The 120,380-nt window shown below is 40.4% G+C and overlaps 1 protein-coding gene and 1 long non-coding RNA gene across 3 annotated transcripts; one reads left to right on the top strand and one right to left on the bottom strand.

Annotated features, from left to right (window-relative positions):
* Nucleotides 1-2,637: 2,637 nt before the first annotated feature.
* Nucleotides 2,638-7,041, top strand: LOC121882694. The gene is made up of 3 exons (XR_006092151.1): nucleotides 2,638-2,719; nucleotides 6,626-6,863; nucleotides 6,952-7,041. It is a non-coding gene; the product is annotated as an uncharacterized LOC121882694 (long non-coding RNA).
* bach2b (BTB and CNC homology 1, basic leucine zipper transcription factor 2b) lies at nucleotides 2,711-108,412 on the bottom strand. Of its 2 annotated transcripts, none has more exons than XM_042391107.1 (6): nucleotides 107,412-108,412; nucleotides 87,607-87,751; nucleotides 36,492-36,746; nucleotides 15,762-17,267; nucleotides 6,928-7,134; nucleotides 2,711-5,449 (listed from the first exon to the last, which is right to left on the bottom strand). In XM_042391107.1, exons 2-6 carry the CDS (start codon nucleotides 87,643-87,645, stop codon nucleotides 4,925-4,927), a joined length of 2,532 nt encoding a protein of 843 aa, XP_042247041.1. In that variant the 5' UTR covers nucleotides 87,646-87,751; nucleotides 107,412-108,412; the 3' UTR covers nucleotides 2,711-4,924. The 2 variants fall into 2 exon arrangements, with proteins under 2 accessions (XP_042247041.1, XP_042247042.1); XM_042391108.1 differs by lacking the exon at nucleotides 107,412-108,412 and adding an exon at nucleotides 95,300-95,378.
* Nucleotides 108,413-120,380: the final 11,968 nt, after the last annotated feature.

The following is a 120,380-nucleotide window of genomic DNA, read 5'->3' as shown; positions in this document are numbered from 1 at the left end:
GTTGCTCTGTGTCTACTTGATGGATAAATAGGCAACTGTATGCTAAAACGTTGTTACCAACTTCATAGGGTGATAATATGTCAGTGTCTTGTTTACAGCATGTTCTGCTGCCCTCAAGTGGCCAGAAAATGAATTAATGCAGCTTTAAGTGAAAATAACTCATTTTTAAGGGAGTTTTTGTTTTACTCTCAAAAAGAAAAAAAAAAAGTCTGCTTCAGAGTGATATGGAGAGCAGGTTCAAATGGCACCCTGAGACACTAAATGGTCAGTTCATCCAAATTTAAAAAAATAATTTTTCTCACTTACTGGTATCTGGCCATGTGGGTAGTTTTGGTTCTCTTTGCCAAAGTTTTGAGTTATCTGGAGTTATCTTAATGGGGGTGAACTTTTTGAATTGTGTTTTTAAATTTTTTAAATGTAATTTTTCAGTGATGTGAGCACTGGACAAGTAAAACCAACACTATCTGCATGGCGAGATACCACCAGAGGTTTTTTGGTAATTTGAGTGAACTAACCCTTTGAACAACAGTAGAAATTATGTTTTTTTAAAGATGTAATTAGGATGTTGACATTAACTCATCTCACCATTGAAACTGAGTATCCCTGTTGTTGTACTTTTGCCAAACAGCCAGTGTTGGAGCATGCAGCAAGCCAAAGAGTTTATAGGTCTGGACAAAAAGCTTTTCTGACTGGAGAGATCTCTTCATAACTCTATGGGAATCTATGGGTTTAAGCTGAATTAACAACATACAGCAGATGTAATAGAAATTCTGCTATGGAAAAACCAGAAGATAGTGATCATTGTGGGATTATTAGGGTATCTGAGGAGATACCCTGGGGCCTTTGTTACAACAGTTGCTACAATACAAACTTTCTCCAAACAGAAAAACATAAAGCTGAAGAGTCTGTGCTCTGCAATGCAACACTGGGCCTCCTCAATTTAAGGTGAAGCAAATTAAAAAAAAAAGTACATGAACAGAAAATGAGTTGCATAATGTTTGCAGAAAAGAAGCTTCAGTGATGTAGAGGGTTTCACTTGAATTTTCTGGCTTGAACCTGGTAGAACCTCCACATGGGCAAATACTGTTCTGCTTCAGTAAATATGTGTACAAGAATGAAAAGAGCACAAATAGGAAAAAAGGGCTGAACAAACACGAGAAATCACACCAGTCGATGAAGAACCACAACTGCTCCCACCTCAGGCTGTGCCACAATGTATGTACTGTGTGTGTGTTTATTGTATGGATATATACTGTATGTGTGTGGGTGCATGTGTTTGTGCGTGTGTGTCTATGTCATCTACAAAATAGGGACCAGTCTTTTAAAAATGTAAAGACAGGTTTATAAAATACACTTAAGAGTTACTCTGTGGCTGTATAACAGAAACAGTCTCACATGTGAGACCAGATTTTAAACTACATCTAAAATTTACATCAATAAAAGTCGGGGGGAGAACTTCAAATGTTTTTTTTTTTTCAATTTCAACATTTAATCCAAGCCTTAAAGCCCCAATCCAAGATTTTTCTGACCATACAGATTTTTCAGGAATTAAATTTATACCTTAAAAATAATCTTGAAAAGTAATAAAACACTGCCTTTGAGCCTAGACACATTAGAAAAAATGAACCAATGTTTTTTGGGGGATGGGTGGGTGACAGGGGGTGTGGCTCTTTGCTAGGCTAGCTATCCATGATCTACATTACCTACTGTCTATTCTTTATTGATAGCTATTATATTCTAAGATAAATTAGTAAACTACTGCCCTTTCTACTAGAATTTGAACTCTATGTCATTTTAATGACATATTGGTATGTGGAACAAAGTTATGTTGTAAATGGATTTTTAGTAATTTGCATTATTACAAATGTATTATATATTGAAAATGTGATTTTGAATGAGTTTTTCTTACTCTGGAACAGAACCCTGACGTTTTTGGAATTCATGGAATCCAATATATATTAGTGGTGAACATGAATTCAAATAGTTAGGGTTGTAAACTGGCTACTCAGGTGAGACTACCTAGCTTTGATTAAATTCCCAAACCAGAAGAGGTGTCTAACATTAGGGGTATTTATCAGCATTGCTGACAAAATTTGTAGTTTAATGTTACAAATCTGCTTAAGTATCTGCAAATTAAATGTTTCTCTTTTCTGTATCCCAGTTTGTATGAGCAAATGAATCCTATGTGTCTCTTTTAAAATCTTTTTCTTTGCTCAAATGAACATCCAATAAACACACAACTGTGTGACGTGAGGCTGTTACACTTGAGGTCCATGTTACAGAAACTCACAATGAATCAGTTTTCAAAGTGAAACCAGAATTTTCTGGTTGTGGTCCAGAAGAAAGAAAACTTTGTTCAAAATCACACTGACATCTGTAATAAAGTAAAGTGGTAAAAAGCTAGAAATCCCTTCAACATAACCATCGTCCGCGGTATGCCATGTGGTTGACTCCATAATGACAGTAAATTACATAAAATGATGTTAGTTGAAAAAGTATTTCAGTTTTCAGCTGCCTTCAATGAACATTTACCACAAGCGGGTTAAATGTCTCCAGCTTGACAGAGGGCCCTTTGACTGAGCGCAGCTAGTTTGGACATGGTTGTGATAATAGCAGGACAGAGAGGGCTGAACGTCCGCTACATATTAGAAGAGAGCTTTGGTGGATACCATGGATAAACTAACCGCTATGATGACTTATGTTGGGGGCTGCCATGCTGGTAAAACTTCATGAACGCTGTTTTCTGTATGCTAACAAGCCAACTGTTTACTTTGTTAGAATCACGAAGGGATCAAATTCTAATAGCAGGTGTTGTAGTATACGCTGATTTGGATAGTAAACTCCAAGAACACAATTCCTTTTTTTAAATTTGTTTTGAAAAATCAATGAAAGAAATGCTAAAAGAGATTGTGTTGAGTTACAGAAGCTAGTGGAAGAGCAGCTAGCCTGGAGGTAACATCAACATGGGGCACCATTTTGGATTGGGGCTTTAAAGAGCAACGAATAAAGCTTCACATTCTAATTGAATTCAACCGTCGAGATAACTCAGCTTGTTTATACATTAATAATTAATTTAAAAAATATATAATTTTAAAGGCAGACTGCTCCAGAGAGAACTTACGAGGCAAACAGAAGCTAGACAAACTAACTAGGCTTATAGCTATAGGCAGCATGCATGCACATCACCAAATAGGATGTTCAAACAAATGCACAATTAGGGCAAACATGTTACTATTTTATATGATTGTTACTCAATCATTTGGACAACACATACACTGCTTTCACGTCAAATGAATTCTGAATTAGCTTATTCAATTCCTAAAGAAATACAAATATAAGGAGTGAACACTCTGATACTAAAACATTAGCTTTCTTTTGTGTTAAGAGAGGTTTCCGATACGTGTTCTTCATAGAATTTTTTTCTTTACTGTATATTGATATAGTTATATCAGCAAGATGTTTCCTCTTGAAGTGCCAATTTAAGTGCTCCAGGCTCAGAATTTTAAGGGGTCTGAAACAAAGACAAAGACCCTCATAGAAGTGCTAAATGGCTCTGAGCGCCTGGGGCTGGAAACAAAGTGCCTGAACTAAGTCTAATTTTAAAAAATATCTTTAAATACTGATAAGAAATAAGATTTCCTCCAAAAACACAAGGCAGAACGCTTTTTTTTTCACATTTAAAGAGGAGTCAAGGGTGGAGAGGAGCTGGCCTGAGCCGCGCGTTAAAAACACGTCTTGAACGTCTAACTTTTATACATGCATGGGGCTCAAAATCTGACATGTGTGTGTGTTGGCGCATGTGTCTGTATGTACTGTATGTGTGTGTTTAAATGTGTCTTGAGCTGATTTCCTGAGTATAAGAACACCCACCATGATGGGGAATATTCATTAGGCAGGACAGGAAACAGCAAAGCAAAGATTTTCCCTTAGCAAAAAGGTGCTTGATATAACCCCGGTGAAAAGAAACATCTAAGCCTCTACCTGTACAAAATCACTGTTACAGTCATCATGCTCCATACTATATACATTTCTGCCAAACAAGCACTTGAAAGTCACCGTTACAACATCCAAATACAATGGTATTGCTGATGAGTGGGAGAAAAAATAGCCATTTAACTGCCTGCAAAAATCTTTTTTTTCCTTTCAATTCAGTGCTGAGGAAGGCAAAGGAGGAATGTTTTCGGTTTACAGCCTGTACAAAGTTCTCCTGTACAGAAATACAAATGCGAGACGCTTGAAGACATTTTTGCATATGAACATTTTACAGTCTAACTGCATCGCAACTTCCTCACGTACAGAAGCTGTATTCTCATTTTTCATGAATTAGGTTGAACATTCAGAGGATTTTCTTTTTCCTGAGTTTGAATTGCTGTGACGAAAAGGGCCTCTGAGATATAGCGAGAGAATAACCAGAGAGAGACAGAGAGAGAGAGAGACAGAAAGAGGTAGAGAAGATTGACAGAGACAGAGTGGGAAAAAGAGAGAGAAAGGCAAGAACAGAGATACTGTTGGTACACAGAGAGACAAAGAGAGCTGCTGTTTAGGTCCGATGAGGTTCAACTTTGAGTTGTGATGTGTGAGATATGAAGAACAGAGTCTCCACTGTAGAGGTTGCTGCCGGGGCGAGTATAGCACCATTGTAAGGGTTTGGTGAGAAGTTCCCACTCTGTCATGGTAAGAGGAGAATACCTGGAGAACAGTATTGCTGCTGTTAAGACAACTTTAGTGTCAACCGTTCAAAAAAAAAGAAAAAAAAAAGACAAAAAACTGACAGCACAAAAAGACATAAATACAAACAAAGCTTGTTTTTCAGTGAACACTGGCAGAGGCTGACCGTCTCAACAACCCCAAGAGAGGGTTTGTCAGAAGAGTAAAATTAAATAATAAAAAAAAACATCAAAAACAACAACACAGAGAACCACCACTACTTGGTGCAGTCCTTCCTTGGCTGCTCATCAGTTGTACATTTGTCAGTCATTTCCTGGCAGAAATCAACTGTTACCGTCTGGTTGGATTTTTCCACGGACAGCCCTGATTGTGTGTACAAGCTGGCGTCTTGGCCGTCCATATCTCTGTCCGCCCCGTTTCTGACGGCCGAGTCGGGCTCACTCTCCGAAGGGCCTGGCGACCCGTGGAGGCTGGGTTCCGGTGTGGCCGAGCCCGAGTGGGTGGTGAGGTCGATGCTGGTGGTGGTGGTGGTGGTGGTGGTGGTGGTGGGGGCGGGGGCGGGTCTGGGGGCAGGCTTGGGCTCATGGGCAGCGTTGCTGCCGGCAGTGGAGTTGGCGGGCCGCAGCACTGGGCAGTAGTGGTGTAAAGACTGGACCTGCTCTGGGCTCAGCTGGACGTCCCTGCACACCTCCTGCGACAGACAGGAGAAGTTCTCCCACAGCTCACCCATACAAGCCTTCAGCTGGTTCCTCTCTGTCAGCAACTTCTCCTTCTCACACACCTGCACACACACACACACACACATAATATGACTCACTTTAGAGGTTCAGAGAATAAGGCAGACTTTGACTGTAAGCAGTACAAAACGCTCCTACTCACTGTCTACTGAGCTTGTAAGCAGTGACAGGCATTTACTAATAAAACACTCAGTATTTCAACTTCTGTTAGGCTGTGTTTGTCAGTTTGTCACTCACTATTCCATAAACCACTGGTATTTGTCTCTTTATGGAACAATAAATTGAGATTTTGGACACTGATCAGTCATCTGAGTCATCAGATTGTAATGGATTGCACATTGTAATGTATCCCACAATGCACTGTGGTATTTTTTTAGCAACAAGCAGTGTACATACCACAGACCCAACACTCAAATAAAATCAGAGAAAGTAAATACAGTGCACTAGGTATGAGGAAGGGAGTGATTTACATGTGGTGTCCGGGTTAAATCAACACCAGCAAATATGCAAAACACAAACAAAAAAAGAAACGATCTGCAAGACATATGCAGCATTTAGAAAAAAAATCAAACAAATGAATAAACACAAGCACATTGAGAAACACGTTCACCAATCTGATGATGCACATATGGCACTGCAAATACAGAAATGCAACAACACGAGTTTCTGAGGGACACTAAAAACTGACGAATGTGTGTTGTTATATATTTCCTAACACTGATGGTTCTTGAAATTCCATTCACTAGTAACATATGTACCAAATCATTTCTGCTTTAAAGGCTAAAAAGCTTTGTTCTTGGCAAAAAATTACAAACAAAATCAATATTATGATAACAGTGTTTCATATGATGAAATATTACTTTTTTGATTGGATAGTGTTGTGAAAGACTATGAGATAATTTACAGGCTATAAGCATTTGTAGGAGAAAAAAAAAAGTATGATATTGTTGCATTTCCATCATGCTGCCACTAGAGGCCGACAAAGCCCATGTTCTTAGTGTTCCTGTCATATTGTGTAATCTCAAATGCTGCTAAAAACAATATATTTTTTATGAGGTTATCAACTATCAGGTGGGAAATAATTCTTCTCTTACATCATGATATGCTCTTTCTGGCTGCATGCATTTAGAGCAGGCCAGTCTGCGAGACCTTTGAGCTGTATATCATGGATAAAAGGTGCTAAAAGTTTACTATTATTATTGTCATAAAACTTTTAACAGACTGGTGTAATATTTCTGGAGAATGACACAACAAATCAAAGACTTCAAGCATGACAGTAGCCTACAGACTGAACCAGAGCTTCACCAGCCCACACACACTGCTACACCGTCAGCATGGCAACCAGAGGGCACTCCAGTGGTGTGAACGTGCTGACAGGATGGAGCTGCTCTAAACAACACCATCTGAGAGATCATATTTCATTACATCATCATTTCCTTTACTCGGTCCAGGTAGCAGGTGAGATCACTGTTGTGTCTGATGACAGATGGTGACAGTGTGCAGGTGGAAGCGGTCCACTCACCAGTTTTCTGATCTCACACTCCAGGTTCAGGATGCAGTCGAGCTTCCTCTTGCGGCAGCGCTGCGCAGCGATACGGTTCTTACTCCGCCGCCTCATGTCATGGATGAACTCGAGCTGCTCCGAGGTCAGTTTGTGCATTTTCACCAACATTTGGAAGTCGTTCCGTGGAAGATTTGTGATTTGATCTACAGGGAAAGGGAGCTTCACCTGGAAGAGGAAGAAAAACATCAGACAGGTGTCTTTTATGTGAGTATTTATTAAGGTGGATGTCAGTTGTTTATACAGTTAATGTACAAAATTAACTGAAGTGAGCCACTGGAATAATTATAGACTTTTGACAGTGATTAATCCGTTACCAAGTGGATAAATGGAAATGGAAATTGCTAATTTAATGTTTTTTATTGTTTTGTTTTGACTTTACTCACAAACTGCATTCAGGGCTGTCTGGGAAAGTTTCAGGTTTGAACAACCTCATGTATTGTACAAACAGAAATTACATGACGGGTTTTTTTTAAGGGGGATTCGGGTATTTTTTTCATAGTCAAAATGTGTAAATTTGCCAAAAATACATCAGCATTTGGTATTTCCCCAGATTTCTACAATCCTATCTACAGCCCTTAGTTACAGTTGTATTTAATACAATTTAATTTAATTTTGGTGGCAAATTCAGGACTTTGCATTGAAAATTCACATCAACAGCAAAAAAGACATCTCTAACTCGTTAACTAACTGCTTCTCTTTTATACACATTCTCTCTGTGATTAAACAAAGGAGGTCAATGAAGGATTATGGCTTAATTCACCAGGCACTGTAAACAGAGGAGCATTACACGTAGGTGAATCAATGTACCATTGATGCCTATACTGGCATAAGACAGTTACTCCATTTGAGCACAAGATGGCAAAAGAGCACTGCTCCACATGCCACACAGAGCAGCACTTCAGCTCTCTCAGCCTCATATTTAACATGTAGCACAATCTCAGGCAGAGGGGAAAAGGTGATCCAAGAAAAGAGTCCCTCTCCATCTGTCCCTTAGCACCTGGAAAGGTGCCAGCATGACAGATTGAGGGGGGCAGTGACTTGTCAACCTGATCCAAATCAGTGTCAGGTGATTTCTGGGGGCATGAATATCTGCACCGGCAACTAGCAGCCAGTCTTCACGGCTGAAGAACAAAAGAATTAGTGGGATAAATGCAGAAGCAGTGATTTGGCACAGGAACACGAACCAAAATCAGAAGAGCATGTGATATTTCTCCGCTGATATGACAACATATCAAGGTTGCATGTGTTTGGTCTCTTTCTCTCAGTTTGGAGAGCAACAATAAATCATCCTCTCTCCCTCAGGTGATGGCAAACCTTATGATAAGCACATCATAGGCAGATCCACCCCAGCAGTATCTGTGTGCACCAGGGAGCTGTAGCTTTAGGCAGCGAGGGAAGCAGTGGAGGCATAACAAAGAGCCAGAGGAAGACAGCCGGAGAGCTTGGCAGAGATGAGAGGAGCTGCAGCTCTCTCTTTCTCCCCTCTCTTCCCCTTTCCCTCTCTGTGGCTGCCTCTGTGGAGTGCAGGGAGAACAAAGTCAAACAAAGGAGGAAGAGAGGAGAAAGAGGAGCGAGTGATGTGACTCCATACTCTGTACCTGTACCTGGCTGCTCGAGCGGGGCCAGATGCTCCCCGGAGACCCTTACCCCGCTTACTCGTCTGCAGCAGAGGCAGCGCAGCTCCGTTTCTACACCAGACGGTACACAGCAGTGGCTGAGGCGTCACCTGGTGTAAGCGTTGCACTCAGGGGGATAAAGCAAGGTGCCTACTCATGACAGAATCGAAATTACTCCTCACTGAAGAGCAAATCTAGATGTCAATCTATCCCTGAGAGAGAGAGAATGGCTTGAGTTTCCTCATTAGAAGTGCAGCCCTCTGAGCCGCCGGGAGCCCTATTTCTCATCTCAGCTCGACATCTGCATGCAGACACATGAATAAATAATGGCCCGAGCTTTCAAGGCCACACTTGGCTCTCGCTACTTTGCCAGGGCATGACAACTCCAGCCTCAAAGAGAGGCGCGGGGAAAGCTATAAAGCATCACTCTGAGCTGCCAGCTTCATCTAAAGCAGAGCAGAAGATGACTCTGTTTGTGATTAGATACCATAATGCACAGCGCTTTCCAGACACAGAATCTGATGGGATCTTTGGATGAATCAGGCTAGAAAAACAGGGGGAAGGAGACGCTGTGACCTTGCGATGGTTTCTTTCTCCCCCTCATCCACCAGTCGCTCGTTACGCTGGGGACAGCTAAATTTAGCTGCTCCACCACGAGAACCAGTTCAGCAGCAAGGCTGGGATGACAGAGTACGCTTCAACGCTGGTCATAAATTCACACCCAACTGTTCTGGATTTACATTTCTTTCTCTTCGTGTCTCCTCCCCACCTTCACTCACTCTCTTTCTCTGGGTCATTATGCTGCAAATGGGGTACAGAGTGAAAAGTAGGGCTCATCTGTTATCAGGACCAGTACTGTGCTGGGCCTCCGTCCTGGCAGTGTGCACTGGTAAAAAATAATCTATGTTCAAGTCTCAGAATTCTATTTATGTAGGACAAGTGAAAAATTCAGGAGGCGATGATTATTTTCACCTGCTTTTCTTTCAGTACTAGTTCTGGTTTATTTTCATAAACTGGTGATTTGAAAAGTTTTTGTTTCCCAGAGTCACAAGATTGATCATTTTAGACTGGTTTGTTTTGCCAAATGTTGAACTGTTCCTTTAAATAAAATCCTGACAATACTGCCCTACCATTATCCTTAAAGGAATAGTTCCACATTTTGAGAAATACGCAGCTCAATACCAACCTCATGTCTGTGTGTTAAGTACGGAGCTGGAGTCAGTTTGTGGTTAACCTAGCTTAGCATAAAGACTGTAAGCAGGGGAGGATGTCACAAATTCTAAAACACACTTATCAACATCTCCAAAGCTCACTAATTAGCATATCTCATTTGAAATTTAAAATGACAATTTTTATTTTTAGGGGGAGTTACATATTGGTGAACAACAGCCAGGTGCAGCAACGGTGTGCAGCGTCCTGTCACGAGGTTGCCAGGTTTGGTTTTACTCTGCCTGTACAGAGACCAAAACCAAAAACAGTGCACGCTGACCACATCTAGCAACTTGTGCTACAGCTGGAGACTCTGCACAAGTGCTGGAGGGATGGATACACTGTTGTAACTCCCCTAAAACTACAAGTGTTTACATTTCTGTTTGTGTACAGATTAAACTAACTCAGTGAGCTTTAGACGTGTCGGCAGGTGTATTTTTAAACCTTTAATAGAGCCAGGCTAGTTTCCCCCTGCTTCCAGTGTTTATGCTAAACTAGGCTAACCACGTCCTGACTCCAGCTCTGCACTACGATATGAGTATACATATTTCCCAAAATATTCCTTTAATAGTCTTGCTGACTGCAGTAAAACAATCTGATTTCTTTGCTGGTTAAGAAAACAACATCCAGAGATATGAAGACTAGTAGAGCTGGATATTTTTGCAGTGTGTGAGGCTGGACAGCTGGCAGCCTGCAGCTGGAGGAGAGCTGAGGGCAGTTGTAGCAGGGTCTATGGATGACCTATACTGGGTGGGGTCACCGTGCTCTGCGCTCACCTGGAGTCTCTTGACCTGCTCTAAAGACTCAACACTCCCTACACTACAAAAGCACTGTCTCCATTCACAACAAGCCCCGAGGCTTCAGCACACAAATATTTTCTCTGGCAGTTTGCTTTAAAAGCTGAAGCAATTTTCTAAGAGACACCTGCCTGACACCTCTGGTCCAGGTCTGTGTAATACTTGTCCCTTATCGAATCCAAAATAAAATAAGATCTTATCTTGTAAAGTGCCACTTAGAAGAATCCTGCACATCAGTGTTTCATGCTATCTCTTTAATTAACCCCGTTACATCTCACATGCTTGTAAACAGGATTATACAGCAGCAGCACACATGCATGTCCTCAGTCAGATTCTAATGAAGATAATGTTGAGAGGTTCAGTGGTAACTGTTGTGTCCCGGGGGTTAAAGTAATAATCTGCAACATTTTCAGATAATAAACAACTGTTTTACTGCACTTAAGTTCCAAGCGTTCAGGGTCACGTAGATATTTCCAGAGAGAAATCCTCTGATGCTTTTTGCATTACTGGCAGCAAAGTTTGTTTGGAATAATCACAAGAAGAAATGGGTACTTAACTGAGAAAAAAAAGCATCAAATTCAATCAACAGGACAACCGAAAAACACCACCACCAAAAAACAAAAATAAAAACAAAAACAAGAAACTTGCAGTGCTAACTTACTGTTTGTTTGCTAAGTTATTTCTGGGAATGTCAGTGAAAAATAACCCACGGCACCGACCGCCAAGCAGCAACAAACGCCGCCAAAATCAACACAACAAGAATCTCGCAGATTACCACTGTAAGGTAGCTGGATGCTAAATGTCTCAGTGCTTCCAGGACTGCCACAGGATTGAAAGCCCTGAAGAGGAATAGAGTAGTTTCTGTGCCCCAGCTGGCCCCGAGGGCCCACATACTGTACAGTTTGCAGTAACTCAGCTGTAGCAGCATCCTGGGGATCTCTTCTCCAGCCTGATCACACACTCCACACACTACCTCTTTTCCTCTCTGCAGACACGACAAATAAGAGCACAAAAATATCTCCTCTGTTTGGCCTCTATATTTGTCCCGCTCCCGCTCAGCACTCCGAAGCGACGCAGCAGATACTCCAGGGGCGATTTGGGGGGTAATGAAGAGGCACCATATCTCATTACCTTGTTACTACATTTTTTGTACATGCATCAAGCTAGATAAATATAGGTTTCAAAGTAAAATGCCTGGCTAAACAACACTCCTCTCGCTCAATTTGAACAAGTCTCCCTCTGCGTACTCCGGAGGCTACAAAATAAGGCTCCCTGTATTACCATAAGTACATTTTTTATAAGTTAAATATAGATTTAAGCTGTACATGAATGGGAAAACACGCCCCCAAATGTTAAACTTCAATAAGCCTCCTTCCACATATCACACAGTGTGCAAACAAGACTCAAAACACTGTATTTCCAATGCACACTCCTTTTCCAGATGACACTGATGGATGTTTTCATGTTGCTTGCATGCCATAGTGCTCAAGGATGAAAGAGTAACATCACTTCAAAAAGGCACTAGTTACTAGGATTTCATCTGACATCTCATGCATATATTATCACTATCACGTGTGACTAAAATAAGTAAACAGTTCCACAGCTATCAGTATGAATGGCAAATAGGACTCAGACCACAGCCACATCATATCTAGAGTAGAGCAAAGGTTCTCTGGCATTGTGTAAGGGTAGCGGAACTGATATTAAGGTCTGTGTACTTCCTGTCACACGTTCACTCTAGTTCATTTTTTGCCTGATGAAAAAATAAAACAATGTGCTGATGTATCAGGACTACTTCCTCATTCCTCCCACTCGCTCTGAGATCAATATTTGCACCGCTGTGGCCAGACGATACGCTAGAATGAGCTCAACGCCTACACTGCAACCAGGAACTGGAGCTCTGAGAGACACAAAGAGAGAGACAGAGACTGGCTGAGGTACGAATGGTGCTGTGGAGAGATGTGTAATACATCCTCAGCTGAGATTCTGGTGGTTGCAGTGGCAAGGTCAAATCCAAGTGGGATTGTGGCAGCATAGACAACATTGGCTGATTGCATACTCCAGTATTCTCACTGAAATAAGATAGTCACCTGTCATGACATGGTTTTGCTGGGAAGCTGTAAGAGAGCTACAATAAAGGCCATTAAAGTAAGCCTATGTAACTTCGGCTAAAAAATGGCCATTTGGCAATTATGGGACGATGATAAATGCTAAAATTTAGTGCAAGAGTAAAATAAGTGGAGAGGACAATACGTCTCTAAAGTTTATTAGCTCACATTAGACATCAGCATACTGATCACAGAGTGTATTGACTGGGGGAATGTGTTTTGTTGCTATTGGATTCAACTTTTAATTTTGGCATTTATGAGATCATGGTAACTGCTAAAACATGATGCCATTAATTCACAAGCAGAGAAGAGTCATAAAGTGTGTGAACTGACCCAGTAATGTCAGCTACACAATAATATCTATATCCATATGAACTAAAGCCATATTTTTATCTCTTATTTCTAATTTCACCCCTATATCCCCGTCATACTGAGCATGATTTTCTCTGAAGCACAATATAACAATAGTTCATTCCATCATTGCTGTTGTGTAGGAGGTGAGTCCGACTATCACTTGAACAATATACTGCTGTCATAGTAAGTTAGACCAGTTTATAGACAGATCTAAACCGCAGTGGGACAGTACATCAAACTCTCTCTCATTTGTGAGAGAGGAATGTTATTGTTCTTTCAGATGTTACATGGTGTGTCTTTTAGAGTTAGCCTATGATGACTGTTGTGTGAAAGGGATTGCTAGTTTGACATAGATGTGGCTCATATGAACGAAACAGTCCATAACCACAGAGCGGGAGCTGCCCAGAGACCTCAAGTGACACAGGCTACCTTGAATGACTAGGCTTCGGTCAGACTGGCCTACGCTTTAACAACTTCCTTCCTCATCGGGATTCATTGTGTCCAGTCCGCAGTCCTGGGCTGCAGCTATTTTTACCAAAGCTGCTTTCTGCCATTTGCTCTGCAAACACAGTGAGGCCAGCTTTCTCCCTGTGTTTGTTTGTACGGCCGAATTACAGAGATGGGTGGTAGGAAAATGAGTGTCCCAGGAAGCGTGAGGTAGCATTTCTTCACCACATAAAGGCTTAGGAGGAGTAACCTAACACTGAGCTTCATTTTGTAAGTACCTCTCTGTGACCTCCGCTATTAGACTGACTGGTGCAATAAACTGTGGAGCAGGCTGATCTGAGAAACATTCATTGATGAGGAATCTTATCAACAGCCTGTGATAGTGAGTTGGAGCTGGCAGATAACACTGTGTGAGACGACAGGTTTGACAGAGGATATTATGTGGAGTAATTGATCACCTACAATGGCTGACACATACATATATAAACAAAGTCATACCCACACAAAGAAATGACAAAGGCAGCTGAAATGTCTCCTAGTCATTTTTGGGCTGGTTGATAGCTCAGCGCTGTAAATCAATCCCACATCATTTACTGTGGTACATTCAGCAGGCTCTTCAAAGACCCATAAATCTGAGGGTGATGGGTGATGTGTGCCACGGTATGAAGGTAATAATTACACATTACTGCTGAGCCTCTTTATTTCGCAGCCCTGTTTGTGCAGCGGAACTGAATTCTTTCCACGGAAAAGCACAATCCTGTCATGTAGCTCCAACCGTTGCAACACACCGACTTGCTCTGTGAATCTGATTGCCATGGCAACGCACCACTTTCTCTCTCTCTCTCTCTCTCTCTCTCTTTCGGCATCCTCTGTGCACTTAGAGCAGCGCTCTCCACCAAGCTCATCAAATATAATTCTGCCTACACCTCGAGCAAACATCGCTGAATTTAATATCACAAGAATCAAGATGGCCTCCTGGAGCCAAAAGGTCATAAGTTCAAGCTCTGCAGCAGCCAACATATGATGTCACAGTCTAGAGGAAGACATATATGACTAGTGCTAGCGACATTTAAATACCTCATGACTGATTGAGTGTGATGTATAATTTATTGTAAAAGCATTTCAAATCCCAACCTGGGAAACTCAGCTCCTGGCAGCATTTGAGAGATATTTCGGAGATAAAAGGTTTTCACCTGACAGAAACAGCATGTGTCAGCGAAAGGCCTGAGACGCAGGTGGAAATTTTAATCATTAAAGTGGGTAAACAGCAGCGCTACGAGGAAGCAAAGCTGTTCTTTGTGAATTGATTTTACTGTCTTTCACCTTCCCTCAGGTGGGAAAGCTGCTCATTCTGATGTTATTACACCTGCGCTGAGCTCCATCTGCGAATTACAGAGTCCCTCACTGATCTTTACCCGGTAAACAACAACAGTCGTCTAGTCTGCAACTTGGAGGCTGTCTGCCCAGGTGGATTAGGGGAGGATGATTAGAAGATTGGCTATTCATCCTTGTCAGCACTGTTGAGCTGCACTACAGTCCCATCATGAGAGCAAGCTGAACCTCTCGCCCACTCACATTTAACTCACTACAACCGCCGCCCACTAAAACTTTATGGCCATAGCACATTGCTGCTGTAATGTATTGGTTGTAATCCCTTTGCAGCACACCACACACTGCGCCGCAGCTGTGTATCTCAGCTAATTGTCGATAGATCACAAATGTCAGAAGTCGGCAAGTCTACACTGAGCATGTGCATATTTATGGCGCGGGATTATGGTGTTTCAGCTGGGATAAAATGAGCTGGTTAGGCTAGTTGGCATTGGCAGGGAGACAAACAGAGCCAGAGGGAAACACTTCAGAGGGCAGTTCTACCCTGAGAGAATCCTGACACTTCAATTGCTTGCAGTGTTTCTCAGACACATACTACTTCCAGCTGAGATGATCAACCAATCACAGTCTTAAAATCAGTATCACAGCTTCCCGCATTTAGACTGTCCTAGTGCATTTGGACTCACATATTCAGACTCATTACACAGATCTCCAGCAGTGCATAAAGCAGATTAATAATATCAAAGCACATCTGTGCCCTTTGGTGGTGCTGTAAATCTTATACTGAGCACTCCTGCTTCAATTACATGATGATTTAATGACTGCTAATGCAGACCTAGAGAGCAGGCCACTGCGATATAATTAGCCAAGGTGGAATTGAGTGTGATCGTTACATTGTGTGTTACATATGAAAGACAATGTTAAACACTCACCTCTGGCCCTCTCTCCTGTACATGGCAGGACTCGCTGTCTCCCTCTGAGAAGGAGCCCGACTCATCACTGGAGTTGGTGCCGTAGGACTGCTCGCATTTGATCTTGGGCCGCACCTGGTTAAAAAGGGCATCCCCTCCCACACTTTGCTCCTGCTGGTCCACATTGAGGCAGCGTGCCACATTGGAGCATGGCGAGGAGGAGAACTCAAACTGAGGCAGGCTGCAGGGAGAGCCTCCACTGCCGTCCTCCGCATAGGAGTATGAAGAGCAGGAGCTGGAAGTCCTGGTGCGTGTCTCACAAGGTGGCGAGCGTGGGCACACTTTGATTGGCACTGGGCAGCTGGTGTTGGGCCGTGGGTGGCACAGGAGTGGGGGCTCAGTGGAAGTGGTGCTGGGAGAATAGGTCTGGGAGGTGGGGAGGGACTGGCTGGCTCCAGCCCACAGGCCTTTTGGCATGTGCTCAGAGAGCTCCATCTCCAAAGAGTTCCCACCAGGGTAGGAATGCGCTGGGGTTCCCAGACGGTTGCAGGCCCCTGAGGAAAATATGACACTACGGCGGTCTAGCTCAACTTCCTGTTTGCAGACCCCATCGCAGGAGGAGGACTTGAGGGACAACCCTGCAGGGAAACCGTCCACGTCCTTTGGGGATGTAACAGACAGACCCAGCTCCCCAGTGAAAGGCCTGAAGTCTTTTTTATGATCTCCCTGAGAGTTTCCTTTGTCCTGGGGGCAGACAAGTCTGTTGGCGAATAGCTGCTGTGATGTGTTGGGCAGACTGGGGAGGTCCACCCCTTTCTTGAAGAAGGCTCGGAGGCAGGAAGGGGACTTGGTTCTCTTGGTTCTTTCCACAGATATGGGGTTATCCATCTCCATGGCTGTCACACTGTCCTTATCCCTGACATCTTGCTCATCCCCTGACAGGCACAATGAGATGGCCTCTTCCTCTGCCTGTGGTTCAACTTTGATCTGTGCCAAAGGCAGCCTGCCCTGACCCGGCACTGCCCCGCTAACGCCACTCTCCTTTAATGTGCTTGGAAAAACTGAGGTACTGGTGTATGAGGAGGTGTCATTATTGTGCTTGTTACAAGCCCACTGGTATTTCCTGTACTTGGGGCATCGTGGCAGGTCTGACGATCCATGCCGATCAAAGTCCAGCCGGCCATCCGTGAAGTTACTGGGTATAGCCATTGCTAGCCGATCATCGTCAGGAAAGGAGGTGAGGGCGTCAGCACAACGCCGCGCCCTGGGGGAGGTGGGCCTTTCCGCCTCTGACTGCATGGTCTCATCCTCCGAGTTGTTGGCCTCCACCGCCACCTTGTGGCAGAGCAGCAAGCCATCCTCCTCACTGCGCAGCTGAGCTTCCAGGAAGCGAAAGCATGAGTCCTCGAGGTTGTGCATGCGCAGGAATTCGGCACAGCGGATGACCTCCTGGATGTTTTCTCTGCTGAGTAACAGCTTAGCAGTGTAGGCAAACTGCAACAATGGGGCGAATCCCCTGGCAGTGACCTGCAAAAAAACAGGGAAATTGCCAGCATTACCATCAGCACAGCCATTGTTCAGAGCACTTGGAGTGTGGTGAGAAAACCCGACAGCTCCAACAACCATAAACAAACACTGTAAAGTACCGGTTAATCTTTTTATGGGGTCAGCACTGAACATTCTATACAGCAGTAAATAAGAACTGGTGCTCTGGGGCAGTTGGCAAGTGTCTGTGTCCACCTAATATTCGCAAAAAAACAACCTGTGGGACATTCCAGCCCTTCACCACTGTCTGTCTGTGGTCATATCAGTGATTTTGCCTACACCCACTCCTGTCACTGCTTTGCATTTGCAAAACCCTTACTTCTTGATGTAGGATGTCTAAGCACAAATGTTAGTCCCATACATTTACCTGCTTTACATTCACTCTGTTACATGTATTTACTCTTGGCAGCAGGACTCCAAGTAGAAAATGCTGCCTCAAGAATGGTGTTCAATGGTCAAATGATGGTATTTTTTAAGAAAGGATTTGTGGAGATCTTTGTGGTTTGCTCAGTGAATTACACATAAGGTCTGGTTTTTATTTTAGCCTTGGTACTGAGGTTTGGTATTGTTCTGAGAGTTTCGATACAGATAGAAAACTAATACTTTCTGATATCTTATTTGAGAAGCACTTTTTCATTCAACAATGCAAGCCAAGGTTCTCAACAGTTAAATGTTGTTTAAACACAAGCTGCCTAAACTAAATGCTCTAAAATCTGCAAAACTATTTGACTAAGGAATAACTTAAAAGATTAGGAATCTGACCAGGCATTGACAGTAGACTGCTGGTTCTACGAACAAAAGGTTTGATACCTGGATACCTGCTTTGCTTACCCTTTAGAGTTTTGCCCTCACAACACTGACATGAATGTGTCTAGCAGTGCTCTGTACTACAAGTACTCCAATCAGGGCATGGCCCAAAAGCCTCACTTTCTGTGTTAGTGCCCTGCGTCCTCAGGTCAAGTGCCTGTAAAGCCTAATGGTTTGTAAGACTGTGGCTTATCCCTGTTGTGGCCATGTGGCGTGGGATGATAGAGGGAAGCCTTCCATTTGGACTTAATGCCAGATAATTAGGTAAACTCCTGAGCCTGCAGAAGTCCAGGCTGCCCTCTGCTGCTGTTGTCACTGAGCACACAGATGAGAGAAAGGAGCTAGAGGAGCTGGCTTTAATACAATGCTTGTCTGCTGTTTGGAGATCAGCGTGAGGTTCACACTAGGTTGTGTTCATCACTTTACTCAAGCTCTAACACCCAATCCCTGCAGCTTTATCCTGGTTCATTCTCTGGTGACAAACACATTACTGTTAGGCACTCTGGGAATGCGATCAAACCCAACAGAGAAAAGGTGCGCTCATGAACCCAATTACAATGGATTCACTTTGAAACTGGGACGGTATTGTTTGGTCTACAGTACAAAGCACCTTTTCAGGGGCTGAGTAATGTAAAATCTTCCTTACAAGACTTAACAGAGGCTTCCAGATGTAGGGGATGAGCAGCACAATGTGGTTTTAATGAGCCAACTGTTTACTGATTGTTTTGCTGGCTTTGTTGGAAAAACAAGATGAATTACCCTAGGTGGAACGACATACACTGTTGTGAGCACTGCAGCAGCTTCCAGGTCCAGCGGTCTCTGACAGACACCCCACTAGTAAAACAGGATTTTCCCTCCTAAATAATCAAGCTTTTAAAACCACAGAATTTACTCTGTGGATTTTTCCGCCTGGAAAAACGACTATGCAGTATGCATGAGGAAACACAAATATGTCAGTAAAAAATATCTTGAGGTCATCTAAGAATGTATTAAATCATCAGGCTTTATAGATTTTCTGGCAGTTGAATAAATATGTGTGCTAGGTTGCTGCTTTTCATTTTTTAGAGGTTTAAAACTCATAGAGTCAATACTTTGTGGACCTCTTTCTTGTTCATTTTCCAAAAAACTTCTTTGTGAAACTATAGACAATACATGCTAGAGGCTCAAAACTCAACAACACAATGGAGGATGTGTCTGTGCCAATTTGAATGGAACATGACTCCAAAATACAGGGAGGGATTATGTGATTAAAGAACAGATATGTAAATTATAGCTTTAAAATGTGAAGCACCCAACTAGACTTTCAGCTAAACTCAAATGATCTTGTGATTATGTGCCAGAACAACTATACTGAACTGAAACTGGGTTTAAAAGGGTTGTATGATACTATCTACAATTGATGTTCTTACTGCACCTGTTTATGAAAATGAAGATGGTCTTTATTTTTTAAATACTAAAATCTTGAGTACCCTCTTCCCAATATAAACAACAGACAACATGAATAACATTTTGAATGATTTTTCACATTTGACTTACTAAATTAACAGTTCTTTAGTAAGCTCTAAACGCTGTCTTTGAGCATGGAACACATATGTGGGATAAAAAAATAGTCGGCAAAATCCCATGGATTTCTTCACTTTTTGATTTATTTACTGGCCTAAATTTATTTACTGGTTAAATTTAAAATTTAGAAAAAATTGGAATAAGTCCATAAAAAATTCCCAAATTGCTAAAACCTCCAGATTCACAGAAAAAAAATCCAGAGGAAATGACTCCAGTATCTTCAATAGTAGCTACAGACCTGTGTTTGGTGCCACTATAGATCAGTTACAGTTTGCTTTCCATTTTAACCACTACAGCGTAGATACAATATAACACAGTGACAGAAATTTACTTCTGCTTTCCAACCTTTTGTGTATTTTATTATTCATGAGAACCATTTTTATGAACCATTACAGTGAAGATTACCTTTAGAAAACAGCTGAGACTTGTTTCATTACAAATGCATTTTGGGAGTAATTTAAAAGCTGTTAACATAACCATGTGTTAACGTTATTGGTTTTTTTATTGTTTGAAAGTCTCTAGAACTGCACTGGAGGGATAAACAGCATTCTCCCAAAAGATATTCCCTCATTTGGTGTTCAGTTGGGTTGAGATCTGGTGAGGAGGCTAGATCATCTGATTCACATCATACTCGGTGTTCATCATTCATTCAGACCTTTAAACCCTCTATCAAAGTCACTTAGATCTACATGATTCTTATACATGTTACAGAGCATGATGTTAACTGCTTAACTGTATCATGGAGTACATTGTATTTGTATTTATGTATCTCCACTCATTTTTGAACATTTGTTTAATTTGTCATCCCTCTGTACCTGTGTAACCTATCAGTTCCATCATCCATTTATCCTGGTTTCCCTCCATTACACATTGTTTTCTTTCATGATCTACTATCTGCTAGTCACTCTTAAAAAGCTATAAATAAATGTGTTTCTTATTCCATAGTGTAATTCCAGCCCTGTGAAATGAGGCGCTTCTTTTTGGCAGCAACTGCTGTCAAATCTTTCAATATTTCTTTCAGCTGGCCTGTGACAGCTTGAAATATTTCACAGTCTGGTTTAGAAGTCAGATTAAAAGTTACTTACACTGTCAATGCAGCGGTGAACACATTTGATCAATCATGCTGTAAAAAGTTATACTCGTGCGTGTTTCCTGTTGGTGTGTCTCACTTTATGTTTGAATCTTTATTCTCATGCTAATTTTTTCTTTACACATCTGCTGAATTTCTTGCTGCTGTGATGTGTTTACAAACAGTCAAATGTTCGTGATGTAAAACATCATACCAGAACCAATCTGAACATATGCTAAATAAATCTGTTTGCACACACGATAATGTGTGATGGGACTAGTACAGTAAGGTATTTCTGTATTTTCCAGTCTTCAGGATGCACTCCAGCTGGGTCACGTAGTTGGACCTCCACCCGTCTTGTGTTCAGCGATACACCTGCTGAGAAACCAACTCTGTTGGCAGGCCTATCGTATTCCTGGGGCCAGAGCAAGCAACATAGAATACCATTTAAAATTGCTGGCTAAGGATAAGCATAAATATGGTAAAATTATTATTCACATCGGCGGTAACGAATCCCCATTACGCCAGTCAGAGGTCACTAAAATTAATGTTGAGTCGGTGTGTACATATGCAAAGACAATGTTGGACTCCATAGTTTTCTCTGGGCTCCTGCCTAATCTGACCAGTGATGACATGTACAGACCATGTCATCATTCAACAAGCAGCAAACAACGTGGGCTTTATAGATAATTGGCAGACTTCCTGGGAAAGACCTGGTCTGATTAGGAGAGACGGCATACATCCCACTTTAGATGGAGCTGCTCTCATATCTAGAAATATGGCTGAGTTTATTAGTAGACCAAAACCATGACAACCCAGAGTTGAGACCAGGAAGCAGAGCTGCAGTCCTACATGCTTCTCTGCATTTCCTTTAGAGCAGTTACCCACCCAAAACCACATAGAAACTGTTCCTGCCCTCTGACCACTTAAATCAGTTAAATCTAAAGTAAACAGAAGAGTAGTTATACATACCAAATCTGATAAAAATTAAGACCATCACTGCAATAGTACAACAAAATAGGAGAATTAAATGTGGACTCTTAAACATTAGACCTCTGTCATCTAAAGCCATATTAGTAAATGATCTAATCTCAGATCATCATATTGATTTATTTTGTCTTACTGAAACCTGGCTGTCATGAAGAATATGTCAGTCTAAATGAATCCACTCCATCAGTTATATTAATACTCACACTTCTCCAGACACTGGCCAAGGAGGAGGAGTTGCAGCCATTTTCGACTCAAGCCTAATTATCAACCCTAGACCTAAATGTAATTATAACTCATTCCAAAGCCTTGTTCTTAGTTTCTCACACCCAACCTGGAAAACATTACAGCCAGTTCTATTTGTTATAGTGTACCGTCCTCCTGGCTTAAATCCTCCTGTGGAACCATCTTCCAGTTGGGTCTAGGATGCAGACACCCTCTACCTTTAAGAGTAGGCTTAAAACTTTCCTTTTTGATAAAGCTTATAGTTAAAGGCTAGGCTCGCCTTGGACCAACCCCTAGTCATTCTGCAATAGATTTAGACAGCCAGGGGACTTCCCATGATGCACTGAGCTCTCTCCCCCTCCCTCTCTCCATTTGTACGCATTCATGTCCCATTAATGCATATTACTAACTTGGCATCTTCCCCGTAGTTTTGTGCTTTCTCGTCTCAAAGGAGACCTTTGGCTGCAGACCGACTGCTGTCCAGCGTGATGCCCACCGCTGCTGCTATTATTATTAGTCATTTTTGCCCACTGCTACCACTAGTATTATTAGTCATATTTCTATTATTATTATTCTAGTTATTGTTATTACTCTCTTCACTCTCCCCCTCTCTCTTTCTCTCTCAACCCAGTCAGTCAAGGCAGATGGTTGCCCACCTAGAGTCCGGTTCTGCTTGAGATTTCTTCCCATTAAAGGAGAGTTTTTCCTTGTCACTTTCACCAAGTGCTGCTCATGGGGGAATGTTGGGTCTCTGTAAGTTAAAGAGTACCGTCTAGACCTGCTCTATGTGAAAAGTACCCTGAGATAATTTCTGTTGTGATTTGGCGCTATATAAATAAAACTGACTCGATTTGACTCTGGTCTAAAACAACTTGCAGTGAGCTCTGGGTAACATACAGTCCAACAACTGCTGACTCCATATCCATGAGGGGGGATGGGGTATGTGTGTGTGTGTGTGTGTGTGTGTGTGCCTGTGCTAGAGTAAGTGAGTGGGTGGGAGTGTGTGTATCTGAGTATGACGGATTGGGGGGAGGGTAGAGGCTTTGACTGGACTATCTGCTCTACTGATGAGCACAGCACATCCACTACACTACTACTGCAGGACTGCTCAGGAACATGAGCTTACACACTCACACACACACACACACACACACACACACACACACACACACACACACACACACACACACACACACACACACACACACACACACACACACACATTTCTGTACCCTCTGCAATAATGAATCCATTAAATCTGAATCTCCTGATCTTTTTCACTATAAATTGTACGATGGATACAGTGTTTTATCTTTACAATCATATTGCTATATTCTATATTTTTATTTATGCATTAAGGGGGTAGTAGTAGGGGGCAATTTAGTTTTGCAGCAGAGGCTGAGATACTCCCTAGTATGGGCCAAGCCCCAAAAACACTGGATCCTATATTTCCCACAGAGCAACCAACAGCATTTTTGTTAGACCATCTATCTGGTAAAAGCTTGCATCTTTTAGTTTGCAACATAGGATGTCTGCAACAGATTCCAAGCCAAAGCTACAATAACCATAATGACATCACTATGACAACATTAGGGCTTATTTTCTCATTTGACAAAGCTCCTCTAGATCAAAAGAAGACATTATAACCCTGTGCATCAGGGTGAGTAGTGCTGAACATGACTAGTAAACTGATCATGTAAAATCATGTAAAATCAGTGGAGTGCCCCTTTAAAAAGACTCATTTCTGTGACGATGAATAATAATACTTGTAATGTGCTGTACTTTAGCCATTCCTCTTTGAACACCATGAAAAAAGAATAAATTCAAGCTTATACCTGACGTACAGAGATGAGAGGAAAAATGGAAAGTCCACCAGAAATTGGTGAGTTCTGAGATGTCACGTAAACACCGCACAGACACACTCCTCCACACACAAATTGGTACATTGCTACAGTAGCTGGCTACAGATAAAGTCTGTACTGTTGGTGATTTGGCTGTTTGTGGTAAGGCTGCAAAAACAGTCCTGTGGTAAATTTTGTTTTGCCTTCACTTGTCACTTCAAAGGAAAACTGACTGACTCGTGTATTGCTGTTAGAGCCATCCATACAAAAGATAAATCTTTACAATTAATTCATATTTTGTATTATTTAATTTTCTAATGATAACTAGGTCTATATGTCCATTGTAAAATATTTTATATAGTTGAGTAATGAGTGCAAACAGCTCCTACTTCTAATGAGTTTATATTGGTTATATTAATATTAAGTTACATCGTTGTTTGTTTGTTGGTTTAGATGAGACTGTATCATAGCTAACCTGTTACCATGTTTTATTTTGTTTTTGAAGTGTAAAGTTTTTCAGTAAAGGATTAAAATGAAGAAATGTGGAGTTTTGTTTAAGCAGACAACATTCTGCTTGGATTTTATAGCTGAAGTTTTCGAGACAAATACGAAACCACACCAACACTCAGTGGAGTATTCCTCAGCATTCATTGTCTTAATCACTGTGACTTGTATGTTGATGTAATTGCAGTGCACTTGTGCTGTATGATTTGTGTGCTGAGGGGTGACATACAGCATAAATTAAGATATATTCTACTATATTCACACACACAACAAGAACAGAACACAAACTCTCTTGCAACTTGAACAAGTGTACCTTCAGGTAACTGTCACTGGCCTCTCTTCATGCACATGCACACACACACACACACACAGAGTTAGTTTCCGTGGATCGAGCCATGCTGACTGTAATGGTGAGGTAGTCATAGCTTAAATGAGGCTGGGCGTCCAGCCCGCTGCATCCAGGCCTGCTGATAAACAGCAAAGCTGCTGGAGGAAAAGTGCTGAGCGTACCAGGGATCTATTTTCAGCTAGTATCAGCAGCTGCTGCCTGCGGGAGCGCGTCTTTATGTGCCCTGCACCATATGTGATTACTCCACTGTTACAACCAGCACAGCAGCCTAATGAAGGAAAGCGTAAAGGGAGCGACACAGGATGGAGGGAGGGAGGGGGGGGGGGTAAATACTGGGGGAAGATGGACAGAGCACAGAGGAGAATGAGAGAGGAAGGGAGACGGTCACAGTGTAGGAAACTAAATGTTAAAGGAAGAAGAGGAGGACAGGGAGGATACACAGAGTGTTTCCTGGTCATTAGCTGACTGTCATGACGTTTGAAGCATTTCAGCTGTTAGTAGTACTTAGTGTGTGAGTTAAGACAAAGGCACAAATTCATAACCATGACAGATTGGGGCCATTTTAGGCTAACACGGCCCTGCTCTGCGTCTGGAGCGGACAGACGATACCAATACAGGGCAGGAAATTATAGGCAGTGGCCAATCACAGACGTGGATAATTCGCATGACATTTTTAGGAAGCCTGCCAAATATCCTTTCATAAACAGGCTGAGCAATACTACACCACCCTCCCCTCCCTCTTCCCTCACCCAGCACTCCTCTCTTACATTGGCCTTTCACCTCCGTAGAAGAGAGGGCTAATTTATGCAAATGTGCTCCAGTGAATTCCTGCATGTCATGCATGCTAATGAGGACATGGCATGGCATGACAATGTGCTTCCCCGCGCAGAAGAAAACACTCCATCTCCATTGGAGGGAGCAGCCGATGCTTTAACATCAGATTGCTGAGTAACCTGACATGAACCTCTGTGTTTGCAGACAAACATTAAGAAGCCTGAGTCACAGCACTAATGGAAATGAAACAGGCCCTGTACTGTACGCTGTCATGACGCCATTGTGGGTTGAGCTGTTATGCTGGAAGAGATGACAGGAAATGTGCAGGGACAAAGGCCTGCCGCAGAACAGAAAAGCTCTTGGGCCAAAGGAAAGTCTTTTATAAAGACAGCTGGAGCAGACATACAGCAGATTATTAACCCATCTATCTGTTTATATTAGACTTACATAATACTGAGAGAGGGATGAGATAATGGGTCAATCACTTTCTTTTTGCTATAATTTTTTAAAATTTATCATTTTCCAACCTGCAGGCAGCCGTTTTTTGCATTCACCTCTTTCTGGTATGAAAAGTTATAGTATCATTGCACGTTACTGCAGTTGTAAGGGCAGAATGATTTATAAAGTATGCACCGGTTATCACACAACAACAGTAAAATTGATATAATTAACAATAATAATGTATAACATAATAATTATTAGACATGTCATTCATTGTCACATATATAAAAAGTCTCTGTATGTTACAAATGACATCATAATCAATGAATGAAACAAGATAGTGAACAAAATAATAAATAAATAAATAGTAATATAATAAATATAATATAATAAATATTATGCTACAGTGTTCTCTGGAAAATAGTCAGGAATAATGCACACAATACACAATGTTTTAAATGAATTAAATCATAAAAACATTGGTATGGTCCATTAAAATGAACTATTTTACCCACACACATACCTTTATATCTGTAATGGAGAAAACTAATGTATGTGATTTTCAGCCCAACACCAATATCTAACAGTTTCAAATCAATAAATTACTGAAAAGATATCAATCTGATTTTTAATAAAGAGTTAATGTTCATAAACACTGTGCATTTTTGGCAATTACCACAGATTTAGTAATTAAGTTGTGATAAAGATGTGCACTGAATCGGAATATTTTGCTGTTGTATAATCAAATATTACAAAAAGAGTAATTATAAGATGAAAGTAAATTTTTAATTAGTCATGTTTAATCATTCAATATAATAAATAATAATTCATAAAACTATACTAATAACTAATAAAACCTAAATACACATAAAGGGTTTGATGTTCAAAAAACAGTCAATAATACATCAAATACAGCATACGAAATGTTGGTGTTCTGTCGTTTCTATTTGCATGTCTGCCAACATACAAACTAATAAAGATATAGCAGTGATAAGCCAACTGTGGCTCATAATATCAGCCTGCCACTTTCAGCTGAGCTCATGTGTTTAATAGTTCAGTAAGGGTAATGATTTTGTACTCAAGGGGAGTCTGGCTTCATGCATATTAGAATCAGTGTTCGCAGTGAAAAGTAGTACTGAGCACAGTAGATACATAGCTTCACAGTGATGTTGAGACAATTGTAATGTAAGGAAAGTGTCTTTCTCGGTGACAGCAGAAGCTCAGACATTCCTGGTGCTGAGCTGTGGGTAAGTAAACCTCCCCCTGACAGTGGATTAAATCAGATAGTGTACATCCTAATCCTCTCGCAGTGCAGCTTACAGTACAGGCCAGACACTGAAGAGGACATGACCCCACCTCTACAATGTTTAAGACACTATGAGATTGTGTTTGGGCTGGACCAAACGAACATCAAATCGTGGAAATTGTATAAAAGTATATTATATGTGTCTGGACTAAAAAAAGTGTTACCCTCAGCTTTGTGCTAAGAATTTCTTTCCTTTCATTAAGGAGGATGTTCGCTTCTTAACTGTGCCGGGTTTGGAGGTTAAATACAAAGTGCATAAACACAGGGATCACACCACAGGCTGTCGCGCGGCAGGCTGGCTGCTCAAGGTGCTCCTCTACCCAGCCTCTCACACTCAGACAAAGACCCTGCATCTTCTCTGTCAGCTTATGGGATGAGATGTGTCCTTGTGTTGGCAGAGAAAGAGAGACCCCCTGCTGGACTAAGGGGGCTGGGTATTAGTGCCAGCACTCCCACTGCACCATATCACTCCTCTCTCTACTGCTTCCTCTTCATCTTCTACCGCCCAACCCCCATCTTTAAGGAAGGCAGGGCTCTGTCCCTGACTCCTACCATCTGTCTAATAGGCTGTGTGTGTCTGTGTGTGTGTGATAGTGTCCTGGCAAGGCACTTGGTGTGGGGTCAGTCTGTGTGAGCCCCCCTCAGATTAAGCTGGTTTTGTGCAGGTTGACCTGAAGTGGACGGATGTCCCTCATCAACTGTTCTAAACCTCCATAAGTGCATTACATTTGCGTGTCTGGTCTATCTTGAAATATTGCTCTGTCTATGAGAAGAAAATACTTTCTTTGTTGCCTCTGTTGTCTCACAAGCAACAAGAAACTATCATTGTCTTCCAAAACAACTAATTTGACAGTTTTCTGATCTGCCACCTCTATGGTTTAGGTCTGGTTGAGTTAAGTGAGCAAGAACTATTGGGTTATGGTTAGGGAAAAATTGTGGTCATGGTTAAAAGAATCCAATGTTGTCAGCATCTGAAGGTTTGCTGACCCAATCATCCAACCTGACTTCCGGGGTGGATACGTAAACATACAGTACCAGTCAAAGGTTTGGACACACCTTCCCATTCCCTGGAATGAGAAAGCATTTCCAAACTTTTGACTGGTACTGTAGGTCATTAGGGGCAATTGAAACACTCATCAGTTCTATCATTTTTCAGATGAGGACAGTCTCCCATTGTCAGTTGTCTCCAACACTTTGGCCCAAACCAGTATATCTCAACAACTGCAGTACAGGGTAGGTTGCTAAGGAATTTGTTGTGATTCTGGTGATCCACTGATCTTCCCTGTGAAGTCAGTGTAAGGACAAATGTTGTGCTTGAATTACAATTTGGTGCTTAATGAGACGTTACCAAATCTAATGGCAGATCCATAGTGGATGAAGGTTCTCAGAAAACTCCATTTTGGTTACCCTGTGACCTTTCCTCTGGTGACACCTTTGCACACATGATATATTATAATCGTCAGATTGCCATGAAATTTGCAGAGCACATTCATGACCTCCTCGTCTTTCCTCTTCCCTTTCCTTTTCCCTAAACCTATTCCTGTACAATCTTTATCTTGGATCTCTGCTTGGATGCATAACCCCATTTTGATTTGCCTTGGACACTACTGTTAATTTTGTCAGCTGTTTTTTTTTTTTTTTTTTTTTATCTTAGTCCTCTGTCAAATGTCCTTGTTAGTTTTTAAAAAAATCATATTTGTCAACCTCTTCCCGTTTTCTTTTAGTCAAGTTTTAGTTGAGTAAAAGTCAGCGCATTTTAGTCTTATCTTAGTCAAAGAAAACCGCAACTATTTTAGTATAGTTTTAGTCAATGAAAACTGTTGACATTTTAGTCTTTTTTAGCCATCAGATCATACTGAACATTTCAGTCAATCTGGTCTAGCCAAAACCAATAGTTTTCTGTCATTTTATTAAAAATTATTTCACATAAAATTTGATCTTATCATTATCTGATAAAAAACACAAGTTGAATGATTAAGTACGCAGCTCTGCAGGAAATGTCTGGTCTGAAGATATCAATTCAAGGAATTCATCCAGACATGGAACATGTTCTGATTTGCATATTTATTTTGAACCGACACAATTCAACAACTGTGGTCCAATACTCCCTTTAAAACTATTATAAAACAAAGATAGCTGTACAGACAATAAAACATTTGAAGCCAATTTTTTGCTTGCCCAAAGTACAAATTTATCTTTCTGTTCCGAACAATGGAAATAAAAGTAGTTAGCCTAATGATATTGAAAAGAATAATTGACACACACCAACTGCAATCTGCTTGCATTAAAAAATAAAATAAATAGACCTGAGATCAGAGTTAACAAGAAAAGAAAAAAAAAGTGCCCCATGGACTTAATAATGATAACAAAATTGCTGTCTAGCAAGCTAGTTCAAATAAGATCAATATTAAGGGTTAAACAAGGCAAGGTTTTCTAGAATAACAACAGCCATGATGAGGAAAGGTAATATTATACATTGCTATGTTAATCAATACAGCGGTCTACACGGGCCACGTAATGGCTTGCATTTCACTTGCACTATATACACATAAACGTGACCTGAAGTCTATTTTCCTCCGTTGTATCCGTGTTACTGCAATGATTGTGTGTTGGGCTCTGAGTGCTTCTAAAATATGGGTGACCTACACTCAACACTGCACCTGAACGCCTTCAGTGTAGACACACAGATGGAGCACTTGCTGCTGCTGCTGCTCTGCTAACGTGCTGCTCACGATACGCCTTCTGTGAGTCTTTTTTGTCAAAGAAAATAAAGAGAGATTTTGGTAGTTTTTAGTTTTTGAAACTACCCTAACCCTAACTCTTTCCACCATCAAGACAAACTACTACAAACTACTATTTTTGATGCTAAGGCTACTTTTAAGTTGCCATTAATAACAAACTCTTCAGTATTCCACCCAACATTTTTGAATAGTGTGGTGCAAAGAAGATTGCAGCCTTTAGGGGCCACAAGCACCACTTTAGTTAAAATAAATCACAGCAAAGCCTTTGTGACATTGCAGGTGGATACACTCTCCATTTTGACACATGGTGCACATTTCTATGTATGTGTGTATGTGTGTGAGTGTTTTCTTTTGGAAATGAAAAAAGTGCAGTGTTCCCTGGCTCATGACTAAGGAAAGAACTGACAAACAGGAGGTGGTTTGAGGTCTGTGAACCAGCGCTCTGCTGAATCACAGTGCTGCCCTCTCCTTTTTTCCAGAATAAAAATCAGACAGGGCATACTGGGGCCCTCCACTGTCCCCACAGTGGTCTGGAATGAATCAATCTAGCCAGTCAGAGCATTCCCACGCTGGATGTCAGATGTGGACACAAGTGGACACTGCAATAGCAAGTCATTGGAATGACTGTGAATGGTTATTTGATTCATTTAAGTCAACAGAATAATTCACTGATTTGATTACTTCAATAAATTAGGTTTCTGCTGCAATGTAGGAATAACATTCCAATGTACAGTGGTGAGTATCATCAGTTTCTTACTATAAGCCTCTTATGCAGGACAACAAAGGTTATGTGCTACTCACTAATAACTAGCTGACAGCAGTCTGTTGGCATCATGGCAGCTAGGATTGAATCACATCTTTGCACACAGTTTCACTATATAGAGGTCATTTGTGTTTGTCAAAGTGATGACTGCTCCTCTCCAGTGGAGGGCTCTCTTTGAAATTCTTCTCTCTGGCTTGTATCTGTGGCATGCTGATTCTTATGAATCCTCCTTTGTTCTATCGTTCATCAAGAAATATGATGTAGAGAAATGCAGTGTGTGTGTGTGTGTGTGGAGCCTCCTTCGTCCAACGCAAACCTAGTGTGCTTCTGTTCCTTCCCCCTGCAGGCTGGCCGGGAGGACAGCATCTCTGAGATAAAGCGGGATTGTTTTGTTCCCATGATGTGATGGCCAACAAAGCCCCTTGATGAAACTGGCTGCCCCTCTGCAAGCCTACAATCACATTAGATATAGATGATGTCACTCACCACGCCAGCCCTGGCTACTCCAGGGGCGGTGAGGCCATGAGAGAGGAGTGATGAAGGTGGTGGGGGAGGTGGTCTTTGTTTCACAGTTCATCTGCATCAACCTCCCCCTCTCTCCCCCAGTGGCAGCTGAGGCCTTTGCCCTTTGTTACACATAGGTGGCAGCCTACAGTAGCTGCTGAAGCAATGCTCTCCATGACCACAGCCAGACACACGAGTGTCAGTGAAGTGTTGCTAACCTAGCAGAGCTACAGGCTATTACTCTGAGCTGACACAGACCAGTGTGGGCTAAGCAGACCCAGCCCTGCCCCCATCATCAGAGAGAAGACGGCGTTCAGACACGAGGCAGGGATGCGTCAGCATGCCTCAGTCACTGACCGTGAAGCAAAGGGCGACAGGGGACCTTAAAAAACTTGACAGGCTACATCAATGAAAGGACATTCCTCCATGATGTGGCTGTGACTTGTCTAGACAGTCAGACAGAGATGTACTACCTGCTGAACAGGCCAGAAGAATACTATTTTGAGGACAATTCAACCTTAAACAGATGAAAATGTTAAAAAATGAGCCACTGGTAAACTGACTTCCATTTTATGCCACAGTATACTTCTACTCTGCATGATGAGAACTTTTACTTTTGGCTTTTTAATCACATTGGCTGATAATATGTACTTAATTAAGATTTTGAATGCAGGACTTCTACTTCTAACTGAGTAGTTTTACACTGGTATTACTACTTAACCCTAAATAAATGAATAATGATCCTGCTGCTGACAACACCAGATATGATAACTGATTAATCATTTTAAGTCACTTATCAAGCAAAATATGCATTAGCAAATATTTGGTTGCTTTTCTCTGTTTTATATAATTGTAAACTTAATATCTCTGAATTTTAGCCAACAGAACAAGTGATTTTGAAGAAATTACATTATTGACCATTTTCTCATATCTTATATACTAAATAATTAACGGATGAGATTCATGATATAAAAACTATTAATTGCATTTTTTGCATTTGCAAACAGTATATAATTGCATTTCCAGGCTGTTGTTGAACAGCTATCTCAAGTGTCCATTGTGACAGAATAAAGCCAATATATTCATTGTATGCTGTTTTGCCATTTAGATGAAACAATGAAAAATACGTGATATGTTGTCAAACTGAGCAGGAATGGACACAGGAAAGGAGACTTGGTTAAATCCTCAATGGGAGCAACTCTTTCTCTGGCACATTTAAGAGACAGTCATTCAAAGATGTTACTTTCCACACTCCATCTCACACCTGAAACACACAGCAGCTCATGCATTATTCATATGCGCAGCGAGTGAATGAAAGGGATGCTGCTTTGAGCATCCAGGAGCCATTCCCTGCAGTCATTCTTTGAGTTAAAGAGGAAAAAAAAAGCCCGTGATGCTCATTTTACATAAGACGACAATCTGATGGTGATTTCTTTTCCAATGAGCACAACGACAAAGTCATTTGACAGGCGTTACTTTATTAATGCACACTGGCCCCAGCGAGGAGCCAACTCCACAGCACATGCAGGATGTGCCCCAGTTTTCACAGCAGCACATGTATGTATGCATATGTGTGTGTGAGTGTGGGTGTGTGACATCAATACGTCAGAGGGGTACTTTCATCATGTGTTCAGTGGAAGAGCTCTGAAGGGGATCAGTTTAAAGTGACAGTGTGAGAGCTGAGGTGAGCAAGAGTGAGGAGTGTTGCTGAACCTGATGAGAGCCGAGCCCGAGGTGGCATTAATCTCGCCGTGAAGTGCTACCTGCTGCCGACAACGGCGGCAGCGGCGGCAGCTGTCAGGTGCTAATTGGCAATCACAGCCTTATAGGCTCAATAATGCACTTTCTCACACCTTTCACTCCAGTTTCAGTCTTTATCCTCCAGCGAATGACAGATGAAATAAAACACTGTTTACTGGCATCCTCTATCATGACAAAATGGAAAGGAAAATAAAATAACTCTAAAAATAATCAATAAGTCAACAGTGAATGGAAGCTGAGAGGTGATAAAATATGAAAAAAGGGAGCAGATGGAGTTAAGGTGAAATTGAAAATGTGTGGTGCAGGGGAGAACAGCAAGGGGCCCCTAGGCCACCTAAAATGAATCAATATCAAATTATTAGGTCTAATTTAATAATTCATCATGATATCTAACTGTTTTGAAGTCAATATTAACCCTCCCAACACCCCTGTGTTGGACAAATCAAGCACAAAATGCTTCATGGGTGAATTCCTATCTAAAAAAGAGGATTCTTTCTTTAGATGACTGTACTGAAACAATGAAACGAAGCATTAATCTGGGGTGTTATTGAAACTAACCAATCACATTTTACCTCTTAAGGTATATTCAACCGGCCCAGTGCCATGAGGGTTCTTAAGGGGACTTTTTGTCCCCTCTGTTTAAGCTTTATGTATCTATAGAAAAACAGCAAAAAAAACAAAATTATTGGCCGAGATACATGTGACTATCGCTTAGCTGTTGTTTCAGAACCATGGACAGCACTGTTGTGTGTAGGGGGTGTGTGTGCCGCATGCGCCATGATAAAAAAAAAAGCTGCGGAAACCCAAGCTAGCTTTTTTACTTGTAGTTCAGCTAATGTTAATGTATTGCACGTTACCAGGCTTGTTTGCTTAGCCGCAAAACGCAGTTCAGGAATAAGGATGGATATCAGAACTATTTTTGTCTATGATGGAGTATTTAGCGCTATCCCAAAAAATGCCACATGCACATCACACAGAATTCAAAGCACAACAATAGGGCTCATGAGTGAAATAGTGACCAGTGAAATAGATGAAGAAATAGGAGATAGCTGGTACACATTCAAGGTGGACAGGACCAAGGACCCAACCGGTTGCGAGAATGTGTCAACTGTGGTCCATTATCTAGACAACAATAATGTAACTCTCGAGAGACTGCTGGTAATGGCCAGTCTGAAGCACTGTGATGTGTTAAGTCTGACAAACCTGGTCCTTTCTGAGCTGAGAAAAGCAGGCCTAACTGCAGAAAAGATCCTCAGCCAATGTTACGATGGTGTGAGTGTGATGTTGGGGAAAAGAGGGGGTGTACAGAAAATATTACAGGAGAAAGTTGAACGAGAAGTCCTGTATGTACATTGTTTCAACCACAAATTACATCTAGTGGTTATTCATGCCATGTCATCTGAGAATGAACTACAAGCCTTTTTTCAATGAGAGTGACATGCTTACCAGTTTCTGAAAAAGCCAACTGTGGCCGCAGTGCACACGGGACAATGTCTGAAAAGGCTACTGGGCCAAAAGTAGACCAGTCACCTGGCTACTGTATCAGTCATCGTTAACACTTATGATGCTGTTGTGCAGTTCCTTGCAGAGATTGACAGCAGTGGCCTTCATACGCAACTAAGAATAGAGGCAGCAGGGATCCTAAAAGCAGTTCAAGACCCCCACTTCAGGTTTGCTGCAGTCCACAAAATCATGGGTCAAAACCTTGACCCTCCCAACAAAGTGTTACAGGATGAAAAAACAGACCTCTAGACTGGATGAAGGTTGTGAAAAGCGTTCTGGATTGTGTGGAGAAGCTCAGGAGTGACTTGACCCATTAGAAATAGCAGCTCCTCCGCCAAATGAGAGAATGTGCCAAGTCCCTACACACCTGAAACTGTATTTGATGGAGAGCACTGTAGACCAGCAGGACAGAGTGCAAGCGGCTCTTCTTCAGGACACTGAACAATGTCATTAGGGAGATGAATAGAAGATTTAGTGAATGGAACAGCCAGCTGGTTGAGGCGGTGTGCCCTTCACCCAGACAGTCCTCACTTTTTGGATGTGCAGAAGGTGAAACCACTGCTGGAGCTCACCAACACAGCTTTGGCGGAATCCAGTGTTTCTATAGCTTGCCACTTTTTACAGTCTGAAATGGCCCTCTCTCCTGAGGATAAGTGGACCCCTGCTGCCATCCTGCAGTGCGACTCTGGGCCTTTCACCACCCATTGTAGTAATAGACAGAAGATAGAACAGATAGAAATGACAGGGAAGTGAAGGGACGGTCAACAAAATAGAGACAGAGAGAGTGAGAGAGAGAGAGCGAGAGAGAGAGATCGCGCTGCAAGCTGCAAACAGCTGTTTCTATGCACCTCCCCCTGCTGATTTTGACAGAGAATTGTTCATAAAGTCAAAAATATTTAGTGCTCTGCTAGTGCGATGTTCTTATGTGAGTGCTCTGATGAATAAGTGTATTCTCTGATTTAGAAACAGTAGTCTTATGTTGTTATTTAGCCTTTCTCAGGCTATTACATGGTTAAATCAATGAATTTTATTTTATTGAGTTTTATTTTATGAAAATTTTTTAACAGCCTCCCCAGTCACTTCATCCAGGTGCTGAGCCTGGTATTCATGCAGAATATGAAGCAAATTTTTTTTACTGGGGCAAATTTGACCCCTGAACTATTTTTGCAGTCCGTGTTTATTCACCCCAAACATGAGCTGTAGCTCACTAGCTAAGTACCCACTGACCAGTGTGTGGGTGTGTGTGTTTGTACACCCACTGATCTCAGAACTCACCAGGAATTCCAATTTTTTTATGTTATTTTCGTCCAGTCTCTCTTCTTTTTTTCTCTTACCTTCATATGTGGACACATAAAGCCTTGGGATAGGCATGAATTTTTTTGTCTTCACTTCACAATTTGCGCTGTTCCAGGGAATTACACCTTTACATTGACTTTATATGCAATCACGCCATCTCTAAAATTTACTTTGCATTCTTTAATAATAAGGAAAGTTACACCAGCTTGAAGCTTGAGGGGAAGCTAATAATATTGTTGCTAGCTTGTTGAACTGAACTTTACAGAAAAGTTTGAACTGGTGAAGAATGGAAGACCAACACTTGACACATCAGAATTCAGCTAACTACCTGCAAATGCTTGAGGTATACCAGCTGTAGTTGGATTGTTGATTCATGTAATTGTACTTTATAAGACTGTTAATGTGCTGTGTTCATTATTGGCTGCTTGCTTTTATCAAAGACTGGATGATACCCTACATGTCTTATGTTATCGTGTCCATGGATGTGTTGATTTGATTGTATAAATAAAACGAATTGTCAGTCATCAAATTGCTTTTTGCACTGTTGGCTGTGCTTTTGCTTGGGGTGTGAGGGTGGATAGAGGGTTTAATGGTCACAGTGCATCACTGTATGTGGCTGCAGATACTAAAGGAAAGTGCAGAGAACCTGGTTAGTACTGCTTTTGTATTGGTGTCAGTGGGGAGTTTTAGTGTGGCATTGTCTAAAAGCCAGTGGCATTTCCACCTCTGCAAGAGAAGACAGTCAGCGAAACAGTGTGTTTGATGGACGTACCTCTTCAGGAAGGCTAACGACCAAGCCATTCTCCGCCTGGCCCACCAGAGCCTGGAGGAAATACTCGCTGCAGGCGGCCAGCACGGCCCGGTGCCCGCGGAACTCCTTGCCCTCCACTAGGACAGTCACATCGCACAGGATATCCTGCTTCCGCTGGTCGTTGAGGCAGAGGAGGATATTGGTACAATGAACCGTCGACTCATACACATACATGGGGGCTTCAGGCTTCTCATCCACGGACATTCCGCTCACGCCCTGGAAATAGAAGCACAACAGAGGGGGGTCAGCTTACAGCCGAGCCCAGCAAGCACATACCGCAGGGCTGACATCAGCCCCGGCGTCCTGCTGCAGCCAGCCCCATGATTCAACACATACAAGCTTGACTGACTGCTCTCTGCTTCACGTGCTCACCCTCCCTTTAACATTTAAAACTCAGCATAATGTTGTTGTGCACGCCCTTGCTCAGCGTGGACACATCAAAAACACCCATACACACAAATCACCAGAGCACAGAGTTTGAAAGTAGTACCCATACTGCCTCTTCCCAACACACATTCAAATCACATGCACAAACAAACCCAAGTAATTACATCACCAAATAAAAACACAGAATAAAAACACGTTTTATTGAAATGCCAATTCCAGTCAGATTAAAGGAAGACAAGTGAGTCCTGAGTAAAGTGTGCTGTACTTTCTGCTCCAGACGTCCACATGTGTTTGTAATCTAAGGAGGACTCACTGTAAAGGTATGCTGAGCAGCTTGGACACACTCAAGAGAACATCAGCTGAAGGAGGGGACAGTATAAGTACAAGAGCAGCTTCCTCACCATATATAAGCACCATAATGACAGTAGTGGTTCATTTTCAGGCATGAAAATTAGAGAAATACTGCATAATATTTACACAAACCAGCTTTGAAAGAAAAATAGAAAAACTGGCTTTTTAAAAACTTTATCAGGCCAACTTTACGATATATGCACAGTCTCAAAATATGCTCTGATTTAACTGAGCCAGATTAGCATGTTAGGGGGCCCTGGACAAAAAATGAGCTGTGGGCCCTTGATGAGTCCTCCAATTCATTTACCCAGAAACATGGCAGGAGATCCAAATGGTCAAAAATATTAAAGGTATGAAAAACAGATTTTGAAACAAGACAGAGCCACAGATTAGGTACTAAGGCAGGACCTACCTTAAGACCCTTGCCATTTCACATTTTACTCTGCTTAAGTGATGCATATTACTAAACAAACTTGTAATTATCACAAACCTATTGATACACAGACAAGCAAGTGGGCAACTGCTCGCACCCTCAGGGTCCCCAGTTGTCTGCTGAGCCTAGGTAGTAATTAGCGGAAACTATAAGATAAGAAGTTTTGGAAAAAGGCGAGATACTGTTGTCTCTGAGCATTGCATTTAAATGATCAGGTGTGTATAAATGAATAATATCAAATCAAAAAGCGTTATGATGTCCTTTGGCTCCAGCTTCGTGTCCTGGCTGGAGTAAGTCAGTATGAGTCCACACTTCCATCAAAACACAAACCCCAAGAAGCTCAGCTCTGGGAACATAACAGCACGTGGCCCTGATTTTTCTGCCAAACGTTCCATTCCGCTCACCCTGTGATGACAGACACAGAGAGATCTTCCCTCAGAGAACCCACCAGACACACACACACATACACACACAACTTGCTCAAAGAGCCTTTATATTAGAAGATACTCTGTGCCAAGATGCCTGTCTGCTATATGTGGGTTTGTGGTTGAAAGTTTAAAATGAATGCTACTACTCTCTGTCATCAAGTGGCACAATGGCACACTGATTAATTCTATCCAGTTGACAACATTAAACTCGCTGTTCTATAGGTGTGAAGGAGTGAAGGCACCCTCAATAAGAATAGAATTCTGAACTTGAGTTAATGTGTGCTATTTCACTGAATAAAATTACATTTTCTGTCAAAACTAATGCCTTGACATGAGGTGACTTTGTCCTTTTGTCCTAGTTTTACACAGTGCTCCAAATTAGATTTCCCCGGGAAAGTTCCTATCAGTGTTTTTTTGACTACCAAGCTATCAGAGAAATTCAGAGGTCTAGAAAATGTGATTACATAGAAAAAAATGTCCTCATTCTGAATGAAATTGTTCTAATTCAGTTTCTCCTTGTTATAACTGGACAGAAAATAATCTGCAGTGCTGAATGTTTACATGTCATATAACCTTGCATAACATATAAATGACAGCTAATGGGTCATAGCGGATTTTTTGTGTAGATAAAGGGTAAAAACATTACACCTTATCATCCTATTGACCAAATCACAAAGTTAAGCAAAGGAAGTTCTCAGTGACTCATACTTTTCAGTGTGAAAAATGCTTAGCAAGAGGAGAAGTGTTACTGAAAATGAGGAATCACAGCTAACATCCGTTAGACTCGAAAATTCAACACATTGATAACTGCCACCACATGGATGCCTTACTATAGCAGAGCCATTTTTGTCTGATGATTTCCCCATAATCCAGGATTCTCAGAACCAGAGCATCTTATATCCTAACACACTCAAAGCTTCAAGAAAGGCGGTGTGTGTGAGTGTCACTACAAGTCCACAATGTGGAAATGGAGACTGATAGGCATCTTCACCTTGGAACTGGTACTAGCCCCCATCTTGTGAAAATAGAAACCGATCGCCATGTAAATGGAAAGGGACGGGGAAATGCAGTGAAGGAGAGCTCTCAATACTGAGTCAGGCAATCAATCTGCTAGACAGTTGCCAAAATATATACAAGTGCTGAATGGAATCATTAGATACTGGCATCTGTTTGTTTTCCATGTGCCACATTGCAATCATGCGCTATACACCAATCCAGCTTTTTCAAAAACCTGCAGTGTTTGGCATTAACATTGTGTAACTGCTGTTGTTTTTGTTCTTCATCAGGATATAGAGAAGTTATAGTACAGAAGGTAAGTATGAGACTAGTAAACACCACCTGTTTAAAGATGGTTCCCCTGAAACAAATGCAACACTCAGATAAATGGTAGAGAGCTTGTAAATGACCAGAGGGACATCTCTGACTTCACTCAAATGGGCCAGTATGTGTGGAAAAAGTATAGAAAATCAGAAAGTAACTGGTAGGTGCATTTAAATTACAATCTCTTATCCATAGAATGAATTGTGAAAGGTTTAAATATGGAGTAAAAAGGCTCAATATACTGTAAATACTGAGTGATCACCAGGAGAACACTTAATGTTGAACAATGTTGGAAAGATCTGTCAGCTCTGACCGTCTCTTCTTTGTAGTAAATTCACATACTTCACATTAGCTTTAATATAATAATTATAAATTCTATTCAAAATTAATTTTACAGTTATTATCCAGACTGAATTTAGAACACAACTAAACTGTAAAAAAGGCATTTCTTGATTGTAGCAACTTACAAACTACTGCAGCTGCACATGTTTCATTCTTGTGTCATGATTATAATGTGCTGACTGCAAAATATTAGGACTGAGCTTTTAGAATTTATGTATTATCTAATTGTCCTTTACTGATTGCACAAAGGCCATCAATGAATTTAAAACCATTTTCTCAACAGGTGGAAGCCAAATATGGTAAGTGAAAACCCCCAAATGTCATGTCTATCTATGGTATATATAATAACCAGATATGGTGGTGTAGATGAACTATATAAATGACTCACCTACTGTATGACCTACTTTTGAACTCAAGATTATGAGGAAACTGATTCTGGGTGACAGTTTATAGCATTTCCAGATCGACAGATCAAAAAGAAAAGACCTATCACAGGTGTATCACACTTTTGTCCAATCAGGGGCCAGATGCATAAACTTAGTTTAAGACTAGTCTTGGCTTTAGACTGGTCTTAGATTGTCAGGTTAGACTAGTCTAATTAAGCCTGTCTGTTGCATAAATATTAAGACTGACTTAATTTGAGGTAGGAAAGTTAGCCACCTCTCCCCCTGGCTAATCCTGAGGTTGTCAGTTGTTTTTTTCCGCTTTTTGGGGGGGTGGGTTCCATTGAATTGATTGAAGTTACACCCATGATGCATTGCGAGACTGGCTATCTAATTAAGTCTTACATTAGTCACCCATAGGGAAGCTTTATGCAACAGGTAAATTAAAGTGTCTAAAGTTATATTTAAGTCAAAGACTCTATTTTTATGCAACTGGCCCCAGGTGCCAGAAGGGATAATGTTGATGTTTCAGCATATCTACTGTCCAGCCTTGAAATGACATCTGTTGCAGGCAAATGTGTACTGAACCTAGACCACAATAAGGGACGTGAAAATTATGGGCTGGTTTTGTGAGGCTACACTGACTTAATCTGAGGTAGGAAAGTTAGGCATCTCTCCACCTGGCTAAGCCTGAGGTCATCAGTTGTTTTTTTCAGCAATTACATTACAGTCCTTTCACATCAGGTCATTAGTAGATTCAGCTCTTTACCTGTCACATAGTTGTAGTAAAGATTTCACTGGATCAGTCTATTGCTACAACAAACAGTCTGGTGTGGGGGCTGTTTTGGAACATCTACGTCAGTCCAGACTTCTCCTGTGGTTCTGGCTCGTCCAACTGTTGTATAGTTTGCTTATTTCCACCAAACATTTCTCAGTTGGCTTCCGAGGATAATGACCTGTCTTCCAAGAATAATGTTTCCAGATGCGGTTGCGAGGTTCAGAGCAATCCAAACATGCTATTTCTACCCTGGAATGCGCATTCGCTTCACTTGTACTTCAGATGGTTTGTTGCAGTGGGAGGAAAATGCAAGGATGACACAAACACAACACACACACACACAAACAAGTGCAAACATATTCATACACACACATGTACACGCAGACACATACCCAGACACACACACACCACAAAATAGCAGGTTGTGGCAGAATTCTGATTAGAACTGCTGATGGATGCAAAAGATTTCTTTTTTCTTTCTTTCTTTCTTTTTTTTTAAAATTTTTTTTTTAACTTCTGACTAGGGTCAGTTGTTGACGGCAGCTCTTTCTGTCCCACTAATACTGATGCCGCTAACCTTCTCCTTGAGTTGCTAACATTCTTGTGTAGATCAAAAGTGCAGTGTGATGGTGATGAATATGCTCCAGCGGTGGTCAGAGCAGGGTTTACCACTGGCTGCTCCTGGAGTGAGCCTGCTGATCTGTGGCTTAGTCTGATGAAGACTAATGTGGCTGCAGACCTGTTAGCTCTGCCCTCCACATTACTGCAATTATGCTCATAAGGCTACTGTGTGCCACTTAAAGTGTGTGCACGGCAGTCCACACGCTGCTGTATTGTACAGAAGGTGTATTAAAAGTATGTTCACCTGTCACTGCACTATCACAACCTTCATGTGTGAATGGAAGGTAGATATTGACTGTACCTGCTGTTGCCTAACCATTGTCCTTAGTAAGACTGATTGCTTACTAACACCACTATAGCACTGCTACTGGAGGGTGTTACAGTGCAGTCACACCTACAGTTTGATTCTTTCTCTTTTGCTTTTTCATATCGACGTAAGATTTATTCAATCTACTGCTGTGCAAAACTGTCCAAATTTAGTCTTACATAAAGGGATAGATCATCATTTTGGTAAATATGTTTACGCGCTTTCTTTCTGAGAGAGATGAGAAGATCAATATTAGTCTCATGTCTGTGTGTTCGGTACGGAGCTAGTCAGGGCAAAGTTAGCCTAGCATAGCTAAAAGACTAGAAGCAGGGGGAAACTGCTAGATTGTCTCCGTTCAAAGTTAAACAACACACCTACCAACATCTCTAAAGCTGACTAATTAACACACTTTATGTTGTTTGTTTCACCTGTACACAAACCAAAACATAAAAACGACAGTTTGTGGTTTAAGGGGGCAATTATCAGGGAATTATTGTTCTTGCTAAGCTAGGCTAACTGCCTCCTGACTCTGTACTTAACACAAATTGATCCATCTGAGAAAGAAGGCCTATATTGCATTTCCCAAAATATTGATCTAAACAGTGAAAAATGCCCTTCATAATTTCTCAAAGTGAAGAGAAATGTTTTCTCTGACTAACAGTAGAACACCCAAAGGTAATCAATTCATAAATTCATTTGAATTAAAAAGATCAACTGATACTTTCAAGCACTATATATATATATTTTTGCTTGATAATGATTTACACCATGAATTGATCTGAATCTGAATTCTTGTCAATCAGTGCTATGTTACAAGTAACCACTTCAAGCTGCAAGGAGAAGTTGCGCTCACGGAAAGCATTTCACAGATACATGGATGACTTCCTAAGATAACTCAGAGTGTAGCAGTAGCAGCAGAAATGTAAATGTTTCTACAGTCTTATACTGTCGCATTGTTTCATCTGCAACACATATCACAAATTGTGAACAATGCTTTCCTTTTTTTTTGTTGGTTATCAGCAGGTCACAGGTGTCACTGATAATTACCGTGGAAACAGCTGAGTTACCCTGCGGGATAGAACAGATAACTCAGAACAGATAACTAGAACTATTCTGTCTTTTCATGTATCAGTTTATTATATGAGAAAAACTAAGACTTGGAGAAACTCTAACCAAACAAACAAAACCAAACAAACAAAAAAAAGAATACATTCTGTATAAACCAGCTGAAGCATTTTGGTGGGAATGCTCCCACAAATGAGCGTTTACAGAAGAAAAAAATAGCTCATCAGTGACTGTAACATGACAAGCAGCAGGATGTTTGAGTCAGTGTTGGCCCGGCTGTATCATATGACGTGGTCTTGGTTCGGGGGGTTTAACTAGGAGGGGTGGGAGGGTGGGGTTGGGTGGTGATGTGTGACAGTGTGTCATAATGTGCTCTGTGATGTGTGTCCTCTCTGCTGGGTCTCAGCAGAATAATGTGCAGGGTGTGTGGAAGGAAGAGGCGGGGCTGGGTCATGGCAGAATGAAATATATAAATGATTGAGGGCAGACTGACTTCAGGGGCTGAACTGAGCCCCCAGCGGCACAGTCATGACTGCTACTATTATACAAAAAAAGCAAACAAAAAAAAAAAAATAACATGCACCATTCAGGGAGCTTACATATCCTCAACACATTCCTCTGACATGCCTCTCTAGACTTCTCTATGTGGATCTACAACACAGAGATCGGCAAAAAAGCATTTTGCTGTAGCTTTTATCATTGTTTGCTTTGCTATTTCTCCGAGAAAAACAATAGAATCAGACTCAAAGTTCACTGTATTTAAGTTGTGAGACGCTATGACTAATCATGTAGTTCCACTGAGTCAGTGGTCAGATGACAGATTCAGAACAGACTCAGTGAACAGTCTCAGGATGTATTTACATTCTCGGACTCATTCATGAACAAGCTTCCATATCAAAGCATGAAGGAGAAGGACACTCATAAGTGAGTAATAAAAGCATCATTCCAGTTTACAACTTGGGTCTTTGTGCTTGACAGTTGGTTCCCCACTAAAGGTCCTCTTACTCCAAAATGAGATACAATAGGCTACATACTTGAAAATGACTTACTTACAAAAATAAGACACAAGTTGTCAACAATCTCCACTCAATTTCCACTTTCTAGCTTGTTCCAGAGCTTTCGACATTTTAACACAGTCCTTATCAGTCTCTCTCAGTTGTTATGGAACTGTAGAGGTTTAAACTTATAGTTATCTTTTATCATCATCTATACATCTACAGTTGCCTACATCTACCTACATCATCTACATCTTCCATGACAATTGAGCAAAACTTGACTCATTGATGAATACTGTGCGATACAGTCGAAAGCGCCACAACATGTGAGTAAGCAGACCTTGCCTGTACATTGTTTTGTCAATGACTTGGGTCTTTCCTCATTTCTATCAGTTACGATGACATTGTTTTCACCAAAGTAACTGGGAACATAGTGACATGGATACAACAAAGTCAAGAAAGAGTTATTTGGAGGTAAAACTGCAAGTGAGCACATTCAACATATTGCTAATAACCCGTCATTACACAAGAAAACTGTGCATGCACAACTATGGTAAGTGCGGTAAATAGGTCAATGTTGGAGCAGGAAGTGGGTCTGTAAACTGTGATGGATGTTTACAACAGACAGTTGGGGTGATAATTCCACTGTTCACCTTTGTTCGTTTGTTGTTTCGATCATGTGACCACTCATTTTTGTTGCCCTGTCGGAAATCTAGGCAATTACAGTACTTACTGATACAATGTTATTATTACTGATTAGACAGATGGCCAAAACTATAAAAATAAGGCCCGAGCTGTAATAAATTGGAATGATCCTTTTATAGAAAGTAGAAAGAAATGCTGCTGTATTACTGGTCAGACAGCATTTTCAGAAGTTTTTCTGGAAAGTCAGAACAAACATTCCTTCTCGCTGTATATTTGCATTCTTTACATCACTAATTGATATCCCACATGTGTGATAATGCTCTTTTCCTCACAGATAAGCGCCTCAAACAGGGAGACAATGGATCAGTGTGGAGCAGAATGAGTTGGTGGAAATAACAGCCATGAGGTCTGACCCACAGTTTACTTACTGTGAGGCAATAATCTGAACATCTCTCAAGTGATTGGAATGACTTTGACTCATGGAACATCTACACATGTGGCATGATTGTGACAAAATAGAAGCGCACCCTGTGGCTCCTTGTAATAAACAAGGTTAGTTTCAACTTCTGCTGCTATGGTCTAATAACATTATCCACTGAGCCAGTGCAGTCAGAGGGAGACAAACATGAACACTGTGTCACTGTGCACAATTAGAGGGGAGGACTCCTGCCAGATGACTGTAATTACACTGAGGATGAACATGGTTTTAATTGGAATTATCAAATTAGGCTACACCAATGAATGGCTTTGGAGCTGTACAAGGTGACAAATGTCAACATGGATGGTGATGACGATGATGGGAGGTAAATGGAAGCTCTAATCCAGAGTGTATATCACCATGTGTAGTTCAAGTGAAAATCTCCTACAGGTCTGCTTTGTGTCCGTGTTTACATGCAGAAGCCTTTTCATGCGTAGTGTTATGTACTGTCTGTGAATAAAACATGCAGAGTATTTTTTTTGGAGGGGTTTCATTTCCTCAAATGAATCTATCTGCTTCCCCATACTCTCTGATTATTTTGGGGCAGTGTTGGTCAGAGTGATGGTCCATCTATTCATCAGTATGTATGAAAGTTTTTAACACTTAAGTCTAAAGCAACATATTGCCATATTGCTATGAAATCTGGTATGGGGAGCGTTGGTCCCCAGAGGGTGACCCCCCCTCATCAAGTCAAGACAACATTTCTTGTTGACCAACACTTCCATCTATGACAAAGGCTAATGTCTGTATTTCTAATCAATTATAAAATTATTTTAAATTACACAAAAAACATCAATATCTAAAAGGCAGCTTGCCACGACCTTTATAGAGCACATTCATGATCCAAAGGGGTTTTAAAGGGGTTCTCCAGTGATGTACTAGCACGCTACCATAAAGTTGGGGGATTTCCCATAATGGGGGAGGGTGGTGGGTATTTGATCAGTTATCATTTAATGGAGTTGCTCCGACTTGTTGTAAAATGTATGACTTTCTTGTAAACACTACATTTCAAATTCATGAGATTTTCATTTTAGAAGGTTTTACACTTAAGTTCATAATTAAGATGGGACCAGAATCTTAAAACATATCCATATCTACACATACAGTGCATCACACATTTAATGCACCATAGGTGGTGTGCTTTAATATTTATCAAAAGGTGGTGCTAATCATACCCAGGGTGGTGCTTCTCTGCAGGACAAACTGCAGAGATCATCAGAAACGTGTTAATGAGCATCATTATGATCATCAAATGGGGATATCAGGCACAGGGCCTGATTAAACAGGGATGTCTCTATTTGGGCTTTTATAGAAAATATTAATGAGCATGGACTCAGACCCGGCTCCTAACTTGCTTCAAATGTCTCCCCAGCTGTTACACCCCCCTCTTTGTTTATTTCATTCATTTATTGCACACTCCAGCTGTTTAAGACTCTGGTCTAAATGTTGTAAGATGGTTAATATACTTGTAATGAATTAAATTATCCAGAAATAATTATTATTGGTCATGTAAAAACTTAATAACTTTAATTCTGATCCAAGGTTTTCACTTTACAAATGATGTTTATTACTGTTATGTTGTAACTTCAGGATGATTACGTGTTGGTCTATGGCGTGACTCAACTCTATGACCCCTGTGGCTTATGAAACCATTGCAAAACCAGTTGCATACCATTAAACATGCACTGTCATCAAAACTAGAAACAAGGCTGTTTTTCTTAGTTCCTGAAAAAATGTGTTTTTCATCTGCATCTGCCACAGACAAAGCATGTTGCTCAGGCTCTATCATACTGTACAACTAGACAACAGTATTATTACAGCAAAAACACTTCCACCTCGCTGCCAGCATTTGGACAACACTGTTAAATCACAAATGAATTATGTTGAGAGGAGAGGTCAGTCAGGGTAAGAGGAAGGAAAACTGACATGTCCCTGCTTTACAACAAGCAAAGTGTGACTTACAAATAACTGAGTCTTAAATTTAAACTTTCTTCACACCTTGAAGAGAGAGTGTGAATATTCATTGAAATGAGAAACATCCTCTGTGTTCAAAATCAAAAGAAGCGATTGTGAAGATTGCGAGATAAGATTAAAGCATTGACAACTTGACAGGAGGAGTTTTTTGGGGCTTTCCACTCTGACCACAGAGAAAGTCTGTTAACATCCATGGCAGAGGCTCCTCTTTCTCCACACTGCTGATAGGGTAAACATCCTTTCAGAAGGTCACTGGGTTGCTGCTATTGATCGTCAGATAATATATGCAAGACAGCCACATCTGAGACATGCTGCTGATGCTCACCAAGCTCTGCTGATTACATACTGAAGAATGTGGAAGCATAACGAGAGTGTTTCTTTGCCATGTTTCATCACACTGACACAGATTAAATAATCTATCATGTGTAATTAATTACAGAACATTCTAAATCATTCATCCTAAAAAAAAAAAAAAGACGAAAAGATAAAGCGAAAGACTAGGTCAATCACACTCGGTGTGTGCAGGATGTGACAGGTAGAGTCATGTTTTTACAATAGATGGCGTTCCAGAAAGTTCAAGGTAAAACCTGACATGGAGGACACAGAGTCATTTCAGGCTATGGCTGGAGTCATTATGCTCAAGTCCATCTACAAATGGATCAAGTGCTTTTCACTCCAGATATAAATCAATACTGTCTCCCTGCGCTTTGATCAGGGCACAGAGCGGAGAGAACACAGCATCAATTCCTGAACAAGAAAGCTCGACCCAGACAAGGTGTTCATGTGCAAGGTTCAGCTGCACTTCAGGAATGTTGTCCTGGTTCTAATTTACATGTCTGACCTGAGGAGGGACCCACTCTATAGTCCCTTCATGTCATGTGATGTCTCAACAACTCTCAGGTCCAGTGTGGTCAGATGATTGGGGTAACCCAGGTTAGGTTGAGCCCCCCCTGGGTGCCGCCAAACTGCGGTCCATCCCACGGTGCTCCCACTGCTGACAGTGATGAATGTGAGCGTCAGACAGCACAGCCCAGAATGCGCTTGGAGCACTGCACAAACCTGCATCTATCTGCAATCGGCCTAATTAACACCAGAGCTACTTCATCTCCCTGCGATGGAAAGGTCCAGGCAGTGACCTCAGCCACATGAATCAATACTCAAACCACTGCTGAGATTTACCTTTTAAAAGAAACAATTAGTGGGGAGCACAAACTGCATCGAAACCATCAAAGACAGCTGGATTACACACTAAGAAACTAATTATCTGTGCAGCCGCCATCTGCATTAAAAATGCACTCAGGCTTATGTCTTTGACATCAGGAAAATATCAAGAGAGAAGGGTGAAAGTGAGAAATCTGTGACTTAAAGAGCTGAATGTCAAAATGGACAGTGAGCATTCATTGCCAGGTGTTTGAGGGCAAGTTTCTTAGGGTGTTCGTAGTTGGTAAACTTGTTGCATTTTCCCCTTGGTTCATTTTTTTTCCACAGAAAAAATTGAAGCAAATCAAAATGCATCACTAAAGGCCATGTGAGAATGTTCACTCCGCTCATTGGTCCTGAGGGAGCTTCCATCTGCCCAAATATCAAAATAGCAACGTACTCGTGTTAGTCCCGGTCGGACCTCGATTCATTCTCCAGCTCGCTGCGAAACAAATGTTGATTTCACTCATCCACATCCGAGCCAGCAAACTTGTAGAGTACGCCTTGTAGTCGGGTCAGACCGAGGTCAGCTCACATTCCCACCACAAACGAACCGCTCAGAATTTGTTTGTGAGCAGACTGAGACCACATCCTCTAAAGGGTCTCTGTGCAGTTGCTTTCTTCCAAACCTGAGTACAACTGCTGTGTTTATATCCGTCCAAACTAAAGGGGGGAAAATGAACCAGAGTCCGATTCAACCGGACCGAATGCAGATTTGAAAACACCCTAAGATTTGTCTTCAAAACTTGGTATCATTGTGGTGTTTTCCAGCTATATCTATCACCGCAACAGCACCCATATCATGCTGACTAATCATTTTTGAAAGACTTTCTCATTTTGGAGAACAAAATCAACAAAGAACAATGACAGGATCTGCGGTTTGCCAAGCACCAATATCCATCTTACATAAGCAAAGATATGCAATCAACAAAATTATTAGCATAGCTGAAATGCAACCTGTTGCATAGGCCCAGAGTTAACTTTTATTTCTCAAAAATCATCTTTGCCTTCTATACAAAGCCAGTGAAATATATTGAAATTAAGCCTTGAAAACAAGCGAGTGTAAGTTTGGCATTACCTCAGAAAGGCATCAACACACATCCAGTCATCTTGTTATTCCAGTCTTTGCTCTGACAACTTTCTAATGTCTCTCACTGTATGTTACCGACAGCATCTGAGCCTATCAGTGTCTGTGGGTGGGTGAGTATGACTGAGCAAGTGAGGTATGTGTGAGTGTGTGCGCGTGTGTGTGTGTGTGTGTGTGTGTGATAGTTGTGTATGTGTTTGTGTGATGGCATGCCAGAGTATTTTTGGGCTCTGCCTGCTTAAATGCAGCTTGCATGAATCATGACTTCCCACATAGTAGGTCAGTGAGTGGGGTGAGTCATATTGCTGTCTTATATGGTAACACGCTGCACATGTGATAGAAACACTGGGTTATCTATAGACCGGCCTCGCTGTTTCAAATGTCTGAAGCTGTGCTGCTCTGCCTCGGCTCTGTCTTGGTCTCGAGATCATATTAGTGCTCATTTTGTCTTTGGTTTGATCTCATTTTTTGATATGTCTGAGAACAAATGTTTGACATTTGTTAATTATCAGTTTAGAAAGTGTGGCTCAACATGACTCAGTTTGGTTTTCATTTGACACAGCTTCAGCCTTAAATGTAAGCACCACAGCCATACATTACTGCACAAGAGTCACCGCAAAACACAAATATATATGAGTACTACCATAGAATCTAGAGAGAATAGCAGATTGATAATTGCATTTCCTACCTCATGCTCGACTTTCGCACTGAGAATGACAAGGTACACCTGCACCTCTTCCTGTGAGATTGGTTGAGTCAACAAGGAAACAAGTTCGGTGTTTGCAGACACCTCAGTTTGCAAGCAGAGAAAATCACCTCACGATGGAAGTGAAACACCCCCCAAAACCATCATTGCCAAGAGCGAAAGTGGCCTTTGAGGGACTGGATTAGGGTATGTGGAGTATTTTCCAGCAGCAGCTCCACCACCACAGCCAGAGAAGGAGCAGATCTTGTGCTAATTAGGCCAGTGATTGGCAGGCCAAGGGGCTGCTTGGATGAGTGTGCCCAAGACTGGATTATGTGTTGCATTATTAATGGGGCCCGGTGGAAGCGGATGGAAGAGTTGGGGGGTGGGGGGTAGGGGAGGGGTTGTCTTTATTTGAGGCATGCATGAAGTTGACAAAAATTCAACTGTCAGTTTTGACAAAAAAGCTCACGCTCAGAGCACTCATGGAAAAAAGGCAAGTGGAAAGTCTCCCCACAGGAAAGAGTTGACACAGAGGCATCGCCCACGTAAAAACCTTCAAAAGCCACGTCTGTACGCATGTAAGTGTGTGTGGGTGTGTGTGCAAAGCCAAGAGCGCGTGTGTGCGCGTGTGATCGTGTGTATATATGTGTGTGTGTGGGTTGGAGGGTACAAGTCTGTTGATATGGCAAAGAAAAGCAGTTTTTCACAATCTGCTGTTGCGTTAAAACCCGAGCAATGGTATAAATATCCAGCTGAGATCAAAGGACACAGCAAAGCCAGGCTGTGAGGAAGATGAAAGACAACATCTACTGATGTGACTGATCGGAATACACCCTCGACGAGCACAAAGATACATCCAACATGTCTGAAAATTCAGGGCTTGAGCTGGACGCCACGCTGATGCTTTTTCACATCAGATTCTTTCTTGTTTATTTGTTTGCATGTTGTTCTCACGTCTTGTTCTACAGTTCTAAATGTTGTGAAAGACCACACGCAAGACCAAGAGGCTATGTGAATTCATACCTTCCAAACTGTCTTTCAAGCATTAAAAAACAAGCTTGTTCGACAACGCACTTGACAGGTTTTGTTGTTTTCTTCCTCCACAAAGTCAAGAAAGACCACTTGACACACAGCTCTCATTCATACTGGACCGTGACAACAGTGTTGCCTCTTCTGACTACATAAAGATCAGTTGGGGGAACGTGTGACACTCAATGGATGAGGCTCTCCAAAGCATCTTTGTTTTACTAGGTAAAGGTCTCACTCAGATCAAAATCTCTTTATCAGAAACGATCTGGCCAAGAAGTCAGCAGAAAACCAGTCACAACAAGAACTGCAAGACGGTCCTGCACTGCACAAAAGCACATAAGCAATTACAGTGAGATCCAAGTGCTCTGACTTTGTTCCACTCGCTATAAATTGCATATAATATGCATTTTCCATACTAATTTGGGGGAAGTGACTTGTAAACCATCATGAGGATGCAGGTGATGCTGCTTGGTTCATTAAGTGTGCTTCTTATGTTTTGATGATGATGAAGATGAAGATGGTGTGTCCTTTAACAAAGTGTCCGCCTGCTTCAGTGACAGAACAGTGTATTACAGTTGTTGAAATTTCAGATAGAATTGAAGCTGAAAAAAGCTGATCTGTCGTTACACAAGAATACTTATATTTTGAAATGAATCTTAACTCCTCCCGTGCATGCAAATAAATCTGTGATCTTACGAGTAACTGTTCTGTGTGTTAACATAGTGATCTTCCACAGTCTGAAGAATCTAACTATCTTGCTGGCTTCCACCTCACAGGCTTGCCTTCTCTAAGTAATCAGACAAAAAAAACTATTAGAATTCTTCACAGATTCACTCGGTTCTGACCCAGGACCTGATTCGGACTGGGTTCAAATTCTACTCAATCTAATCAGGTCGAGTCTGGTCTCCTTTTACTGCCATTGGTCTTGGGTGTGTATGTCAATGGACCCAAGTGTATGTGATATCAGTTCTGATCATGTGGCACGTCACAATCACAGCAGGAGAAAACAGTGCTTTTTTTGAATGAGAGGAAGATGTGAACTGTGAGGGGAACGGATGTGAGGAACAAGTACAAGGAAAAGGAGAACAAGGAGGTAAAACCAGCTGGAATATCAGCTGTTTGTTCCTGTTTTATGACAATGTTAAGAAAAAAGTTCTGACATAGGAACCAAAGACAAACTTATTTTAAGAAAATCAGTCATCTAAAAGACTTAAATTAAGTTAAATTAATTTTGGAATTTGATATTACATATATTACATGTATTATTAATGTATATTAAATAAAATAAAGCAGAAATAGTTTAGAACATTGTCTTTTTGTCTGTCTATCACCCAGTTGGCTACAGAAGGTTTTATTGTTGGTAGCTACAGCAGGTTGCTATGACTTTAAATTCATTCTTAGGGCATTATTATTATAATATTACTGCTCAACTGATCAAATTAATTGATAGCACATCAGGCTGCTGCTGGTGTTTGTGTTCTCTCTCTGTTTGGGTCGACCGCAATTTGGATCAAGTCTGTTATCTTTGGGTCTACTTGGGTCGGGTCTGGCTGTGCTCGGGTCCGCCTCGGGTCAGCTTTTTAAAAAAAAAAAAAAATTTATGCATGCCGGGTTCGGGTAGGTTTTCCACGGGTCCCTTTCAGATCAGGTCCAACATTTTGGACCCATGAAGACCTCTGACCTGTACGTCATTCAGGCAGTACATGTCCAGGAATCTGCTGAACAGCCGTCGCTGTCAGTTTACTGTGGCTGCAGCGATGCCAGTGTGAAGGGCGAGGACGAGGAGGAGGAGGAGGAGGGGAGGCTGCAACATGTTCACATGTTTCAGCACTTGAAGCTGAGCTTTAAGCTCACTCACATTACACAGCCAGAGAATGGCCATACCAGGTTAGACGACCCTCTGGGGGAAGGGGACTGGACTGTGTGAGTAGTTGGTGTACGACAGAGATTCAATGACCATTTCAGCCAGGAGTGCCGACACATGCATCTTGCAACATCATGTCTTTAAATAACAAGAGCTCTGACAGTAACAAGGTCAAGCTTGTAGTACAACACAAGGCACAATTTGTCTCCTAAAAACTACGTTCAGATACAACAAATCTGCATCAGTACATATGTTTTTCAGGAGTAATGCTGCTTAGAACCAAGTGTAGTCTAAACCTACCAAATCAATGGATGGAGGGCATTAAGTCTGGTCTCTGGTGTTAAAGTCCTGCACTTTGTACACACCACCGTCCACTCTGACCAAAAATGTTCTGCAATATAAGAATATCACATTTCCTGAATTGGAAATAAAAAAAGAAGAAACATGGCAGGAATTATGATTTCTCCCAAATGCACTGGATGCACGGTGTTGAATCACTGAAATGTGTCCGTAATATCTTTGCAATGTCAAAATACCCCATAATACTCTCATATGATCCATCATGATATCTTTGCAATTTAATAAAAAACTCTATAAACCCTGAATTGTCCAAATATTTGCAACAAGCTCATCTTTGAGAGAGCAGAACAGTTCCAAAATGAAACATCAATTAGATAGTGCCATGTAATGTATTTATCAAGAATGTATTGTGATTTATATCAGCATCATTGACTGTAGTGCACAAAACCACTGACGCAACTTCTACTTGTCTCTCTTTGTAATCTCTCTATGGTCTGAAAGTATATTTCTCTCACTCTTCATACACACAGCATGTATTTGTGGTTTATTTAACCACCGTTCTCATTTCACAGCATTAGCTGAAGCCCGACTGTCTGAATCAAGAGCAAGAGTTTGCAGGTTTCATAGCAAGCATCACTACTCAGCTGATTTCAGTGATTTGTGCTTCCAAAGCTACTGTCAGCCTGACATGACTTAGAACCGCAAAATAGCTTCACAAAAGGAGTCACAAATCTAGCCATGTGATGATTAATGATGTGCTACGTAAGTGAAACACTATGGGCTGTAAGCTCTCTAAACAGACACAACTCACATAACATGCATGTCACCTTATCTACTGTAAGGCATCAGAGTAGAGAATGTATCATAGGTCAGTCAGAGCTGTCAAACTACGCCAACACAAGAACTGACTGCTTCGAATCAAGTGCGAGGGCACAGAATGAAAGGTTATGGTTTCAAGTGTGCGCAGAGGTGACACAGAGTGCGGTTTAGTGGCTTTTGGGGCAGCAGTCTTGATGACTCAACCTGAGAAGAGAAAGCAATGCTTATTGATTGGACCACTTAGCACGCCTGAGCATCACAAGTCACAGTGGAAATATTCACAGGGAGGATGAACTGTATCAACAGTGAAAAGTGTGTCAAATGTTTCAGGCATTGTTCGGTTCTGATCACTGGATTAGACTGGGTCGTAAATACATTTCCAAATGTATTTATATTCCGAGGCTGTCTGTGTCAGTCTGGTAGTGACAGAGCATCTCTGATCATCTTTGTGTTTTTACTTCCACAACATGTAACATTTGTTTCTGTCTGGCAGGGAAAAAAAAGCTCACAGTCATAAAGCCCTCGCTAAGTAATGACTGTTCATATCCAACCTATGATTTATTTACACATGGGTGGGCCAGCTGTGTCATGCAGCCATTAGAGCAATCTGTTCAGCACAGTGTTGCAATCTGACTCTGAATGTTTGTTTTCACACAACGATAATAGAAAGTCTGAGTAAAGACAACCTGACTGCTGCATCTGTACACACGCAAACACAGAAACATCAGTGACACGATCTGTGCACTTCCAAGAATGTGAAACTATTTCATATTTCAAGGTGCACGTTATGAACTAACTGATAATTAATGATTCATCAGTGAGTAGTTCCTGAGTAAGTCTGAATCATGGATCACTTATTAGCTTTTCCTCATTAACTCTAAATCATCTCCTGAGCAGCACAAAACTACACATTCATTTCTACTTACTTTAATATTAGTTAAAACATTTTTGCCCCTTCAAGCCATCATATTGAGTAATACGTCACCTCAAATTAAAGTAATGCATCATCATTAATGCCTTTGTGACAAACCACAGATGGCAGAAGTGGTACAATGCATTCCTTTAACTGAGGGAAAACAAATATATTAACCAATTACAAATAAAAAGTGCAGTTATTTGTTTTGTGCTGCTTAAACATCTGATTCAGAGTTGCAGACCGGGTTTGAACTGAGACTCCAATAGGAAAATGTGAAAAATGTGTGTGCATAAATATCACACAGGAAGTCCAAGAGACCGTTATCTGACTGCAGTTATGACTCAGATAATCCACCAGCTCACTAGTTGAAATTTTGGAGGAAAAAACACAGCTCCAAAAGTTTTTTTTTCCATTGCACGAAATCATGTCTTTGGTGTGCAAGAAGCAAGAGAAACCCCAGCTTTTAACCACTTGTTTGGTTTTATCAAATGTCTAGCGTATGAATCCAGAAATAGTTTTATCAGTAATGACTTGTTAAGAATGTGGTCATTATGTAGATTCACAAAACTAATCATTTTATAATGTTTCATTACCATCCAGCAGTCTGTTCTAAAGTAACTTAAGAGTTATTCAGGTAGCAGTTATTATAAAAATGTGTTACTTTTGTTCCGTGTTAAATACTTAAAAATATGTGTACCATATTGTAAAATCAACACACTGACAGCATGGACACCTCACACAAAGCCTTCCCTCTCTGCTGTTTTTTCAAACAGTCATTGTGTGCGGCTATAAAGGTGCAGATGACTCAGTCTTGGCTCTTGAGAAATCAATATTTATCTCTGGGACTATTGATTTCCACTTGATTAAAACACTGAATTGTAACAAGTTCAAGGAGAAAGAGCAACGAGTGCAAAAAGCAGACAGGCTTTTTTTGAACGAGTCACCCCGACCCGAAACCTGAACCCACACCAACACTGTACACCCCACAACCACAGCACAGCACAGCACGGTTCAGACACTGATGGTATATACACTACTGGATGACATTTTTCTGAACGATGCATGATTGATTTTTCCATCAAGGCTGGAAATGACTAATCCAATGATCAGTTGAAAGCACCATATCTATAGGCAACACACATCCAGTCAGATATGGACTATTTGTTTTCACATAATGACCCTCTTCTGATGGGATTTCTTTTTTTCTCACACTCTCACACAAAGGGGAAAGGAGAATCAAGCGATTTTTCAGGGCTTAAACAGACGACGTATTCTTTGTTAAATATCCGATTTAAAAAAGAAATGCAGCCTTAAAATCTTCAGTCCTTCATCATTCATTGCACTCTGGCCTCTCCAGTGACTTATCTTACGAGTGTAGATAAACCTGTGTACTGCCATTTGTTAGCGTCGTTATGGATGAGAGCAGCCAGGCTGACTATGAATATAATGCCAGACTGAGCGTTCATATCTCCATCTATCCATCTCCTTAAAAAGATAAATGCACAAAGCTATAATAAAAGGACAGCATCTGAATGTGACTAAGTCCTTTCCTGCTTGTAAATTTCCCTTTCAAAGCAAACATGAAAAGAGTGACTGAGGGAAATTTTCATGCTCTGTTTTATTCACTAGTAAATCAAAGGGGAATTAAGGTTACTCATATGCAAATGGTTTATTTTAAGTGTAATCTGTTCAGATCTGGATCCACTTTCCCATCATTCACTGTTTAAGTTAGGGTCACAGAGGTGTTCTGTTTTTTCCTTTAAAGCTGTACTAATCAATATTTTTCATATTAGTGATGGATCAAATGACTTTGTATAATGTAAAAGGTGCTGCTGGCAGTAACGAAGCCATGGATAATTGTTCATGTCACATCATTATTCAGACTGTAATTATGAGTAGTCGAGTGGGAAAAACTGAGTCAGAGATTTTGAAAATCTCCAACTTGGCAAAGGAACAACTGAAATATTCAAACCTGTGGTAAAATGAATGCAAATCTACCATCACTGGCAGTTACATCTGCATACAATTCAAAATGAATACTAATACAATACATTTGGTTAATTTAAAGAGAGCTTACACTGCGTATATCTGATTTTACAAACAGCTACGAACACAATATAAAGTAGCTGATTTAAGCAATTTAAATGCTGTGACTACAATGCAAGCATACTGCTAGAATAATCCATGAATATTCTCATCATGGAATGATGGGGGTATTAGCCTATTTAGCTAATTTGTTTGGTTTAACAGCAATCTCACCCTGCTCTCATCATCGTTGTTTCCAGTAGCAGACAAAGTTAGCAACTAGTTGGCGAACTTTTAATAGCTTAAAAGCGCAATATTTTTCTGGGAGTTGGTGGACACCAAACCAGAGCTAAAAAGAGTGAATATTAGACATTGCTTTGCGTCTAGTGGTTGTGTAAATAAGCTACTATTTGCTAAGAGGTAAGGTAACAATATGTCACTGCCCCAAAGTAGCCTCAAGAAAAACATAAGTCTTTTCAACATAAGAAACTTTCCTGTGATGATTAATCAGTTAGTTAAAGAAAATCAGCAAATGGAAAAAGAAAATATTCAATAGCCCTAATTTACTTAGTCCACCAACTGCTGTCACTGCTACAGGAAACACTCTGTGTGCTCCAGGATTGTTGCAGGAACAACCTACATCACTAAACTTTTAAACTACGTGACACGCTTCAGTTAAACAGAAATACTCCGAGTCTTGCTGCCCTGCACTCAAAGGTCACCCTCCTCTGGCGCTCTCACTCAGCCTGTAGTCATATGTAGAACAAACATTACACTGACTGATGCAGGAGGCCAGCCTTCCTCTCAGATCAGCCCTGAGGAACCTCTGGGGAAAAAAAACGCAGACGCAAGCTGCTGCTATTTGTGGATGAGAGACAGCGTTGGCTGAAATGACACGTTGGACGATGGTCTGCGGGAGGACATTGGCTTTTCTAGTTGCACACAGTTCTTGGAAGGCATGATTGATGCACATCTCCGCTTGAGCGTCCTAAGCGTTTTAGCTTGTCTGTGGCCATGCAGCTGCCACACAGTGGACACGGCCTGCGAGAAGGCCACTCTTAAGCTCCAAACAGGGCTAAATGGCCCTTCTTTATCCTGCCGCTGTTTCCTGACCGAGGTCAACCGCTCTGCACACCACAAATTACTCCCTGAAATGCTGGCAGACTGGGCCACTGAGAAATTGCCATTTGTTTGTTTATGGTTTAGACTGTGCACTAAGTCTGCTATCGTAAGAGGCTATTTTTAGCCGCCTAATCCTTCAATGGATTTATAATGGCCCAGACTGACCAGATGACAAAAATAAACATACAAAGGTTCATGTTAGATTATACTGGGTTTATGTCTGATCTGTCATTATTTTAGCCCTTTATATTTCCAGTATGGAAAAAAAAATCTCTGCATCATGCAGTCATGGTTATGAAAAATGATACATATACATGTCCACCTTATTATAGAACATGAGAGAATTTCCGGGACAGCAACCGTGATGATTATGTATGATGAAGCAGAGCTATAGGAGGGGAATTTCAGCTGGTTAAAAACGACTGGTTTTTCACGGAGAGTGTCTGATTAACTTTCATAACTGCTGGACGTGTCAGGCAGACCCTGACATTCTGCTCTGCTAAGCATTAACTGTGCAGCTAATCTGCTGAGGTGGGAGGGGACAAACATGACCACACACAGACTGCATGGACTCCGCCCTCAGGCTCTTATCAGGAAGGAACTCTTCTGTCAAGCATACTGCAGACATTAACATAGAGAGGCTTGGCTGGGCCTCACCCTCTTGCCCTTTAATAGCCCTAAAGCATCACACTAGGACCTGGGCCCTATTTTCCCATCATTATCCATCGTTCCATCTTACTTGGCCGGGTGTGCTGCGGTGGGCCAGTGGGCACTCCAAAAATCCAGAACAAAAGCAACAGATGTAAGTAGTTTTCAACATGGTGGAAGGGACAATTATTCAATTTTAAGTTTATTTATGACCTAAATCTGTACACAGTTCCACCTGTAGATAGGAACTAGCCAGCAAAGTGCTAAGTCATGGCCAAGCTTGCAATAATACTGTTGAGGAAAGCCAGGATTTAGTGTTTTTTTTCTAACAAACACATGTATAAGATGCTTTTGTGGTTAGACTTTGGACTGTCTTTCCAAGTCTTTTTTCCAGGCCTTTTTATGTGGCAATATACACACAGGTGCTTTCCAGGTATTGGCTTAGTGTTAAGTTAGAAAGATGAACAGAGACAAAATTAGACAAAAACATGCATAAACAGATAATATACCAAATTTTCATCAACTTAAGTTTTTCTCTTTACTCTTATTCCAGATTACTAAATTCCACTTTATTACAACATTGGTCTTTAGTTTTGGTTATGATTTCTGTCCCTCATGATAACAGAGTATTACCCAAAGTAACTGCTGAGATCTGGGATCACAGTGACATCACTGCAACAGAACAGACTGGTCAAGAAACACGAGTGGTCAGACAGATTGTAAACAAGCCAACAGTTTATCCAGATGATCTAAAGCACTTAATTTGGATGTAAAACTGAAAATCAGCGCATGTAAAATATCTGAAATAATCCGTCATTGCACAGGAAACTGTGTGCACGACTATAGTAAGTACAGTAGTAGTGATGTGATGAGATGTCAGTGATTAAGGGAGATTGGTGAGTACAATATTATTATTACTGATGGGAATGGCTGCAAAAACTATCAATAGAATGATCCTCTTATGATTGCAGATTGAGCATGATGTTACATTTTACTAATCATCCCAAAATGATGATGTTTTCTATGTATAAATACAGGTGTGTTCACATTGTCAGCTTCACCTGATAAAGGTCATCAGTAACAATATGAAGTAGTAAAATCATATATTTCCAGTTTGTTCCTTTTTCCCTCATTATTGTCCATTGTGCCTGTGAGAATGTATTAGCCTGCTGCACATCTAGCCAAGCAAGGTGTGAATAACTTCAGATTGAAGCAATCTTGAAGATCTAGTGCAAAATCAAGTGGGTTCAAGGAAAAAAATAGACTGATGTATGATTAAACATGAGGTTAGACAGTGCAGTTTTCCCTACACTGAGTGTTTAATCTAACAGGAAAGTAGTGTAGTTTCACAGAAGAACTCTCACGTAAAGGGAAGCTGGGGGTGTGCACCTCTGAAAATAACTGCCAAGTCCTATAGCAATGAGCAGACATGTGATGTGCGGCAGAAGAAGCGCAAGGAAAGTATGTTTAAGCGACGCAGAGCCTATCTGAACTCTCCTCACTACAATGAGATAAGAGCACACATTCAGGGATGATGTGATAGCAGGTGATTTATTTTCCTGGATTTGATGAATGAGTGCTGTTCCACATGTCAGAAGCGGGTATTCGACGCTAACCAGCTGCTCTCGCTGCTCTCCATCCATGCTTAAGTCCTACTGATGTCCCACTTCCTATGCACGACCCAGCTCTCTGCTCAGCATGTTCTAATGTAAAGCCAGCCATTGACTAGCTAGCAGCGTACATGGGCTCAATAACACTATGGACATATGGAATGTCATCTAGTTTAACCCTTAAGTAGACAGTGTCATTTTCCTTAATCTCATCATACAAGTATTGATCAAGATAAATGATCCATGAGAACTTTGCCTCAAAGTATACACGTGTTTAAGCGTCATCTTACCGGAATTCTCACTTTGAAACAACTTGTTAAAATATGTTTAACACCTAAAATCAGAATAGTGCTTCTTACTAAGACACACAGGAAGATTGATCAATCAGGTGTGACCACTGTTGACTTGGACAGCTAATGTTTGTCTGGTTAGGAGCTTTTGGTTTGTCTGTTGTAACTCTGCTTTTTTCAGCTTGGTGAGCAAAACATTTCCACATTTGGCTCCTGGAAGCAGGTTGGCAAACTGGTTCACGTGGGACTGGATCCAATTCAGCACAAGGTGAACTGTTTGAGACTATTTATTCCCATATTTTCTGCTTTTTGTTGAATTTTACATCGACTACGATACTGAGGGACTGACTCACTGACTGAAAGCATGGAGGTTTAGATTGATCACGGTCATCACTCTTCCCCTCTGACAGATGAAGGTAGTCTGCGCCAATGTGGATGTTATTCATTCTCAATTTGCTGGCTTTATATTGGTAATGATATAGGCTTTGAAAAATAACATTAATGTAGAGCTGTTGACCTCAGACCTGAGTTGGACTTGAGTTGTGAAAATGAGGACTAGCAACTTGTTTCTGAAACCCAGACGTCTGTTCAAACATGTTGATACTAAAGGTTTTAGACATTTTGTTACATACATCTGCTTTTCATCTGCATTTTGTTGAATATATTGCAACATCTAGCATGTTAAGCAAGATATAACATTTTTCTTGCAAACGCTGTACAAAAGCAGTAAAAATTGAACTATAACCTTCATTCAAATATCCCTAAAACGGTGCTTTATTAGTTCCTGTCCTCAGCATTGATAATGAGGTAGTAGCCAGCTGCAATTGTGACAACTATGCATTCTGTAAGTGTGTTTTGGGGCAGTATCTCAGATATGTCGGTTCATGTACACAAGCTTCAGCATGAGCACAGTTTACTAGTGTGGCTCAGCAGTGCCTCAGGCCCTCACACACCTCATTTGGTGAACTTTTCTCACCTCTGCAGCTCGCAGATCTCATAAAAGCCCCAGCCCAGACTTCACCTGTCAGGGCAACAGCCTCAAGTGAGTCATGGTCCATTCATCAGCCCTCCACTGACTGAAGGTTATTTGAGGGAAGCGCTGATGTAAACCACACAGACTGCTGCTACTTTGCCTCTGCAATTTGTATCTTTTCAAAGATAGATTGTGAGCTTTTTTACTCTTCTTTGCTTGTGATCTAGGAATCCACAATCACAGTCAGACGAGGTAATGTAAACACGACCAACAAGATATCATTTGAGAGTATATGCAACAAGCTGACTTATTCTGAACTCTTTCACATCCTGTGTGACAGTCGTAATCTTGTTTCAAACAGTTGCTCGGGCTCGTCACAACAAACTTTCTCCGGCGAGGTGACGGGAGGTGGGAGTGACGGGGGCGCGGGGGGGAGAGGGCGGGGAGGAGCAGGGACGGTGGAAAGGGCTACAGAGGAGACTCGTAAACAGCTCACAAAGCACCGGGGTTGCCGCAGGACATGCGTCCCCTCCCATTCTTACACACACACACACGCACACACACTATACTTATGGAGGTGGAGGCAGTGGGAGTGGGAGGTGGTGGGGGCATTTTGGACTCTATTTCACTTCCCCATTCCCACAGAAATAGAGCAGCACAGGGCCACACACATTTATGCAGCCTTGTGAGATGTCCACACTGTGCTGGGAGGATTACTAAGTGAGAGTTAACAGGTCTGATGCACATTTAAGAGGCTCATCTGACCTTTTTGCACAAGAGTCTCTGAACTTCTGACATTTCAAATCAATAATTGCCAAACATTCCCATACTAGTCATTTTTGTCTTATTATTGAATCTTAAAAATTTTGTCTGAAACAAGAAAATCCAGCAAGAATAAGGTTCTAGAAAGGTTTGAAACAAGTCGACTGAACAGAAAAAACAGAGGATGGGTGAACAGTTAACAGTTCTATTAGACGTGCTGATATTAATTATCCCGTTGTTAATGAATGAATGAATGAATCAATCAATCAATCATTTACTAATGTCTGTAAGTCTCATTATTACACTGTCTTCTTTCTCTGTTTTCAGGGTTTTGACAATTAAGGGAGATATAAAAAACACTGGATGCACACATCATGTGGGTCTTAATGTGGATTTGGATGTAAATATGATGTTATAGATGGAGTTTTCTGATTTGTTTGAGGGCTGTAGCTACTGCATTTCATGACATATCTGTGCCGCATTTCCTTCCCTTTTATTACTTCTGCAATGTATTTTTATATTTAGATTTCCTGATTGCTTTCCGTACTGATTTTTACGATATGTTGTATCTGTGGAGCTTCCTATGTATTTGGATCCTGAAGTTACAACAGTAAACTGCTTTTCCAGGCCAGTATCTGAGGAATTACATCCATGTTGGACAATTCTGCATCTCCCGAACTATGTCCAACGCCAATGTTCAGTGACAGTGAAGGAAGTAGTGTGTCTTTTATGTAGCAAGGCAGAGGGTACGTGGGTTGGGATGGACGTATGTAGTGCATTTGACTGTCATGCAGGATATGAGCTCTCATCCTCTGCAGACCTGCAATAAACATGACCTTTTTTATGTAACCACAGACTTTCCCTAAAAAATTACTGTTTTAGTAGCTTAATCATAACTACAGTTAATTTGCCATAACCATGATCCGCTACAACACAGTATGCAACGATACAACTCTATTGGCAGCTTACACTGAATTAATTTGCGTCCTTAGGCAGTTCTGTCTAATGGGTTGACACACAGATTAAACATACAGTTACAGATATGACACACTAACCTGAACCATACTGCAGTTGGCATTTGCAGATTTGCAAAATTTTGAATGTATTCCAGGATTTTGCAGAATTGTCAAATACTGAGCTATAGGGTTGGCATTTTTTTATCGAAACTTTTATGAGAAAGTATGCTCTATTTGATGTTTCATTCATTTTCTGGTCTTGGTTTTTATCATAGACTTTGCTATTATACATGCTTCTTCAATGGCATGGCTTACTGGCACACTTAAATGGAATGGAGTTATTATTAATGTTATTAATTCCTAAGTCTAAATGTTGGCTATGAGATATGAAGATATGAAATACTTGTATTAGACCTACAGTAAGTCTGCATAGCCTTCTTTTCTCCATTTTGGAAACCAGATCAACTTTTCTCACCACACCGGAGGATTCTTTCACGTCTTTTAAAAAGATCATTCCAGTAATAAAAGCAACTGACTTGGTGAGATAGTTTTGCAATGCAGGCAGCAAAAAGTTGCAATAGAATCAGTGAGTCTGAACGGGGTAAGACACAGTCACTGACTTGTATTTTACACATACTCAGCTGTCTTTAAAGGGGTCCAATAAAAGCCCAAAAGACTTCTACATCCAGTGGGTTCTGGTTGGTGACGGGATTAACACTTTCATAAATGCACGACTTGACATGAATCCATAAACTAATCTATATTTCATGAATCTAACTTCTAAATGTTCAAGTGAATAATTCAGACAGTAAACCAGATGCTTTTCTTGGAACAGCCACAGAAATGGAATCACATACTGTTAGAAATGTATCTTGGAGTAACTCAAGTTACTTTTACATGTTGTTATAACTGAGTTAATATGTTTAGTTATTGTATATATTTTAGCCTTTAAGTGTTTTGTATTTGGATTTATGTCAAGTAGCTGCTGTAACACTTTAATTCCCCTTTGTGATTAATAAAGTATTCTTTTATTATCTTTTGCATTTGTAATCTGATTATATAATTTTATGGATTCAGGAACAACTGTTTGCATTAGCTCTCTTTCTCCGTCTTGCTCTCCCTCTCTCTCTCTCTCACAAACACACACACACAGAGGAATGCTGTGGAGTCTGAAACTTTTTTCACCCTCTGCCTCTGAGTCATAATATGAAGGAGGAAGCCAGGAATGAGTCAGAAAATGTTCCACAAGCCTAATAGTACATCTCAGTGCTGCATGAATGACTCTCAGGGACTGTTTGTCTCTTAACACAATAAATATCTCCAGTGATAAGACTGAACTTGCTGTCTGGTGGCATTTCTTGCTACAATAAAAACTATTATTGATAAATACTGATCTTTCAGTGTAAGGTTACTGTAGGGAAAAGATATGAACTAAAGTTTCCTGAGGTGAACCGGTTTCTCTGCCTGTATGACCACCTCTGATGACAGCTTAATTCATTTTTGCACAACTTCAAATACACAGCGGATGCATTGTCTGTGGTAATGCTGCACTGTTCTCCGCTGAAAAATCGGGAAAAATACATACGTCCCTCTCTGCAGCCGCTCTTTGAAATCCTACTCCACGCCACAAATTAATTGGCTTTGCAGATGAAAGAAACATGCATTGTTAAGTGCTAAGTGCTGAATTGAGAGGCTTAGTGGAGCGGCATCACATCAAAGCTCCACCAATTACGTTGGGTATCCCCATTGAAAAGAGCAGGGCTCGCCATGAGGGGGGGATGGATGACTGAAGTCTGTCAGAACCGTCTGACACTCTCCCTTACACATGAGAAAACTCTGAACACTATCTGGTTTATGAGTCATTTCCACCTCCACCTTTATATATATATACTATATATATATCACCAAACACAGAGTTGATAAAGGACCATTCTGCTAAACCGCAGATTATGTTCATTGAGAATGTTTTTAAAATTTGGTATGGTTAAGGTTCAGCAACTAAAACACTTGATTAGAATTAGATAGAGATTATGGTTATGGTTTCACATTAACTGCTGGATTGTGACAAAACACAAACTCTAGTGTCGTGATACCTGGATGTGCTTCACGATCATCCTACCCGTCCATGACTTTCCCCTTCACTACATAGAGAGCACAGTTCTTCTAGTAGTAGTAGTCTACTAGTTCTTCACAGTATCTCTATTTAGGGACATCTCATGGTGGCCATATTAATCATTATCATTATTATTAATATTAATATTATTAAACAGTGTTTTCATGTGAAAAAGCCTTCTTTTGATAACTTTTTGAAGCTTTTGTGCATTTGAAGATAGTTTTATCTGCTTGATGAATGACTGAAACAACTGATTGATGATTAAAAAGTTGTCTATTAACCTTCAACTGATTATTCATTTCAGCACAGAATAAATCTGTGTTGTTTCCACCCCATGCTCCCTATTTTGATAAAAACTATGGGCAAGGTAACTACAATTATGATTGTAGCCATAAAGCTGTAATTTAACGAGACATTCTGTTTACTGTCAAAACACTAACCCACTAGCAGATGACACATAATGAATTGCCACATCATATCTATCCAAACAAACAAACAAAGTGCCAGACGACAGGACTCAAGAGAATGCCCTCTAACTCAATATCATGCAGCAAATTTACTCATCAGTGCGAAACTTAAGTTCTTGCAGAGGCACAACAGGCTTGATCAGCAGATCAGCAAATAATGCACTTCAGCTGCATTGGGGATACTTAAACTGCTGGTTCTTCCCTCCAGAGTTTAAGCAGTTTGAAGCAGTACCCAGAGGGCATCAGCTCACACGTTCATCTCAACAGATGACCAGCGTGAGACTGGCAGTGGCTTCACTCACACATGACTCATGCCTCATTCCTTGCAGAGAGAGAGATAAGGATTCCTATCCTTTCTACCTATTCTGCTCCTGCATCAACCATGGGGGGATTGCACCCATTCATCAAACTGCTGGGCAGCTCCTGGAAGAGCTCCACTGTTTGAAGCAGAGCCAACTTGGTCAGGCTACTTACCCATCGATGACTGCAGGGAGAAATAATAACATGGAAAAACAAAAAGAGCCTCGTATAGAATCAGGAATTTCATGGCACCCATTTGAAAAGACAGATCTCTGCACAGCAGATATTCTTTAAGTTATCCAAACTAAACACCAAAATGCATGGCTGGAATCTTTTATTTTTCTCTGCTCTTACAGTAAAGCCAGATGTTTGGGTCTTTTTAGGTCTGCTGCAGGATATCTCATCTGGTCTTTCTACTCTCAGTATTTGGCAGAAATATTTCCATTAAAATCCTTTATAAACCTTGCAACATTAAGAGTTATTTTGTCGTTTAAGAGTTGTCTCATATCAATACAACAAGTGTACAATAAGTACAAAAAGACTAAAAGTCTACAGCCCTGTTAGCGGCTCTGTGAGCCTGTACTTAGCCATACTGAGCTAAATGCTAATGTTAGCATGCTAACATGCTCACAATGACAATGCTAACATGCTCATGTAGCAGGTATAACGTTTACCATGTTCACCATCTAAGTTTAGCATGTAAGCATGCTGCTTATTAGCACTGAACACAAAGTACAGTTAAGGCTGATGGGAATGTCATAAGCTTGCAGATATTGGGTTATAAATCAAAGTATTGGACAAATTAAAATTCTGTCCTGATGATGGTGCTGGAAAAGTCAGAGGATCACCAAAGTTATTACAACTTGTCTTGAAAGGAACATGATTGAACATGAGTACAGAATTTCACAGTAATCCATCAAACAGTTGTTGAGATTTTTCACTCAAAGCAAAAACTGTCAACCTGATGGTGGTGCTACACAAAAAGTCAGGTGATCACCAGAGTCATTAGGATTCATCCTTTGGAATCAATATATATTAGTGCCAAATTTCATGCCAATCCCTCTTATAGATGTGTAGATATTTTACTGGATAAATGACAACTTTGACCTGCAAGTGATTACCAAATTTCATGACAATCCATCCAATAGTTGTTGGTGGACGCACACACTGATAATGCCATCCTAGGAGCCTTGCTACTGGTGTGGCTAAAAAGCTACAGGACTGCATATCCATTTAATAAGTGAGTCAGCTGTAAGGAAAGATATTATTGATTTAATCAAATTCAGGATATCTTATTTGGTAACTAAACTCTCTCACACTTTCCCACTGGGGAAATGAAAGCTGTTGTAAAATCATCAGGCGTCAGTGAAACCTTAACCTGCTACAAAGAAGACCACTCAATCGCCCACATGAGTCATCCCAACAGAACCTCAGTGATTTATTTCACAATCCAATAAAAACGCTGGGCGCGAGAGTCACGGATGGGAGGGGGGTTGGGGGTTTGGGGGGAGTCCATCAATGTGGCAAACTACCGAGACGTCGTCGTATTTAACCATCGATTGACCGAGTCTCCTCATCCTCTGTTGGCCAGCAGGTAGGGTCCCCCCTGTTGATGAGGTGGCTGTGTATGGGAGGCCAAACAATGCACAGAGGCGGGAGGCTGGAGGGACACATCAATGAGTTCCTTTCTCTCTGGGGAGCCACTGTTTACTCAGCACAAGGCAGGTGGGGGGGGAGCAGCACAATGGTGTTTCTGGGACTCTGCGCCTAATATTGATGTCATACTACTCATCTCCACATTATCCCTGCTATTGATTAGTCTGATCTCAGCCTGGAGCGCTGCGGAGCAACAACAAACAGCCCTTTTTTCTCTTCTCTCTTTCCCAGTCTCATCCCACTGACTCCCACATACTCTGAGAGAAACCGAGAAGCCCATCTGTTTTTTCCAGCTTTTCCTGATGAATCTCTTGCACCCTCCGTTCATGGTTTATCGATCAGAGCTGCGTCAGAGCTGCTGAGATTCTTAAGTCCTGAACTGCAGAATCACACAGAACAAGCAGAAGCTTTTCATCCCTTGTAACTAAATTGGCTTTGCAGCAAAGCAATCATTAAGAAGACATAGTTTGGTGCTGTGATGACCCCACCTCTTTTGGCTGTTGGACCGGTTGTTTGTCTTTGTCTTTTGTGATGCAGATGCCCAGTAGGTGTGGTCATTGTTTATTGGGACACCTGGGCCCTGTCTTCTCAGTACTTTAAGAGCACACCCCACTTATTCCATGAGGGAGAGAAAGGGGGAACTCTGCTCCCTACGCTGTACGCTCCACATCCTTGTCTTTGTTTTTCCTTTTACCATGCAACACTCACTATTTCATCATTCATGCATACACGCTACTGACTTACTGACTGCCACACCTCATAGCATTTTGGGACTTTTAGTTGTTTCAAATAAGTTTTAGTTGGTGTTTTGCTTTAACTTCTTGTGTGACCTCTGGTTATTTGTCATGGTTTTTGAGCCAGCCAGGACAGTGCTCATAAAGCAGCTGCTTTCACTTTGCATTCTCGTCATTTACTGAAAGAAGAGTAAACTACTCAACTAGGATATAGATGTACAGTATGTTTCTTTATGACAGCATCATTATTGACTCAACTTGTGTCAGACGTGATGATGAGTTGTTACAGAGATGTAACCTAGCACAGAAAAACTTTGAAGATGCTGTCACATCATGCTAAGAGCTAACAAATTACTCACAGAAAACCCTCAGCTGCCAGGAGCTTTACAGTAAGTGGAAAATCTGAATCACCCACTATAACGCTTTAACTCAAAAAAAATCAGTGGAAATGTAGGCTGCGCCTACTAACCATCATTGTTTCCACACAGGAAAAATGTACAGGGGTTTTAACGTATTCATAAAATCAGACGGTATCACATCCCTGACTGCAGGATATCTGCCTCCACTGGTGAGGAAAGTGGGCAGAACCGTTTTGATCTAATGCATGATATGTAACCGTATAGCACTTAGTGAAATGCATCTGTTGATACATTAGAAGACTCCATGCTGCGCTGCTTTGAAAATCAGATTGAATCTAAAATAATAATCCCAGTTTATTTTTTCTTGGCTCTTGTTTTCATAGGTTTGGCCACCAAATGAATCGCTGCACTCTAGAAGCACAGTCACACTGCTACAAGAAGTCAGGGACCACATGAAACATGAGCAGTCAGATAATCAGAGAGTTTGTAAACAGTTTAGCCAGATTTTTTAAACCATATCACCATATTCCCAGATCTAAGAAACTGAAAAGTACAATCTTATATAGAAAAGATGATCAAAACTACAAAAATAAGACCCAAATTGTAATAAACCTGAATTATACATTAAGATTTTATCCTCCTCAAAACAAGTGACAGACCATTATTACTCACAAGTGAATAATAATATAATAACACATACTGAGAGAAGACCTCAGAGCAGATTTTGCTGGTTTTAATATATCTGTACCTTTGATATCATTGCACTAGTGTTGCCAAATCAATATGCCATATTATGGCAGTATTGGATTTAAAGGGTTGTTGCATCAATGTGATGAAATATCTTGCATTTAAGTTGTTAATGCATTGGATTTTGCAATAGACACTTCAATCTAGTTAATCATCTATACAAGTAGTAGTGAAAAGTAGCTAATGACACTTACTGAGTAGTGCACTTAAGTTTAATTCTGAGCTATTTGTACTTTATTTGAGTATTTACACTTTTTGCTGCTCGATTCTTCTCCACAACAGTTATTTAACAGTAATAGTTACCTTTAAATAAAGATTTTAAAATCCTGCAACAAGCACATAAATATGATGCAGTGTTATAGGCTGCAGAAAACTACCCAAAAGCATATAAAGTAATTCAAATCAGCTCTATCTGGACTTGTTGATATTTCTGCAGTGTAAAATGAAGCTGTGTGTTGTTGTTGATCAGCTCTCAGAGCCGCAGCTCTCTATCCACATGAGTCTGCAGCACAGAGTCCAGGTGGGAGCAGCGGTGACACCTTTCACCGTGTCACACAAGAACACTCTGCCCTGGCTCATCCAGCGCTCTTCTGGAACTCTGCCTGGACTCTTGTCACTCGCTCGTGTTGCCTTTCAGCCTCGCCTCTGACATCAGTTGCTGTCTCACTCCGACTTGCCTTATCTAGGGTTTCACGTGAAGCAAGGTGTAGTAGGAGGATAATTGGTCCTCTGATGTCTGGCGGGTCACAGTATCTCCCCGCGGCTAAAAATATACCCTCGTGTGTCCGTGCTCATATGTGTGCGGAAGGGAAGCCCCAGTGGACGGACAGCGGAGGTTTACAAACGGTTTATTGATGATGGAAAAACAAATACGAGCCATCTCGGAGCAGCCTGAGGAAAACAACAAACCCCAAAGTGTACCAGTATACTGTAGCTGTCACGTTGAATGCTCACTTGGAGAATTCCTTAACCAGTTTACTCTCTCATGCCTTCATTTGAGCTGCAATTTGAGGACTTCTGAGCGTAAAATGGCAGGATGTGATCATTCACATCAAGCAGATGTGCTCCCCCCACACACACACACACTGTGTTGCCTTGTCTTCTTAAATATACACCTGGTTAATTATTCACAGCCCTGAGGGTCTGCAGTCTAGCAGAGTAGCTGCCTGCGTAAGAACCTGTCTTTCCTGATTTTATCTCTCAAGATTTCGTTATTCTGGGCACGGAGTCAACGATAGGCACGTCATCAGAATTTTTCTGGTTTCTAGGAAGGGAGGGGAGGAAGGGGTCACAGAGCAGTTAAACTGACAAACCTGGCTGATCGAGCAGCTAGGTGAACAAGGCCTCCGAGTGTGAGTGGCGGGGGGGAAGGCCGGCCTGCGAGGCCCGCTGGAAACAGATGTCAAACAGGAACTTGTGTGTTTAACGTCTCCTCTGCATTAAACTTCCTGGAGACACAATCTGGCCGGCCAGCAAACTGCTGCCTCATACTTTACCTCGGTCAGCCTGTGACCTACTTTCTTGCTGAGATGTGGAGAGTCAAAACAAAAAAGTACAAAAAAAGGTGCACTCGCTCACTCTCTTGCTTGGTTTGGAAAGAAGGCTCGGTAGAAGGTTTTAGGGGTGTGTTAGGTGTTTCCTAGCTAGCTCCTTACCCCACGGGCAAAAACACACAGACTGAGGTCAAATGTCATTGAAGGGAAATATGGTGAAGTACTATTACTATGCAAGATCTAGTGCAGCCACAAAAAGTAGCATTATATCAGAACGGAAGCAACGTTTGGAGTTCTCCCAGAGGCTCAGTAATGATGATATAAAACATTGGAATTGGCTTTACCTCAGTTTCAGAGCACAGCTGACTTCCCATCATCTGCCTTTTAGAAATGTGAAGCTAGATAGGTAATAATAATAAAGACAAGGGTTAAGGTTGATAGTGATTCATCCCATTCAAATCCAGGATCAAATCTGCGTATTCAGTGCAAATCCTTTCAATCAGTTATCTTCCCAAAGTCAAAATGGATGCAACTATGAGAATAAAGTTGAAAAATTACAGCCAATAATTAGCTAAAGCATAATCTGCTGCTGGTGGCATTTATCATTTTAAGCAGTCTCATTTCCTAACATTACCTGAATGTTTTCTACATTACTCTTAGCTAATAAAGAAGAGATAAAAAAAAAAAGATCAATGAGAGATTTGTTAGCTTAGTGAAAACTAGCACATCTTTCCCGTCAGCCCCTGGCACTGAGGTTCAGCTCTGTCAGCTTGTTTTGACTGATACATTGCCTTTACGAGGTGAGTTTAGTGACGTCACAGCCTGTCTCTGTGCAGCATTTAACACCTGGCTGAGACACACACACACACACGCAGTACTAAACCTGGACACGCCTGCTCACGACTGCACTATTAAACTAACAACTTCATTTTCATAAGTAATTGTTTTGTTCTCTCTACTACCAACTGATATAATAAAGATGTAAGTACAGTACATCCAGTTCAGCAAAGCCTCTCTTACGCATTCTCTTTGTAACACCTAGAGTCGAGTTGGTTTGACATAAGAAAAAAAAAAACAAAACTCTGGTGCACAGGAAGTGATGCCTTTTTATAATACCACAGGCAACAGCAGTTTCAATATAGACAAAGAACAGGGCAGTTACTACGAGCCACCATGACTGAACAGACACAGAGAAGAGTTCCACCCCGCAAAACAGAAACTGCAATGACAACACAGATCACACTGTTTGACTAACAGGTGATCTCTGAGGAAAAACACCGCAGCAATAAACTCACTCAACTCAAACATTATGTTGCTGCAGGGTTTCTCAGTATTTATCTCAGTGGAGATGCAAAAAATCTGCTGCATATTCAAGACCAAAGCACTTATTTAATACTATTGTGGTTCCAAGAGATATTCATTTCCTGTAATGACTACTAATAGCTCAGACTCAATCTGCTTAACAATAAAAAGACAATGCAAACTAATTAAAACAATTAGTGGATTTATCAATTAGTCCCTTTTGATTTTGATAATATAATTAAATAATTGTTTAAGTCATTTATCAAGTAAAACTATGAAATCTATGCTGACTCTCAAATGTGAGGCTTTCCTGGTTTTCTCTGTTTCACATCAAAAAGAAAATAGAATTAGAATGAACAGAGTAAGCAGCTTGACTTTGGGCTCTGGAAACTTATTGTTGGCATTTTTCAATCTTTTTTACATTACTTAGACAATTTTATTAATAAAATAGGTGATATTGATAACAAAAAATATAGTTTTCACCCTGAACTTAACAACTGATAGCATATGAAGAATAAAAGATCAATAAAACATCAGCTACAACAACATGAAAAGATAAACTCAAAGCACTTCAGACCAAAACACATCATATTTAACTCCTTTTGGGTCAATGACCAGGGCAAAACTGCACATTACACAAGCTGGGTATAGATCTGAGAGCGCACAGCCCTACCAAGACTGCACTACACTGCACAATCCATCCATCCATCCATCCATCCATCCATCCATCTATCCATCCATCCATCCATCTATCCATCCATCCATCCATCCATCCATCCATCCATTCATCCATCCATCCATCCATCTATCCATCCATCCATCCATCCATCTATCCATCCATCCATCCATCCATCCATCCATCCATTTTTTTACCGCTTACCCTCTAGTGGGTCGCGCTGGAGCTGGAGCCAATTTCAGATGACATTGGGTGAAAGGCAGGGTACACATACATATAGTATAGAGAGCATTCATACTCACACTTATGGGCAATAAGAGTCACCAATTAACCTAACCTGCATGTTTTTGGTCTGTGGGCCCCAGCTGGCTGTTGACTTCAAAGCCAGAACCCTCTTGTTGTGAGGCGACAGTGCTAACCACTGTACCACCGTGCTACCCTAGGCTGCGCAATCTGCTACTTCAATAAAAGAAAAAGCTTCAAATATTTCAGCCTCCATCTGGATCTGCATTAAAATATAGCGATGAGACAGAGATGACGCATTTGTTTGATTCAAGTCAGACGCTAATGAGAAATTAGTGCATTTGGATCTTGGCCCATGTTTTTAACTAAATTTCATTGAAATCTGTTTCTTGTTTCTTGAGCTATCCTGCTACCAGACGAACACAGTCTCCTCAGCACAGACAGAGCACATGTAACCAAACAGAAGCTGCTGCTATAATGTGTCAGCCGGTGACACGGATCAGTCCAGCAGCCAGATGAAGGTGATAAAGTGAGCGGGAGCAGCACCCTGCTGAACACATCTACGCTGGCTGCTGCTGACATGGGAACAGCTTGTTCCTCTCTTTCACACACACACACACACACACGCACAAAGCATCAGAAGAACTAAAAAAGAATGCTTTTAATTTTTCTGTTTTCATAAAATATTAAAAAATTAATTTGATCTTTCAATACAAGAATAAATGACTTGTTTTTCTGTCGCTTTTTGAGCAGAGCTCCAGCATCATCCGCTGCGCCGCATTCAGATGAAGCCCATTGACATTTCCCCAGTGAGAGTAATTGACATGCAGAGAGTATCACTGACAAGACAGTGCTGGATTCCCGCAGAGTCATAGATTATTGTTCTCTCATCAGATCAGTGGTCAGAGAGAAAGACTGAGACAGCTATTAATCATTAGGCCTCCTCTCATAATGCCCCTCTCCGGCTGAGGAGTGTCTGACTTTCTCCACATCCTGCCTCCATTTACATATTACATAGAATCTGCATATCATATTGGCTGGCTTCATCTGTCTCTGTGATTGTGACACTAGGTGTCCGTTACGTAAATGTTCTGTAATGGCTTTATTTAAACATGGAGAACAGTGATGAGTCTTAATTATTGACCAGCAGCTTACTACTGCTGTATACCCAAACACATTTTCTAGTCTACTCCATAATTTATTAGTTTGAATAAAGACTTCTTCTGTATATTTCTCACAGTCTGACAGTGCCTAAGCATTGTTAAAACTGACAAGACATTAGGATGCAACTCACATCTCATGTCTGTTTGCTCACTGTTTGCTGGATATTCATACTGTAAGCAATTAGCATGAATAGAAATAGAAAATGTAGGGAATGATACTGATGGTCTTTGATTAATGGGGTTTTCTGAGTGTTTTATTTGCCTGCATTGCAAGAGGCAAAAATGAATGAAACATCTTTCATTCAGCATTTCTTTCATTGGTCTTTCTGAAAAAGTGAAACATGCTCCTACTGTACTGTATCCCTGTTTAGACAAATGTAGTGAGCTACACATACAGTTGAGTAAGGTTGTATGGCTCCTGAATCAGACCCTGGGTTCCCAGTTTCATGTTGGCTTTCCATTCAAACATGAGTCTGGCAGGTAAAGTTGCCTGCACATTTGAAGTATTCACAAAACAGGCTTTTAAGGGTATGCGCTGAGATGCAGGAGAAGATGTGTTTATTATGTATTGTTAAGTTTGCCTAGATTCATTAAAACCATTCAGCTTAAACCCCCCCCCAGTTCAGAATATGGGACGAGGTCAACCAGCAGATTAACCTGTTGGAAATGGGCTTGGAGGAAGAGTCGGGTCACATTCGCTCCACAAACTAAGTGTTTATCATAGAAACAAAAACGTGTGTGGTACTTCCTGTACCCTGACTGAGCACCCAGCTTGACTCACATTCCTTACATTTGTTTTATTATCTCATCATGAGCTTATGACCTCAACGTTTGCAGCTTGAGGGTGAGCAACAGGGTGAGAGGGGTCAGCTGGGGGTTGGATTAGTTTGCTTGGGGAATGGGCAAAGATGTCAGCCAATCAGCGGTCAAGAAACCGAGTGTCTGTCAATAAGGAGATGGGAGGGGAGGGGAGAGCAAATGAGGAGCATTAGGGTAGGTTAAAGAACAAAACAGAGAGGAAAGTGGGAGGGAGAGGTGGGACAGACTGGCCGTGGTGGAAGTGGCTGACTCAGGCAGGGTTCACTGAGTTCAGCTAGTAAATAAGTGACTGACTCCTCCGAGTGCATTCCAAGGCTCCACCTCACCCTCCCGCCCAGCGTCTTCTCGGGGGGATTCCTGGGGTTTCTGGGGCTGCTCTGCGCTTCGTGTGTCAACATTTCCAAACCCCGCTGCCAGCAGTGAAGGGGGGGGGGCGGGGGGGGGGCTGGCTGCTGCGTGGCTCATTCACTCTTTAGCGTGTTTGCTGCAGATGAAGAGTGGAAGGTCCACATACCCACACACACACACACACACACACCCCCACCCGCCCGTCGTCCCCTAACAAAAACATCCTGAGGGTCCCAGTCAAACGGCTCGCCACGGTAAATGAGGCAGTTCCACCAGAAACCTCACACACTGCTTGAAAAGACTGACTTTCACACTCAGTCATGTAACACACAAAAATATTTTTCACAGCCAAACATGGCTGTCAGTTGTATATGCAGATTAATACACCCCTGAAGCAATGCAGAGTCTGGCCATGGCACCATCTGCCTCGGCTTTTGCTAATCACCTCAGCCAGATGGGTTAGCAGATCTTTAGGAAGCTTGTTTTCCTCCACAATAATGTGCCATGTCGGGCCGTAACACAGAAATCGGCCCTGGTTTTTTTTATCTAAAAAGGAAAAGTGGTATTACACTGAATGCCTTTGAGCGATCCCAGGTGATAGTCCACAAGATTGCTGAGTGTTTCAGGTTTGAGAACCTATACTGCCGACAAAATACCAGAGGGAAATGTCTGTGAAGGGCAAAAACGTAATATTGCACAGAAAGAGGAAAAAAAGAACACACTGCATATTAAGAGCATTCCACATTTTGTTTAGTAGGTAGGGCCCAGTTAATGACCACACACACACACACAAAAACAGCTTGACAATTCAGTGGGCATTCTGAATCAGCGGCTCTTTCACAGTGAAATTTGAGTCTCAGCACATCTGCTGCGAATGAAGTCTTCATCTTATTTGGGTTTTTGCCACATCAGGAAAAACAGTGTGTGGTTATTTAGCTCAGAAGCGCAAATCATTTCATTTCTCTGATGAAATCGAAATTGAAGTTCTGCACTGCTACGGCCTTTATGAGTCAATGAAATGAATCTTTTTAATTAGATTTCTTCTGTATAGAAATAGACGGTGAGAGTTCGGAAGCAGCGGACCTTCACTTGCTGGTAGGTTTGTGGATTTCAGCCTGTTTATTTGAGATTTCAAACCTCAGCCGACAGCGGCTGGGTTGTTTTTACGTCCCTGCATGGAGACGGGCTATAGGTCGAGCATTCCTGAGCCAAGGCCTGAAATCCTGAGAACAGCGCCTGAAGTAAACTAGCTCCGGGACAATGGCGAGAGGTTGAAGGTGAGGAGAGTGGGGCCTTTGCAGCTACTAATATATTCCAAGGAGATTTCTAAAGTGCTCCACCGCCAATTGCCCCACATAATGGTTGCCATGGTGATGGGTCCTCGGATCCAGAGCTGCGGTACAGAAATGAACCGGCAGAACAATGACCCCAACTTCCACCACGTTACGGAACATTTTTCAACGGGCTCCTTTTTCCGTTCTGTGTCAGAAGGTAAGTAAACTCCAATTTATAGAAAAGAAAATCTGCTTTTGTCCGCGTTCCGTTTCCATCTCTGCTGTTCCCATGGTTCATGGCTACAGCCCCAAACTTCCTAAGGCTTTTTTTTTTTCCAGAGGCATCCTTTCAGCCTATAGTCTTGACAACACAGTAGGAATTTGCATGCATCAATAGTTAAGAAGAAAACAACATCCTTAACACAATCCACAAGTCTTGAGACCCACATGCCTTTGGAAGGGTCATCTCGATTTTAGCATGAGTAAAATAATTGGGAATTTTACATTATTGATTCAAAGCAGCACACTACTGACTCTATCAGCTATTTATGAAGCCTTAACATCAATAATCCTTGGAGCAATATTGAATTTTTCATAGTTAATTAATGTTAAACTCAACAATCTACAACCCAGTGGAATAACAAAAGGAAGGAAAGAATTCCATTCTTTGAGTAAAGCCACATAGCTGGAGTCTGATAGCGGCCTTGCAAGTGTGTGATGTCACACTGAAAAAGGGCAACATGGGTGAGCTAGGAGTGCCATACTAACCACAGGCATAGCAACGACACCCACGCCACCCGTCCTTGGTAGAAGGCTCTGTAAACAGTGGTGACAACTGGGGGTGACATACGACTTATGGACCCCTTGTCCCAAGCAACAAAGACTATGCTACAAAGTTGCAATCAATAACAATCATGGCTTGGACAATGTCTGTAAACTTGAGGGTTTGCCTCTAAAATGAGACATCAACCACTGGAACAAAGTCACATGTACTGCAGGCAAAACATAGATAGAATAAGAATGCTGTCTTTGAAGAAAGGCCATTGTTAGAGCAAGTTCCTCACCTATAATGTCTTCTGTTGTTCTGAGAAAATAACCCTTGATGATGTAATAGCAATGTCATCAGGATTATGTGTTTGAGACTTAAAATTAATAACAGAAAACATGCATTATAAACTAGGGTAGCAAACATGCCTGCCCTCCCAAAAAAGGAGGTGCTAGGATCTGGGTGTAGTAGTGACTACTTGCAGAGTTATTTGATGAGCAATTATTATATAACAGTAGATAGAGAGCTAACCACTAACACACTAGCTGGCTGGGAACATGCTAGCAGCTAGTCACAGTAGCCCTTGGTTGTTAATCAGATAATAAGTTTGCACAGTTTATTCAGAGAAGCATTTGTACCATCTGTGTCAGATTCCTAACTGTGTGCAAAAAGTGTCTTTTGTAGAGCAGTTTATTCTCTGATATAGCTGAGTTATATAAAAGCGGTTGGTGCAGCATAGCTAATAGGCTATGATAGCTTCCTTTGTTTTGGACTGGCTCTCCATTCCCTCAAAGGTCAGCACTGTCTAGACAGTTTGCTATTGGTCAACAGCACAAATTTCCATGTCAAAGTTCACCGAAGTTGCTGCAAAATTTTGCAGTTTTAAATACAGAGTCTAAATGAAAGACATTATTGAGTTGTATTATAGAGAGTGTAGGATCCAGCTTTTCAGGAGCTTTACCCTTAGTAAGGTCAAAACTCTGTGTTGGAACAATTCAGTGATTCGTTGTTAGGCCATGGAAAATTAGTCAACAAATTTCAATCGTTGAAATAAATGATCAAAAAGAAGTTTCAGAAAAAGTAACTGACATATTAAACAATGATGAAAGTAACTGATGCATCCCTATATAAAGAGACAGAGACAGAGGTGAAGCTCTCTAACAGACACTGAACTGAATAAGTGATCATATAAAAGAGATTGATTACATCTGAGAAAGCTGGACTCACCTATATTTGATCTTTTGCCTGTTTTCACACCAAGTTTGCTTTGGCATCAAAGACCAGCTAGTAAACATGAGCATGCTGTCAAACAGTTACCATTCACTGCTAAATGGAGCCAGACACCAATATATGCAGCTTTAAGGATCGCACAGTAACTCACTTTTAACTGACACATACACATACATACAAACAACTTTAACTGGCACACATAGCACACTGGAGCTATGTTGTATAATTTCTCCCCCTTTAAACAGTGTTTTTATATAAATCTTCGTATGGAGCATCTACTCCCATCCCCCCATGAACATACATAGCAGAGTCAAAAGTCACACTTGCACAGACGGAGGATATACAGCCTCTTGACAGCTCTAACAGGAGTGGGAAGGCAGCCTATAATGGAATCTAAATAACACTTGTGCAGGGCTCATTAAAGTTGCCCTGTGTGCTTGGTCATTAACTCTCCTCTTGTGTGACCTTCATCGCTCAAGGTGGGGTGGAGAAGGTTGCCACTGCAGTGTACAGCCTTGTTTCCAACAAGCTTAAGAAGACCAAGCGAAGGCAGACTGTGCTGATTTATGTCCTGTGAGAGTGTTGCCGCTTTTTATGGGCTATAAAAATTATTAACCCACTGAATGTCCTCTAAACAGTTTAATTCCACAACGGAAAATATCTGGCCTTTAAAAAAGCTGGTGCTTGATCCTACAAAGCTCATACTGCTGTTGAGGGATCAAGATAATGTAGGATAGAAATTAATTTTCTCTTCTTGGGGTGATACTAGTATCATCTTGAGGATACTATCATTAGCATGCAAACATGTTGATGTTTAGCAGGTGATGTTTACCATGTTTACCATTATTGCCATTTTACTTTAGCATGATAGCATGCTAACAATCGCCAATCACCACTAACACAGTTCAGTCATATACCAAGTATTGGACAAATGAAAAATTTTGATCTGATGATGACACTGGATGAAAGTGAGGGGATAACCAAATGTCATTTATCCTGTGGTGAACATATGTGTACCAAATTTCATGGTAATCGGTCCAAAAGATGTTTGTTGACCGCCACTGTTTAGAGCCACACCAGTTATGTTGGCAAAATCAAAAAAATGATAGTCACTGGTGCTATAAAACCATGCTTTTCCCTATACTGATGCTGAGAGCTGTAAGTTAGAAGTGAAGGCTGAGCCAACATTTCAGTGTGCATCAACCCAAACCCTAAAACTATGTGAATATTGCAGAAATGCTTTAAGGTAAAGTTGGGATTGATCTGGGACTCATTTTTAATTCACACGAAAACTGAGTAGTTCCTACTATTTGTCATTAGGTGTATTACAGTACAGCTTTAATATAGATTTTGTAGTATTTGTAATGCAATGATTTAATTACAATATATGGTGGTGAATGAATATCTGAAATTATAAGTTTATCGTTGATTGGTCGATCCACAGAAAATATCCAACTACTTTTGTTTTCAAAAAAGTCTCACGGTCTACTCGCAAGTTTTTTTCCAGAGTTTTCAACTGCATCCCATCTGAGCATCATCTTCTGAGCAAACTCCATCCACTGATGAAGACTGTGAGATGCAGCTGAAAGCTTGTAACTGGACCTTGGGTCAAGATTATTTGTCAAACTTCTATTTTCAAGGTCAAGAGTGATCTTTTGCTCTCAACTGTAATTTGTGAAAAAGTTATTTATCAAACAAAAATGCAGGTTCCAGCTTCTCAAATCACATTTGGTTCTGAAAACTCTCATCTATTTTTTTTATCAATAATCTTTTTTTTCGATTATGAAATGATTCATTAGTTGCAGCCCTAACAGTGTCTAATTCGCTGGGTAAGAGATTGAAATCCTTTGTCTTCTAAAGTTGACATTAAGCCTTTTAAACAAACATCTAACACCAAGTCACATAAGCGAATTGATGGCTTAATTGTGACTTCACATATCCATTCAGGTATCAAGCTACAGCAGACTCCTGCCTTTGTGCAGCATGTCTACCTTAAGGCGACTACTCATACTGTATCACTGCAATGCTAAATACCAGTCTGACATGCCAAATCCAGACCTCCCTACAGGGCAATGAACTCAAAACACATATCCGTCAGAGGAGCTAGTCCAACTGCATGAAGACAGGATGATGAAAACGAGTGCAAACATCATTCAATGGATGTGAAACAGTCCAGTCTGATCATGCAGATTAAAAGGTCAAACTCGGACTGAAACTTACCTTTTTTCAGTGTTTGTCTACTAAAAAAATCCCGTCTTGTGTGACAGTGGTTGTGGGACGAGTTGGCAGGCTCGACATCCCTCCCCCCACTGGCAAGACCACCAGTGTATTAAAATAAATCTGTGCACATGTCCCACCCCAACATGCTTGCTAGACATTACCTTATACAAGGCTAGCACCAGCTCGTTCTGCTGTCTGCTGGCCTGTGAGCAGATTTTAGCTCCCCTGCTGCCCCTGGCCTCAACCCCACCCGCCTCATTTACCCCGCAGCCCCCTCCATCTCCAGCCCCCACCTCTCCTGTGTTTCTGTGTACATGATCTCACATGACTCAACAAAACCCTGGGCCTGGAGCAGGGCTGTCCGGAGCTTTTTCCCAAGAGGGGAGGAGAAGATTGACTTTGTGGAAGGGACCTGGAGCGCTGCCCTCGACTTGGCTCAAATTGCCCCGCTTGTCAGGCCTGATGGATTTTGGCTAAAAATAAAAGCAAAAAGGGGCCCGTGACAGGCAGATAAATGAACCCAGCTCCTCCCGCTAACCGAGCCGCCACATCGTGCAGCGTCTCCCGGTTCCCTGATGCTTGGAAAACAACGATGGCGTGCACGGCCCCGAGAGCGCTGGTGTTTCACAAACAAAACATTCCCTTTTCCGTGTGTGGTGGCGGGATTCGGCGAAGGAGTAGAGCAAATGCAAGATGAGCCAAGTGAGTGGGAATTCCTGCGCTTCTCCCCCCCTCTCTGTCACCCCGCCCCACGCACATTCCCCCGCCACATTCATAGCAAAAAGTCTGAGCAAAACAAAGCAGCAGACTGGATAGAAGGATCATAACCCAACTCAAACAAATACAGCAGCAGACGAGCCTGTGGGCTTTTCCCTGACGGAGATTAAGTCTTGTCCTGATCACTCACTAGACCTCTGGAATCATCAAATGGCACTTTCCAATTGTCAGTTTGAATGGTTTATCATTTGGCAACTTTTTATGTGTCCTTCGCCCTTTAAACCTTTGAACCCTTGAGTGTTTTAGCTTGGTTTTCACACCCTTCAGTTATAGGCTTATAGTACATGTCCTAGCCAGGTGTGCTGTATATGGTTATTTGCAGAATAAGTTAAATGACATAAACTGGCATAAAGGTGATAATATACATTTTCTAAGACATGCTTTATGAAAAAAAAAGTGTTGCAATGATGCAGTTTGAAACTGTTTGGGTTTTCTGTCTGTGTCCATAGTTGTTGACCTGAGCCCTGTTTTTTTTTTAACCTGTATTTGTTTACATTATGTCAAATCTGCACAATGGAAAATCATGCTCTGTTTGCTTTGTAAACATGGATGTACAGATTACCTTGATTATTGAGAGAGTCTTAATCCCTGGTGGGAAACTGAGATACTGGTAACTGAAGATGAAGTCACTCTGATATAAGCATGTGTGATGTATGTATGATGTCCATGAGTCTATTACGACTGAGAATAAGTAGTTAAGACATCAGAATGCTGAATGCAGAAGTGTTTATCGATGTTCAAACGGTACCTGAAACCCACTTCCCCCCACATTTTTTGGTCATCACAATTGGGGTGCTGTGTCCGACAATTTCCCAACAATCCAAGAAATTAAGCAGGATTTGAGCATCTCTCTCGAACTTTCTTTTTTCTTTCTTCACACAACTACCTCTGTCATTTTTCATGTGGAAAACCAAATGCAATACCATGACCACCCTAAAGGAAGACTGTAAATACTTTTACCTATGAACTAGTTTGTTTCAAGCACACTCTAGCCTTTAACTGTCCAAACCCCCCCTCACATGACACTGTGGATCTCAAATGAACTGATAATACTACAAATGCACAGACCATCCCTTGTTTATAGTGACCCAGGTGCAAGGCTCCTTTAAATATTCCTTTACTGTTGGCCATGTGAAGCTCGTACGAGGTCTGCACGGGTGATCCAGACTGCATCTGGATCCTATCAGAAACCGCAAATACGCATGTAGTGAAAGTGCTTGGTAGCAGCGCAGGACGCCCAGCCTAATGAAAAGGAAGAGCACGTTTTGAACTCCTGCAATAGGTCAGTGGCAGGCGTGGGCCTCGCCTCACCTCACACACACACATGAAGGAGAGGGAAGATCAATTGTCGGGGAGAGGTTCTGCCTCACCTCACCTCCCAGGCTACCCGAGAGTGTCCCGAAATATCCCTCCTCGCTGAACAAAAGAACAAAATGGCAAGAGGTGATACGTGATACAGCAGGGTTAAAAATAGACTCACCACTGACGGCTAGGGCAGTGTTTCATGACCTCTGCATAGCGCTCTTGGATTACACCTCAAGTATCAGCATGGCTAAGACTCCTACGACTCAGCTTAGGGCTGCAAACAGAAAAGGATAGGCTTTTTTTTTTTTTTTTGCACCACTTGTAGACATAGAAATTGGATCAGGAAGCCTCACTTCTATTAGGATTTTATGTGGCCTGGAACTTGAGAACAGAGAGAATCAAACGTTCTCACGCACGTCAAAGCAAAGAACGTCCTGTTTTGGGGATTCAAAGGGTCTCATGGTATGTGGAGCATAAATGATCTGCCTGAGAAGACAGAGACGTCCACCTTTTCAGGGGGAGGATATTTCTTTTGTTTTGATGTCACTGCACATGGCATACTACACTGAGGATCATCAAAACATTACATCATGCCGAAAAAATCCATGAGAGAAGCTGCAAGCTTTTCCAACTGTGGTTTGCTGCACATCAATCAAAGCTCAGCGAGAAAAGAAAGGAATTAGGGGGAGAGAAGTCCTGAAAGCCACTTGTTTTCTTGCAAAGTGTTAACAGACCGCTCGACTCAGCGGATCAGATATTTGAATCAGGCTCTGGAGGTGGTCTAAAAATGAAAAATGCCTGAATGAGAAAGGAAATTAGCATAAAACAAGGTGTTGCTTTTGATGGGAAAACAGTCTGCATCTTTCCTTTTTTAAATTACTTGTTGTTCAGTACAATACTTTGTTTCCCTTCCTTTCAAACATGTAAACAAGCATTTTTGTGACTGAGGGACTTTGTATATCAAAGTCTGCTAAAGAGCAGTACTTATTCATACAGAATTGATTGATTCAAAGACATTCCAGTGGTATAATGGGAATAATTTCTCCCACTCTGTGTCATAAGTGCATGCAACATGCCTCAGAGTGACAGGAACAATGGCCTCTTTCACTGCATTCGCCAAGCTGGAGATGGGGAGGTGCATCATGGGAAGCAGACAGGCAGACAGGCTCGTACAGTCGAGCGGCGGATACTTCAGAGAGGCCTCACACAAACCCAGGCAACAAGCAATGGCACATAAACTTACAGACATGGGCCATGTTTGAATGATGTGCTTTGTAAAACACACATTGCTGGAGCTCAGACTGAATTAGAGGGCAAGCAGTTCATGGACCCCTTATAACCCCTGATTTTATGTAAGAAAACATGAAGTGTGACAAGTGTATTGGGATGTTTTCACATTTGTTTCAACTGGAGACAACATGCATTTCCTAGAAAAAAATGCATAAAGCATTTTAAAAGACTGTTTTGCTAGATCTCTTAAGATTTCTTATGAGGTTGTAGTGAGGTTGCAGATTGCAACCAACTGAATACCCCTCCCCCTCCCCTTCAAAGCATTTATGAGAACCTATGGTAGCTGCGAAACTCGAGAAAAACACGAAAGGCCCTCTATGGAGCCAGTGTTTGGTTTGTCCATTCTGGGCTACTGTAGAAACATGGAGGCCTCCGTGGAAGGGGACCTGCTCCCTATTTTGATATAAAGAGCTCATTCTAAGGTCATAAAAACACAACAATTCTTATTTTCAGGTGATTATACACTGATAAAACATACTTATGAATATTACATTACATTTCTGCTAAGTCAGTTCCGCTAGATGCCACTAAATCTTACACACTAGTCCTTTAAGTATATTTCAAAACATTCAACTGTTTTCTGTTGCACAATGTCCTCCACAACAAAAATAAGTTAATAGCATTCTAGGGAAATGTATTTTTTCCTGACAAATAAAAGAAAAATGTGCCACAAATGCTGCTTGGAGACAAAGAAAACCCTTTAGATATTTATCACTTTTTTGACACATTTGCTGCCTCAGACTGGACAATAACTTCGGATCACATTAACCTTTTTTTGTTTCGGCATATTCATTTAACAATTCAGTTCATTACTTCTCAGTCCAGCTTGGCTCCCTGTTCTCCTGTTTTTGCCAGACATTGTTTGAACAACCACACAAGATTCAATATTAATCTGGGCAGGGACAGGAAGCAGGAAGTCATTCAGTATTTTAGCTTTCCTTAGGCATCTGTTTGAGGTATTACTTTCACCACTATAGGCAGAATAATGACAAATGTAAAGAGACTAAAATATCATTTTTATACAAACTTGCAAACATGTCCAAGTCACACTGAAATTTCAATCATCCTCAAATTTTGTGCAAGGAAATATTAACTATGCTACACTATATGCATATTGACCCATAGTAAAACTATCTCTGGATACATTTGTGGAAACAGCATCTGTAGTGTGCTAAAGAACATCACAGTGAATATCCTACAAATGTTGAAACAAAGGCGTTTTTCCTTCTTTTTCACCAAGTCTGCATGGTTGTTAGCAACTGTTAGCAAAACTATCTGTCCAATTACAAAATTCAACATTTGGGAAGACTCATAATGTTGTTAAGTTTGTATTACACTCAGAAAGTGGGAGCTAACAAACCAAGCTTGCCAACGTTAGCGCTAATTCCCACTGGATGCTACTTTTCATTCATGTTATTTCAGCTCCTGCACACTCAGTACTGTGTTCTTCATGCATTATAGAAAGGAGGGGGGCTAGCTAGCGTTAGCATCAAAAGGTATTGCTGTGAGCTCAGCACACTGTGTGTTATGGAGCACAGATTCGTGGAATAACAAAGTGCTGATGGGTAATGTATTGTCGCCCTCCCCATCTGGTTCAAACCTATACAATAGCGTGCTAAAAATGGCCTGTTGACGTTGAAGCAAGTATGAGTATATACGTATACAGTAACAAAATATCATCAGTGCCCTCCCACACAGAAATTGCAACAAAGTACCAACATCATCAGTCAGTACAAGAAAATTCAAGCGACCTGAAGAACACCAGTACGGATGTTGCTGTCACTGCAGAAAAATCAATGAAAATTACATTTCTGCTTTTTGGTAATTAAAATAAACAAAGCAGAGATGTGTGTTGATCTCTTAGCAAAAAAATGAATGATCATATCAGTTGGACTTTAAGATGCAGTGGCAGGTCCCGGACTCATACAAGGCCAGAGCAGGCAGCATGCCACAGCCGCCAAAAGTAAAAGTATCCACGTTGAGCTGGTCTCAGGGTGTGACACACAGATGCCAGCACTCCACGTGGCCTGGGCTAAGCACCCTGACAACTTCTACTCCTACTACAGCCGCTTTAACTCCACTACTTACACTAAGCCACAAACTCTGGCTATGAGACTAACAGCTCCAGGACAAAGGACGCCTTTGTGTCTGCTAGTAGACTATTAAGTAAAGCACGGATAAGAGTTCTGACTTTATATACGTACGCAATACACGTGATAGCTGCCATAAAGAGATTTGTGAGCAACATGTCACTTTAGAGTTCAGGGTTTCCACTTTTACAAGTTACGTTCAATAGGATCTTTTGCCTGGGATCCACTATTAGAGAGAAATGGTTGAAAATCTAGCCGTTTTTTTGTTGTTTTGTTTTTTTAAATGGCTTGTTAACAGACTTACACCGGCATAGGAATAACAGAAAGTCACAGTTGGATTAATTATCATTCAATATTAAGTCTACTACAGCCGCTATTCTAGCACCTGCAAAGGAAGTCAGAGAAGGAAGCTTTATTTCCTTTGCAACAGTTAGTTATAAATGGAAATGCGCACTTTGTCAAGAATTTATTAGTTTCGAACAGTGTGGTTTCTGCTGTTTGTTTGAGAACACACAAGTGACATTATCAGACTTCCAGAGCCTTCGCATGATCTGTTTTGAATTTCTCATGTTTGCTTTTAGACCAAAACATGCTACTTTGAACGTTAAAACAGAAAGGAAACTATTAATATTTTTATAGTTAAATAAACAAGTCTTGTTGCTGCTAGGATTATAAATCACATATTAAATATAGATCAATGTAAATAACAAATGTAAAGAATCAGACACAATACACCAACCGAATTCTTGTTTATGCGTGTTGTGACTGTGACAAATGTTTGCCTCGGCTTCACGCAGTGTAACCACAACAGGAAAAAATAAAAAACAGCCTTCCTGTCAACATAATATAATGTTGTGAAAAATAGAAACAGACGGTGGAGTATGTAAGATAGTAGTAGTGCTACTTACAGACTTGTGCTTCATCTTCTGATTGTGATTAGTGATCATTTATCCACGAGCAGCATACAGTCACACTGACTACATCACTATCAGTCAGAAAGATGCGAGGTCAGATAGATGATTGGCAGGTCGCTGGTGCGGGGGTAGGGCGTCCCTGCAACATGAAGACAGACCCTCCTATCATCCACAATCACTCATCCATTCTAACAGGAAAACTACTGAAACATATACCTATAAGACTTTGTGACTAAAAGAGTAGTTTTGACATTTCAAAATAAGTTAAACAAGTCATTCAATCTTGTTGAATTGTTAAAAACAAGCGAAAAAATGATTATTTCTGTAAATTCTGTCAATGTTACTTGTTTCAGAAATCTGTACAGAATCACAAACATGGCAGGAAAAGGAAGATCAGTCTCCCGGTAGAAAGGAAATGGCACTTCATTTTAAAAAGCACCTGAAACACCCGTGTTGCTTGAGTGACAGGAGTTCATTTTCATTAACATGATTTTAAGAACTTTTAACCACATCTCTTGGTTCTCAGCAGATGCTCAGTTGAGCAAACTGCATCAACTACTAAGCAAAATACATCCCCTGAGGAAGACCATGAAATGCTGTAGAAAGTTCTAAAAAATGCTAGTGAGTGGACCTTGATTTAAGATTTATTTTGACAAATCTCCAAATCCCAAGTGTATCAATGGTGACAAATTCTTCACCTAATACTTTCATATTCATTATTAATGCACAGTTTGCTTTTAAATAAACTTAAACTAAATACAAATCTCCATAGTGATGAGAAAATTATATGAGTTAACTGATTTCACACAAATGATCCTTAACTATTTTAATAATGACTGATTATTCATTTATCCAGTAGAATTACCAACATTATATTTAGAATTTAATTTTAGAAATGAAGACGCTTTTCTCTATTTGATGTCAGTGAAAATTGAATAAGTTTGAGTTTTTCTTCTGTTCGGACAAATTAAGCAGTTCAAGGAGCAGTGTGGATTCTGGGAATATACAACAGCCATTTGTCATTATTTTTCAACATTTGAACATTTCATGGGCTAAATAATTACTAACAAAAAAGACTTCCAAGGTCAAGAATGAACTTTAATGCTCAATTCATTTTAAAATTTAAAATGTAAAAGATAGTTGAATCAATAAAGAAACTAATCATTCGCTGCAGCCACATATATTACATCTTTTTTCTGTTTTCAGTCTTAAAACTGTATTTTCTTATAATGTACAGTATTAAAATCTACCAGTGTGCTGCTGAGAAAATGAACTCTTGTTTCTAATTCAAGTCATTTTTCAATTTTTGAAGGATAACTTGGTATGAGTGCAGCTATCTGCCCCGTCCTGTCATGTTTCTCTGGGAACAAGTGGAATTAGTCCTGAAGACTGAATCTGCTGGGGTTTTTTTTTACAGTACAGACAAACCAAAGATTCACATCATAGCTATTAGAGAAGTTTAAATCCATAGTATGTTTAAGATGATTAAGCCCTGATTGTAATGTGGCGGGAGTTACCAGAATAGTGTCTCTCTCTCTGTGCTGGTGGTTAAAGAAATCTTTCACTTTCAGATTCAAATCAGCTGTGAAATCTCGTTTTTTCCCCCTCTCATCTAATTCTGCCACTGGTGTCAACTGATAACAATTAAAAAGCTCAACCTGAACTTGAACCTGCACCTTTACAACACAGATATCATGATGGTTACAGTGAGCTGCAGAGCAAAGAGTAGATAGATTAGCCTGTTTCTGGTCTGTCACTGTGCTCTTTGAGGAGGGAATGACTGTGATCATTGGCTTAAATGTTCCTCTTGTATATTATCCTGAAAGAATATACTGTACGGCACGTCACAGTGTTCAAACAGACTCCGCTATCAGAATCAGACTGAGCAGCACTTGCTAAGCATGATGAGAACCAATTTGCTTCCTTCCCTCCAGACACAATCCCTGAGTGAGATGAAAGGGAAGCAGCGCTACTGTAATCCATCTAAATGGCCGGCTCCTGCAGCCTTTCATGCAGCAGGACTATTGATCTCTACTCTCACTAACTCTCTCCCTCTGTTTGCCTTTGTTTCTCCATCTTTCTTCTTCTCTGCCTTTTATAGGAAAACCTCTGTAACTGGACTTTTTAACATGCAGAACACTTTATCCCAGAGAACTGAGGCTATGCTCTAATTATTCTGGGTTGTCTTTAGACAACCCAAAATAGTACTGACTATGTGAAAGTACTGAGCATGTGTCTGTAGCACTGAATATCAAAAACCGTCAAGTACCGAAAGCTAGCATTGAATGTCTGATCAAATATGTAATCTTGTTGACTTATCAAGACTTAATCAAGATAGTTCTTGATTTTAATTATAGTTCAACAATTTTGTACTTTTATTTAGTCAAAGTTCTTGGACAACATTTAACATGCTGGGTATTCCTCTGCCCTCCTCCCTGTATCAAAAGGTGTGCCCCAGGGTTCCATACTAAGACCACTGCTGTTCTCCATGTATGTAAATAATCTTTGTAGTGCCATAAAATCTTTTAATTCAGTTACATGAGGATAATCAACGCCAAATGAATAACCATCAGATTAATGATAAATTTAAAAGGTTTCATGAGAAATTATATAGCTCAGAGACTGACTTAGATAAGCTCAAAGAAGGACTCTTCTTAAACAATGTAACTATTCCACAATTATCAGATCACCAAGCTAATCTATTGGAAGGCCCCATTTCTCTACACAAAAATACTATCCAAGGTATTGGCTTATAAGTGGATTTGGTTACATCTGTGAATGCAGATCAGACTGGATTTAGGGTTAAATGTCCTATCACAATACAAGACAATTATTCATTATCTCAATCATTGTCTAACTCCTGGAATTATTGTATCTATGGACGTTGAAAAAATGTTTGATCGCATGGAATTGAAAGAGATTTGGCTTTTGGTTGAATTTTTTAGGTTGGGTTAAACTTTTGTATAAGACACTGACAGCCTCTGTCTTGACAAATGGTCTTGTGTCAGCACCAAAAATGAATCAACAGTACACTGAAAATATTAATGCTTTGATAAAACATCGTAAAGAAAATATGATAAGATGGAGGAACCTTCCTATATCCTTTCCTGGCAGAATTAATCAGATGCACAGTGAACTCAGCAGCCACACATTTCTCCGTTCTCTAGTTCTCTGTTTTGTGTCTTCAGGTTAGACTAACCTATTGTTGCTAACTTTGGAGCTAACCCCCTTCACTTTTCCAGCATTTGGGGAAACAACAGATGTGACTTTTTAGCATCTATTAAGTGACGCACTGTAGTCTGTACTGTGCATTTACTGCCAAGCTGACAACTTACTGCTACCCTTTTCCTCTGCTCCACCTTGCATCCACTGTCGCTTTCCTGTTGTTTGCTCTTTCTCACTCGCTACACAGACACATTACGCAATGTCCTATTCCTAAACGGAGTTGCACCTTACAATAGTTTCCTAGGCAACGACACAGAGGTTGACTCACGTTTCAGCGCTGCACAGAGACTCCTGAACACTATTGATTTCCGAATGAATGGATATTTGGCGTTATTTTTGGCATTAAAAATATTTTTTGGCCTGGCGGGGATTCTTGTTGTGATAATTATAGCAGAAACACTGATTCAGTAAATGTTCAGCACATTCAGTAAACGCTCAGTAAACGTTGAGTACAGTTAGACCCAGCAGTCTCCATTAGGTTGGGTGAGTGAAAACAACGCGGGTGTTTTGAATACATCCCGTTTTCACAGGTGTCCCTCCTGCCGCAGGAAATAATGGATTAATCCTGGAAGGCTAGCACTTTTCTCCTTATGAAGGTAACACGGAGATTATTCGACCAATGAGACGAGAGCATATCGATCAACTAATCAACCAGTCGACCAGGAGACTACAGCCCTAGACAGAGGTGAACACAGCTGGACTCTATTGACTGACTAATTTCAATTATCTATTAATCGTGTAAATTTTTGTGATTAAACTATTAATCATTTAGACAGAAAATATTAAAAATATCCATCACAATTTCCACAAGTCCAGTTTACCTCAGTCAGGTCTTTAAATGTATTGTTTTGTCTGACCAGCAGTCCAAACCTCAGAGATATTCACTGGCAGCTGGCAAATGTGTGGCCTTCTTACTGGATGTCAGTTGACTAATTGATTAATCAACTAATTATCTAAAGCACTAAATGGGTCAGGAGTAATGTTAAGGATTTATTAAATGAGATTGAAGGCTAATGTCCTTACCAGCAAAACTGTAACTAACTTGGACTCTGATTGGCCGACAATACCTGCTCTTATTGATAGAATAATAATGAAGAAATAATGACATTTTTTTTCTACTCATCAAGAAAAGTGTTTACAAAGTGCCTCATATGTTAAGGTAGCAAAAAACACACACCTTCAAGTGAAAAAACAGTTAAACAGACGCTCACATTCAAACAGATGCTGATAAAAGGGTACAAATGCTTCAAAAAAGCCTGCCAAGGAGTCAATCAAGACTGAGGCATTTTATGATGGGGTGTCTAACCACTGAAACCAAGATGTAATTTCCAGAAACAGAGGAAAAAGTATACTTATTAAACATTCACCTTTAAAATGAAACATAAAACCTGTGGGTAACTGGTGCAAAAGTCACACACAGGTAGCAGATTCACAGGCGATACGCTGTGTTGTTTTGACACGCTTGGCTGACGCAGATCTTGTGACTCAGTATATCAACAGTGGACCGTCCACAACTTAGCCTCGTTGACCTTTCACCATCTGTCCTTAATGACACAGTCTGCTCTGTGGACTGCACAGGACAGCATGTGACCACTGCAGGTACACAACAAGAGTCTGCTTACTCACTGCAGGTGGACACCCACTGAACTGACCATGAACTGTTACTTCCCTTTATAGTTTATTTGGGTCATTTAGGTTCATACTTTCTGCCTGTGATTAACCAGGGCTTACAGACATATATAGATTTGTTTATAATTCACCTTCTCTGGATGTACCACTGCTTAAAAACGCCTTTTATTACTTGAGGTTTTGCAAGAATGAGTAACTGCTGGCTATCAGATGTCAACATCCGTCTTCTTATGGCCATAAAACCCTCTGCTGTAGGCTCATTTCCTCTAGTTACTCTGGATTACATTACTCACTCCTATAACAAGGGATATAATGATGGGATTTGCAATATTAGTACTCATCATTAATAATTTATGATATACATCTTTCATATACTGTATATAAAAATGTTCTTTTTGTTTATGTGTGTGATTCTGCAGAACATGACAAAACAGTGGCAACATTCAGCACCAATGTATTAAAGCTGATATCACTTTAATTTTATAAAACTAGCATCCTTTTTCTGTCAACTACATGGTTGAGTGCCGTTAGCTAAAAGAGACACATTTACTGTGGTCAAAGTTGCTGTCTCCGCACTGCTTTTCAGTCTCAGCAGCTTGGCGCCCTCGTGGTTGACAAAACGAATAAAGCCTTTCAAACTAGAGCTGTTGAACACAAACTTACAAATGTTATTCTGAAATTTGCCTATGTGTATGTTTGTAGAATTGTCGGTGTGACTATTTCTTATTAACAACTTTGAGCAGAACGTTTAGACCTGTTTTCTTTTCAACTTTTCTCTTTGCCTGAATTTATGAGGACTGTGCGTCAGCTCCCCTACGTGCCTCTACAACCTACAGTTACCCATAACACCCTTCTCTGCATAGACCCACAGAGACATGACATTCTTGACATGACTTTTCATTCCTACACATATGGGACACAAGACAACATCAAAACTGCATCTGAATGCTGAATCTGAAAGACTGGGGTTTTCAGCTACAATACAACAATACAATTAGTGATAAATATCTTTAAATCAATAACAACCCCAAATGCCGTTAACACGGAGGAGGACAGGGAGTTAGTGGATTTCTTTGGTGCCGCCAAAGTTCAAATGGCATCATTCCCATCTGACTAACCAGACAAACATACAGGAGTGAACTCTCTGGAGTATGACTGAACTTCTCCAAACATGTCTGGTGTGAACACACACTGAGAGAACTTTTATAGGGTCATGCACTTAAAATCACAGGATGAAACCTAGCTGAACAGTATCCATATACAGATTTCTCCACATGAAGGGTAGTATACATGAATTAAACCAAATAAATTCTGTTGACTTTCATGTTTTCTGTTCCATATTTGTGTGCAACAAATGGAAAAACCATTGCTGTAAACGTCACGCTCTTAGTTTGTATGCCTTCAATTCATAGCTTTTTCATACTGTAGCATTTATTTTCCTTTTTCTGTGCCATGATTAGAAAAAAAAACTTCATACGGAAAAGTATGAGGCACAGTGGGCCACTAGAGTGCACAGACAGGATCTCCACCTATGGCTGCCTGCTGTTAAATGGCAAGGAGCCACCGCCGACAAATCCTGCTGATCTCGTTGTAAGCTTACTGGTTTACAGTGCAGCACAGGGGTTTGGTGCAGGAAGTGGGCACATTACTGCACTTCCACGCCCACAACGTCTCCCCCATTCCCTCCCACCACTACGCCAACCCCCTCCCAACCACCTGTGCTGGTCTCACAGGATGCCCCCCCTCCCCCCCAACCCTCTTCTCCTCCCCGACACAAACTCCTTTACAGCTGCACTTCTTTGCCAAACCGCACACGGAACACGCTTTGTTGTTTTACACTCCACCGCTTCAACAACGTCAATGAAGATATGATTTGGTTTACTGTAAATTGCCTCAAATGCGTAACAGGGCTGGCTCACCCAAGTTTCAAAAAATAAAAAATATTCTCATAAACCTCCAGTGGCAACCACGCAGATAGTTTTGTCTGTCTGTCTCTGTTAATGAGTCATTGAAATGGCTTTCTACCAAACAAATGACCCCTATAAAAAGTATAGTTCACAGTGAGGTCTTTGGTGTCTATATCTTAAAACAGTGGTTGATGTTGCTTTAAAAATAAAATAAAATGAAAAATCCTTGTTCAATGCTGTGAGCATCACAAATCAAATTCCATTAACCCTCATTTAGGACCTCATGACTTGGGGAAAACATCTTGGATTTTTCTGACTGTTTTTTTTCTATAAATTCAACTTCAAGCCTATTGGGTAATGAACTTCTTAAAAATGAAGTTTTTTTTATTTTTTTATCAATAATCAAAAACTTGTACTAGTTTGTACATGACAGGAGTCAGATAAAATAATGCAGTTTTAGGCTAGTTTTACTTTAACTTACATTAGCTAGTTTTCTATAGGAGAAAATACCCAATTAGTTCATAATTTTTATTCACACATATTTATTGATAACAGCTAGATTTTCCACCTATCGTAATAATAAGAAACTGATGTTCAAAAATGTCTGACAGTGTAAAACATTTCATATCTGGCAGACAAGCCCTGTTGACATCTCCGCACTATAGCTGCTTCAGCTAACGTTAGCTTCACAGACTGACAGGAGGAGCAGCTTGAGGACTGGAGGTCCTGTTTAAGAGTTTTAAAAATTATATGCTTGAAATTATGATATGATGTGCTGAGAAGATATATTTTAAATTTCAGCTGCGGCGGTGCACTTTTCACCAGCTGGCTGTCATTCGGTCAACAACAGCCAAGCTAGCGGCTAATGAGAACAACGTGAAAATGATACAATGCAATCAGTGAGACAGGTTAGAGAAAAGGCTCACCCCTCCGTTGCTGTTTTTTAAGAGCAAATCCATGCAGTCTATTCTGTCTTCAAGCATCAAAATGATACAGTGGTTTTTTTTTTTCTCAAAGAAAAAACTTTGGCTGAGCATTATACACTAGTATGCAGAAAGCCTTTAAACTAGAATTCTGTAAAGAGTTTCATCTTGTAGTTTTGCCAACTTATGAAATTAACACTAATTAGAAACAGCTGAGTAAATTTGCTGGCAACAGTAGGCAGATAATTTAAAGGACAGGGTCACAGTATTTCATGTCTGTCTTCAAACAACAGTCAGGAGCTCAAATGAACATTGAAATAGTTTTTTCTTGCTATAATCATTCCTCCTGTTTATACTGACCATTAGAAGATCCCTTCATAATGACCTTACAATGGAAGTGATGAGGGACAAAATCCACAGTCCTCCCTCTGTGCTTCTGTGTATTTAAACGTTTATCTGAAGCTAATATAAAGCTTCAGATGAACTAATGAGTTTATGTCCACCGCAGCTCAACAGGGAAACACTGTCCGAGGAAACACAAAGAGGGAATTTGATGCTAAAAAGACTGTAAATGTGTCAGATATCCACTTGATATGACTAACTCAGACTGATGAAGCCTCATATAAGCTTCATATCAACTTTTAAATGCATTTTTGCACAAATCGACTGTGTGGACACACTGTGGATTCGCTTTACTTTACTTTTACAGTGAGGAAAACATCTTTCAGTGTTAACTTGGACACCTGACTGTTGTTTTAAGACACACTTGAAAAACTGTGAACCTGTCCTTTAAACTGTGGCTCTGGTGATTTATAAATTGCACTCATTTAAATTGCAATTTTGATACAAAAACAATGGATCATTCAGCTCTGATGTGATTGTATTGGGGTATATGCAGAAAATGTAGATATCAGATATCTCTGAACCCAGACAAATAAAACCAAAGCTATCAGCATGAATACATACCACTCGGATTACGTGTAGAATATGTTTGCTGTACTTTGAATGAACTATCTCTTTAAAGATGGCTTTTGTGCAACTGAGATCATGATCTTGTGAAATCATCAAGTTCAGGATCAAGCGGCTGTAATGATGTAAATGTCAACTCTAATACGTGAGCTCACAAAGCAAACCAGAGATCAAATTGTTGTGTATTGAATGATCAATAGTTCTTCCCTGACACTTTGTTTACTCCGACCTCAGAGAGGCATGCTTATTATTTTCTATTTATATCCTGCTCATCAGCCGCAGATGTCAGAGCTCCATGTTAACATGCCTCACATACACAATGGGAGTGTTTTGTTTTTGCAGGGTGTCTCTGATGTGCAAAGCAGTACAAATAAATCCATCCAGGGAGGAATTCTGACCTCTGCCACAGCTGGTGTCACCTCAGGGTTCATGGCGATCACTGAGTGGCTGTGGTGGACAACAACGTCCTGCTACAGGGGTCATCCCAGCTTCCCCCCCCAACCCCTCCCTCCTTCACTAAAACAATGATCTCACTCCCCGTACCAGGAATCCGCTGATTGTTTAAAATACCTTCCACTATGCTTGACTGAGCGCCACTTCTTTTTCCCATCGACCCAGAGGACAGAGAAGGTTGAGGGAAAACAAAATGACCTTGGCAGGAAACGTCAAGCCCTCTAGCAAGATGGGAACTAGCTTCATTCAGCCCCTTACGACCAATGGTTTAAATTACAGCCAGTGAAGCCATTGTAACTCAATAACACTCATCAGAAAACACAGAGTGATTCTTGGCGGTAAAGGTGAGAAATCTGAGAGTGATGCTGAAAGTAAGGTGTGCAAAAAGTTAGAGCTCGACCGATGTCTTAGTAAAGATATTTTACAGTGGAACAATAAACTTTAATATGACGTAAGAGTCCATTTAAGATAACACATTTTTGTATGTTAACATCACAGGTGTACATGATAAACAGCATCACAGGGTTCTTAGCTTAAAAGTTGAGATTGAACTACAATGATACGGTCGGTATGATACGGTCAAAAGCTCCAGAACAAGCAAGTGACTGGATCTTCAGTGGAGATTTTTTTGAAAACTTTAAATTAAATATAGAAAGAAATGCCACTTTTCTGCTTCCTAATGTCTGTTCTGCCAAAATACATGGCACTTCAGACATGTCTTGGATATCAGCTGATAATATCGGTCTGTCTCTATAAAACCTGAACTCTGGATATCCGGTCTTGGAGGAGCAGAGATAGAGATGTTAACGGTGAGTATTACTTCAACATGTAGTCAGATGACAAAATTCCATTAAGCTTGTCTGACAAATTATGGTGCTACTGATATCATATTCACAGCATTTTTGCAATCCAATCCTTACTACTGCATACAGGAGGCTGTCTGGGTTATGACTATAAACAGAACGCACAGTACTCTGGTGAGTTTAACACCAGTAACTCAAGAAGAGGGAGAAAAAACAGTGGTGATTGCAGCAACACTGGTAAGCTTTTCACTGTTGCAGTCTGCAATGCAATGTGAACAGAACAAAAGGGTGTCACATATAAGGATATGACCTCAGACTTCAGAGGAAGACGCATATAACAGCATTCTTCTGCCTGTGCAGGAGGGGGAGAACCATGTCGAAACTAACACTTTTCATGCTAATGTCATTTAAGGGTACTTTATATTTAGAAACACAAATATTTGTGATCAACAACTGATACCTGTAATCTGTCAGAAACAGTTGTCTGAGGATGTGGTCAGCATGCTAAAAGTAAGAATTGGTAAGTTTTAACAATGAAAAAGTAGCACATGCAGGTTTTAGATAAATTATGGGTGAAAAGATCTATTCCATTTATTTTTACTTAATTTTTTTTTACCATATGTGCCGATTCATTAAGTCAGTCTCTATTAAGGCATAATATTCATATGATTTTATTTTGTTTGTATCTTCCTTTCATTGTATTAGTGCCCCAAGGAAATTATATTTTTGGTTCTGTTTACTTGTCTCTTTGATAAGCAATGGGACAAAGAACACAATGACTAAAATAAAATGTTAAAAAATAATAAATATAAAACCCATAATTTATATTATTATTACAATTATGTAATTTATATATAAGCAATTTTTTCATTATAATATTTATAGTTTTTGATGAAGGCAATTAAAAATTTCTAATCATTTTAATACAATTCAAATAAATGTGGAGGATTGTGCAGCTTTGGTGAAGGTATGCACTCTTTGTGCCTTTTAGTTTATATTCATTATTTATGTCATTACAATAGACAACTTATGTCATGTGATTTCTACAAATATAGTTGAGGTTCAAAGATAATTATTGACCTTGGAAGCAAAGGTTAACAAAACAATTTAACTTCTGGGTCTATTTAGTAGCTTTTCTGGAGTTTTCAATCATATCACATGATTTTCATCAGCAAATGGAGTTTGATGGAGATGTTCAAATGAGTACATTAAGGACATCCATCCATCCATCATCATCCAAGCTGAAGTTCATTCTCAACCTTGGAAATATTCTCTTCATCTGCTGCTGAAGAAGATCATATGATTATCAAAAGCTCATGAAAAGCCAGTAAATGGATTTTGTGGTGAGATTGTTTTGTCAAATAGAAACAGGCTGTACAGTATGTGTGATTAGGTTTAAGGTGGACAGACTGGTCCATTTTATTTTTGAGTCAGCAGCTGCATATAGAAAAATGCTGACAGATAAGAGAGAGACTTTTATATGGAATACTACTACTACGTGTCTCAGTGTTCCCCAGAAGACACACAGAGGAGCTACAAACACCAGGGGAGGCCTAACCCTAGAGACATACTGTTTACACCGCCTCGTTTTCACAGCAAACTGCTCTCATTTGATATGGTACGCACATCATTTCCATGGTGGTAGTAGAGGGGGGGGGGGGGGGGGGGGGGGGCTCTGGGGACCACACAGATAACAATGTTTACTATGAATAACCTAAGCAACCCTAAGAAAATCCAACATGAATATATGGAAGAGCTGGCCTAGCTCGATGCAGTGGTAATGGCTCTGTTACTGTTACCAAGGTGAATATCAAGACACAGCGAAAGCACTTGATGTGGCTCTTTGGACGCCATTTTCCCAGTGGGCTCGGGGGGGAGAAAAACTGTAGCGCACATGTCATTCACTTTCTGTGACGCTTGGAAAAAAAAAGAAAAAAGAAAAGATAGACCACACACACAAGTCAGTGGAATTCAAAAACAACATGCAAAAGCTTTATCAAAGAATTTGGATGAATACGGAGGCGTGTGTTTCAAACAGCACTGGGTGGGTGGGTGGGTGTGTGTGTGTGTTCAGGGGCGTTGTCTTAAGCAACCGTGACACATGCTAAAGTTTCAAAGCTATTTTTACTCAAGAATAGGTGTCCCAGTGGCAATGTCACAACTGAAATGTCCCAATGACGAAAGGAAAATTGATATGTATGGAAGATAATTAGGCCCACATGAATAAAAAAAATATTGGAGTTGTGAGATTCCTTCTGAAATGAAATGAAAATTCTGAGATTATTAATTCTGAAAATAAAGTGATCAATCTGTGAATTTAGGTTTAAGCCAGAATTCTCTAATATATCATGTCAGAACTCAAAATTCAGAAAATGAAGTCTGAGATCAAAGTCTGATGTAAAAAATGTTGCTGTTGATGATGAATCATAATTTTTGTCTTTTTTTCTCAGAATTATAAAAATTATGAGAAGACAATTAGACTTCTTAATGTGTTTCTAAAGTTATGAGATTAAAATCAGAACTCTAAAAGTTTTAATAAAAATTATTTAAATTTAATGATGAACTTAAGTTGGAATTTTAAGAAAAAAGAAATCTTAAATTTAAGTAATTTTTCAAAATTCAAAAAAGTCTGATGTCAAAGTCTGACATTAACATTCTGACAATTTAGTCACATTGTGTTTTTCTGAGTTAATTTATACAATGATTTCTATGTAATAAGAAAATGAGAATTCTGATTCTGAAGAGAGAATTCTGAGAACTTAAAGACATAGTTCAGATTTTTTGAAGTGGGGTTGTATGAGTGAATAGTCAGTGAGTAACCTGCAGTAGATTTGGGTCGACACGCTCCCAGTTTGGAGAAGCAAACAGGAGTACCCGTACGGAAGCTAAACACTGTACTGCTGTGGACGGTGACAGCAGAAAAATGTATTTTAGTCACCTAAATAAAGGCCCACGTAAAAAACTCAATATCAGTTTAAGTGCACGCTATATTTAGAATATTTTCACCACTATCTGATGGCAAGATAAAGCAATGAAAATATTCTAAATATAGCGTGCACTTAAACTGATTTTTTTAGGTGGTTTTTTTTTTAGGTGGCTAAAATACGTTTTTCTGCTGTCACCGTCCACAGCAGTACAGTGCATAGCATGTCAACCCAAATCTACTGCAGGTAATACACTGACTATGGATACACCTCATACAACCCTACTTCAAAAAAAAAATCTGAACTCTGCCTTTAAATTTAAGTCGGAATTCTGAGATTGTCAGAAATGTCAGGAAAAAAAAATCCAAATTCAAATATTAATTCCAGAATAAAGTTTGAATTCCGCAAAAAGAAATCTTATGAATTCTCAGAAACAGAAATCTCAGAAGGTTTCAGACTTAAATCCAATCATGAAATTATAACAATGCAGAGAATATGTTCATATTTTTGTTGGTGTAAAGTCAGTGTTCTGAGAAATAAAATAATTCTTACATTTATTTCTCAGAATTCAAAATTCTGATATTAAATTTCAGAATCTCAGAAGTCAGACATTTTAATTCTGCGATTCATCTTAACTATTTGATTAATCTTATTAGTAATTAATTAATTGAATCATTTTAACTGAATTGGCTTTGTCTTCCATAGAATTGTTCCACATTTAACAACAGATTACTCCTATTAGTTGTTAATGTCCTACAATTCACTGCTGAACACATAAAAATCCAACAAACTGCTTCACAGTAAAAAAAATCAAACTGCTGAGTGTCTTTAAAACGCTCCCTGGAATTGAGATCATTTAAACCATTCCCTGCAGACTATTCCAAGACCGGCTTCTTCCTTACTGAGGTGCCGACTGCGTCAAAACAGCAGTGGTGCCAGGTTCAGCTGTGTGCACCTCCAGCTTCTGCTTCACACACTGAATGTAAGGAAACAAAATGTAGCAACACCTCTACCCTGAGCCCTCTCCAGCTCAGTGGGTGCAAGTTTAAACAGACCTCGGCAATGCTTCCTAGTCCCTTGCCAGTAGTAGTAGTAGTAGTAGTAGTAGTTGTTGCAGTAGTAGTAGTAGTAGTAATAGTAGTAGTAGTAGTGCCGCATTAATCCAATACAAACAGGTCATTAGACTGCGCTAAATGTTTTCTCTTCATTCATTGAATGCCACTGTACACATGGCTCATTCCTCTAAATTGCTTCATAAACCTCCCACCCTCCCTTTCCCTCTCTTCCAATGTTTTAATTCCACAGCTATTAGGACCAGATGTACATCATTTAATTAGCTCAATGTTTTGCACAGTGGTAAACTTATGGATGACCACAGGATAAGTTACTAAGGAGTATTAGCTCAGAGTTCATAAGGTGAAGCTCTCTGCTTGAGGCGGTGAGACAAGTCTGGGAGATCATCAAATGGGTTTGACGCAACTATCAGGATGATTTACATGTCTTGATAATTTCTTACAGACAACAAAAGAAAAGAAAAACCCAAACCAAAACAGAACAATCAGAAATCTGCCTGTGGTGCTTTAGATTTGATAGTTTCTTGGCAAGTGTCTCGGTTGAGCAGCAAACACACAGACAGGCACAGACTCTGCAACCGCAGACTGATGGGAGCTGGCTCTGGCGGGATAATGCAATCTGATTTCACATGGAGAGCAACAACGTCAGTGCACATCGCTGCCGAGAACGACAGGAGAAGAAGAATGAGCAGCCATGACATGACGGGGGGAAGAAGGGATCACAACAGACAGAGAGAGAGACAGAGAGAGAGAGAGATAGAGAGAGGGGGGAAACAATAGCCCTTGGTGTAAAGTGCAGGATCTTAGATTTCTCCCAGCAGTGCTGTTCCATCTACGCCTCACACTGGCAGGAGCCCAGTCAAACATGCCTTTGTGCTGACGTGGGAGAGCTATTGGGAACATGTTTTTTTTCTTTTTTTTTCTAGGCAAGGCACTGACTTGGGATGTTGAGCTGAGCTAGTGGGGGTTACTCAGATATCCTCAGTGATGCAAGCAATCCTTTAATGATGCAGAAAGACAAAAAATCGATGTGAGAGGAGGGGATCTGCAGCCTTTTGTTCATTTCTTTAAGGAGGATCTGATTTTCTTTTGAACCATACTTCTGTTTTATCCAATAAGAATAAAAAATGATGCACTTTTAGCAACTCAAGGGGCCGCTAGGATTGTCGTCAGGAGAAATTCATCTCCGCTCACAGCGAGAGGCGCTGATCACTCCATCACATCCTACTCCGACTGCAATTTCATGAATCATTAACCCATAAGTGCCGGGTTACTTTTGAACACAAGCAGCTTCTTCTGCTGTCGTCATTTTAATTAGGAACTTCAGCAACATAAAACATGATTACTGCAGGCTCGACAGAAACCAGGAGGAGGTAGTGCTGGATGGTACAGTTGTGCATATGCAGCAGGGAAGGACCAGCAGGGTCACATAAAGGGATCCTGTTGCCGTGTGGGATTTCAGCTGTGGCCGGGAACCCTGAGGGACTCATTATGTCTAGATCCCCAAAACAGCCCCGCTCAGACTGAGAGATGTTCCCAAGCTAGGCTCAACTTGAGAGATGTCTGCCTTGTGATATAACAACAGTCACTCTATCCAAGATTATTACTAATCTTTTTCATGCTTCCTTTAATGTGATGTACTTCCAGTTGTGACAGAATGTTGGGGCGGGAGACAAGAGAGGAAGATTTAAAATATTTCTAAATGTTTTGTGTGTAGTTTTTTATTATAGATTCATTCATTCTTTAACCAAAAACAGTTTTTTTAGGGAGGTGAACAGCCCAGATAGGACTGCAGCTCCTGTTTTGGACAATGAGGTCATGTGCTGGGTATTTTTTCTGCAAATTTGGGGGTTTTAGTGACTTTAAATTGTTCAATCAAAAACCTGCCACAGCTCAGTATTTTATAGGCTGATTCCAGTGTTTTTACACTCAATTTATACTTACATTTAGCTACTTTTAAACCAATGAAATAAAAATAATAATGAAAATAATTTCCCCGCCACAAATATGTCGATGACAGCATTTACAGCGTAATGTATATAAAGTCATGCCCTCAGCATTTCTACCATCTAACACCACTCATGATGTGACTTTGAAAGTTGCAGCTATTATAATGATGGAAAGAGGCAGAAGAAAAATATATGATGCAACAACTGAGCAATTGTTTACTGGTGTTCAGTGGAATCACAGACCAGACTGAGATTTCAATTCACAGAATTCAGTTGCCAAAAGGACATTTTACTAAAAATAAACCATTTTGATCTGATGTTTTTACATACATTTGGCATGATATACATAATTAGTAGAGCTGCACGGATTGATTGATGAATCGATTAGTCGATCAACAGAAGATGAATCACCAACTATTTTAATAATTGATTCATCATTTTTGAGTCATTTTTTAAGAAGAAATTTTAAAATTCTCTGGTTCCAGCTTCTTAAATGTGGATATTTTTTGGTTTCTTCTATGATAATAAACTGAATATATTTAGGTTTGGACAAACAAGACATTTTAGATTGCATCTTGGGATTTGGAAAACAGTGATCAGCATTTTTCATATTATACTTCCTATTTTCTGACATTTTACTGACCAACGACTAATCAATGAATCAAGAAAATAATCAACAGATTAATCTATATTAATTAATCATTAGTTGTAGCCCTAATAAATAGTGTAAAAATATTTATATCAATATTTTGATATTGATTTGAATGATCAGCCAGCTCTAGTGTGATGATACTACTGGTTGGACTGTGGAAAAAATCATCAGATGATAATGGACATTTAGATCTACAGTCAACATTAGCAGTTTCCATTAAAAACACACTATGCAAAACTCCCCTCCTAATGTAAGAATGAAAATGATGGTAAGAGTGCATTACAAGCACTGCATGCTTGCACTGATCAGGGAACAGATCTTCACTGGAAACCTCAACTTCTGCCTGATGTTACCGTTCGTTGTGAAAGATGTCTTAAGCCGGGCTCAGGCTACACGAGTTTTGATTCACTTCTTCCGACAATCAGAGGAGAAATCTGGTCTGGGACCTTAGTCGGTGCTGATGTTCAGCCCAGATTATCTGGTGATGTGAGGAGTTTACAGATCCAATCTTAAACCTCCAGAACTGCTCGCAGACTCATCAGGGCCGCCATGATAATTACAAACATGTTTGATATTCAGGATTTAAAATCTGGATGATTGCATCACTACTTTCGGAGCAGGATCACAATAGCCAGTGAGAGAGACAAGTCTGCAAGGAGACGGAAGTGAATGACAGGACTTTTGAAATGACGACCGTGAAGAAACAACAACAACAAGCTGTTGTACAGGTACGTTGGACAGCTGAGATGGAGGAAAGGCTTGTCGATATGTAGCAAGAACACGACTGTCTGTATAACGAGTCTTCCAAGACATCATAACCATATGAACAAAGAGCTTTACTGAAGCAAATCGTTGCACCGCGTCAGTCTCCATTTTGTTTACATCTGCTTCCCCGTGAGATCACGTGAGGTGGTGCATTGCTCCCTTTGGCACAATAATCTTAATAATATCCTGTATGTGCGATGCCTCGTTATTTTTCAAATCTTGTAGTGTGTGGATGTTTGAGATTAGAGAGAAGGACATCTGTGAAGTTTCTTCTTCTGTGTGTGATTTAACCCGATTTCAACATATCTGTTAGGATTTCAAACTCCTGCAGTGTGAGCCCGGCTTAAGCTCTGAAATGACTGAATCTTGACATCGAAATACTAGAAAATAACACATTTTTCTAAATGTATTTTTATCTAGATAGTGATGGTATACTGTAGAGCATTAGCCTCCCACTCAGAATGTCATTTGTGATTTAATTGATTTCTTAATTAATACTAATGGACAAAGAAAATAAAAATAATATGGATACTAAACTGGAGGAATAAAAGCATTGCACAGCGGATTGGATGAAGCGGCATTTAAGCCTGACTGAGTCACTGTGGGGTTTACAGTTTTGGACACCCCCTCCCCCCCCCTCCTCCCCCCCTCACAATAAGCAGGGGATTGCCATGCATGGGAAAAGAAAGGCAGCGGGGGCTACTGTACAGAACAAAAGGCTCCGTGCGTAAAACTGCGCATGAGTGCTGCCGCCATGCACGTGTTGTGAAAGCAGAGCGATGTCAGTGAGCGAGAATGTGTTTTTTTTTTTTTTCATTCCAGCTCCCGTCACAATGAAGATGAGTAGGAATTACTACGACAGTTCCACCTTCTCTTCTCACTGTGCACCTCCAAGATCACCCGCAACTCTGCTTCATGAAAGCCAACCATTCTGTGTTTAGAATCTCAGAGAAATCATGATATATGTTGAGGGAATGGTAGAGAGTAGAGGGTGATGCCATCATCGCGTTGCATCAGCACTAACAGACAAAGAGGCAGTGATGCCGTGGATGTCACCGCTCTTCAAAATGCTGTATCACCGCATTAATGGCAGCATCACTCCACTCCCTTATGATTTCAGGCACCTGGTCGCCGAGTCAAACACGTGGCGATCAAACAATAGTATCCCGAAATAAACACAATTATTCTGCCTTCTTATCCAAGAGCAAGCACTGCTCTGTGGACACATGCTTCTTCTAATTCCACCAGAGACTCCGCAAAGCAAACGTGGATGCTGGAAGCTGAAATATGGCTTGTCAACAGATTCATTATTAGTGTAAACTTAGTCACAAACACACACGAGCCACTGATAACATCTTAAAGATGTACGTGTGCATAACAGCATGTGCCATCACTCTGCATAATTAAAGGTGGTTTTTTTTAATAAACAAAAATGTTATTAAAAGATATTTTTTCTTTTTTTTTTTTTTTTTAAAAAAAAATCCATGTTTATTTTTTCTATCTATTTGTGACACCTCATGGCGACTTGCATCACAGCATAATTCACTACATCAGTGACTCCTTCATAATAAGACTGACAGGGACTGACTAAGCCACTACTGCAGCATCAATTCACATGACAATGCAGGAGCGCGCGTAAAGGCGCAGCTGTTTGATACAGTCACCGCTTGGGATCGGTTTAAGAAAATAATAATAATAATGTGTATGTGTGTGTGTGGTTATAAAGGCTTGCTTCCTATCTTTTTAATGTTTAACAGTAAGGGGTTAATGATAATGAAGACATGGTTCTTAAACAGCACCGTCGAGCGATTGCGATGATTCCATTGGCTGTCGGAGCAATAAAGGCTCTCCTTACACAGCAAATATTTAGATGCATTTTTTTATGTGGATTAATGAGAAGGTGTAATGATGTGTTATTTCTGATTGAGGAAGAGCGGGAGAAATGCAAATAACAACAGAAGTTTACATAATAATAATAATGATAATAATAATATCATGAAAAGTATTCCTGTCCAGATTAATATGATGAATGTACATGCAGTGACTGAGGGGGGGTGTTTAATGACGCTGCAAGTGACAGTTTCTTTCATGGGGCATTTTTGCTGGTAGCATGCCTGACCCTCCTCTGGGATCACTAACGCATCTACTTTGCAAAAGCAGAGAAAAGGGAGCGCACACGGCGTATTGACTCAAAGCATAACAGGATGTGGTACAGAGTTGTGTTTCACTCCTGAACCCGCGTTCACACCCCAACACATTACACCCTTTAATATCTGCACCACCGCCAAGGTTTCAAGATCCATGCATGCGGTTTTTTAGTTTTTTCTATAAGTGACTTTTTTTTGTCCATATATCACAGTGAGGACTCTGTAGCCCACCGCTGCGCCACTTATGCAAGTTTGTAACTCGGTTATGAGAGCATCAACAATAGACTGAGATTGGCAAACAGGGAATACATAGAAATAACACAGCTAGATATTCGTCACAGAAGGAGAGAAGACGGCAAGAAACGTGCATGCCAGCTTACCTTTTACTTTCTATTCTGCTCGTATTCCAGCCCTTTTGTCCGTTTCCCACATAAGTTCTTTCACATGATGACTCGCTTTGTCGTTTCCTCAAAGCCTCCCGGCTGCAGAGAGGTGACTTCTTCTCCCGTCGCTGCAACTCGGTTATTTCTCACTTACACAAAAAAAACACATACACACACACACACAACGTCTGAGATTCTACGGTCTGTTGTTGCCGCTGTGTGTACGTGTGCGCGCGCGCGCGTGTGTGTGTGTGCGTGCCGCTCCGTCTCCGCTGTTTGTTACACTCGACTGGAACGCCTCCTCTCAGTCGCTACATTGTTGACATTCAGCCGCTGACGTCACTCTATCCCCTCATTCACAACATCGTTAGATCGGGGCGCCTTTGCGTTGAGGCCGGCGGGAAGCGTGCGCGTACTCCCTGGAACGTGCGCAGGGCAGTTTGGAGAATCGCACTACGGGCTGTTAGCTCAAATCCCTCCCCTCGTGCTCGCTGGTTCGGCGGCCTGCCCACCCCCAGCCCCCCTTACCCGGTGCACACAGCGGGAATATGACGATGAAAGATGACACAAGGCATTTTTCACAGCTGTGCCCACAAACGTAAATACAACTCAATGTTTGCTTATTTTTTTGTATCAAACCGTGTTAAACGAAAATGAAGCGGCCAACTGGTAGCCTATCAAAACACAGTGTCCTAGTTTAAGATAACGTCTAACTTGGACTGAGACGAACTGCGTGTAATTCTGGAAACAAACTTGAAGTTTGTTACCTGTTTTAACAAACATTTGTCCTAAAACCTTCTAACGTTTTTATTGTTATGTTTTTAATGACTTGAAAATACAGGCTATTGTGTGAAATTCCTAAACCTATGTAATAAAATGATCTAATCTCAAACGACTTTGGTTTTGGAGCTTTCAAACAGAGGTTAAAGGGTCAAACCAAGGGTGAACTGTCTGTCTCAAACTTCCATGCTCAGAACCTTTCATTGCATGCAGGCTAATTGTTTCAGGATTGTTTTCAGATGCAGTGTTTGCTCATATCTTAAAAATAAATATATTTTGATAAGTCCTGTTCCCTGGCAACACACAGCAATAAAGCACTGATTTCAGCTATCAGTTCAGCTATTAAAAATGATTCTTCTTTTAAATATTTGCTTTTTTCTTTAGAAATATCGAAGTTTTACTTTGTCTTGACTAGTAACAGCTCTGAAATATACCACCTTGATTAAATGAAACTTTCTTCAGGAATATGCACCATGTGAATACAACATAAACAAAATGGTAAAGGTAGACACAGGACCCCTTTACAAAACATTTTTCAGATCATCACATCACAATCATTCACATTAACAAATCCAAGTGACATATAGTAAACTTTAGACTCTTTAAGCGTCTGGAGCTGCAGAGAAATACATTGTTCAAATATCATACCAAAACTTCCTATGTTTTAGGATGTTTATCATGATGCCACATTCTGTAATTATTACAAACTAAGCATTGACCAATACAATACAGAGATTTCTGTAGAAATATTACATGACAATATGATAACATGTAATGTGGATTGACTTTAGGCTTAAGCCTAAAGAGAAAACCTGAGAAAACCTGTTAGGTGGAGGCTTATTTATAACTGAGTGTTGAGGAATGAAAACAAACCAAAGCAAACAAACAGAAATGCAAATACATGATGCTAAATGAGAGGAGCAAGGTGGTGGGAGGGAAGTAAGCTGGGGAACGCTGCTCAGCTTAAACACCAGCCATCTGAGGGAGGCAGGTTTTTGTTCTGGAAGGAGCTCACATCCTATTTGGACAAGCGAACACTCACTGGAGATGTTTTAATTTCTGATGTAAAAACTACCCCCAGGGAGTTTGCATGTAATTATGAATTATCATAGTTCAGCAGCACACACTTTTCACGGGATATTCCATGAGTGGCATTCAAAGAGCGGCTCGCTGTGCTGCTGCATACATTAAACCGGTGATTTGAGACGGTTCTGCTGCTGACATCAAAACAACACCAACAGGCGTTTGTTATTGGCATGGAGAAAGCATCAAAGTGAGTGAGATTCAGAAAAAAGAAGGAAAAAAGACAAAGAAGAGAAGAGAGAGATTCATACTGTATGCAAGGGAAGATGATGAGTAAAGCAACTTTTAATGTGCAATGTCAGAATTGGAAAACTGTAGAGCACCCTGGTAGCTGAATGGTTACAATCATGCAATATCCCTGGCTTGACTCCGACTTGGTACCATTGTTTCCTTTCTGCGTCTCCAATATCAGCTCTCCATTAAAGGCTAAAAATGGCTCAAAAACATATCTTTAAAAAAAGAAAAATGCTCTGTACATTATTTTGTACATTACCCCACCCACCGTGCTTTCTTCTGAATGTTACTCGCTACTCCGTGTGTTACTCCGTGTGTTACTCCATTCTCTACTTCATACATTATTCTGTATGTTACTCTATTCTTTACTCCATACATTGCCCTGTACACTACGCCGTGATTTACTCCGTAGATTACTCCATATGTTACTCCAGGCTTTACTCCATACATTACTCTGTATGTTACTCTGTACGTTACTCCATACATTACTCTGTATGTTACTCAGTGTTTTACTCCATACATTACTCCAAATGTTACTTGCTTGTGCTTTACTCCATGCTTTCCATATCTGAACCCACGAAAGCAAGACAGCACTACTGTTCCATCTTTGTGTAATGCAGGACAAACACAACACTGAGTGTGCAGGAGCTGCCGATGTCTCAACAGGTATTGAAACAACATGAAAGAATAGTAAAGTCTAGTGGGTCAGTAACTAATGTTAGCAAGTTAGGCTAAATAGCTTCCGCTTGCTCCATACGTTACTCTGTACGTTACTCTGTACGTTACTCTGTACATTACTCTGTGCTTTACTCCATACATTACTCTGTGCTTTACTCCATAAATTACTCCATACGTTACTCTGTACGTTACTCTGTATGTTACTCTGTGCTTTACTCCATACGTTACTCTGTACGTTAGTCTGTACGTTACTCTGTGCTCTACTCCATACATTACTCTGTGCTTTACTCCATACATTACTCTGTGCTTTACTCCATACATTACTCCATACGTTACTCTGTACGTTACTCTGTAAGTTACTCTGTGCTTTACTCCATACATTACTCTGTGCTTTACTCCATACATTACTCCATACGTTACTCTGTACGTTACTCTGTACGTTACTCTGTAAGTTACTCTGTAAGTTACTCTGTGCTTTACTCCATACATTACTCTGTACGTTAGTCTGTACGTTACTCTGTGCTTTACTCCATACATTACCCTGTGCGTCACTCTGTGCTTTACTACATATGTTACTCTGTATGTAACTCTGTATGTTAGTCTGTACGTTACTCTGTGCTTTACTCTGTACATTACTCCATACATTACTCTGTACGTTACTCTGTGCTTTACTCCATACATTACTCCATACGTTACTCTGTATGTTACTCTGTGCTTTACTCCATACATTACTCCATACGTTACTCTGTGCTTTACTCCATACATTACTCCATACGTTACTCTGTATGTTACTCTGTGCTTTACTCCATACATTACTCTGTACATTAGTCTGTATGTTACTCTGTGCTTTTCTCCATACATTACCCTGTACGTTACTCTGTGCTTTACTCCATACGTTACTCTGTATGTTACTCTGTACATTAGTCTGTACGTTACTCTGTGCTTTACTCTGTACATTACTCTGTACGTTACTCTGTGCTTTACTCCATACATTACTCTGTGCTTTACTCCATACATTACTCCATACGTTACTCTGTATGTTACTCTGTACGTTACTCTGTATGTTACTCTGTGCTTTATTCCATACATTACTCCATACGTTACTCTGTATGTTACTCTGTACATTAGTCTGTACGTTACTCTGTGCTTTACTCCATACATTACTCCATACGTTACTCTGTATGTTACTCTGTGCTTTACTCCATACATTACTCCATACGTTACTCTGTACGTTACTCTGTGCTTTACTTGATACATTACCCTGTACGTTACTCTGTGCTTTACTCCATACGTTACTCTGTATGTAACTCTGTACGTTAGTCTGTACTTTACTCTGTGCTTTACTCCATACGTTACTCTGTATGTTACTCTGTACGTTAGTCTGTACGTTTCTCTGTGCTTTACTCTGTACGTTACTCTGTACATTACTCTGTGCTTTACTCCATACATTACTCTGTGCTTTACTCCATAAATTACTCCATACGTTACTCTGTACGTTACTCTGTATGTTACTCTGTGCTTTACTCCATACGTTACTCTGTACGTTAGTCTGTACGTTACTCTGTGCTCTACTCCATACATTACTCTGTGCTTTACTCCATACATTACTCTGTGCTTTACTCCATACATTACTCCATACGTTACTCTGTACGTTACTCTGTAAGTTACTCTGTGCTTTACTCCATACATTACTCTGTGCTTTACTCCATACATTACTCCATACGTTACTCTGTACGTTACTCTGTACGTTACTCTGTAAGTTACTCTGTAAGTTACTCTGTGCTTTACTCCATACATTACTCTGTACGTTAGTCTGTACGTTACTCTGTGCTTTACTCCATACATTACCCTGTGCGTCACTCTGTGCTTTACTACATATGTTACTCTGTATGTAACTCTGTATGTTAGTCTGTACGTTACTCTGTGCTTTACTCTGTACATTACTCCATACATTACTCTGTACGTTACTCTGTGCTTTACTCCATACATTACTCCATACGTTACTCTGTATGTTACTCTGTGCTTTACTCCATACATTACTCCATACGTTACTCTGTGCTTTACTCCATACATTACTCCATACGTTACTCTGTATGTTACTCTGTATGTTACTCTGTGCTTTACTCCATACATTACTCTGTACATTAGTCTGTATGTTACTCCGTGCTTTTCTCCATACATTACCCTGTACGTTACTCTGTGCTTTACTCCATACGTTACTCTGTATGTTACTCTGTACATTAGTCTGTACGTTACTCTGTGCTTTACTCCATACGTTACTCTGTATGTAACTCTGTACGTTAGTCTGTACTTTACTCTGTGCTTTACTCCATACATTACTCTGTGCTTTACTCCATACATTACTCCATACGTTACTCTGTATGTTACTCTGTACGTTACTCTGTATGTTACTCTGTGCTTTATTCCATACATTACTCCATACGTTACTCTGTATGTTACTCTGTACATTAGTCTGTACGTTACTCTGTGCTTTACTCCATACATTACTCCATACGTTACTCTGTATGTTACTCTGTACATTAGTCTGTACGTTACTCTGTGCTTTACTCCATACATTACTCCATACGTTACTCTGTATGTTACTCTGTATGTTACTCTGTGCTTTACTCCATACATTACTCTGTACGTTAGTCTGTACGTTACTCTGTGCTTTACTTGATACATTACCCTGTACGTTACTCTGTGCTTTACTCCATACGTTACTCTGTATGTAACTCTGTACGTTAGTCTGTACTTTACTCTGTGCTTTACTCCATACGTTACTCTGTATGTTACTCTGTACGTTAGTCTGTACGTTACTCTGTGCTTTACTCTGTACGTTACTCTGTACATTACTCTGTGCTTTACTCCATACATTACTCTGTGCTTTACTCCATACATTACTCTGTGCTTTACTCCATACATTACTCCATACGTTACTCTGTACGTTACTCTGTAAGTTACTCTGTGCTTTACTCCATACATTACTCTGTGCTTTACTCCATACATTACTCCATACGTTACTCTGTACGTTACTCTGTAAGTTACTCTGTAAGTTACTCTGTGCTTTACTCCATACATTACTCTGTACGTTAGTCTGTACGTTACTCTGTGCTTTACTCCATACATTACCCTGTGCGTCACTCTGTGCTTTACTACATATGTTACTCTGTATGTAACTCTGTATGTTAGTCTGTACGTTACTCTGTGCTTTACTCTGTACATTACTCCATACATTACTCTGTACGTTACTCTGTGCTTTACTCCATACATTACTCCATACGTTACTCTGTATGTTACTCTGTGCTTTACTCCATACATTACTCCATACGTTACTCTGTGCTTTACTCCATACATTACTCCATACGTTACTCTGTATGTTACTCTGTGCTTTACTCCATACATTACTCTGTACATTAGTCTGTATGTTACTCTGTGCTTTTCTCCATACATTACCCTGTACGTTACTCTGTGCCTTACTCCATACGTTACTCTGTATGTTACTCTGTACATTAGTCTGTACGTTACTCTGTGCTTTACTCTGTACATTACTCTGTACGTTACTCTGTGCTTTACTCCATACATTACTCTGTGCTTTACTCCATACATTACTCCATACGTTACTCTGTATGTTACTCTGTACGTTACTCTGTATGTTACTCTGTATGTTACTCTGTGCTTTATTCCATACATTACTCCATACGTTACTCTGTATGTTACTCTGTACATTAGTCTGTACGTTACTCTGTGCTTTACTCCATACATTACTCCATACGTTACTCTGTATGTTACTCTGTATGTTACTCTGTGCTTTACTTGATACATTACCCTGTACGTTACTCTGTGCTTTACTCCATACGTTACTCTGTATGTAACTCTGTACGTTAGTCTGTACTTTACTCTGTGCTTTACTCCATACGTTACTCTGTATGTTACTCTGTACGTTAGTCTGTACGTTACTCTGTGCTTTACTCTGTACATTACTCTGTACGTTACTCTGTGCTTTACTTGATACATTACCCTGTACGTTACTCTGTGCTTTACTCCATACGTTACTCTGTATGTAACTCTGTACGTTAGTCTGTACTTTACTCTGTGCTTTACTCCATACGTTACTCTGTATGTTACTCTGTACGTTAGTCTGTACGTTACTCTGTGCTTTACTCTGTACATTACTCTGTACGTTACTCTGTGCTTTACTCCATACGTTACTCTATACGTTATGTTACTCTGTACGTTAGTCTTTACGTTAGTCTTTACGTTACTCTGCGCTTTACTCCATACATTACTCTGCGCTTTACTCCATACATTACTCCATACGTTACTCTGTACATTACTCTGTACGTTACTCTGTGCTTTACTCCATACATTACTCCAAATGTTACTTGCTTGTGCTTTACTCCATGCTTTCCATATCTGAACCCACGAAAGCAAGACAGCACTACTGTTCCATCTTTGTGTAATGCAGGACAAACACAACACTGAGTGTGCAGGAGCTGCCGATGTCTCAACAGGTATTGAAACAACATGAAAGAATAGTAAAGTCTAGTGGCTCAGTAACTAATGTTAGCAAGTTAGGCTAAATAGCTTCCGCTTGCTGAGTGGAATACTAAAAATGAACAGCACAGTAGGTCAGACTGTCCCTCATGTTGAATATTGTTGTTTTATTGTTTTGTGGGACTCTCCATCTCATGTTACTTCCCTAAGTGAACATAGACTATTTTTGCCCTCTAGAAACTACTCACTGCAATAACAGACAATAGCAATACATACATCTACACAATGCTAAATATCTAGTCACTATACTACTGTTGTAAAGACACACACAGCTTCAACTGCTAACTGTTTAGAGCTAGCTGAATGTGGATAGCTGCACTATCATTATAGTTTATGTTGCCTCACACAAAAAGTGGTAAGAATTCCAATTTCAGTAGGTCTTTAAAAAGCTGCTTCTCAACAGGCTCTGTAAACATAGCAGACAGTGAAGACATTTGCTTAATCCAAACGATACTTTTTATGTGCAAAGTCAGCTTACTTCTAAGAACTCAGATGACAGGCACAGATTTCATTCCAGTCTGCACATAACTTGAAATTAATATGCACTACTTATAATTTAAAAGTCAAATGTGCCAGAGGAAAATCAGAGGTGCCCTGAAATAAGGAGCTAAATGCCAAATAAAAAGTAATGCACTAAAAGAGCTGCAATCTGTCAAGGGGTGATTTTTGGGGTCCAGAGACACAGTTTGACAATCCTGCAGCTAATCCTCCAGATTAGTGAAGGTATTCATATTCATATTCATCCACGCAGAAACCTTCAGGACAATTGAGGGTTTTTAATTCTGAAACCTAAAGCAATGGAGCTCCAAAGCCGGGCCGGGGGCCTTCAGCAGGCAGGAGCGGCCCCGTGTCTAAAGGGGCTGGGAGACAAGCCTAGATCCCTTTGTCTCATCGTGGTGCTTTCACAGTCAACATCTTGCTCATGCTCCCAGTGCACTAAATGCATGAGGAGAATTTAATTACAGAGTATAGACTCCCTGCACACATATGCATAGACACACAGAGTGCAGCGGCATTCCTGCACTCGCTGACCTCTCCTCAAGGCCTCTATAAGAAAAGCGGCTGACTGGTTGGGTGGCGGAAAAAGGGGGGAAGGAGAGGGGGATGAATGGGGTGGTGGTGGGGGGGGGGGTGAAAGAGTCTACAGAGTGATGGCTTTGGCCTAACCTTCCCGCCCAGCACCCACACTGTAGACAAACACTGTGTTCTTATGTCAGGAAGTCTAATTAGACTTAATAAAAGCAGCATGTGAAATGTCTGTGATTCCTCCATGACAGAAAGAGGAAGCTCCATGCAGAGGGAGGCCCCGTCTGTGGAAACTCTGAAACTCTCAGCTTCAGGACAGGGCAGCGCTGGTGATTGTGCAACACATGTGGAATGTTGTTGTTTGGTTGATAGGTGTCAGAAGAAAATGTGTCCTGTCATGCACGCATTACTGAGAAGCAACTGAAACATGTAGCACGTCCATTCAACTCACATGTGTTATTTTTTAACCAGCGGTGCAGGTACAACACTGTGCTAGTCCTGCTCTCAGTCACATTATGCCCAACATGGTCAACAGCTGTAATTTATTACATAGTAACTGATACCCTGCACAGGCCTGTATGTTTTTTCTACTTTTATTTTACCATATATGTGCATTTTATTTTACTACTGTCAGACAAGAACATTGATATTAGAGGATTCAGTTTTGACTCTTGTGGTGTAGTCTCTTCTCTCTCCAGCTCCAGTTCCTGGTGTTTTGACAGCACCTATTTACCTAATTTTGACACTCTGTTCCTCCATATTGTAATTTTACTAAAGTATTTTTTGTCAACTCTATATATACAACATCTATTCCATGTGTGTTCATCCTGGAAGAGGGATCCCTCCTCCGTCAACGTTGGCAGTGAAGTACTGGGCTGATAATATACTGTATAGACTATAATATGTGTGTCTTTATTTTACTGTGTTCAATTTATGACACAAACATTTCCTTTGGAATGAATAAAGTTCTAATCTTATGAGTGGTTAATTAATTATTTATTAAAGCTTTATAAATCAGTTATGAGCCATTAGTAAGAGAAACACTGGGGTTGCTAGACTGAAAAAAATCCCTGTGGCTGGTGTTTGTCCTCATCCAATTTTACCTTTTCAGATAGCTTTGAGGAATATGATGATTCAAATTCAAGACTATTGTAAATTCGATGGTAAAAACAATGCTATCCTTTATTAATTATCAATGTTTTTAGCTTATTTTAGCCTTCATAACATTGTTTCCTGGTTTTCAGTATTGCTTTGTGTTCTTGATGTTGTATTGTCATGTCTGGCCATGTCTCCTTTGTAAAAGAGGTTTCTGACCTCAATGGGATTTACCTGGTTAAATAAAGATTAGATAAATATGTTTAAAAAGATAGTTAGTTCAAATTCACAAGGCTGGATTACCATCTGGGCAAAGTCAAACCCAAAGCCCCAAGTTGACTGCAAGTCTGTTGGTTTTGGTTATTTGATTAATTACTAGTTTCTATGGATAATTGCAGCACTAAAGTACAATATCAACTTAGGCTGGTCCTGCATTCGTAGCTGTTTTTGGGGGCTTGTCTTGTCACGAACTAGGTTTAAGAGCTTTATTGTTTTTAGCGTTCATTGTGATCACATGATTTATATTACTAATAAAGTTGTGTTCAATCAAATAACCACAAATGAATAAAAATGAAGTATTTTTCCAGCAGAGGAGCACTGGTTGCACTGGACTTAATATGAGCATCACACAATGCACAGAGTCAATGAATATATTTCTACACAACTTACTAACAAACCTGATGACTTATTAGGATGTGAAAAACCAGCGAGCATTTACTCATGAATTACCAACATTTATAACTGCATTATTACCAAATAGAAAGTATTAGTGGTACAATATTTCTGTAAATTATGTTACAAATTAAGAGTGAGATTTGCTTATCATTTAGAGCCTTTTCTCAAAACAAGTGGAAAAATCTGTTGCAGTAAGATTACTTGTTTCGAAAACAACTTGTTTAAATAATTTTCTATAAATTAATATCTTGAATGAAAACAGAATAAGAATCAAGAAAAATGACCCTTGATTCTTGAAAATTCTTTAAAGAAGTTAATTTGTACTGGAATATTTCACTTAATTTAAGGAAAATAAAACTTTTCAGACAAGACAAACATGACGTGTTAATGTGGAAATATTTCCAACCAGTTTCCTCTTACGCAGACATACAGTACAACTCTTGGATGCAGCCTGACTGTGATGTACTCAACTTGAGTGACAAGTCAGATTAGTGAAAACAGACTGCTATTTAGGATGGATTAGATGAAACATTATCATTTTGTGTATTCATTCGCACACAAACACACACATAAACGGCAGCTGCACGCAGCTTCTCCAGGAGCCTGTCTGCACACAGCGAGTCTCATTAAAGCACACACGAGAGCCATTTGCAACATACTGTGCAACTAGAATGTTTGACAAGTTTAAATAATGTCTTTCTTTATTCAGCTATTGGGGGGATTTCATCCAATAACAGCAACACAGCTCACAGTTAATATCCAGAGCAGTTCAGTAAATTTGCAATGTGAGCACAACAGGCACATGTATAATCCTGCATCTGCTCAAGCAATGACTCATAGGAAAAATGTTCAAAGCAGATCCAGAAGCATGAAAAAAAATCTCTGCTCAGAATGAGAAACACGTCAGTCAAAGAGTCATCACTTCGAGAGTGAGGATGACTCATTTCCAAGTGATTCATCTGGGTTTGCGGTCACCGTGATAGGACCGCCAGCCAAAAAGAACTTCCACAAATTCGCTGGCTAAGGAGAGCGGCAAGTCCAGGCAGAGGCACAAAGACGTAAATGCAGCACTGTTGTCAGCCAGCGAGCCAGCATGTGACCTACAGCCAAATGCCTTTGATTACATCAATTACTGTGAGCCTGACGGGGCCTCAGGGACCATTTTAACCGCCATTCATAACAGAGGCTGCCACAGATCCACCTATCGGGCTCAGGTTACCTTCAGGACAGATCCTCATTCCTCGAAAAGATATAAACTCACACATTGTTGCACATGAAGGAAAACATACGAGCAATGTATATTTTAAACTCATGTACATGTCCCATCACTGAATCAACATGCACACACACACACACAACAGACACTCAGGAATACGTGTAACCGCTTAAACCCTGATTAACCTTTACATTGTCTCAAAACATTGTTTTTTTTAGTGTGTAACACATTTCTGTTTCTGCTTGTTCCAACATGCCACTGAAACTACAGTATATGATGTTTATACTGTCTGTAGTAAAATATTCACATGCGTGATGCAATTGCAATTGTGAATGCATATCGTACACATTTGTTGTTTTTATATATAATTATATGTATCCTTATTATTTATTTTAACACTTGTCTAATTACTTCTGTCTTCTCCTGTTCTCATCTTCTTTTAAAGGAGCTTTTAACTTTTAACGAAAAATACATTTTTCCATAGTGTGTAACACATTGTTATATCTCCCTGTTCCACGTCATTGACATTATATGATGCTTATACGTTTTAAAATGTTGTAAAGTTTTATCACTTCTTTACTTATTCATCTGTAACGTATTTTTATTCATTTTTCAAAGCTTGTCTAATTATCCCCTTTCCACCATTGCACATGGGGTTTGTGGAAATTTACGTTATTTTACATTACATTACATTAAAACTAACATGTATTTATTATACATATTACAGATCAATAATCATTGCACTGTGTTTGCATACATTTCTTGATATTTTACTGTAGTAACATAATTGCTCATCACTACTGTAATACATTGTTTTTTATTTACTTGTATTTAAAATGTAAGCATTTAATATGACTGTTTAGCATCTGTCATGTAGTGTAAATTGTAGGTTATTATTTTATGCTTTCCAGTGTTTCAGTGTTGGCTCACTGTATGTTTTATGATTCCATAAACATACAGGTTATACATTGTAAACATTAAATGTTTAATTAAATTAAGTTGAATACTGTAAAAACCCAAACTTTGAGGTTGATAAAGAGCAAATAAATAAAGTGAGATAGTGAAGTATAGTCACACTTATCATTTTATCTTGTATAAAGGTAGGATCTACTGTACGACAGACTTCATTATCTGTATTTGCAGAGATCATGCATATGTAGTAAATACAGTAAAATCAAAGTTCCATTTCAAGTACTGACTTCTGTGTAAGCTCTGTTAAGCTCAAACTGTTTGCAATGGCCTTGCAAAGAGTTTGAAATAGTTTGCTTATTTACTCTGTTTATTTGATAATGACCATTTCATTTAAAAACACAACAATAAAAGTACAATTATGTGATGCACTCTTAAACATTATTCATAATACAGTACCTCATTTGATGCAGATGTTTTCATTTTGCATACATTGTGAGGTTTTGAGGCCAAAATGCTTTTTTTTTGCACATTAAAAGCAAAAAGTAACATGAAAAAACTCATGTGGATGTGGTTTTTGGATATTTGGTGTGAAAACATATGTGCTATTTTGATATGTATTCTCATATATATACATATTCTCATATATATATATATATATATATGATATATATATATATATATATATATATATATATATATATATATATATA

This window comes from Thunnus maccoyii, chromosome 17, assembly GCF_910596095.1.
Source record: "Thunnus maccoyii chromosome 17, fThuMac1.1, whole genome shotgun sequence".
In the NCBI taxonomy this organism is placed as follows: Eukaryota; Metazoa; Chordata; class Actinopteri; order Scombriformes; family Scombridae; genus Thunnus; species Thunnus maccoyii.
The sequence above is the reverse complement of the archived record's forward strand: the minus strand, read 5'-3'. Positions and strand labels throughout refer to the sequence as shown.

Excerpts from the sequence above, each read along its gene's own strand:
- bach2b (XM_042391107.1), bottom strand. The coding sequence starts at position 87,645 with ATGATCACTAATCACAATCAGAAGATGAAGCACAAGTCT. Across the intron at positions 36,747-87,606 it reads AGAAGATGAAGCACAAGTCT|GGCGTGAGCGGAATGTCCGT; the intron begins GTAAGTAGCACT and ends TTCTATTTCCAG. Across the intron at positions 7,135-15,761 it reads TACAGGAGAGAGGGCCAGAG|GTGAAGCTCCCTTTCCCTGT; the intron begins GTGAGTGTTTAA and ends TTCCTCTTCCAG.